At 39.7% G+C, this 144179-nt stretch overlaps 2 protein-coding genes across 7 annotated transcripts; one reads left to right on the top strand and one right to left on the bottom strand.

Moving 5' to 3' along the window:
• Positions 1-61090: 61090 nt before the first annotated feature.
• CREB1 (cAMP responsive element binding protein 1) lies at positions 61091-120647 on the top strand. 4 transcript variants are annotated; one of them, XR_008530180.1, is made up of 10 exons: positions 61091-61320; positions 79973-80094; positions 86517-86663; positions 87431-87472; positions 94029-94129; positions 98850-98992; positions 103394-103576; positions 105438-105588; positions 114502-115072; positions 116339-120647. XR_008530180.1 is itself a non-coding variant. In XM_054585749.1 (9 exons), exons 2-9 carry the CDS (start codon positions 79981-79983, stop codon positions 114644-114646), a joined length of 1026 nt encoding a protein of 341 aa, XP_054441724.1. In that variant the 5' UTR covers positions 61091-61320; positions 79973-79980; the 3' UTR covers positions 114647-115809. The 4 variants fall into 4 exon arrangements, 3 of the variants coding, with proteins under 3 accessions (XP_054441724.1, XP_054441725.1, XP_054441727.1); XM_054585749.1 differs by lacking the exon at positions 116339-120647 and having other exon boundaries at positions 114502-115809; XM_054585750.1 differs by lacking the exons at positions 87431-87472; positions 116339-120647 and having other exon boundaries at positions 114502-115809.
• On the bottom strand, positions 82331-136474 carry METTL21A (methyltransferase 21A, HSPA lysine). 3 transcript variants are annotated; one of them, XM_054585754.1, is made up of 5 exons: positions 136359-136474; positions 135235-135413; positions 133684-133795; positions 127319-127635; positions 82331-82661 (listed from the first exon to the last, which is right to left on the bottom strand). In XM_054585754.1, the coding sequence occupies exons 2-5, from the start codon at positions 135379-135381 to the stop codon at positions 82593-82595; spliced, it is 645 nt and encodes a 214-aa protein (XP_054441729.1). In that variant the 5' UTR covers positions 135382-135413; positions 136359-136474; the 3' UTR covers positions 82331-82592. The 3 variants fall into 3 exon arrangements, with proteins under 3 accessions (XP_054441729.1, XP_054441730.1, XP_054441728.1); XM_054585755.1 differs by lacking the exon at positions 127319-127635 and having other exon boundaries at positions 82560-82661; XM_054585753.1 differs by lacking the exon at positions 82331-82661 and having other exon boundaries at positions 126647-127635.
• Between the last annotated feature and the right edge of the window lie 7705 nt (positions 136475-144179).

The raw sequence follows: 144179 nt of genomic DNA, 5'->3' as shown, positions 1-144179 counted from the left end.
ATGTATCTATATGTGACTACCTGTATTATACAAAGGATTTCTCTCACTGATATCAGAGCCCACCCATCCAGCATGTCAGATTGACTAGAAATTAACATACCTCCTTGTTCATTCCAAGTGTCTCTAGCTGCTGAGTGAAACTGGAGATGGCTTCTCTTTAACATGGTGACACAAAAGAAGTGTCCTGGCTAGAGACATTGCACAGAACATAGGTGTACCAGACAGAGATGAGCCTCAGGCTCAACTGCTAAATCAAGTGCTCTGTCTCCTGACCAAAAAAAACCTTGATCTGAACCAAAGCCTAAAACCCCAAGCTGCAAAGAACCTCAATAATAAGACTCCCATTGGTCTTCTTTTTTTTTTGTTTTCTCCAATTAAATTATGCATTAAATCATGCGTTAAATCAACTTCAAAATTCAGTCAGATTTGACTTAGAAACTAATCTACTCATTTTCTAAAAATTATTGAATAAGAACATAATCTCATTAAATTGCTGTGTCATCCAGTTCAAGCTTTCCAAAAATTGATGGCTAGATGGACAGCTAGATGGGTAGATGGATGGATGGGTAGGAGGAGGAATGGTTAGATGGATAATGGGTGGATGATAGATGGGTAGATTAAATGGATGAATTCCCTTTCCTGGACTACAGTTACTGGCTCCAGCCTCTAAGAGTACATAATGTACCTCTTCATGTAGCTACTCTCTTGCTAAAATCCTGCACTGATTAAAAAGTGAATGTAAATTGTCTCCGATGAGCTTTTTATCATGTTCATAAGAAGGAGAAGTCTGATATAAAGTAGTAAAACAAGAATAAACAAACCTATAATTTGGAGCAGCAGCTCTGGGGACAATAACAAGGTTTTCCAATCTCCCAGATCATAATTAACAGTGTAAAGAATTAAAGGGAAGTTCATGAAGGAGTAGTTAAACCTTTTTGTAAATTTAAAAACAAGTAATGATCTCCATTGCTGTTCTCCAGGTTTATTCAAATTTGGACAATTAGGACAATTAAACATAAAACAGAGACAGTTCTAAAGAGGGAGCTGCAACAAAGCAGAATAATTGCTGGTACTGGGCTATCAAATTTACATAAAAAAAGATTAAAAAACTGATTTACATTTAAAAAACAAGATCAGGCAACATCTAAAACAGATAACACAACCCGCTGAGAAAAGCTCTTTTCATCAATAAAGAGGAAGCAAAGGTGATTATCCATAACAAAACTAATCTTCTATATTGCTTTAATCACCTAAAACCTCTTTAACTGTTTATTTGGGAACTGTTATGTGAAAAAAAAATATTGCATGTAAAAGTGTCTAATTTGCAGGTTGCAATAAAACATAGACCCCGTCAAGATCCTGCTCATCCATTCCCTGTTCATCATCTGTTCTGTTCTCTAGATCCTGTTTTCTCTTGGTTATCGAAGTCTTCACCAATTATAAATTTGTCCATTCTAGAACTTGAAAATTAGCCATGTAACTGGTTTAACAGATGCTTCCAGAGTAGCAGTTCTGTTTATTGTTACAGTGTCTCATGAACAAAGTAGATTGTAAAGCCCTTTCCTTCCTGGACTGAGCACCTACATGGCATATTGAGCTTTGTTTCCAGAGAAAGAATATAATTACCTGAATTTTAATATGTGCCATCACCAGATCCTTTATTATTTACTATTGTGTGGTTTTTTCCAAGAATACTTATTTATTCATTATTAGGTACTTCCATAATTTGAGCTTGAGGAACCAAAAACTGTCAAATTTAATAACAGACTTTAACCAAGTCAGGAATCAGAGGAACCTGTAGGAGGAGCTCTCATGCCCTATTTTCATCAGGAAAGCCCTACAGGAAGACCTCTATGGTTATAACAATCTCTGGCCCCCAGCTTCCTCTTCCCCTCCAGAAAAGCAACTTCCTTTCTTTGATTTGCTGGAGGACTTGCCCTCAGCTCATCGTAGCTGTAACTACCAGATCGCAACCTCTCTTTTTTAACAAATAAATCCTTTTTGCTGAAGGGATACATGGCTTACTTTTTAATTTGCAGACAACAATACTTACACAGACCTCAAAACTGGGGAAACAATTACCATTAATATATAGTGTTGTTCTTAGAGTTTCTTGTTAAACCACCCTAAAAATTAAGAAAATTACAATTATCTTAGTCATGAATTTGGGTTGATTAAGAAAAATGGGAAGAAGCTAAAAATTGAAAGACACTCCCATTGCAGTGCATTTATAAAGAAGCAACGAAATGCTGGTGGTATCAAGAGCTTTCCCTATACCAAATGACAGGGGTCAGAACACACTACCCCCAAATGTGGCACCTGGGTGTGTTGAATACAAGCATACCTTGGAGATAGTGTGGATCTGGCTCCAGAACACTACAAGAAAGTGAATAGTAATTCTTTGCTGATAAAATGTGTTTAAAAAAAAAAAACCTATAAAGTGTAATAAATGAGGTACGCCTGTATCTTAAGCTGAAGGAGGTTGAGGAACAGCAGGTGCAGGAAGGACTCTCCCACTTCCCCCTTCTCCTCCAAAGCAGTTCATAAGACCCTCAGCTGAGAGGGGCGCTCTGATGTCCAAAGAAATGGACGATCCTTATCTCTGAAGGCAGAGGATGCTGAGGGGAATCTGAATGAACAGGCCTTGCTGAATCTCCCTCGGTTCACTAGCCTTAGCCCTTTGTTACGCCACATCTGCCACACAACTTTCCACTTTCCATTAAATCTACTATAAAAACACTCAGGTTGCCCTGTTTCTTCAGATCTTCACTTACTTGTGAAGGCTCCTCTGTCGCTTAAAATTTCTATTAAAATAGTAAATAAATATGTATACTATCTTTTTGTTTATCTGTCTCTTGTTACACGGGCCATAGCCAAAAAACTAGAAGAAAAAAATATATTTTTTCTTCCCCACAGAACAAACCACAGATTAAATAACATGAATAAAAACAAAATCCAAATTTAGGGCAATAAAAGAGAAGATAGATTTGACTTTAAATTACTTTTACAAATTTTCTCAAAACTTGTCAATATACTTTTCCAGCCCCTGTGTCTTATAACTATGCATGTCAAAAGTGTTTCCTGTATGTTATTTACATGAAATAGTTCCAATTGCATGTATTTGTGAATCAAAAAGAAAGTTATTCGTATGTCTTAAAAGACTTCAAATATCTGGCCAAGTTGGGCACCACTTCTTTTTTTATCAAATGAATACTGTTTCCCACTCTTTTCTCCTGTAAACAGGAAACATGATCCCACAGAAAATGAGAAAAAAAGAGAGCTATGGCCAAAAAAGAAAAACAAAAAGATTTGGTTAGAAGGTGGTCTGCAAGGTGAATTGTGGCCCCCGGTGTACTAAACTCCCCAGAAAATGAGAACATCATGCCCTTTCACTGTGAAAAGGTGTTGATTAACACCTCCCCTTATCATGGCTGTAAATTTGTGACTTCTTACATCTGATTCATTTAAAAGTAACATCTATAAAAAGTATCACAAAAGGTACAGGACAAAATAAAGTTAACCCTCAAACACATAGAATGGAACAGTAGCATATGAAGGACTTATATAACAATATGACTCCAAAACGTTAAACCTCTCCTAATATTTGTGGTTGTACTAACGTACCACCTTCCGTGGGTTTAGCCCTAAAGCACGGCCCAGGAATGAGAGAAGCCTGGGATTCAATCCAAGAGAATGAGCGAGCTAAAACTAGATTATACCTTCCGTTTTGCCACTAATGTTCTCTAAGGCTTGGGGTCAGTGGCTTAACCTCAGAGCATCTTAGTTCACCCATCTGCGAAAGAACCTCCATGGCTTTCCTGCCAAGCTCTAAAAGAAAATGAAAAAATGAACTAGAAACAGCAAGTTGTTCTGAATCCCTTGGATAAAGGTTCTATAAATATTTATTACTGTTGTTATTTTACAATAAAACAAGTTTCAGCCCCAGACACAACTAATTCGACTACACATGCCATGCAACCAGGGAGAGAGGAAAAAGCCCGTTTTCACTAAGTAACAATGTGAACTTGAATCTAGTCATCATTACCTGTGTAATAGTTTCAAATGTCCACAGTATCCTAATATATGTAATATAGAAAAGACACAGCCTGCCCTTTAAGAGGTATTTAAGTTAAAGGGGAAGACGGGACACAAACATACAAAATAAGAAGACATAAAAACACATAACAAGAAATGCTATCAACAAAAGGACAAGCAATGTGGATGAGCTCACCGATGTAACTATGACTGAAAGAGGACAGATACAAAGAAATACATAGTGTATGATTCTATTTATATGAAGCTCAAGAATGGGCACGACTATTCTGTTATTAAAAGTCAGAAAAGTAAGAGTTGCCTCTTATAGGTGCGTGGATGGTAATGAACAGAGAAGGACCATGGGGTGCTGGAAATGTTCTAGATCCACGTCATGTGTTGGTTTCCTGGGAAGATCCACATATAAAAATTCATCAGACTGGGCACTTGAGATGTATGCCCTTTATGTATGTTATACTACATACAAAGGCTGAATGAACATAGCTCTGTGGAATTAGAATAAGTGAATGCCAGAGAGGTTCAGGCATGTCTCGAATGGTGAGAGCTGGGTCAGGGTCCCTCAGAGAATGTTCTCGGTGTGTGGTTTCTGTGTGATGAGGGACTTGGCTTGGCAGAGAGAAAAAGGGAGCAATTCCCCACAAAGGAATAGCAAGAGGTGCCCAGATAGTCCAGGACGATGTCCCCGAGTCATTAAAAACACCACAGACCAACGGCTACAACAGAAAGCTCTGGATGAAATTTCTGACAAAACACTCTCAGCAGGACAAATAACGAACAGCTTCTACAACTTGCGAATTTTGGAGACGTAAGCTATGCTGAGGCAGTTTAGGGTCAAAATGTTTAGTCTTCTCACAACCAATAAAAGTAAGAACTTTAACAACTATTTATGTCCACAGATGACTCAGATACAGTCATCAAAATGGCATCTATTTATTCCAAGAGGACTCTGAGAAGCAGCCACTACCAAATCACCCACATGTATGTAAGAAGAAGAGAACTCTTCTCTCTCCACCTCTGAGGTCCAAGGCTCCCCAAAGCAGAGCCTGAGACAGGAATCCAGAGGTACTTGATTTATTGAGGATGAGGCGGTGAGGGAAGCAGACTGGGAAAGAGGAGGGGATTGAGGGTGGAGGAAGCAAGGCCCTGCAGACATGTACCTCTTTAGGCAAGAAGTTTTGGCTTTGTACTCCTCATGTCAATCATTAACTTCAGGCTGGGTGGGGAGGACAGTGACTTCTTGCAAGAAAGCTCTTGCTGGCCCAGAGCAATTTTTTGGAGAAAGGGAAACTGTGATGTTTAGCAGCTACACTCCGGGTAGCTGGGGATGGCGTGCAAGCCTGATGGGGTGATCTAGGCTGGGCAGTGTCCACTACAGCGGCTATTTGAACATTGCACAGTCTTTAGCAGTTCATGTTGACAATCAGACCAGCCCATTAGTTTCACACCATCCTCATGATCTGCACAGCCTATATCTAAAAACTTCATTTGGTTTTCTCTCAAGAGAAATCTCATCTTAGCCGTGGCTGGTGTGGCTCGGTGGACTGAGTGCTGGCCTGCGAACCAAAGGGTCACTGGTTCAATTTCCAGTCAGGATACATGTGTGGGTTGCAGGCCAGGTCCCCAGCTGGGAACATGCAAGAGGCAATCACACATCGATGTTTCTTTCCCTCTCTTTCTCCCTCCCTTACCCTCTTTTTAAAACACAAATAAATAAAATCTTCCAAAAAAAAAAGTCTCATCTTACTATGCCTGGCATCAGGTGGGCACTAGACTTATCAGGGTGATCACTATAAGATATGGAAATGTCTAATCACTATGTTGTACTTCTGAAACTAGTGTAATATTGTATGTCAACTATGATTGAAAAACATATCTTTGCCATTTATGACAACAAGGAAACACTATTCTCCTACTAAAATCCAATATGGCATTTTATTTTTTTTTTTTAAAGGAATCTCATCTTAATACCAAAAATGCAGACTGGTTTTGGTGATACTTCATATCCTTTGTGTTAGCAACAAGAGCAAAAGAAAAAAAAAAAGATTATAAATTGCTCTAGGCCAAGGCAATAGGCTCAAGTTTGTCTTCAGAAATGAATTTTCTTCAGATCCCAGGAAATTTGGGAATAAGAAACAGAATGAAAGTTGGGGAGGGAGACAGAAAGTGTCTTCTCTCAGGCCATAAATCATGGAAATTAAATTAGATCATCTCAAACTGAGGGACAAAAAGCCCGTTATAGATCCATTTCACGACACTGGCTGACATGGATTCCATTTGTGACTCACTGAGTAGCACTACTTACTCTGAGTGCTCCTGTGACAATGCAAGCACTTAACATGAAGACATGTAACGTTACAGAAAGAAGAAGGAAAGAATGAAATCCAACGGGATGCCTAGAAAGCAAGGTCCAAACATCAAGCATATGCACTTTTGAAGCCTGCTTCTAGGACCTCTGCTAAATTCTGCTTTTTGCTTAGCTCAAAATGTATAAGATTCTATTCTCTTTCCAGATACAATCAATACAATCAAATCAGTTTAATCTCAGCCTTAGGGCAACAAATCAACAGTGAAAGACTAACTATATGGTAACTGGATAGTAAGGGATCCAGCTAGGGTAATGGAGGAGGCTTTAATGAAGAGTTTCTTTGTGAGAAGTGTTCAGAGAAACCAACAAGGATGGTGAAGCACCCAGGGGCTAGAGCAGAGCTGTCACCAGCTCCAAGCGGAGGGGGAACAGCAGGGGAGTGAAAGGTGCCACAGAGGAGCTGGGACCTGAGAGCTGTGGTCCCCAGAAGAGGGCTGCATCCTCTAGAAAACAAGATGGGAGAGGAGATACGCCAACCATTGGCTCCTCCAGCCTTCTGATCGCCTGTCAGTGCCACCTTGTCTGGGTCCAGCCGGGAGCCGGGAAGCAGGGTCAGCCAATGCAGCCCACACGGGACACAGAGCAAGCTGGAGAAGCGTGGAGGGCAGATCTGGGGCGGCAAATAGGTCATCCTCAGCACGGTATCCAACTATCCTAAGGCGAAGTCAATACATTTAATAAACAGGTGGGAAGTTATTTTTTTTCAAAAGTAGTTCCCTCCAATTTCTTCCTTGTGCGAAGTGCCTCGTGTATGATTGATAACAACTGCCATATGTCAGGCACTGTACCAGATGCTATACTGTTAGTTAGTTTATGTTATTTAATCCTCATCATAACTTTGTATGGTAGATAAAATTAACTTCGTTTTGTAAAAGATCAGCTTGAGGCTCAGAGGGGGCCAAGTACCTGCCTACACATTATACAGGGAGGAAGTGCAGAAACAGAGGGGAGACCAGGAGCCCTCTGAGGCCACAGTCCACATGCTCTCCTCAGTCCTGCTTCCCTGTGACAAAGATGCTGCCATTGTTCAAAGCATTTTAGAAGCCCTCCTCTGCGTGGCTTTTAGAGTGCCTTTAGAAGCCTTACGCCCTCCCCAAAATCAGTTGTGTTACTTTATAGTCACACACTTTCAACAACAACAAAAGATGGTGATGATTCACCCTTATAATGTTCACCAGATGTAAGTCCAGATGACGCCTGACTATTTCTAAAAGTCAAATTAGATTCACCCTCAAAGGACTGAGGATATTAAAAATAAGCTTTGAACAGTAACTCCAAGAGAGAGAAGTCTCCAAAACAACATCTGTAAGGCCGGGCGTCCCGATTCAGAAAGCGGTGCCTTTAAAACCAGTGGCGACTTTCCCATGGAATAACCCCAGGCCTCCAGCAGAGCCCACTGCTTGTTCATAGGAGCAGGAAAAGTATAAGCAACCAAAGTCTCCCAAAAGAGGGCAACTAGTAAATAAACGTGTTTGAGTTCTACCTGCCTCCACCCCACCCTACACTTCATTAGATGGAAACCAACGTGGGGCAGGAACTGGCTGCCCCGCACAACTGCTGTATCCAGCTCTGTGCACCCAGCCTGGCCCACGATAGACCCTTGGTAGGTATTGGATGGATGGATGGATGGATGGATGGATGGATGGATGGATGGATGGAAGAATGAATGAAAGGAATTTCTCTTCCTTCTTAGAGTATAACTGTAATGTAAATATCCCCTACCCTCTGGTGTCATTCTGCATGAAGAATTGATGACAATGAACACAAAGTGTTTTGTTCCCTCACATATGAGGCCAGTAAATCATCCACAGAATTATCTATGGGTAAGTAGGAAAATAAATAACCCCCTGCTCCTCTCATCCTCTACACCACACCCCCATGCGAGCTTCCCTCTCTCCCTCACACAGCCATGTGTCAAAACAATCAGTAGCTCTGTTTGGCAGACATCAAGCCTCCTTCTTGTGCAAGGCCATCCAAAAAATAATGAGTATTATTATTACATCCCCTCTACGGTCATGTAATCAGTTAATACTAAAAGTGCTAAGAGAGATGGCATTTTGCTGGTTCACATCTAAAATTTAAACCATCAACCATGAATGCCTCAGGCTGATCACATGCTGGGAGAAGCAATAATAATACGTCTGGCCAGATTTCCCTGCCAACTGGAAGGCCCAGGTTGGGGAGCAGATGTGCTGTGGAGGTGATACATTTGGTTTTCAGTGGGGAGGGTCTGTGGGTCTCATCTGTCTTCCGCACCCCTACGGGTCAACTCAGAGCTCAGCACTAATGCCAGCTAGCTGCTTAAGGACCTGCTCTGCATCCTCCAGTCTTGGGGAAAGGAGCGTGCCCTAAGGAGGGGGCGCCCCACAGCGATGCGTGACCTAGTGGCTGTCACACGTTGCTCACAGCCTTCTCGTTTAACGTGGAATTAACCGTTCTTTTGCCCACAGCCAGAGTTTGGTGGCATCCTTTTAGGTGACTGCAGCGTTCCCCTGTTACACCAGGAAGTCTTGCTCCTGCACAAGGGCATCAGCCTGCAGATCGCAGGTCGGCTGGAAGCCACAGATGACCCACTGCAGAATCAATAGGCCTCTGTCACTGCCACGCGAGGGAGACCCCAAGCTTATCAGCAGCATCATGATAAGTACCTATTTGCCTGACATCTCCTCAATCAATAACTTTGTTATTGTTTGCATTATCTGACTATAAGTTTGGTCAATATACCCAGCTAATGGGTAACATGAGCTGGGATTGCATTTCAGTTGTTTTTTAAGGTTAACTCTCTCAGTGCCAGGTAGAAGGAATCACCAAGTAAACTTCGCCAGCTTGACTCCTGCCTTTGCTGAATAGAGCTGGTATAGAACCCCTCCAAGACATGGGCTGCTTTGAGACAGGGAAATTAATGTTGCCCAGGCCCAAACCAAATTGAATAAACCCTGCTTCTCTTTGCTATTATTTCTATTAGGTTTTCACAAGGATAGGCAGAGGGGTGTGCACGTGTGTGTTTCTTTTACTTAATGCACTGGAGACAAGAAAATAAACTCGCTAGTGGATGGATCAAGATAGGGAATGCAAATGGTATTAGCTGGGTGGAAAAGGTAGATGGGTCTAAAGAGATTTTGAACTCCTCTAGATTATTAGCCTAGACTTTATATGGCAACACCACAATAAAAACACATTCTTGAATCGTGTCACAAATCAGCCCCGTGTACCGTCTCAGAAGGGAACTGACCGTTGTCGCAAGACTTACCAGCAGATGGCCAGGCATGCGGCGCTGCCTCCAGCTGGCCCCTCACCCTTCTGGGGACTGCGCGGGGCCCTTATATGAGATCAGGCCCAAAAGGTTATGGCTAATAATAAAAGAAGAAATAAAACTTGTAGTAACAACAGCGTGCGAGACACAGAATGCTTTGATTTTCTTGTCACATTAAAAAATATTTATTGGTTTCCCCAGTCCAGATTTAGTGGCAACCCCAAGCACAGAGGGAATAAACAAATTACTCACCAGAATAAGCCTGGCATCATTGTCTACTTCATCATTCTGCCTTTTGGGTGCCTTTTTTTAAGTTTTGGGGTTTTTTTTATTTTTACTTTTTAAAATTTTATTTATTTAGAGGGGAAAGGAAGGAGACAAAGAGGGAGAGAAACACCGAAGTGTGAGAGAAAGTTTGCCCCTCACACACCCACAACGGGGACCTGGCCCGCAACTTAGGCATGTGCCCTGACCAGGAAGCAAACCCATGACCTTTCGGTTCACAGGCCAGCACTCCATCCACTGAGCCACACCAGCCAGGGCCCTTTTTTATTATTATTATTTTTTTGAACTCGCTTTAATAAGTCATTCTAACATAACTGCATTGGTGGTAATAGGGTATAAATATGCAGATGTTTTCTTTTTCATAAATGAACTTTAAAAGTGTGCTACAGAGTTTTCACATTGCACACTGTTGCTTCCTAGTATATGAACTCATGGACCCCCAAATCCAGCCCTAGAGTATGTCCAGTCTGGCCCCCTGACTTCGGGGCTGAGACCCAGAGAGGCGAGTGACGGCCCCTGTCACACATCTCCTCGTCACAGCACTGGAACTCAACTCCCTGCCTCGCTACCCTGCTCTGTGGGCCTTCCCCACACCTCTGACTTTGCTCTCCCTTATTTCTCCATTTTAATCATTCATCCATTCCTTTCTTTGCTGTTCATTAGAGAGGGTACATGGGCAAAGGGCAGCTGCTTAGAGTGAGGCAAACAGGGCTTCTATCATAATGCTGACTGTGTGGTTCAGACCCTTTTCATAATTTGTAAGGTAGAGAAAAACTGAATAAGAGAGGTGAAGGGCAAGAAAGTTGGAGAGAGGAAGGAACAAGATAAAGAAAGGGAGGAGAGTGGCGTGTGTCTCTCTGTTCTGACACAGGAGATGTGAAGAAACGCCTCCCCCAAAGCTCTCCTTCCCTCCTCCCCTGACTATTAACCTAGAGTCCTAACAAGAATTGATCGAGCTAACAAACAGATCCAAAGGGGCTAACAGGGTTGATACGGATGTCCCATGGGAAATAATAAGTCATGGAAAATTATGAATGAAAAACGAGTATAATCAATACATGACTACATGTGTGAGGGAGTTGGTAACAATTCCAAGGCACTGAATCCTTTGTTTCACATCATGGCTGATGGGGCTTGGGACATGCTAACCTCAAATACAGCGCCTTGGTATCCTGAATGTTTTAAGCTGAAGGAGTCTCTAGGACGTTCTACCCTTCACCCATTCTGCCCTCCTCCCTGACTCAGGTCATAAGAGCCTCGTGTGAGAGGTACCCTCTCTGTATCCTGAGGAAAGGAGCACCTTTATCTCCCAAGATGGAGGGACACTGAGAGAAATTGGAACCAACAGGCCTTGCTAAGTGTCCCCTAGTTTACTACCCTTAGCTCCTACCCCTTTGTCCTATCATTTTCCCATGACTCTCCACTCTCCATCAAACCTAGCAACAAACCCTCAGGTTTTACAATTTCTTTGGGTCTTTATTTCCTTATGAAGGCTCTCTTGTCACCTAAAACTTATATTAAACAACGTGCGTGCTTTTCTCCTGTTCATCTGTCCTTGTCAGTTTAACTCTCAGACCCAAGCAGAGACCCTTCGCAGGTCCAGGAAGACGTCTTCCTCCCCTGCGTTGCGGCCATCACCAGAACCCGTGTCCTCCAGACGGGGCTGGGCCACTGTGCCCAGGGTTCCCGCACACTACGTTCACTGGCTTGACTCAATCAAACTTACTTCTTCGACCTTCTGGTCTTCCTGCTAAAACCAAATGCTGCAATTTCACATTTAGGTCCTAGTCTTTTTCTTTCAGTCATGTGATCTTATCTTTAAATGTGGGGAGGTGTGAAGCAAGAAGGCTCTGAGAGGTGTTGCATGAACAGTTGATGATGCAAGCCCACGAACCTCAGAGAGAGCTCAGTGGGAAGAGAGGAACCATCCAGGTTGCAGCGCCCTTCCTGTGTGTGGCAGGCTGGGCTGGCAGTGTGCTCGGTCCCCAGCCTTACTAATGCCTGCTCACTTTCCTTTCTCTGTAGACATGTTTTCTTTGTTGCATACTCCACGGTCTAGGATCCAAAATTCTCACCAGGTCCCCCCCATTCAAGAACTGGTGCGTTTTAGTTAATGATTTTACCCTTTGAGACACAGAGTCCCAATGTAGGACCAACTTCAGGCTTCCCAAGTCCCTACTGGCAAATAATAGGGTTTTGTAGAAATGAGGTCTTTTAAGAAAGTCTGTCCTTTGCACTATAATCTGAAACACAGCAATTCAGCCTCTAGGGCCACTTTCATTTGTGTGTTCCTTGCACACAGAATGAAGTTGGAAGGTCAGAGCCCTGGTCTGTCTCTACACGTGACTTCTGGCTTGCAAGGCTAGCAGAGAAGCGCCTGATTCTGGTTTATTTGCATTAGTCCTATTAACATGGTTCCAAGTTCTCTAGCTGCCACATTACTTGAACCAGGTCAAGTCTGGCAGGGAGAGGCTTGCTTTTCCTTCCTGTAACTCAGGCCTGATTTAATTAAGCATCTCCTTCAACCCCGATTTATAGTCTGAAAAGTGTTCTCGCAGCAGCCCTTTGATGTGCTATGATTTTCAATGAGCTAAAATGCAATCAGTTAAATTACAACACCATTCTGAGTGTCTGCTGCCACCCCTAGAGCAGTTCCAGCAAGCACATTCGTCTCTGAATATTTAACTGCTGAGGGTCAGGTAAGTGAGTGGGGGTTTCCTTGATAACTTCGCCCCGCCCCGTTGCAGAAGTCAGACAAGAGGCCCTGGCTTCTCGGGAAGCTTCCTCCCTAGCCTCCTGCTTTGTGGAAATAACCATTTAAATCCTAGTTTATAAATCACAATTCTTTTTTTCTCCAAGACTTACAGTAAACGTAAGAAAAGGAAAGTAAAGGGAGAAAAAGGAGAAAGAATTTTACAGCGTAACTGCCCTAAATTTGTCCCTAGTGACCTTTCTGTTTTACCATCCGGCCCCAGCTGTCTCTGCCGCACCCCGCACCCCCCGCCCCAACGCCCACCGGCAATCCTGATCCCCCGACCTGCAACCTAGGAATGAACGAAACCAAATTTCCCACAGGAAATGTCCTTTCCTAGTCTCTCAAAGGCTTCCACCTCAAAATGAAAACTGACAAAAGGGACAAATTAGATTAAATTGCAGCGCTAAGGACTTTGGATTGTTCAGATAAAGGAATCTGCAGAGTTGCTAGGACTGAGCAAATCATCTTCTGCAACCTGGGGGAAAAATACCAACTTGTCCTTCCTTCAGCTGTTCTTGAGGCCGCGGGGCGGGTTTTATCATCCTCTGAAGGTAATGATGAGACAGCGGGAGACAGAAGGACTCAGGGAGGGACGTTAACCCCAGTGTCCGCAGAAGCTAGGCAAGGAACGTGTGAATGAAGCTGGATCAGTGAGAAATATGATGGGATCGCTCCAGATTTTTAAATGTTAGCCACTCATCTGATTAACACGTGCGCGCGCGCGCGCGCGCGCACACACGGTTCCTTCAATGGTTATTGGACACTTTCTATTTTACAAATCCATGCTGTTATTACCTTCAGTTCACCAGTGGGGAAAAGTGAGTTTCTAAGTGGCAAAACCAACACCTGGCCACAGCCGACTGCCCTAAACTGCCTAGGAGTTTAATAGATAAAGAAACCTCTCTTAACTCCCTGGAGTTAACAAATGGGACCAGGAAAAGAGCAGGGTGATTTTTTAAAAAATAAATCAGCACACTGCAGACACCAAGAGCAGGATGTGAAGGAGACGTGCTGGGAAAGAAAAGAGAAAGAAAGATATATTTTTTTAAAAAGGGACATGGTTAGCTGATAACAGCCTTGTCCTAACTGCTGCCTAAACCAAGAGGTCAAGATGTTTTATTGAAATAATTGTGAAATTTCAAGCATAAATAATGTTGTTTCTATTATTAGTGCTTGTGTTTTAATCCAAATGGGGAAGAACCTCACAGTAATACTGGAGGTTCAAATTTAGGTACCGTTCTGTGATTTATGTAGGCAATGCTGCCCTCCTCTGGCCAGCTTCTTAATAACATAATTCTATATTTAAAATGAGAACATTTTTATGTTCCTTTATTTCCCAAAGTACTTTGAAGAATTTTGCATCCAGTTAGCATCACATATGTGTGTATAAGTTATTATGTGCATAGCACAATACCTTCTCAAAACTGTATCTCTAACTTGGGATTGGGTTTTTACCATTTTGACATGTGTTTTACAGGACACTGAGGGAAATAAATGGAAAATAAATCATGGTGCCCTTGGGCTCCTGAACTTTCAGAACTCACTTGCTTGGGGAAGAACTGTTTCCTCATGACAGAAAACTCAGAAGAGCTCCAGAAGAGAAAATGTTTGAGTGTCTCTAATCTGAGCATGATCTTATGGAAATGACTATCTCCATCCATTCTAAAGAAAAGGGTTTACTATAGTTGAAGGAAACAATAGATCAGTTCATAAAAACACTCTTAGGTCCAAACAGTTGTTCACGGTTATGAATAGAAAGTCACCTGGTTCCTGCAAGGACACATCATCTATACCTAGAGAAACTGCACGCCAGGACGAGGGTCAGATAGGAACTGTGACTGTACCAAGGTCAAACACTGTGAGATTTTCTTAACCTGAGTGACAGCTCTCAGAACCACTAACCAGACACCTGTGGCTCCCGGGCCTATGCCATGAGCCCTTGTCTTATGAGAGGACACGCCTACATGGGAGCTATGACGTGGACGACAGGTAGACAGCCACCTTCAGAAAGGATATACCTTTTGTGGAAATAAAGTTGGGGAGCATTTTGTGAAGAGGAAGGAATCAGCCACCATCAAGCTTCCTCTAAAGGCATATTTGCAAGTGAGAGGAAAATTTTCAGCCACCAGATCAACTGTTATTCTTGGTGGAACTCTAAATCAGAAAATACTTGAAAGCCAAAACTCAAATATGCCAGTAGATGCAGGCTTGCAAGGCACACTTCACCTGCTAATAGATTAGTGTAGCCTCCACTGTTAAGTTTTCAATCAAAATGTTTTGCGTAAAAATCTAATATTTGGGTTTTCGGTAAAATCAGAAGACCTGGAACCACTGGACCTATTTTTCTACAACAGTTGAGGAGCAGCTGCCCCCTTCCGTGGAGCAGGCCCCCCGTGATTTATCACGGTCCCCACCACTCTCCAACACACACCGAGCCCGTTTCACTGATTTATAACACTTGTCTGAGCTTTGTAGGCCTTTAAGTTATATACCTTTTTGCTCTAGCTCAGAGAATTGTGATGTACACATTATTTCTTTAGCAGCCACAGAGCTCAGCAAATTTAAATAGCACCTCAGCTTAAGGATGGGGAGGGTAAAGTTTGCAAGCACAATTCTGATTTCTCTCTTTTCATTTTGCTTATAATTTCCCTCCATTGTCTCCTTTCATCAACAACTTTCCATAAGAGTTTTAAGAATTATTTGAATTAAAGCACCTAAAGTTTTGGTACAGAATATGCTTATATATAGATAAGCATAAGTGACGTACGCGCGCGCGCGTGTGTGTGTGTGTGTGTGTGTGTATCTCACAATTAAAACAGACTAATGGGAAGCACATTGAATTAGGAAACAGAAAACTTGGACTCTTATTCAAACCTTTTCCCCTGATAAGCTCTATGGCATTAAATAATTCACTTAAACCCTCTTTACCTTTTAATACTCCATAAATAAGAGATAATAATACTCATTCCTTCTACCTCACTGGGATACTGTAACAATAACCATAAATCAGAAGACATCTGAGTCTACAGAAGAAATGTATCCTATAAAGACTAAGATAGCATTACCATGATGTAACATTAGATTTAAAGTAAATATTAAAGTGTTATACAAAGTGGACTTTATGAAAAAGGAAGTTGTTGCTATATAATCACATCTGTAGAAAATATACATCAAACTGTTAATAGTAGCTATATCTAGGTAATGGGATTTGGAATGATTCCCCCCCTTTGCTATATACCTAGTTTTTCTTTCTCTATAATGAACATGTGCTAGCTGTGTAATAACAAAAATAACAAATAATTTAAAAGGCAGAGATTGGGAGGAAGAAAATAAAGCTCCTACATCTTCAACATTAATAGACGTGAATAATCACTGAGTTTTACTGTAACCATTTCTAAAATTCCTTTTAAACCTGAAGATTAGAAAACTCTGGGGAAATAGCTTCTAATATACTGCTAGCGAGCAAACAAGCTGGACGAGTCAAAGTGAAGTTTAATTAGCTGCTTTGTGCCTCCCCCTTCCTGTATTCATCTGATCAGAACCAATTAGGCAGACTGATCCAAGCACTGCAGGAAGTTTAATTGTCTGACTCCCCTTTTATTATATTACAGATGAGGCATTTGTAAACTTCTGTGCCTATGTTTCTACACCAGCAATGTGGGGGTTCTTGTTCTTAACATCCTCTAGTAATTTTTCCCTTTGTAAAGAACTGTCACTATACCTTCAGGCTGAAGATCACTGAGATTCTGAACCAAGGATGCTATTGCTCCCCAGGGGACATCTGGCCATATCTGGACATATTTTGGATTGTCTCACTGGAAGAGGGGGCTACTGGCATCTACTGGGTAGAGACCAGGGATGCTACTCCCTATCCAGTTATATACAGGACAGCCTTCACAAAAAAAGAAGGAGGTGGGGGGGAAGGAGGAGAAGAAAGAGAAGGAGGAGGAAAAAGAGGAGGAGGAGGAGGAGGAGGAGGAGAAGTAATAATGGGTTGAAAAGTCTTGCTTAAATGAAAAATGCTCCAAATTCATATGTAGTATCATAGGGTCTTTCTGAAATTACAAGGATGAAGCTCATCGATTTTGTGCGTAAGAAGCAAAACTGTGACAATGGGACACAATTTTGTCGCAAAAACCTAGCAGATTTAAATTGTCTGATAGTTTGTTATTTCACATAATAGCCATTGCTTACTATCAAATGAGATTTCTTCTTAAAGTCACAAGTATCTGAACTCTGTGGAAGGTGAGGCCACAAAGAGAAATCAGAGAAAGAGCTGTGAAGAGCTCAGTTTGCCACTGTTGACCATTCTCTCCATCCAGGAAGGTGAGAGAAAGAATCAACTAAATGCTTTGTGGGGATAAAACAAAACCCACACCCATAGCATGAGATATGCTGACAAGACATCACTCCCTCCAAATTCCACATGAAATATACTCTCAATAAGAAATGTGAAGGCAGGAGCTTGTAGAAATAAAAAAAGGAATTTAAAAAACATTCTGAAACACAGTATTCTTAACAAAGGAAGATCAACTCTACACAAGAATTTTAAAAACAGTCAGGTTGAAGTAGAACAAAAGCAATAAGATATATTTAGACACAAATGCTGTCACTGTTTTTCTTTGAAAATCATTCTCCAGAAATTTCTTTAATTAGGAAAATAAATGGGTTTTAAACACACACTCGGATTTGTTTATTAGTGTGGATTATTGTTCTCTTTTTTGTTTGCAAACAATGTAAGACAAAATGAGGTTTTATTAGTCAAGGAATTATTGAGGATAAAAATCAGCAAGTTATATTTTGGGGTGAAAATTTTTGCTCATAAAAAATCCTATAACCATCCTACCTAGAGATGAACTGGAAAAATGGAGAGAAGACTAATGGAGACTTTCCCTTTGTGGTCTTTGAGCTGAACCTTTGATATTTATTGTAATATTTTATGTTCCTAATAGTCATTATAATCAAAATTCATTTGCTTGATGATTCCCTCTTTGACCCATAGGCCACAGAGCATCCTATTTATGACTAACTCTGGAGCCGGAAGAACTTGAAGATGGGGAAGAACACAAAATAGCCTCATTGCTGAGCTGGGCCTCGAACCCCGTATCTCACTCTTTGGATTTGGTGCAACAGGCAGAGGGAGCTGGACATTTAAAAGAGGCCTGGGCAGAATATTGACTAAGTGTGTTGCACTGGCTCTCATGTAGCTTTGATTCCAGCTACTGAGAGAAAAATAGATGTGAGGATAAATAAAAGCCTAATAAAATTCATTTCAAAGCACTGCAGGGTAGAGTCGAGAGACCTCTGGGGAGAGTCCAAAATGGAACATGTGTGGCAGCTGAAATCAACATCACTGCTGGCAGGTCCCATTGCTTTACTCTGATTGGCAGTCATCTCTATAGTGGATCACAACGGTTCAAGGCATTCAGCCTTCAGGGCTGCTCCTCCCAGTGTCAGAAGCCACCTTAGCAGCTCCTCCTGTCCCCTCCGGCCCAAGGGTGTGAAAGCAAACATGGCAAAATATGTGAGGAGGAGGGGATGGGAGAAGAGGGAGAGGTTGAAAGGCCAAGGGCGGGGATGGCCATAGCAGCACTCATGAAATCCTGCACGGGAGGAAACAAGCCTGCATTTCCAAGTAAGCAACTGGAAATACTATATAATATAGCTAACTTTTATTGAGTATTTACTATGTGCCAAGTTCTTTCTGAACACTGTGCATATATAACTCAGTCTCCACATCAGCCCTCTGTAGTTTGCAGCACCATCACCCCAGTTTACAGATAGGGAAACAGAGGCACATACTTCTCGTTAAACAGCTAGTAAATGGCAGTCCCGGAAGAAAAATCCATGTAGTCTGATTTCCAAGCCCATGAATGCTCCCCACTGTCTCACGTAGCCTCTCACCCTGTGCTGCATGGCTGTTGATACATCCCGTATTTTATCGAGAAACTGAGAAGCAGGAAGGACATGTGACCATCCCACAAACCATGATGGAATGAGAGTCCAAGTGTCTAATACCCACATTATGTTTTTCTGCGCCACTGGTCATATTTAAGCAAATAATTTGACAAAAACATCCCTGGCACCACGTCCAGTTCTACAGGTATATTAACATCACCAATCAACAGAAAACAAAACATAAATGAAGATAATATGCCCTTTATATCAGTCAGATTGTTGTCTAATTATTGTATAGATATGAATGCCTGAAATTGAAACTAAAGCCGCTCCAAGGCAGGAGCTTATATTTCATTAGCAAATATCCTAGCATGGTAACATGAAGTATGCTTAAAATTACTGGTAACATGAGTCACTCAATGAGCCCGTCAATCCACTTTGTTGAATGTCTACACAAGTGCAGCAGAAGTGAAAGGTCATAAGAGAAAGAGAGTAATCCTAACTTCCATTTAATGACCAACAGAATAAACTAAATAATTTTAAAATCAAGAATAAAAGCATTCTCCCGTTCTTCCTTATGGAGAGAACTTAATTCTATTAGGGGCAGCAGTACCCAGTTAGAACTGCCCCCTCCCCCACTCTGAGATCTTATGGTTAGAGGAGGCTGTGGGAGCCGGTGCTGGCTGATTAGAAGATGGAAACAAAAATCACAGGGCGGAGACTCCAGGAAACAAACCCCGCAGGCCTCTGCCTTTCACCTGCCCGCCAATTCTAACCCCTTCTTCTTGCCTGGAGCATAAACACAGTGCCTGGCATTGGGCCAAGATGATGGGGGTTGGGGGAGCAGCAGGAAGGAGCCCAGGTCCTCGGTCACTTGCCCAGGCACCAGCACCTGCTCTGGACTGCCCCGCCCAGACTCCTGGACACAGGAGGCAAACATCCCCCTCCTCCTCTAGGCCAAAGAAGCCAGGCCGCTCCCTCCTCCACGCAGCTGGACAGATCGCTGACTGAGGGCCCCTGCTTCCCAGGTCTGTCCTTTCTCTCCCCAGGCTGATTTTGAGAAGCACATGTCTTCTAATTCTGCCTCTCTGGCCACAGGCAGGGATGTGAGAAAAAGTTTAAAGAAAAACTAAAAGGGATGCAATAAAACATTACTAATTGCACATTATGTAACGTTTACAGATTTATTATTTTTGGAAATTATTTAGAAGGAAAAGAGTTGATATGTTATATTTTTTCCCTGCAATATCCCCCCATCTGTTTATTTTTGCACCCCATTTTGATGAAATCACTGTTCATGTTATTTTTCTTCTCACAGTTTCCTTACTATGAGGCTTTGAATAATCTCCCACTAGACTTTTCCAGTCAATTTTAATTACTTTCTTGCTCCGAAATTAAATTCTACCATGACATCGAGGATTTTATAGACCATAATGGATATGAAACACCATGCAGTTTATTCTTACAGTTGAAAGCTTTATCATTCTTAAATCACAGCTGATCCACTAAAAAGTTTTCATATAACTTCCAAAGAATTCATTGAAATGACAGCTTTAGAAGTGTTGCTAAAGGAATCAAACTCTTCTTTCAGATGTTCAAATAGTATCCTAGGCATCACTTAGGTAAGCTTATGGTACTCATATAGTACTCATATAGTAGAAGTAAAAATATTTAAATCAAGCTCTATTTAAAAAAAAAAAAAAACTATATATTTTTAACTTCACAGAAGTTAAAAACACCAGCACAGAAGTTAAACACCAGCTCACTTTGTTTAATTGCTTCATTATTGAGGGAAAAGAATGGTTTGGGGTTAGGAGTTATTAGAATGATGGCCTTATTTGCCCCAAACATCGATACTTTTCACCTTTTAGTGTGTGGATCCAACTTTTAACTTGGTCATGGGGAAAAAAAGGATCCAAAATAAACTTACTAAATGAAGAACCAAACTCAGAAAAAACTTTCCTGGTATTTATTCAAGTTATATAAACTCATAAATAACTAGGCAATGAACCTTAAGGCTGATGAATTGCTGTGAAACATGGAAAATTTATTTTTGAGGACAGTTTCTGGCTTTCAGATGCCTAAATTACATGCATCTCTTAAATACAAATGATGATACCAGCCAGGTAGCTCCAGAACCTCTCCTCTCTCTCCACTGTCATCATTTGGTTTCTTTGTGTTCATGTCTCTCCTCTTCCCACCTCCTCCCCAATTATAAGAGGTGCAGGGCATGTCTGTAGGGGCAGTAGAGGAGGAAACAAAAGAAAATAAGAGGGAGGAGACAATAAACCTTCATCACCCATTTCTTCTGTCCCTTACAACTTCTTACATCGCCTAGGGGGTGGGAGACTCTCCTATCACAGCACACGAAGTGCTTGGTGATTTGGCTCCTGAGTGTCTTTCTAGTGCCATTGTCTAACAAGTGGAATCTTCCCAGGAATAACCTCCCCAGCTCTGCTCGAGCATCAGCCCAGCATGAGTTGGGCTCCTCCCTGAGCTCCTAGGGTACACATCCTTCTCCGGTACTATTTCTGCACTTAACCTCTTCCTCTCTACACAGTGAGCAACTTGAGAGCAGAAAACGTCTCCCAGCTGTATTTTCAGGGTCAAACAGCCTTGCTTAGTGAATGGCTTAAAAAATGAATGAATGGGGATGAATGGCCCAGGACTCTTGCAATTGCCTCATCCCAGAGGCCCTGCCCTAGCCCCATTCTCCCCTCATCAAAAACTACTCTTCTGTGGAAGAAGGAAGATGAAATTAATTGAGTTGCTGAGTCCAAAGTCATCACCCAAGTCTACCTTTATCTCTAAATGGATAAAAAGAAGTGGCAGGGTGTCACTGGAATGGCCCAAACTTTCATTAAAGGCGTGGGGCTTCATAAAAGAACAAGGTGAAGATATGGCCACAGATAATAAGAGTAAGCGTTTTGTCAGCTTTTGTAAATATGCTACAACTAGTGTACTTTTAATGCTTGAATCAACTCTATGGAATCTTCATGGTCTCCCTGAATTAGAACAAAGAACACTTTCTCTAATCCATTAATATGCACTCAACAGATTATTGCCATGTATGAAAAAAAAATGTGTGTACATGTAGAATATGAAAACACCAAGCTCATGGAAACAGAGAACACGTTGGTGGTTACCTGAGGTAGAAAGTGAGGGAAATGGATTAAGGGGGTCAAGAAGTACACATTTTTAGTTAAGTTAAATAAGTTCTGGGGATGTAAGATACAGCACGATGACTACAGTTAACAGTACTGTATTGCACATTTGAAAGTTGCTAAGAGAATAAATATTGAAGGTTCTGATCACAAGCAAAAGATTGTTATTCTACAAGGTGATGGATGTTAACTAATCTTGTTGTGGCAATCATTTTACAATATATATCTATATCAAACTATTATGTTGTACACCTGAAACTTACACAATGTTATATGCCAATTATATCCCATTAAAACTGGAAAAAAACAGATTTGCTTCCAAAAGTAAAAATAAATAAATACGAGGACTAGGTAGGAACATAGAGAAATGTGAAGTGAAACTAGAAAGATAAAAAATATGTGTCTTAATGATCTACAGCTGTATAAACATGTCAATATAATAAGGACTGAAAAGGAATGTCCAAAAATGAGAGCATTTGGGTTTCAAAAATAGGTAGTGTCTTTTTTTGGTATGTTATTGTTGTTAAACACTTATAATATAATTTAAAATGTACTCTTAATAAATTGAACCTATGTTTCTTTTTCTTTTTTTTAAAAAAAAAGGCACATTTATTCAGCATCTTGATCAGCCTAGTACATTTAGCAATCAACAGCAAGGGTGCAAAAAAAAAAAAATCTACATTAAAACACTTTATTGGAATGCTTTACACTTTCCACAGAACAGAAACTAAAATAACCTGTTATACAATTAGTCACTGATGCAGTCCTCGAGTTTTTGGCCCATTCACACGAGCATTACCTAAAACATGTCTTCTTTGTAGCAGGTAGGCCCTGCCACTGTTGTGCTTGGCTGAGTTCACGAATCTGTGGTAACCTGTAGCTTCCCTGTCACTTCCCCGGCTCTCCCCTCCTGCTACGCTTTGTTCCCTGGCAGCAATTAAAACCCTCTGCCACTGCCATAGCCACTGCCATAGCCACCGCTGCTGCGGGAACCACCACAGCCTTCTTGGTTTCATGGTTTGGCAAAGTATTGTCCTCTACCCACCATAGGGGCCAGAGTTTCTAGAAGCCTCCGAAGTTTCCTTCTTTTCATGGGTCCAAAATGTGAAGATTGAGTATCGTAATTGCCAAAATCATTGTAGCTTCCACCACCTCCAAGATTTTGCATCCATCATTACCAAATCCATTCTAGCCAACGCCACTGCCACCATATCTGCTGCCACCACCTCCACGCTGCCACCAAAGCCCCCTCGACCCCTGAAGTTTCCTCCACAGTCAGTTGTCATTCCTACCAAATCACCTCCACAAACACCTCTGAAGCTTCCAGAACCACTTCACCCTCTTTGGCCAGATAAAGTACTAGCCATCCCTTGCTTAGGTAGCACCTTCCTTACTCCCTAGTTATGGCCATTCACAGTACAGTATTTCTGAATGACAGTCATATCTAAAGAGTCATGGTCATCAAAGGTTACAAAAGCAAAGCCTCTTTTTTCTACTCCCTTGGTCAGTCATGGTTTTAGTCACTTCAGTTTTCCCATACATTCATAATAATTTCTCAGGTGATGTTCTTCAGTGTCTTCTTTAATACCACCAGCAAAGATCTTTTTCACAGCGAAGTGGGCAGGGGTCTTTGAGAACCTTCTCTTAAGACAGCCCTCTTTGGTCTACACTCTCCCATCCACCTCGTGTGGCCTTGCACTCAAGGCTGCAACCACCTCCTCTGCAGTGACGAACGTGACAATCCCAAAGCCTCTGGATGGATCTCCTCCCGATATGGCCTGTGAGTGGTCCCTTTTGCTCACAATGGCTCCTCAGACTCTCATCGCTTGTATCCAAGCTCAGACCTCTGATCAAGAGCCTCCACAGCTGCTTGGCTCTTTGGGACACTCGGACTTACTCGTGCCCACTGTGGGAGGGGAGGCTTAATGTGGCTTACTCCATGGCATCCACAGGCAGAAAACAAGCCTATGTTTTGTTTTGTTTCTTTTTTTTTTTTTTTCAGACCTATGTTTCAGTGAATATCAGGACCAATACATATTGGAGACTTCAACAATTCTTAAAATTCTTACTTAACTTTCCTCTTCCCTTTTATGTTTAGTCGCTGCCTTTTCCCTACAAACCCCCAAACTGAGTGTTCACTTCAGGCATTGAGAGTGGAGGAGGGAAAGAAGGGAAATGAACTCTTGTTGAGTTCGATACAAAAACTGGGTGGAAAGTGCTGGCAACACTTTCCAGCAGGGACAGTGTTGCCAGCATCTTGTGTAAAATGGTAGATAATCACATCTTCAAATCCTTCCTTCCAACCAAATCAGCACCCCTAAACCCTGCCTGTAAAGGACTTCTGGAGTCACCAATGGCTGACTATCTACTGTGTGGCAGGTCCCTTGGGACTGTGGCCTTCTTCTACAGTGGAACAGAAGAGAAACTCATGTGAAAGACAACCAGGGTAGCAGTAAAGAAGGAAGTGAAAGAGGTCTCAGCAGATCAGTGAGGCGTGGCTCTAAAGCTGGCCAAGGACTAAGAGTTGTTCCAATTCAGAGATCTCCAGAAACAAAAGTCTCCAGATGGAGACTTGCCCTCCATCTAGCGTCTCCTGGCCCAAAATTCTCAGGCCATCCATCCACCCGTAGAAACACATATCCCAGGCTGTCCTGCCAGATTGGGATCCTGCTGCCACGCTCCACCCCCTCCTCCACCCCCACCCTGCAACGTCGATTGACTCAGAAAGGTGAGAATCCCCAATCCCAAAACAAGGCAAGGCTGCCAGGGATAGAATCTGTTTCTGCTCTCCAAGTTGGCACAAACTTTCCCTGGGACGAAGTTTTCAACCCTGCTCATCTCTTTCCTTCAGTCAGGCAGGTTGTAAACTTAATGGATTCCGGTGAGCTGAGCAGACAAGCCTAGCCGAGGCCTTTAGACAATGTGCCTAAACATCACATTCAGAAAATCCAGGTGAGTGCCAAAGAATCGACTACAAATGAGCATTCGGTATTCAGCTGCTCCTAACTAGACCCTGTCTGTACAGTCAGTCCATGCAAGTGAAGGAGTTGGGACTCACTGGCTTTTTGCAGAGAGTTTTGTTGCATGCCCTCTTTCCCAGATAAAGACATGCTTAAACAGAACTCAACTAGTTTTTATTTTTAATCAGATTGTAAAAATAGATAGATAAAACATAGCAGATACAGTTAAAGCCCTTCAAAACTCCTCCATGATTTCATTAGCTGTCCCCATTCTTCAGGGGTGCCCACTGTCCTAAATGTGTCATTCCTCATTCCAGGCATGACGGTATACTTTCACTGCATGTGAGTGTCCATCAGCAATACAGAGTTTTGTTTGGCATATTTTCAAACTTTACATAAATGCTACCTCGAACTTCCATCTCTTTTACTCAGTTTTAGCTCAACATTGTTTTTGAAATTTATTCATATTCATGGCACTAGTGAATTCTTTTTTTTTTTTTTTTTTTTGAGGGGAGAGAGATTTGTGCAAGATTTAATACAAAACAAAAATAGGAAAGGCTGTTTTCAACATTTTCACAGTTGTGAAAAGTTTACCACAATTATCTGGGGTGTGGTTCTTAGCTGCATTAGTGGAACAAAAACAAAATGCAGACTTTCCCCAGGCTAAAAGGTGGTGCAAACCCCGCCCCCATTGTGCTTCCCAGGCTCCTCCCGCAGGCTAGTGCGTTGTTAGTGTTGTGATCCAGGCAAAGCCTTATCCCGACCGGCTTGTTCTCTCTTTAAGGGACTCAATGTGTAGCAGAGCTACAGCCCCCCGGGCCGATTCTCTCTCTCCCCCTCCCCAGGGCTCCCGGAGACAGAGCGAGCTCACCGACAGGCTGCCGGGCCTTAACACTGATGGTGGGTGAGTGAGGCAGGCGACAGCAGCAAGCGACTCCAATACAGACCCAGCTGGAGTAGCAGGCCCTCTTGGCCCCCACTGCTTCGCTTATTTAGAATACCATGGGGAAAAGCTTGGATAAAGACAATAGGAAGTTGGAATCAACACAGCAGGGAGTGGTGTGAACAACCCATAAACCAGTCTCTCATGCATCCGTACCCACAGTTAATAATGACGATAATAACAATAATAATAATAAAAATAAAGGTACAGATGAAAAGCAGCACTTGGTAGTATTCTATTACTATTACTATTCATTGTAGTATTTAATTGTAGTGTTCTATTACATAAAGCGATCATAACTTGTTCCTTAATTCTCCTGAGGTGTGGGATGGCTGGGTAGTAGAGTGTGAACATTTTTAACTTTAAAGAGCACTCTGGTCATGTCTAACAAAGTGGTCGAACCCATTTACGCTCCTGCTAGCAGAGGTGGGAGCTCTGGCTGACTCACGTCCTCAGACATACTTGATATTGTCTCTAACTTTTGCTAGTGTGACGGAGGTGATACGCAATCTCATCTTGGGCGTGGTCTTTATCTACAGATTGAAAAACGGTGGGGTGCGTGTGTGTGTGTGTGTGTGTGTGTTGCAGGTTGGTGGTTCTCAAAGTGTTGTCTGGGGACCCTGGGAGATCCCTAAGACACCCCTAGGCAGTCACTGAGTCCCAATCATGCTGGGGCAGCACCAAGACATTGTTTGCCTGCTTAACTCCCATTCTCTCACAAGGGTCCAGTGGCGTTTGTCCGAGGCTCCCTGACGTGCTGCTGCAACAGCCCGGGGCGGGGGGCGGGGCGGGGGTCCTCCAGCTGTGTTCACTTAAGCCAGACAGGAAGATCGACTGAAACCACAGACCAATGCCACTCTTCCATATACTTTTGTCTTGGGAAAACAAAAGGTTATTTTTTTATTTTATGATGCAGCTGCTTTATTAGACATGACTAAATTTCCTTTAAAGTTAAAAATGTCTATACTCTCCCACCCAGCTATTCCACTCCTCAGGAGAATTAAGAAACAAATTACGCTTTCTTTATAAAACGAAATACTACAATTGGAAAAGGTGTCAACATATAATTGGGTTTTATTTTTCTGATATGAATTTAAAAATATTTTTAAACATTTCAGTTTTAACTTGTAATGTGGTAAATATTACCATATAAACATTTAAACAAAAGGTCTCTGGGGTACTCAATAATACTTAAGAGTGTAAAGGAGCCCTCCCGAAACCAAAAATGTGAAAGTCAGTGGTACAGGGCATACCCTGTGTGTACCACATCTTGCTTCCTGCCATGGGCCATTATGCTCAGTGCCCAAGAGTCACTCTTTCTGTGACTCTCAGGATACTCCCTTAAAGCAGGTGCTGTGACGGGCCCCACCCGAAGGAGGGAGAGCTGAGGCTGGGTGCCTGAGGTCAGGCACTGGGATGGAAGACCGACCTTGCTGCCCCCAGGGGCGCCCCTGCCCTTCACGATCCCGACCACTGTCCTCCCTCTTTGCTTCCTCCAACTTTCTTCTCTCAGTCCTTCTCTGAGTCAGCCATCTTGAAACCATCTACCCATCTTTGAATCACCCTGGTCTCCTTTTTCCTTAAAATGATCTGAATTCTCTTCCCAGGGTTGCAGGCCAGTGAGGGCCTCGGAGGCTGGCTTCCCAGAGCTGGAGCTACAGTGAACGTGGCCAGGCTCCAGGCTGCGGGGCAGCAGAGCTAGGAGCCCGAGAGGTGCATGGGATAGAGGCCTGGAAACTGACCCCTGAAAGGGCAGCGCCCAAAGGGGAAATACTTGCTAGACCAGTTCTAAAAGGAAAGGTTGCCAGGCCCAGGGATGGGTTTCTTTGCCTCAGGCCTGTAGGTGGGGGGAAAGTGTTAAAACCAAACATCTGCCTGTTAATCATACCCATCTCTTAATCACTATTACTCACTGACTTTCTTCATTCAACAAATACAATGGTTTAATAAGTGGGTTTGATGGTGTAATCATAACAGCTAACACTTATTGGCGTGAAAGGACTCAGGTGCCTAGAAATGGGGCTGGGGTGTCCAACGACAGCCAGGAAGGACTTTGTAACCTGAGTTTGGATTTTATGTGGAAGGTTTACATAATCAGGGAAGTGACATGCTCTGATTTGTTCTTTACAAAGATCCACTGGCTGCAGAGTGGAGAATAGGTTGCAGGGGAATGAGATAGGAGGCAGAAAATAATGGGGCCTGCAATCAGCATAGGTCGAGAAGGGATGGATATAATCAAGTGATGGGCCCTGGCTAATGTGGCTCAGTGGATTGAGTGCTGGCCTGCGAACCAAAGGGATACCGGTTCGATTCCCAGCATAGGGCACATACCTGGGTTGCAGGCCAGGTCCCCAGTAGGGGGCACACAAGATGCAATCACACATTGATGTTTCTCTCCATTCTTTTCTCCTTCCCTTCCCTTCCCTTCTGTAAAAATAAATAAATAAAATCTTTTTAAAAAATCAAGTGATAGGAAGTCAGGAAGCAAAGGTGAAAATGGTTTCTGGTATGCCTAGATTAAATACCATAGCCTTCCAACTAATTGCTCATCACCAGGCTTTTTCCCCTTCCAATTAACCCTGAACATCACCACCAGACTAATCTTCCTTATACACCACCCATCATGTTGAAGAGTCTCAGACAGATGACTGACTAAGTGTATTATTGGCTATAGAGCCAAACAGCTGGGATTCGGATTCTACATTAGTGACCTTGCTGTACCCAGTTTGTTTATCTAAAAAATGAGATAATGAAAACAGTGCTATGTTTTCCTGTGTGTGGTAATCCTTCAATAAAAAATTAATTACTATTATGGCATTCCTCCACTCAGAAACCTTCAGTGGACACCCTTCTATTTCCATTAGCTAGAATTCCAAGGCCCGCCTCTCCAGATCCCTCAGAATCTGGCCTAGCACACCACTCAGCCTCGTTTAGTTCTATTCCCCTGCATACATCCCATTAATATATCAGGTGTAGCATCTCTGTGCCTTGGCCACGCTGTTTCCCTCATTTCAAATGCCTCTCTTTCCCCCATCTACCCTCCCCGGTCACTCTGTCCCTTAAATGCTCATCAGCACTTCTAGAAAAATGACTCCGAATGCAGTGACTGGTGACCATCCTCCGTATAATCATTTTCCCCTAAGCAGGACAGCATGTCATTCCTACCAGGAGGCTATCATTCCAAATCACTCACAAAGCCACTCAAGCTCATACCTGTCACTGCTATCTAAATGCTAAGCACTCACTAAGAAGGCCAAGAGCATAAACTTGTCTTTTCCACGCTTCGTGGAGCACTATGGATGCCCCAAAAGCCCATAAATAAAAAATAACTTTGGTACGAGTTAAGTTCTCATCAGGACTATCAGCTATGAAATATTTAAAGGCTCTCTTGGGTTATTACACCAAACCAATGTTGTGTGTTAAAAAGAGATAGGGCCAAAAATATATGAACCAATTGACCAAACTATATTTCAGGGGGAAACCTAGCCTTACCCCCAAGCAAGACTTCATAAAGCACGTGTATCCTTCTGTGCTTTGTGTCCCTTCATTTTTATAGCTTTCTTTTAACTACAAAGCTTTATAATAATTAACACGTGTATTGGATGACTTGACATTCTCTTATGTGTTCAAACATGATAATGTAACGATAAAATCCAGGTTTGCCTAAAATGAGGATTTCCACACCTGTCAGTTACTGGAAATTCCCCTTGGTTGGGAAAAATGTGTTCCAGAATTTAAAATTCAAAAACAACATGATTTTCTTTTTTAATTTAAAGAAAAAAAAATGGTAGCTTTGCCTTTTAAACCAGTACATGGGAGGCACATAATTTGCTTTTAGCTAGAAAGAAAAGATATTCTCTAAATTGGGCCCCTCATTGACTGTAATGCCTCTGTAGATTGCATTCAGTTCGGTAGAGAGAGTTGAGTGACAGGAGACCTCTCCTTGTTTCAGGGAGGTTGAGAGCAGAAGAGGGCATCAAAATGGCACTGAGCCTCAGACCTCAACAAGTGTTTACTTTTTATTGATGAACTTGTTCAGCCAACACTTCCTGAGCCCCTGCTTTACTGGACGGGGTAACCCTGCACCATCAGCAGCTTACACACCATAGAAATCCAGCTTCTGGGGGCCGAGAAGGAAGTAAGGGGTGAGGGAACCCAGCGCATGAGATGCACACTTCCCCTACTCCACCGTGACAACCCAGTCTACAGGATTTCCTTTCTGACTCAGTTTCCCAGGTTCTTCTTAAATTCCTAATATTTTATCCCTGAGAATATTCCTTCTGGAACTGAAATATTTCCCTGAATTCTAGCATGCTTAGATGCCCTCATCGTCCATGCCTTTCCCCAAGAACTGATTCTTATTTCCTGAGCCCATAGCTGCTGTCTAATGTCCAGTTGTGAATGCACTCATTACCTAAAATTGCCTGATCATTAAGAATCACCTTGGGAACTCGTCGAAATTACAGATTCTTAGGCCCTGACCCCAGTCTATTTGAAACAAAAACTCTGGGGAAAAGGAGACTTTCCAGATGAGACAACTGAGGCTGACAGAGATAACATTATAGGCTGAAATCCACACATGTGAGCGTGAGCTGGGTGCAGAACCCAGACCTATTCAATCCCACCTTTTGGGTAATAATCGGACGAATGAGAGCCTATGGGGCCGCATTTGCTTCAGTGTCACCCCCTAACTCCAATCACAGCCTCCTGGCCCATTTCTCAGTTTCTTCAAGAATGTAATCCTCAGTCACAAACTCAAACACGCATGGCAGGCAGAAGGGCACTGTAAATGGCTGAAGCAGGAGGGGTGCCAGTGCACATGCAGCCTCTGCAGAAGGCAGGGATTCTGGAAAACGAAGGAGTCCTTCCCTGTCCAAGCTACTCAGCTACTGCTGCTGCTCAGCCCCCTCCAGCTCTTTCCCACAAGAATGTGGGCCCAGCTTTGCTGAAAGAGCTAGATTTTCTGGTGCAACCTCAAAATGTCACTCCTGTGATTACATTACGCTATGTAGCACTGCATCTTAGAGACCCGAGAAAGAAAATCTGTGGCTGGCCTTGAAGAAGCAAGCTGCTGTGACGTCAACTGCCTGTGTAGAAGGCCACATGGCAGGAAACAGCGCGTGGCCTCCCAGAGCTGAGGGCTTCAGTCCTATAACCACAAGGAATTCAACCTTGCCAATGACCATGTGAGCGTGGAAGAAGATTCCAAGTTCCAAAAAGGAATGCAGCCCAGCAGCATTTTGATGACAGCTTCCTAAGCCCTTGAGCAGAGGACCCAGCTAAGCCATGCCCAGACTCCTGACCTACAGAAAGTGTAAGATAATAAATGTGTGTTGTTTTAAGCTACTACAGTTGTGGTAATTGCTTATACAGCAACAGAAAATCAATATACCCTCCTAGACCTGCACTTCTCAGAGAGTCCTTCAAACTGCAGAGTTTTCCTCCCTCCATTTGCCATCAACATTTCCATCTCTAACAGCCCTGACCTCAGCTTGCTGAGGAGAGAAATTAATTTGGCAAACTGATTTACTATTTATGATTTATCTACCCATACTGGGGAGTCTTTGCATTTCACTCTCTCTTTCTTTCTTTTTTTTTTTTTTTTTTAAGATTTTGTGTATTTATTTTTAGAGAGAGGGAAAGAGAAGGAAAGAAACATCAATCGTGCACCCCCTACAGGGGACCTAGCCCACAACCCAGGCACGTGTCGTGACTGGGAATCAAACTGGCGATCCTATGCTCACAGTCCAGTGCTCAAGCCACTGAGCCACAGCAGCCAGGGCATGGGAGTCTTTGCATTTTCCAAGAGAGGGCTTGGAGAAGTACCGGCTAAATCAAATGTATAATTGATTCAAAATGATGGAATTTCAGAAAGTCATGCAGAAAAGGAGGAGGAATTTGGTGCCTGGAGATTGTCCCAGTGGGCCTCAACTCCTGCCTTCAGTCCTTAAGTGGGAATAAGTTCAGCCCAACAACACACTCCAGAGGGGCCAGGAGCTGCGTTGCCGCCAATGAAGAAGGCTTACTGAGGCATGCGTCCATTTTCTTCTCTGAAAAATAAGGACAAGACCTCCCCTACCTGCTTCAAATAACTGTTTTGAGGATCATGCCAGTGGGTGGATGTGTGTGAGGTGATAGAAAATATAATGTATCAGTCTTGCCTTCCGTTACTGGCACAGAGCTCCTGAAACCCTTGTAATCTCCTGGGTGACAGGCGTGTCTTTTGTTGTAAGGAGGCAACTCTGAGTGGGCTCCTGATTGGGGGCTGGTCCCCAAGAGACCAAGCCATGATTAGAAGCTTATCATTTTCAGCCCCGTCCCCTATTCTCTTGAAAAAGGAGAAGGACTGGGAATGGAGTTAATATTTGATCGTGCCTATGGGGTGAAGCTTCCTTAATAATCCCAGTAAGTATGGGGATCAGAGAGCCTCCAGGCTGGTGAAGGTGAACACATCCATGTACCAGGGGTGCGATACATCTCAACTTCTGCACTTGGGACCCCCCCAGACCTCACCCTGTGTGTCTCTTCATCTGGCTCCTTATCTGTATCCTTTATTACATCCTTTAATAAACTGGTAAGCGTGTTTCCTCTAGTCTGTGAGCCACCCTAGCAAGTTAACTGAACCCAAGGAAGGGGTGGTAGGAACCTCTAATGGATAGCCAAGTCAGACAGAAGTTGTAGGTAACGTAGGGACTTACTTACTACTTGTGAACTGGGGTTGGTCTCATGGGACCGAGCCTTTAACCTGTGGGATCTGACACTTTCTTCAGGTAGATAGTGTCAGAATTGAGTTGATTTATAGAACTTTTTTCCTTGGTAGGGAGGACCCACACGTCTGGTGACCAGAAGTATCAGAGGTGTGGTAAGTGTGACTGTCTTGTGAGAGTAAAGGAAACACATAAGGAGGAAAAGACAGTTTTCCTACTCAGTGTGAAAGCACTCTGTAAGCAAAAAATATATACGTTCTCAAAAACTGATTGAGTGACGAAGCCATCAGAGACCATTTAAGCCAGGAAGACCCCGGCGCACACACTCTGACTTTATCCCCGCAGCTTCGGTACTGACCTTGCCCGTGTCTGTTGTCAGGCTTCCATTTCTTGCCGCGCCTCCTCGTTTCAGCCGGAGGCTGACATTCGCTTCTCCGCGTTCCCGCGCAGCTGCCCAAGGCCAGGCAGGGACAGAGACAGCGTTCCTCACTGGGCCGAGCGTGTGACTGACCAGGGAGCAGGAGGCCTCCAGGAAGGTCACACAGATGTGAGGGGAGCCCCCCAACACCAGGCCAAACTCAGCCCCATCAAACTCCCCAGTCTCTACCCCTCATGAGGCCGAGAGCAGCGAGTCCTTCAAATCCAAGCACTCAAGTCCCTGAGAGTTCTAGAACTCTCCCTCATCCAGCAGGGCTCCACTGTGTCCAAATCCTTATTTCAAATGGCAGGAGCGAGCAACCACTGTCCTGTGCTGTCTGGAGGGTTTACTCAGCAGGTGTGTCCAACCTTTTGGTGTCTCTGGGCCACACTGGAAAAAGAGTTGTCTTGGGCCATGCACTAAATACTTTGCAACACATAATCACAAAAAAATCTCATAATGTTTTAATTAAATTTATGATTTTGTGTTGGACCACATTCATGGCCATCCTGGGCTGCATGCAGCCCATGGGCCGTGGGTTGGATGTCCCTGGAGAGTGAATTTCTCATTAAGCAAGAAGTTTTATTGTATTTAAATGGACACGAAAAAGACTAAGAAAAAAAGGAAGAGGATGACTTATCCTCCTTATAGTTGAACAAACATAAAAGCACATAAGAAATAATGGCTTCCTATTTTAAAGCCAGGGAAAGTTAAGGATCACATGACTGATAGGAAGAGTGAAAAAATAAAAAAGAACCTTATTCTTTTTTATTAAGCTAAATATTAAATTATAAAATTTAATAATAATAGGAATAGTAAAACAGCCATAATACTAACCATGTAGCTGAGTTTGCCATGTGCCTGATGGTGTACTGAATGTTTTCCATGCATTCTCTCACTCACTGCTCACAACAACCCTGCAGGAAAGGGAGAGTCACTATTCTGATTTAACAGATGAAGAAACCAAGTCTTGGTCAAGTTAAGTGATTTATGCCAGGTCATACAACTAGCAGATGATAGAGCTGGCTCGTGTAGACAGGAATGTCTGCCCCCCAAACCTGTACGCCATCTTGCCCCCTGAAAATGGAATGTACCGTGGCGCCCTGACTCTCCAGCAGAGCCGAGGATGCTGACTGTCACCCCACCCCCACTCCAAGCTCACGGCACTCCCTTCCCCCAGCCTTGTTCTTCTGAGAGCCTCACCAAATATGCCTGAGGGAGGGATTCTCTCCCTACCTCCCCAAACCTCCCGATAATAAGCGCCACTCAATAGCTGTTAGTATTAACACTAGCATCAACATCACTCGTTCTTCTTCCTCTCTAGAAATAAAATATTAATAATATACTTAAGTCCTAAAAGAGTCCATGTGTTTTAACATTTTCAGAAAGTGATTTTTTTTTTAATTGGAGACAATCTGGATAACTCAATTTCCCCTGCAGCTTGATGCCAAACAAACAAATGGATATAGCCTTAGAATCCAAGGAAGAAATTGTTGCTTTTGCCTGGAACAATTTCCATGGTGGCCAGGATTTGACCCTAAAGCAATACCATTTTATATTATTGAGGTATTTTGCAAGACTAGATTGGATTTTGATTGTTTGCCATCCTCTTTAAAGACCTGAAATTAGTAAGCAACAGAAAATGTGGAGCTAAGTTTACAATAGCTTGTCGAAAAGGCATGGGTTAAAAATTACCAAATGTTTGCAAATTAATATTCAGTGCCTGGGAGAATGGAAAGTTTAGGCAGAAATGAGCACGACAGCAGTAAGTGGAGCAGTGGGACCCTCTGTGAGGGAGGGTAGACAATCATTGAGATGGGCATGTGAGAGACAAAAGAAGGCCAGCGCGGGCTCTGATGCTGCGTCCTCAGGGCTGCTCTTCCACGAAGCGGACCTCATCCTTTGCGCTGTGGGAGTTTCATGGAATACGGCTGGCAGTGTCCTAGTTATAAGGAAGGAAAGGGAGAAGTAAGCAAAGGGGTGAGGATCAGAAAGAAGGAACAAAGGAGAAAAAAGGGGGAAAACCAAAAATGAGGACTCTGAGTCAAATCCAACATGGGCAAGTAAAATCTGTATAGCAGTAACAAAAAGATGTTCAAGTTTTCACCCTGTGAAGTCTAGATATTAAAAATACAAAACAAAAATATTAGATAACGTACTAGAATTCTTGGCATCAGAGGTTGACCTATAGTTCAGAAAATAACAATAGCAATATTTAAGGCTGCAGGAAGGAGTGGAAGAGTATGGCAACAGAGAATATTATTTCTGATGATATTTTTGCCGTATAGTATATTAAATAGCAGTTTTCCAATTATCGGTTTTCATAGTAATAGCTATCATTTACGGAGAGCCTCGTGTACCCATCTCTGTACTAAACACTATTTGTAATACTCTGTTTGATTTACTCTTTCCAACGAGCCTGCCAGATAACAGATAACTATAATTACCCTCATTCATACATAAGGCACCTGAAAATGAGAGAAGGCAAGCTGCTCAAAGACACACAGGTTGTAAGAGGCAGAATGCTCGTCAGTTGTCAGCTCCATGTAACCAGACTGCTTCCAACCTGTTCAGCCATGAACATCATCATCATCAACAACAAGAACACTTACTGAGACTACCATTTTTAATCCCCACCACAAACCCTTGAAGTGGTAATCACTATTACTCCCAGTTTACAGAAGAGCAAACTGAGGCTTTGAGAGGCTAAATAATGCCCAACATCACCTAGATAGGTGCTGAGGCTGAGATGCAAGCTCAAGAAAAGTTGACCCTATGTGTTAAATCACTGCATACTTCCATAGTCTGTACATTTCAGAAATATGAGTTATACTCTAAAACACTCCTGTACAAATTAGCACAAAACTTGTGCGTCAATAAATGTTAAGAAACGGCTTGCTCTAACTGCACTCTGAACATAGGAATTATCATCAAAATTGGGTCAAATGGAGCAACAGGTATTTTAGTTCAGAGAGCTTTTGGTTGTGTGTTATTTTCATTTTCTCATTTTGATGGAAATACACTGTCATGAGTTCACTGTGATAAATAACAATAGTCTATTAGAGTTAGAAAGATAACCTTACTATCTTTCTAAAACAACAGTGAATTAGCAAATTAAGAGAAATATTCTAAACAGAACAGAGTGCTGGAAATCAGAAGTTCAAACTTGGTTTCACTGAGTTTCAAGGTGTTAGCAGGACTACATTCCTTTCTGAAGGCTCTCAGAGAGAATTCATTTTTTGCCTTTTCCAACTTCTGGAGGCTGCCACATTCCTAAGTTTATGACTTTATGACTTCTTTTCATCTTCAAAGTCATCAATGGGAGAATTTTCTTACAATGCCATTTCTCTGTTTCTAACTTTTTTTTTGCCTCTGTGACCATTGTGATTATACCTGGTCAATCAGAAAATCCAAGATAATCTCATTTTTTAAAAAAGATTTTTAAAATTTATTTTCAGAGAGGCAGGGGGGAAGGGAGGAAGAAAAACATATGATAAGCAAGAGAAACATCAATCAGTTGCCTCTTACATGCCCCCATCCAGAGACCTGGCTTGCAACCCAGGCATGTGCCCTGACCAGGAATCGAACTGACAACCTTTCATCTTGCGGGGTGATGCCCAACTCCCTGAGCCACAGCAGTCAGGGTAATAATCTCCTTATTTTAACAGCTGATTAGCAGTTTTAATTCCCCTTGCCACATGACATAACATTCACAGATTGTGGGGATTAAGGTATGCATATCTTTTGGGGGGCCAGTATTTCGTCTACCACAGCATGTAAAACAACAACAAAAAGAATAGAGGATGAAATGACAGTGAATGCACAAAATGAAGTGGTAACATTAAGAGCAGTAATAAAATTAGAGATTACAAGCATTGGCACATTAGACTATAAGATTCTGAACAAAGCAAATTTCACTGTTCAATGTTATCAGCTAATTTCAAGTGCGCACACACGCACCCACACATGCATAGTAATATCCTGGTTAGCTGATGCCACAGCTGGGATAATACTTACTAATTAGACAGGCTAAACAAGAAATGTATAATATGTTAGTTTACAGAACTTCTGTAGAAAAAGTCCCCAAATTCCTTGCTCTCTAGAAAAGGCTTATTTTCTTGCCCTTTCCATTCTAGCTCACCTCTAACATTTCTGGAAAATTTCTAGGAGGATGGATAAACTTCTCAGCATTTGCCTATCCAGCTTAACCTGTTGCTGCAGAAGGACAGCTAGCGACTGTCCAAGTGCACTCCAGAGACGGAGCCCTCCCTGCCTGAATCAGAGGGGAAGGCTGGTGCACACCGCCCCCTTGTGCAGAGAAGAAGAGAAATCATGCCCTTCCCTATCGGGAAGGAATTTCTTGGCTAAAACTCCATGGAAAACAGTTTAGAGAGTGAAGTTCCCCAGAGCTTTTAGAAGCTACTTTTTTTCATCACTTTAAAACTATTTATTGGGAAATCTCTCTAAAATATATTACACAAAAAGAATAATCATACTGCATGAAAGGACATAATAGCATAAAATAAGTTATTCATTTCCTTGCCTCATAAAGAGTATTTTAAGTGTAATTTTAACAATTCTTTTTGGCTGTGAACCTCGGTTCTTCTACTGTTCCAAAGAGTAGACAGAACACCACTATTCTTTTGCATGTTTGACATTTTTAGAAAAGGGGTGTGTGTGTGTGTGTGTGTGTGCATGCGTGTGCATTATGGCTGCTGTTTTGGTTTTTTGTGTTCTCTGTTGCTGTCAGTGGTCACGCTTTGATTTCGAGTTTATTGGTGTGGCTCCTTTTAAAAGTTCCTTCCCCTCCTCATTTGCTGTGGAAACAGTAACTAGGATACTGAGCTGGTAAGTTTAAGTAAAATGAGGTTAAAAAAGCTCCTGTTGAGCTCTCTCTTACAAGTGTGTGAGATTTAACACAAAACCTGAGTAACTTTACACACAAGGCTTCCCGTTCCATCTGGGAGTCATGACAGTTTGACATCTATTTAGCTACTTAGAAGCTATTTTTGCCTCTTTTCTATTTTTGTTCTGAATAGGTTGTATTGAAATCATTGTGTTTTGGCAAGATGGAATATTGCTGTGTTTTTCCAATTTGCCCAAGTCTTGAAATGGGATAAATCCCAGTCCTTTGGGGACCAGGGGGTGGGGGAAGCCCTGACCTTTTTGATGCTTAGGGCAATTTGATATAAAAACAGGGCTGTAACTTAAATGTTCATTAATAGGAGACTGCACAATGTGTGGCTCAACTGCTAACAAAATGCTATGCACCTGTGAACCGTGTATATCATATATACACTAACTGGAAAATATGTTCAGTGTCTTATTGTGGGGGAGGTGCACTGATTTTTTTTTTAATGTTGCTCTTTGGCCCCCAGGGGGCAGCTCTGAGATATATCTCATAAGGCCCCTCAGCAGGTGCCAGCAGGACCTGGCACCAGTCACCCATTGCACTGTCCCATCCGGTAGTACATTCTTACACCAGCTGCCTCTCTCTGCTTCGCTCCCCCAGTCCTCTCTCCTGCTCCCTGTTGTCACTTTCCCCAAGTCACTGCACACAAGTCTGTGTCTCAGGCTGTGCCTTTGAAAGAAACCACATAAAGAGAGACCGTCAAATGACAAAATGGTATTTAGAGTTGCTGCACCCATCTCGCCACCATGACAGGAAGACCAAGAGAATTGCAAAGAAACTGCCCCAGGACCATGGCATTATTGACTTACAGAACCATCTACCTCTAGACATCTTGTTCTGTGCAAAGAATAGCCCTCAAGTAAGCCACTTGCTGTTGGGTTTTGTGTTATCCGAGCCAAAAGTACTTCAGAGGACTGTTTTATTTAGAGCAGAAGGCAGAGGGATGAGGCCTGGGGGAAGCCTGGGGGTGGGAGCCAGGCGGCATCTGGCGTGCAGCGCTCCACTTTAGGGAGAATGCTGGTCTGAGAGAAACAGAGACCAAAGACAGGGACAGTCCTGGGGTTTAAATTCTCCTGCCAGGGCCCTGGACTGGGAGCTCAGTTGGTTGGAGCATCGTCTTGTATACCAAAAAGCTGGGGGTTAGATCCCTGGTCAGGGCACATATGGGAGGTGACTGATCAATGTCTCCCCCCCTTTTTTCCCCTCCCTTCTCTCTCTAAATAGCAATAAACATACCCTCGGGTGAGGATTTTAAAAAATTCTTCTGCCAGTGAATTCTTCTCCTTGCCTAAAATAGTTGATACAGAATTTCTATCACTTGCAAAGTCCTGCTTGAAGTGTGAGCTCATTCTTGTTTTACAAAAAAAAAAAAGGGGGGGGTGTATCTGTGTGAATCTATGTTCATGTAAGCATGGAAAAAAGATAAATGGATAGACTAAATGGTTACCAGTACTGATTCCTTGGGAGGGTTGGGAGGGTAGGAATAGAGGAGAGTAAGAAAGACTTATGTCTCACTTTTACTTTATAAACTTCTTAATGTTAAATTTGTTATAACCAACTTGTATCATTTGTAATTTTAAGACTAAAAACTATAGAAACTATGAGATAAAAGTGTGTGTTGTTTTATGCTGTTAACATTGAGATATATGACAATTAAAAACTAATACACGAGTCAGTACAAACCTGAGAACTGCTGCTAACAAACCACCCAACAAACCTCAGACAGAAAACCCCAAATCCCAATGTCTGAATAAAACCAGTAACAACGTGCCAGAGTGAGGGCCTGATGCTGGGAAGTTGCATCCAACCTGCCTGTGACAATGGCTCCCCAACCAAACCCCCACACACAATTCCCATTATTTCTCCCCAAATCCAACTCAAATAGGTCCACAGTCTAAGTTTAAAACAAACATAAAAGTATGCTTGCTATGCAAACGCAGGTTCAAAGCAGGCTCATCCACTCACCCGTCCCCAAGGTGAACCCCGATCCACTTCCAGACAGAAAAACCAAGAGTGGCCTCAGCTCCAGGAGTCTGCGTAAATAGCCTGGAGAGCCGGGAGAGGGGGCAAGCCTGCTGGGCCAACCTAAGCGCATAGGCTGATGGGATGGAGCCAGCACCACAGATGGAGTCATGGGGAATGAATACAGCTGGCTGAGCCAGGAGCCACTTGGTAGATGGACCAAAGTGCCTGATCGTAGGGACGTGCCACTCTCAGGGTGCAGATGGGGTCAGCAAACACAGATGCAGATGGCTCAAAGAAAAGCAGATGACAGTTCTGAGGGATGCCAGCAGGACCCCAAGTGGTGGCTGCAAGATGCCAGGAGTAGAATACAGGGAGAGGATCAGCAAGGTCTGGTGCGAGGCTGGGGGCTTGGGAGGCAGCACCTGATGATACGCTGAATTCCAGGCAGGGATACTGAGGCAGGGATTCACAGGTATGAACACCAGGTGCTACACGTGCATCCTTGCTGCACGCCAAGGGCTTTAAACTCACATTTCACTTAATTCTCCCAAAAACCTCATGAGGAGGGAAGTGTTATCATCCCCATTTTTCAGATGAACACACTAAGGTAAGCAGATGATGGGTGATTTGCTCAAAGTCACAACCTGGTCTATTAGCCAGCTCAAGGGGCCCTAACAGAATAGCACTGACTGGGGGATTTAACAACAGAAATTTATTTTCTCAGCTTTCAGGAGACTTGAAGTCCAAGATCAAGGTGCTAGCAGGGTTGATTTCTGGTGAAGCCCTTCCTGGTTGCAGATGGCTGCCTTCTTGCTTTGTCCTCACATGGCCTTTCTTACGTGCTCAAGTTGAGAGAGAGAGAGCTCTGGTTTTCTTCTTATAAGGACACCAGTCCTATGGGGTTAGGGCACCACCCTTAACCTTTTACCTTCTTAGGGTCCCTATCTCCAAATATAGTACATTAAGAGTTAGGGCTTCAACCTATCAATGGAGGGAGGCGGGGAGGAACATAATTCAATCCAGAAGAGCTAATTAGTAGCAAATATAGACAGTATGACTCCAGAGCCTAATATTTGTTTTGTATGTGTATTTTTATATTTTATTGAGGCAAAATTTAAATATTATAGTTCAATCAGATCTGAATAAGTACACACATCTATGTGACCCACACCCCTAGCAAGAGCTATATACAGTGCTCATAAGCACTACGCTGTACCAGACTACCTGGTGACAGGAGGTAATGCCACTGGAGGTAGATTTCATGGCAGCCAGGAGTCACCCCTGGCAATACAGACACAAGGCTTAATCATGAGCTACCCTCCCACACACGCCAGATAGAGGACACACCCACACGGGGTTCCCCGCCTGGGCCAGCCCTCCCACTCTGCTGCTCTGCTCTGGGTCCCAGGAGACTAACCCTCACCAGCTCTTTCCCAGGGCCCTTCTCCCCCTCTCTGTCCGCCTAAGGCTGCGTCTCTGGCACCTCCTCTGTGCCTCCAGTTTCCACCAGACTGTCCCCCAGTGGTTTTCCACCAAGTGACCCTAGCGCCTCCTCTACTTTGGTCAAAAAGCGCCGCCTCTCTGTTCACTACCAGTTTACAAGGAGCAGGTGTCTTCCTGCTGTGGCAGATCTTTGGGTTATCTCACCACCCATTGTTTGGCTTCTCAGCCCTTCCATCTCCTGTTTAAACAGTTACCTGCGTTAAATTCCCTGTTCCGCCTGGTTTCTCTTTTCCTGGTTACACGTTCACAGTCCACGGATACACTCCCTGCCTGTCAGGACTGGCTCAGAAACTGGGGTGGTCCTCGGATCGGTGGTCCTCCGACTGGAGGAAGCCCGTTCACAGCAGCTGGAAGGGGGCCGACTCAGCAGCAAGAGGATACCAGAGATCATATTGACATTTGCTCTCTACACCTTGTTGACACCTTGTGGGTCCATCTTGTTAGCAAATTAACACAATCCTCCCATTCACTCGTTGCCCATGGCTCATATGTTTTTCAGGTGGATCTCTGCAAGCTGTCAAGGCTGGTGATGATTTTATCACCTGGTTCTTCAGCTAATTTCATGACGCTAAGCTACAAATTGGATTTGTTAAACTGCCACATGTTTAAAAAAAAAAAAAGTTTGTCCAAATGAGGTAGTTGGTGAGAGTCGACTCTCACCAGTGACTAAGGAGGGCAGGAGAGGACACTCAACACCAAGGAAACTTCAACAGCCTGTGGGTAGCCCCTGGGACACTGCCAACCAGCCAGGGTAAGGGAGGAAGCGGTCACAGAGGCTTAAAAGAGGCAAAATGCCTGGTCCACTCTAATTCCAGGTTACCGGTTAAACAGGTTAAAGCTCTGACCAGCTTTAAAATCCATATTGAGTAGATCCCCAGGACTACCACAGGAGGACCCCCACCTCTAGTTTGGCTGCAAAACTGTCTTGTCTTCCAAGAGCCTTTGGCTTCAGGAGGGAGAGAACCAGGAGGCAGACTGCACCCACTGGCTTGCTGCCCTGTATCTGGGGACTTCTCCAGAATGGCAAGGGTTGTGAGTCAAGCTTCCTTTTCTCCCCTCGCGCCTTCTAAGTAATGCGCTATTGGCCTGTCTTGAACGCAGGAAAAGAAGCCGCCAGTTCATGGGGTTCAAGGAAACCAGACAGGACCCACATCTTCACTCTCTACATGATAGATCACTTTAGCCAGTAGAAGTGCTATAAAACGACAAGGCAGCTAATGGGACAAACATAACATTCCCTCCCACCACCACCACCAAAAAAAAAAAAAAAAGAAAGAAAGAAGGGAAGAAAGAATCCTGTTAGTCACAGAGCTTTTCATCCAAACCTCAGAACAGGCTCTTGCTCTGTGAGAATAATAAAATCAGTCTCACACTGTATCAGAGCTCCAAACAAAAGCAGCACCCTGGAATGTAACTCTTCCAGGCGTCTGAGCTGGATTTAGTTCTGTTGGGGAAAGGCACATGTTCAAAGGAGAGACAGAGTAGCCTTAAGCCAGTCAAAGAAGTAAATAAGCTTGCTGTTCAAAAGAGGAAAACACAGGCTGTGGGCAGCTCCCTTCTGTGGCTGATTCAACACCTGGTGAATAAACAGCACGGCCTCCGCCCAAGCTGGAATTTTCCCACAGTGGGCCGGCAACTTCAGAGGTCCAGCCGAAGGCCAGGGCTGTCTTTCAGACCTTGAAAAATAGGGTGAGAAGGAAGGGCTGGAAGAGATACTTTATGGCAAAGGAAGCTCACGGAAGTTAAAAGCAGAGGAGGACCTCAAAGCAGGCAGTTGGAGCTATTTTAAGGATAAAGAAATACTCTTTGTGAAGAATTTAGGGGGAAAAAACAGAGTGCATGAGTATCATATGATAGGAACAGAGTGTTTTCTCCAAAACAAAAAGCCGTTATGGAATTGGTTGTTTCAACATCACCCAAGCCTGACGCATGCCGCGTAAGCAGCAGTCCGCCTGAGGTGAAGAAATGTGGGCTCTGTACCCGTCTCTTCCCGCTCTTCACCCACCCCACCCCCATCCCACCTGGCTCCTGCCTTCATCACCCCCGTCCTCCAAAGTCATCCAGGACTCAGAATTCTCTGAGAGAAGAGTGTTCTAAATTATTCATACCACAGTGCTACTGACTTCCTAGCCTTCCCTTCCCAGAAGTATTTGCTATGTAAGAAGCCAGAGAAAATGAGCAATGCTTGAAACAATGAATCACTCCTGGTAAAATTTCAGGCCCTTGTAAAGATTTCCTTGGGGGCAAGGGGAGAGTCTCTTACCCACACCCAGATGATACCACGTATAAAAATGCACTATAAATTTGACCTCCTTTAGAGCATTAATTCGCATTGTATTGCTGTGAGCACATTATTTTTTAAATGCTGACTTTCAAACGTTGAGATCACAACTTTCAATCAAAATAGCCATGTGTCTAGAGAAGGCCAGCAGAAAAATATTTGTGAACTTATTTTAAACTTCTGTTCTTCTCCTCAAGTTTGGACTCTTATATCAATCAAGGTCGGAGAAAGTTTTTCAGTGACCAATGACCCTTTCTAAAACCTGTTTGATCTTGCTGCGCTTCTTTTCCACCGGTGCACCCAGTGTTTTACCCAAGTCACACTCCTGTCCCAATAGGGTTAAAATCCACTGACCGATAGATCAGTGTCCATATTCACAGCAGTAAGTGATTCCTACTGTGATATCGACACTCTCGTTCCCGACTCTGGTGGAGACAGCGCACCACAGCTGCAGCAGGCTCTTCTTCAGGGTGACTTTGCCGGCGCTCCCACCAATAGGTGGAGTCTACTTCCTCTCCCCTGCAGTCTGGGCTGGCTTTGTGACCCGCTTTGACCAATAGAATCTGGCAGAAGGGATTCAGTGTGATTTCTAGGCTTAGACCTTAAGAAGCCTTAGAATTTCCAATTCATCCTTGTGGGGCCCCAAGACTTCATGTAAGAAAGTCCAGGGAGTGGAGCGGTGAGGCACCCCAGCCAACAGCCAGCGCCAGACAGGCGAGGCCGTCCTGCCTCCTCCAGCCCTGGTCGCGACCAGCCAACGCATGTGAGCACAGGCAAGCCCTCTGCACTGAGCCCTGCTCCCGTTTCAGATCTATAGAAACATAACCAAATTACTGCTTTAAGCGACTGTGTTTGGGGGTTAGTTGCTACGTAGCAGCAGATAACCAAAACACTGACCTTATACAAAAATTACTAAGTTGTGTACAACTAGCCAGATTGGACACGTCAAAGGTGAGATGCTTGACCTCAGAAAGCATAATCTGTCTTGATACAAAAAAGGAAATGATTAAAGTCTAACTTAGGTTCTGAATCAGACTGCTCTCCCAATGTCCACGCTCCCTTTCTTCTATAGACGTGGTTCTCATCTCACAGTGTGGTCCTGGACCAGCATTGTGGGAACTTGTTTACAGTGCAAATTCTTGGCCCCCTGCTGAATGAGAAACTCTTGGGGTGGGGCCCCGCAATCTGTATTTCACCAGATTTCAGGTCTTGCAGATGACCCTGGTGCATGCTGAAGTGTGAGGGCTGGTCTTCTGCAGCAGTAAAACTTCTGATGCTTAACTGGTATACCCAGCCACCTACATAAAGACTGGCTAGGTAAGGCCACGACTGAGTTCTGGCCAGGAAGGAGTAAGCAGAAATGGGAAAATAAGTGTTCCCTTTCCTGCCCCTTTCACTGGAATTCAGATGTGAGGGCTGGAGCTCCGGGAACTGTCTTAGACCATGAGATGACCCCATAAAATGAACGTCTGCACAGCAGAGCAACGAGGTGGAAGGAGCCTGGGACCCTGGCACTATGGAGCTGCTACGCCAGCTCTGGACTCACTCCCTAACTTCCTGACCATGAAAGAGAACTTTCTATCTTGTTTAAGCCCCTGTTTTTTAAATTTCTGCCCCTCACTGTTAAATCTGATCTTATACACCATCCTAATAAAGCAGTCCCCTTTCCCCTCACCTGAGATTTTTTTAATATAAGGATATTTCCTTTTCTTTGCTTGACACAAGCTATCTTTAGATGATTTCTTTAGTTAGTTATTTTAACTGTCTCCTTGTTTGACCCTAAGCTCCATGCAGGTGGTTTTGTTCTATCATTCAGTCCCCAGCATCCATCGCACTTCTGCTCTCACAATAGAGGCTTGGTGAACATTTACCGAATAGAATAGACAGGTAGAAGGAGAGATGTAGGCAAACCAAATTTTGTCCAGATAGTCTTTCAACACTGATAACTTGACCACACTGCAAGATAAATCTTTCTTTTAAATACTGAACCGGCAGCAAAACTATCCCTTCCCTGTATCCTCCCTAAATTCCACACTTTAATCTGAATATGAAGCAATAATAATAATAACCAATTCTTTTATATGCCTTAACATGTGCCAAAAACATATTCCAACAGAGGAGCATCTTACAATATATCTGACCAGCATTCCTCAAAACCGTCAAGGTCATCAAAAACAGGGAAGTCCGGAAACCGTCACAGCCAAGGGAGCCTGGGAAGACAGGACTGCTAAATGTAACAAGATCCTGCACGGGGTGCTAGAATGGAAAAGAACATTAGGTAAAAACTAAAGAAAGCTGAGGAAACCGCAGACTTGAGTGTATTGATATAGATCGGCTCATTACTTGTAACAAATATACCGTATTAATGTAAGATGTTAGCAATAGGGACACTGGGCGTGGGGTGGGGTGAGGGGAGAGGATATAAGTACACATTCTCTTTACTACCTGCTCACTTTTCCTATAAATCTAGTACTGTTCTGAGAAAATAAAGTCTGTTAATAAAAGAAATATGCCAAAGGCTCATATATATTTTAATCTATTACATATACTAATTCTCATAAAGACTGAGATGGGTACTATGATGAGCCTTCTTTTATAGACACAGAAGAGTAGAGAAAGTTCAGTTTCCCCATGTCCTGAGGCTTAGAGTTTGTTTTTTATGGATCAAAATTCATTTGATTCAGTATTTTAAGTAATGTTTATTGATTAATGTGCCAGCCAGAGACTAAACTTAGGGGATTCTATGAAACAAGTCAAAACCGTGAAGGCAGGAGGGGCTGTGTATCTGCTCACTGAAATTTAAAGGATACAAGCAAATATTTTAGAGTGTGTACAATTCTAAAATGTGTTATATTTATCTTTGACAGCATGTACATTCCTCCAACAGCTATAAACAACTAAGCTTGACATCTAATTATCAAGAATAATAATTTGAATATGAAGCCACCAGATGGCACATGTTGTTAAGAACATATAAATCATACATCATAAGTTGCAAAGCTGATTCGAGAGTGGATTTGTGTCTTATCCCAGGTACCAAAATAGCTAAGGCTCTATCTCTGAGGATAATCTCTGGTCCAAGCTGAAAGAATACCTCAAATGAGAAAAATCTCTGTCATTGCTTTCCTTTCTAAAGAAACGGTAAACTTTTTTAACTACTATTTTGGCTAGCAGAATTTCAACATTTTCATTACTGACTACTCTGTTGACCAAAACAGAGTCAAGATTTGGCACCTTGGCTGGTCAAGCTGACACTCCTGGCCCATATAAATTTGATCACAGAACATTATGAGTGCTCACTGATAACATGGAACAATACCCAGACATAAATAAGTCTTGTTGCAAACATTTTTTTGCAAAGTGTATTACCTATGGGATTTAACTTCCATACTCTGAACTGCAATCAGGTAGTGTCCAACCTAAATATCTACATGAAACAATACCCGAGGGAGCACGGTGCACCTGTGATTCGATAGCTTCCTATAGTTCCTCCGGCAGCCTCACTATTTATTCTTAAAAGTTCAGCTGAGGCATCAGCTCCTTCACAAAGTCTTTCTCAGCCTGCTCAGTGTAGGCATTTCTACACACTCCCATGCGCCTTGTGCTGACCTCAGTCCTAGGGTTCGTCACAACTGCATACAATTCAACTAGTACTGAATGAATGCTGATGACATACTGCTCTGGGCACTAGGGAAAAACAGATAAGAAACAATAAACTATAATAAATCAATTGTATAGTATGTTATACTGATAAGTGCTACGGGAAAAGAAAATGTGAAGTAGATTAAGGGGGGTTGAGTGAACTGGGGTGTAGAGGGAGGATCAGATGCCCGTGTTAATTAGGATGGCCAAGGTAGGCTTCAGGGAAAACCTGAGAGTTAAGCCAAGACTTGAATGAGGGGAGTTAACACTATAGATCCCAAAGGAGGAGGCTTCCAGGCAGTGGATCTGGAACAAAGACCCCCAGGCAGGGGCCTGCCTGGCGAGACAGACAAAGGGCCTGCAGACCTGTGAGCAGGGAGCAATGGGCCCCAGAGGGGAGGAGAGGAAGAGGGGCTGAAGCAGAGATCATAGAATGTGCAGGGCTTAGGGGCCAGTACAGAGACTGCCTTTTACCCCAGTGAAGCTATGCTGGGTTTTAAGTAGAGGAGAGATATGATCTGACTTATTTTTGCAAATTCACTCAGGCCAGGGTTGAGAATAGAACCCTATGGGGCCAAGGCAGAAACAGAAAAGGCTGATAGGAGGTAATTCCAGGTGGGATGCAAAGATGCCTCTGGCTAGAGAAGTAGCAGGAGAGGAGGCAGAGGGGAGCCAGGTTCTGGGTTTAGAATCTTGGTAACCTCGGTGTGGGTGCAACAGACAAAGCGGAGCCAAAAACGACTCCAGGGATTTTGTCCTGAAACAACCACCTCGATGGAGTTACCATGAATTAATGTGGGGACAACCATGGAAGAAGCGGGTTAGAATGTGAAAAGCAGGAATTTGGAAAAGAATATGAATTTGGTTGTTGTCTGAAAAAATTCTGTTGACACTTTCTGGTAAGAAGGAACAGCACAAGGAGAGTGGGCGTCAGTGGTTTGAAAGAAATTTGGGATTTAAGCAGAGGGGCCCGTTTTAGAAGTGCTACATTTCTCATTTCCAGCACTTGATTTCACAGATAGCATTCTGAGGAAAAAACACAGAAGTCAATGTCTCTGAGTCAAAAAGTGATTCTGAAAAATTAGAGTCTGAGTATGAAAAAGTTTTATAATATCTTAGACAATTTATTTACATCCACCTTTTTATGTATGGCTTGAGAACAAAATGTGATTTTAAAAACCCATCTAAATAAGTCTAACTTTTTTTTAAAGAAATTGAAAACAATTTTAGTGATAAATGATTGCATAACAGTTTATGGACTTTTTTTTAGTGACACAAAAATATCTTTTAATTGGATGCAATGAAATACAGTAAAAATATCAAAAACCTACTAATCACTTAAAGTGAGGCAGGGACTGTGCTCAGTCATATATATGAAACTTTTCATTTTCCATATCCCCCCACCCACCATTTTTAAATAAAGCTCAAAACAGTAAAGAAAACTCATGTGTCTTCTGTATGTCCATACAATCTTTGCACTTTGCTATTTTTTTCCTTCATCACCCACTTGTTTAATAATTCCTCACCTTTAAGAATTAAGACTGAACGCTTAAGAATGAATCTTCCATGCCTCCTTCATGTGTTACTCCAAGCAAGGTTGCTCTCTCTAATTCCAGTCTTTTGTGTCCTGTGTTTTGGGTTTTGTTTGGTTCCCTCCGTTCAGGTCAACAAACAGGCCTAGAAGGAGGTGCTGGGCTAATGGGATGAGTAAAATTTTATCCATGGCCTTGAGGCATTTCCAGTCTAATGGGCTGGGCAAAGACGTGAATGGGTAATATATTTCATAACACATGACGTGTTCTCTGCCCCGTGTGTGCAGCAAGCTCTGACAGTGAACCGACAACTTAGGGCAAGCTCTAATGGAGAGAAAGAGAGGATGTTTTTTAAACTCCTTTGGCTTCAGGGCAATTCTAGTAAACATTCCTGAGCTGCAGCAAGCCACTTAAGGGACTGTTTTGATTATAGCCTTTTCATACCTTGCAACAAGTGCATATGCTCCTTGACTAAAGATGATAGACTGTAAGTACTAAAAACGATTCAGCTCTGGCTTCCTGGAAAAAATATAAGAAACTGACACATAATTACAAGAGCATTCCACTGGTTCAGCTCAAAACCACCTTTGCAAAAACTGTTGAGCCTTGTGTCATGGAAGAGATATTAGACAGTAACATTTACAGAGTGTTACACAGTAACATATTAGACAATAACGTTTGCAGATTCATTACACGAATCTATAAAGGGGAATTGTACTGGAGGGGCAGGGAAGGGGATAGAGGAGAAAAAAGGATGTACTCAGTCCTGGAAAAAGATAAGTCTGGATGAACCTGGAATAAAAAGCCACCCCATCAAGAGCCAGGGATGTGAGCAAACCAAATTCCAGAAAATTCAATTCCATTTCACTGATGTTTATAACCCTCATTCATAGTTTGAGAACAGTGTACTAAGGGACCTCTCATGAGAATTTCAGAAACAGGTTTTTTTTTTCCTGATCTATGAATACAAAACCCTAATGATATAAAATCTGCTTGAGGCATGGACGTGTGCATGCCCTCTAAGTTCCATTGGTAAGAAAGTATTTCCTAGAAGAAGCAACGCTGTAGTTAATGCAGCATGCAGAAACATATAGTAAATCATTGTCATTTTTGACAAGTCCCTTAAAAATAAGTATGTCAAGTACTAAGATATAAAATTTAACTGACAGGACTAGATTCCTTGCTAAGAAAAGTCTATACAGAATAGGGACACTGGCAATCATGACAATTAAATTTTAAGGGTTCTTATATTCATTTGCTGCCTAGGGATGTGTACAGGTGAAAAGGTTTATTCTCTCCTTCCCCATCACTCTCACACATCCAAACCAGTAACATCTTTCCTAATTGCTTGTAGAAAGGAGCGGCTGAGGTGGGGTAAAAGTCTAGGAGGAAGGGACTTTCGAAAAGAGCATCCTTTATCCCACTCCATCTTTGGATGTTATTGATGTAAATGTATTCGTTTTAGAAGATACAGTAACTCCTATCTCATAAGCTAACTGTGTTTGGATAGCCTGTCATTATGCAGAAATGGGGTGGGCGGTGCTTCTTGAGGCAGGGTTTGAACTGCTGTATCCTGTATCTGAGTTTAGGTAGTAACAATTAGGGCATGAGTCAGCTGTGTTGTTTTCCATTACCAAGACAACACACATGACTGAACAACTGAACAGAGACCAGAAAAGTTTAATCAAGATGTATGTGAACCTCAGCATTAGGATCGACAGAAATAATGACCACTTCCTCCTTTTTATTCATGTATTGAAAGAAATGGCACTTTCCTGGAGAGGAAGTGTGTTTTGGTACTTCTGAAATACATCCTACCATAAATTGTATCTTGCTTTATCATAGGAAAGCACAATTTTTAAGCCCCAAAAGATATTTAGTTGGATGTTTTCTGTTTTCTTTGCACAGGGTAGCATGGGCACAAAGCCTGAAGGAAAAGGAGTAAGTAAGAACCTAGTAAGACAGTTTGAAAGGCAAGAGAACTCGTATCTTCTGATATTATTATTACTGATGTCTTAGATATTTGACTATCAACACTACCTAAGAGTAATACAGTCAAAAAATGAGAATGTAACCTTGTTATCCTTAGAAAAATCAAATCTCTCCACCTTCTCAGGGTTAGTAATACTGTTTTCCCATGGCTTCTTGGAAAATGCCATTATTTTCTTTGGGTTCTTTCCATGTATTTTATTGAGAGGAAAGATGGAGTAAGAAGAGAATGTCATAAACAGCTTTATCACAGAAGGATGGGAGATGCTGACCTCAACATACTTCTGTTCTTTCTACATAAAATTCTCAGAATTATGGAGGAAGAATGGTCAGAAAATATAGCATCGGTTATTTGCTGAATGTTCTAACACAATAATTCTTAAAGTAGCTTCAGCCTAAAGCCTAATCTTTATATCTCAAATCAGCACTTCTAAAATTATCTGTGGCAAACGACTGGTTTTATTTTTTTAACTTTATTCTTCATTTACAGTTTACATTCAATATTATTTTGTATTATTTTATTATGAAGGACCATTTTAAAATTTCCAATCCACTGCAAACTTTTGTAAACTACAGTAGAAATGAATTACTAAAAGTAGAATTTTTTAAAAAATGAATACAAAATATAAGCCCCCAAATTCTGTATTGTTGATTTCAACAGATACAAGATACTGTGTTGAATTGCTACTCCAGTTTATAAATGCTTAGTCTCAATTTCTGTGCTTATCTTGTTGCAGACAAATAACAAACTATTCCCAACTAGTTCTTTATCTTTAATTTTCTATTAAATTATTTTATTATGTAGTGTTTTTAAAACTTACTTCATATTGAAAAAAGGTGGTGAGAAAACAGGTCTCTTAGCCCACCCAGCCCCACCCCCAAATCAATCTAGTGTCTACACAGAGAGGCAGTCATCTATAGTCAAACCTGTCAGAGAAGCTCTCAATGCCAATGCCCACTCCCAGCCCATACCACCCCAACCTGACTGTTCCTCTTCCTCTTTCTCACAACTGCTGTCCTGGGGATTCCCTTTACCTCTCTTCTATGCAGGAGTTCCTTTTGAGATAGATTGCATTATTGTTCAAAATATTTGCTGCTCCTGCAATGGGGTCGATTATACTTCTTCACCCCATTGACGTTAGGCTGGATTATGACTTGTGATGCCCCATCCTTGGAAGCATTTTACATCTCTGCCATATTAAACTCCAAAATGACCATGTGACTTGCTTTGACCAATGACATGCATCACTCCAAGGTGGAAGCTTAAGAGACAGGTCTATCATCTCTCTCTTATCCCTCTAACACAAGATTAGCAGTGTCCCATTAGCCTGGGTCCCATTGCAAATGTGACAAGGAGCTATCAATGACAAGAAGAACATGATGAACATGTTGGGCGAGAAGAAACACATCTATGTTGTAAATTCATGGAGAGTGTGGTACTGTTTATTCTGCATCACAGCCTAAGCTGACAGATATTGTTTCCGGATTTTCTTTCATGGTTCCCTCCCTTATTGTGGGAATGCATGTCTTCCAGTAGTTTCCTGAGAAGGTGTTCATGACAGGCAAAGACCTAGGAGGTCTGAAAATAACACAATATTAGGTTTAAAATAATTTCCCCTCAGAATTAAAAAGGCACTGATACATTGTCTTCTAGTTTCTAATGATGCTACTGAGAAGCCTAGTACCACTCTTTTCCCAGTCCTTTGTGTGTACCTTCACCCCTTCCTAGAGGCTTTTAAGTTCTTCTTTTATAATGCGTTCGAAAAGATCATGATCATGTGCTTTACCATGGGCTTTTGTCAAGAGATTTAGATATCTCTTTCAATCTTATGCTCATGTTTTTCAAATCCGGGAAAGTATCTTCAAAAATTTGTCTCCTTAACATCATCTTTTATTCCTTTTTCATAGAATTTAGTTTTATTAGAATTGTATATGCTCATAGTTTGAAGAGTCAACATCCCTCTCACTGAATATTTATCCTTCCCAAAGGCAGCCACTGTGAATTTTTTTCGCTGATTACTTGGAATTTACCTCTGTATCTCTACAAAACATGCTTTAATTAGGTAGTACTTATTGACTTTTCATTATGGAAATGAGGATTTATTTTCCTCCACCTCTGCCCAACCACCATGCACATGCAGCTTTCACTATGGATCACAACTTTAATTAGATTAATAGAGTACATTTCTGGACTTGTATGCTAGTTAGATTTGAATCGTATAATAACTATGATGACTTCTCCTCTTCTGCCAAACTTTTTGTTTTCTCTGGAGTTAATGTTCTTTTCATTTCCTTAGTATTTTAAGCACATATCACTAATTGGAAACTCTCTAGCACGTGCTTAAATCTTGTTTCAATACATTCATACACATCAGACTTGCTGTTTGGTTGGTTTGTTGGATACTCTCTCATGCTGAAAAATTTCCTTCAATTCTTTGGAGTACTCCCAAATGGAGGTCGCTTCTTTGCATTTCTCAAGATAGAAGGATATACTGTATTTTGGTTAGCAGGATTTATAACTTTTAAATAGCCAAATTTGCTTGTTCCATTTGGTGGCAGCCATCGCAGTGGGGGGAGGGGGGAGTGGCTTAAAAGGCTCAGTTAAATGATTTCCAGAAAATACGTAGCAGACTCATAAACCTCTTAAGACCTAAATTCCTTTCCACTCAAAAATCTTAAACCATCTATTTTGTGTGTAGAAGTTGTTCAGCTAAAGGAATAAATGCCTGTTTAACTAAAAAAATAAGTAACCAAATGTTCTGTAGGTCTCTCTTCATATTTTTTTCTTTGGCTCTGCACATGGAATGAGGTAGACATGGCCTCTAGCCCCTGAACTGTTCTGGCCTGTTCTGGCCTCCATAGGACAGGTTGGCTTTCTTCCTGCCGGCAGCCCTTCTGCAGGCACGTAGGTCTCACTTCCCCCACTCGGCCGAGTCAGTTACCTTTCCTCCCTCCACCTCATCTTCTAAACATGTGTTGAATTCTCTCAGCTGCTGTTATAGCTCCTTTCCTATTTTTGTCCCTGAGGGGCTGTACTAGAGTCTTATTGCCATTGTAGCAAATTACTGCAAATTTCATGATTTAAAATAATATAAATGTAATATCTTATTGCTCTGGAGGTCTGAAGTCCAAAATCAGTCTCGATGAGCTAAAATCAAGGTGTTGTCAGGGTTGAATACTTGAGGATATTCTAAGGAGAAACTGTTTCTGTGGGCCTTTCCTAGCTCGTATAGGCTGTCTGCATTCCTTGGCTTAGGACCTCATCTTCTATCTTCAAAGTCATCAGGGAAGCAACTTCCAATTGCTCTCTCTCTCTTCCCACCCCCACCCTTTTCTCTCTCTTTCCTATTCTAACTTCCCTGCAAGGATCTTTGTGATTACACTGGGTCCACCCAAATAATCCAAGATAATTTCCCATCTCAAAATCCTTATCTTAATTACACCTGAAAGTCCCTTTCACCAAGTAAAATAAGATATTCCTAGGTCCCAAGAATTAGGACAGGAATATCTATGGGGCAACCATTATTCTCTCTACCATAAGAGTTTGTACTTCTCTTATTTTTTTTACTGTGGGGTGTATGGAATGAGCAAAGCAAAAAGCATGTGTTCAATCCCCTTGCTTAATCAGGAGCCCAAATACTACGCATCCTGGGTCCAATCCCTGGGACTCTTAGATCTATGTATAAAATAAATATAATAACATAGGAATAACAGAAACAAACAAATATAACTAATGTCCTCAATCCCTACATGGGATTAGGACTGGCCCTGGACATGTTTTCATAAACCCTGAGTGCCACTGTTTGGGAGAGAAAATGGCAGAGTAGGAATGGAAAGAAACTGAATAAAAGTGAAAAATAAAACAAAAGAATAAGAAAAAAAATTTGAAGGTGTATACAATAAGATTATAAAACATGCTTGTTACTCCGCAACATTGGTGATGGAAACAGAAAGGCATGTATGGAAAAAAAGGCCCTGGCTGCTGTGGCTCAGTGGATTGAATGTTGACCTGAGAACCAAAAGGTCACGGGTACGATTCCCAAGCAGGGCACATGCCTGGGTTGAGGGCCAGGTTCCCAGTTCGGGGTTTGCAAGAGGCAACCTATTGATGTCTCTCTTGCACGTTAGTGTTTCTCTCCCTCTTTTTCTCTCTCCCTTCCCCCCTCTATAAATAAATAAAATCTTTTTTTTTTTTAAAAAAAAAGGAAGGAAGGAAGCTAAACTTAGAATAGGAAGTTCTAAATTCAAACCCCAATTCTCAGACTTATAGTTTGATCATGCACAGCTTGACCTGGTATATTAGCTGTGTGGCTGAGGAGGAAACTACAACCCAAAGAAGTTATCTCAATTTAAATTAGCAGATACATTGTATATAAAAGACCCTAGGAAAATACCTATCAGGTAGCAACTGAATGTTAGTTGAATCTGAAGGAAAAGAGGCACTAATTGAAACTAGCATTATGGCATAGGCATTACAACACAAAAACCCAACATCTAGAAGGCAGGCTAGAAGAAAATGATCTTTTCCATTTCTAGAACGATGGACTAGCCTGGACACACAAAAAAATTCACTTTAATGTGTGGCTATAACTGTAGATATTCTATAGAAACACTAATTTTTCTTTTATTCAATTGAAACAATTGTACTGAACTCTGTCCCCTCACAAAGATTGTGATCTAGAGGACTAGACCATTACACAAATAACAAGTTGTGATAGGCACTTTGATGGAAACAAAAGCATTGAGTTCAAGCTCCTAAACCAAACTAGGGTGTTGTCAAGGGGGGTTGGGGAGGGTAGTTAGGTCAGGCGCTCAGCAGTAAAGACGCACCCTTCAGAGCTCAGCTAAGGAGTGGGAGTTAGTGAAGCAAAGATGAAGGGGAGTGGTTTGGCAGGGTGGTTTGAGGAGCCTAATCCTTTGCCTAGGAAGAGTGACAAGGTACCTTGGAAGGTAGTTAGCCTGATTCCTGTGTCATTTACAAAAATGGCAACAAGACTGAGGTCAGGAAAAAAGTGCTTCGATTACTATGGTGCTTTCAGAATGAGTGTTACATGGATGGAATTATAATTACTTTGCTTTCTTTTCAATGTAAAGCCTGCTGCCCGCCTCCCTTTTTCTATTCTACAGCCAGGCAGTGGAGCACCATGGTTAAGAATGTAAGCTCGGGGGCTGCCTGCCTACCACTTACTAGCTCTAAGACCTCGGAGACATTTCTTCACCACTACTGCTTCACTTACTTATCTATACAATGTTTCTAAAATTAATATTTTCCTCATTGAGTTACTATGAGGATGAGTTAACATATCAAAATGTTAGAACAGTACCTGGAAAAAAGTAAGCACTCGAGAAATCTTCCGTTGTTCCTGCTACTGGTTTTAATTGCTAACCACTGTCCTTTTTGAAACTTCTAGGAGCAGAAGAGACCGCCTTTGTTTACATGGCATTCGTTCAGTCACAAGGAAGATGAGACTGCAGCTTCTCATTTGATCCTCAAAATGGAAATGAAAAGCAACCAGAATCTTGCTGACTAGTTATTTAATTCTTACTCTAGGACATGGGAGACCAGAAAGCTTCAAAGAGGTCTCCGTCTCTTTCATGTTACAGTTGTCCCCCATACCTGCAGGGGATGCATTCCAGGCCCCTAGTGCATGCCTGAAACCACACACAGCACCAAACCCTGGATGTGCTGTTTTTTCCTATGCATACATACATACCTCTGATAGCGTTTAATTTATAAATTGGCAGAGTGAGAAATTAACAACGAAAACCATAATAAAATACAACAATTGTAACAATACACCGTAATAAAAGTTAGGTGATTGTGGCATTCAGTAAAATAAGGATTACCTGAACACTTGCAAGACCTGTTTATTTAAGCCAACCAATGTCAGGAGATCAGACAGGAAAAGGGTCTTTTAGGCCTAACTGTAAGACATGTGGCTTTTTCCATGTAAGACAGGATGCTACTGGATAGTTTTGAACAGAATCGTGGGATAGTTGGCTTTATGTTTTGAAAGGATCGTGCAAACAGCTGTACTGAGAACAGAATGAAGGTTAAAGGTGGCTGATATAAAATCCTAGTCAAAGGTGACAGTGGCTTGAACCAAGGCGGAGAGGGGAAGAGCGGTCATGTTATTTCGAAGAGCCTGAACAGGATTTGATGACAGACTGGATGTGCGGGGTAGAAGAGTTGCTGAGTCGGCCTCTGCAGTGGGAATGACGGAGTTGCCATAAACTGAGATAGACAAGGTTGTAAGAAGAGAAGGGTTTTTTGGGGGGGGGAGGAAGTAGAGGGGATCAGTTTAGTTTTGGACATAATAAAATGGAGAGGTCTATTAAACATCCAAGTAAAGATGCTGAGGTACTTAGATATACAAGTGTGGATCTGAGACTAGGGAGCTGTGAGTGTATTTCTCATCTCTAATGCCATACAACGGAATGAGATCACTAAGAGAGAAAGAGATAGAAGAGGCTCAAGAGTCCTGGGACATTCCAATATTAAGAGGCCAGTGAGCAAAGGCGATTGGGAAGAGGGACAGTAGAACAGGACAAAGACCAGGACAATGTGAAGTGTCCTATAACACTAAAGAAACAAGTGTAACAAGTGAAGGAAGTGTTACAGGGAGGGAGTGATCAACTGTGTCAAATGCTGTTGATAGGTCAAGTGAGGTGAAGACTGAGACCAGGCCATGGGATTACGTAGCACCGAGAGCAGTTTTGGTGGAACACAGAGGGCAAGAGCTAGCTAGAACATGAGAAAAAAGGAACGGGGACTATGAATAGAGTACTCTTTCAAGGATATTTTCTGCGAAAAGAACAAAAATAAACGGGACAGTAGCTAGAAAAAGAAGTCAAGTCAAGAGGGCTTTTTTGTTGTTATTGGTTAAGATTAATTTGAAGAAGCAAATACAGTAATTTACATGCGAAACATAACTGGTAAACACCAAGAATAGCTGTAGCACATCAGCATTTCCCTTTTCTCTGTTGGAAAACTATTTGGAAGTACAATTCAAATCATAAGGTTATTTCATGAACATTGATAACATTGATAGCACTGATGCCCAGTTTCTAAGAGTACATGGCACAAAGCAGGTGCTCAACAGATATTTTTAGAGTTAATGAGGAAGGTCGCCATGGCCTTGGGGTTAGATAAGGAAAACAAATTAACTCATGAAAGGTGATGCACCAGAACAGGCAAGGTCCATGGAACTTGAGTTTCTACTGAGGGTAAAAATTAGGTTCAACAGAGGAAGCAAGAGAGAAAAATAACAGGAAAAGGAAGACATGGTTAGAGAAAAGCTCTCATGTACCACTTTCTCCTTGAAGCCTTTGATAATCATCTCATGAGACCACTCTCGAGGCACATATACTACAACGTAGGTGCTACTATCTTTACTTTACACATGGGGAAATCGAGGCACAAGAATGAACAAATTGTCCATAGTCACGTTGTTAGTAAGTGGCTGAGCCAGGATTTGAATCCAAAAATATTAAGGAACTTATCCTGGGACCACACACATTTACTTATTCAATAAATATTTCACAAGTATTACTACATTCTAGACATTGTGCTGGTGCTAGGGATAAGTGAAGGAGAAAGCTGGTGATGAGCAAGACAGACATTGTCCCTATCTGTACAGTTCTTACATGAACATTAAATTCCAAGTATGATAAATCAGAAAAGAAAATATTAAGTTACATTTAGGTAGGAGGGGTGGGTGACAGAAAAGAATTCCAGGGGAAGGGAATGGCACATGTCCATAACTTGAGGTGAGAGCCTACAGTAGGGAAAAAAGAGAAAAGAGCCTGGAAAAAAAAAATTTAAGACTAATGTGGTTAGAGTACAGAGGGCTAGAGAGGCTGGGGAGAATGACTAGCCTGTGGAGGGCCTGGTCTCCATGATAAGATTAGACTGTATTCAGTAAGCAAAGGGAAGCCACTGAAGGAATTCAAACAGGATAGTGACTTGATCAGATTTGTATTTTAAATATTACTGCGGCTGCTGTTTGGCAAATGAATTGGAATGAGGCAAGAACAGTTTTGTAGGACGTGGACGGTAGTTATTTGCAGTATTTCAAGACATGAAAGTGGCTTAGACTGACGTGGCATGTGGAAAAGTGGCTGCAGCAATGGAAAGTGGCGACAACTCAATTTTTTAAGGCACGTATGTCTAGGTGATTCCGATATGTGTCAGAGGCATGTTAGGTTTCTGGCTTGAACTGAGTAGATAAATAGGATGCCTTTTACTGATCCCAGGGCAATAGAAGGAAGGTTTTTGAGGGAACACATACAGTTCAAGTTTTACATGCCCCAGTCATCCAAATAATACTGCAGCAATGGCAGTTAGAAATATGAATCTGGAGTTCAAGAGCAAGATCTAAATTTGAGTACAGGATGGAAGGTCTTTGGCAGAGGATGTGAAGCTAAGGCAAGAAGATGAGACCACCTAGGAGAGTAGATAATGGTGGGACTCAAGAAGAGGGCTCAGCTCAGTAGGATTCCAATATTTAAGAGTTGGGTAAAGGAGAAGCTGGTAGTTGAAGACCAACCAGAGACCTGGCCAGTATGGCTCAGTTGGTAGAGAGCATCATCCCGTGGACCAAAAATTGCGGGTTGGACTCCTGGTAGGGACACATGCCAGGGTTTCTGCTTCGATCCCTGGTCAGGCACATGTGAGAAGGCAACCAGTCAATGTTTCTCTCTAAAAAGCAATGAAAATGCTGGGGGGAGGGAGGTATAAGGAGACTAAATGGTAAAGTAAAAAAATATATATAGTTAAGATTGTATTTTTTTTAAAAAAAATAATAAAATACAGGGTCCAGCATAAATAACATCCTTTTATTACAAAATCATAAGCATGTAATTCCATAACATAACAATATCACACTCAAGCACACCATGACATTTTAGGTGGAAAAAAAAAAAGCAATGCAAAAAATGTCCTCGGCTGAAAATTAAAGAGAATGCATAACCAGAGAAGAAAACTTTGATATAAGAGCAGAGTGGTGTCAAATGCTAAAATAAAGTCTTGTAAGATGATGGCTGAAGCTTGCCTGTGACTGAGAGCTGCTTCAGGTGACTGTTAGGAACAGAAGCGACTGGACAGTTAAGAAGCGGGACGTGAGATCCATGGGGTAAGAGAGACAACTGGAGTCACAGTTGGAGAGGAATTTAAGGAGAGAAATCTTTTAAACGTGTTAAAACACTAGACGAAAAAGCCGGTAGAGTCGGAAAGGTTGAAAATAATAGGAGGAAAAGTGGATGGATATTCATCAGCCCAAAGACCCTGAGAAGGCAGGAGCTAATTAAGAGACCAGAAAGGGCAACCGTTCCTTCGTTACAGGCAGCCAATAAGGGGCGGAGCTTAGGTCTCTACCGTCTCGGTGCGCTTCCTAAAGGACAGGTTTGCTTTAACGGGCAGAAGGAGAATTGTGAAAGGAAGACTGCAGAGTTCCGTAAAGAAGAGAATAAAAAGTCAGTATCCTGACCTTGGGCGACCTATGAGAAATTTCAGTAGCCTCAAGGCAACGGAAGTCACACTGGCGGGTTTACAGTGGGGGTGGGTCGTGAAGAAAAGGGTGCAGTGGGTGCAAACCACTGCTGTAGAAGGCCGACTGTGAAAAGACAGCGACACAGGATGGTGCCAGAAAGAAGGCGGGCAGGCATGGGGAAAGGGGGAAACATTTCGAAAAAGTGTCCAAGACACGGGGTCAGGGCAGGCCATTGCTCGGAGGCTCTGAGCGACCCCGGCTGCCCACGCAGCCCGTTGAAACCCGGGAGGTGCCACAAGTCCCCACCCCCACCCCCGAAATAGAACAGTCTCGGCGGCAGCCGCCAGGTTTCTCAGCAGAGTCTCAGAGCCGGGCTGCTTGGTGGCCCAGAAAGGCGGAAAGGCCCTCCCCACAGGAGCTCCGAGTCGCGCTGGGGCTGCACGGCAACCTCGCGTTCGAGCCCGACCTTGCTCCAGACTTCGGGCGTTTGCAGAGCCGCAGCTGCCCTTCCTCCCCACCTCGCCTGACTTCCACACTCAAGTCGGTCCCAGACTCGGCGGAGGGTCTCCCACGTCCCCGCACGGTTCGAAACTTCCCGGGCCGACCGCGCTCCGGAGCCCTGGCCCGGCAGGCCGCAGACGCCCTAAAGCCCGCCGCTTACAGCCGCAGGCCAGAACCGCGCGGGGCTTTCCATCCAGCCGTCCACACCCCTCGGGAATTCCCCACCCGGCCACACGCGAACCCCACTTCCTCCTTCAAGTTTCCGCAGCCGGGTTTTCTTCAACAGAACGCCGCGGTGGGGGTTATATCACGCCGCCCCTGGCGGGTTCCAGCCCACCTTCCCCTTCCCACTCCCGGCGAAACCTCTCCGCCTCGGCCGAAGGAACCCGGAGAACTTCGGCAAGTTCCGCCTCCAGCGCGAGGGCGGGGCCGCTCCGAGCTCCTCCGGGCTGAACTCGGCTGTTTCCGTGCGCGGCCGTTGCGCACTCGGCACTGGGCGGCGCTGGCTGGCTCCCTGGCTGCGGCTCCTCAGTCCGCGGCGGCTGCTGCTGCCTGTGGCCCGGGCGGCTGGGAGAAGCGGAGTGTTGGTGAGTGACGCGGCGGAGGTGTAGTTTGACGCGGTGTGTTACGTGGGGGAGAGAATAAAACTCCAGCGAGATCCGGGCCGCGAACGAAAGCAGTGACGGAGGAGCTTGTACCACCGGTAAGAGGAGCAGGAGGAGGAGGCAGGAGCCGGAGAGAGCCGGGGGGACGGAGGGGGGACGGGGAGGCGCCGGACACCCGCGCTCGGGGCCTTCCCATCGCAGGAGGGGCCGCGGTAAAGATGGAGCCTCCGCCCGAGCCCCACAACATCGCCGCCGCTCGCAGCGAACAAAGAATAATGGCGGCGGACTGGAGCCAGCGGCGGCCGGGGCGGCAGCCACTCTGCCTGCAGCCAGCGGCGGCGCTCATGGCGGGGGGCGGCGGGCAGCGGGCGGGGTGGGAGCCGGGACCGGGGTTGTGTGCGGGCGGCCGGCCGCGGCGAGCTGGCGCCCGCGTTCCCGCCGCCGCCGCCGGATCGGGCCGGGCGCGGAGCCGGGAACCGGGAGCCGCCCCGGGGGAGGCCGCCCGCCCGGCCCGATCTGGCCTGGCGCTGCTGCCCCCCGCGCCGCCCCCGCCGCCTGCCTCGCCCCCGGCCCGGCCGTCCTCCTGGGCAGCGCCGCCGGGGTGCCCGCGGGGGGTGGAGGAGGAAGGAGGCGACTGTTGAGGGCAGAGGAGGTGAAGGTGCCTGCCTTCCCGGTAGCCTCCGTGTCTGCCCTGCCCGCTTCGCGAGGAGAAGCGCGGCAACGTCTGACCTACTCTTCTATGCTCTCTTTGTGCAATAAAGTTCGAAACCAAAGGTTTCTTCTCGTGCTGTATTTTATTCACGCCCTTTCCCTCGCTCCTACTCCATTGGGGAAAACACCGTTTTTTTCGCCGTAGTTGAAATAGTGAGGGCTTGTGCATTTTTAGATAATTTTGACTTTCCCTCACCCTCTTTTTTTTTCAAAGTCAGTAGTCATGGAAATGCATTCTTTTTGGGGGAGGAAGATGGTGTTAAGAAAAACATATTTGTAATAACTTTAAAACTGTTGGGATCTTGTAAAAGGGAAGCTGGTGTTTGAAAACAGTTTCGCTTTTAACCCTTTTCAATAAGGTAATCACTTGAAATCTATCATTATGAAACACTTCGTTTATAACTCGATGTACTTTGCTTTACATCACTTCTTATGTATTTTTGCCAACCATGCCAACGGCGTGTCGGTCCTCTGGATCTCTCCACCCCACCTCCTACCATATTTCCCACCTATTTCTGTTTAAACTTAAACATGTTGATTAATACTAATTTCTAAAAATCGTCATTTAAAAATATCCATTATTTGTCTTTAATACGGTGGTAACCCCAGGCTGAGACAGACAATAATTTAAGCCACAAGGCTTATTTTTCTTTGCCTATCAGGAAAAGGCACAACACTAAAGTCATTGACACATTAAAGATAAAAATAAAAAATTTTAAAGAAACCTGCAATATGACCTATTTAAGTTTGCAATACCTTCTACCTTCTTAAGCTAGAATTTCATTCTGGCCTTAACTTACATCAGTTCTGCCTTATAAAGGCTTAGTATAAAAGATAATTTTGGTTGCTAGCTACTGAAATCTTTTACACTCACTGTTTATTTCCTGATTTAAAAGTAAAGCCAAAACAGCTATTTTTAGGTGGTGCAAAAGACGAACGGATTATTTGTTTTAAAAATACTTGGTCTGTCACACTATGATAGAATTGTGGTTAATACATTACAAGGTTTCTGGTTAGGAATAAATACTGATTGGCAATAGAAGCACTGTCTTATTTTTCTGTAGCCAAATCACTTTTCCAAAACCCATTTTATTATGTTGCAAGTCTTTAAAAAATTACATTAGTAGTTTGTCACTGATAAAAAAAACTTAAGAAGATGGAATAAAGAGAGTTTTTCCATAAGGATTGGGAAGGTGATTTTATTGCGAAACATTGAGAAAAATACAGTACTGATGATGCTATAAATTACTGTTTTTTCATAAGAAAGATTTTTGCAAGCCAGCATCAGTTGAGTCCATTTTTTCCCCTTACAGAGATTATAGGACAATAACTATTACTTTGTGAAGTTTTTTAAAAAGTTTCCTGATGGATTCTTAAGTACCAAAATATCATTTAAACCTTATTTATAAATTCATAATCTGTAATTTCCAGCAATTCCAGATGAAACTTGTCAACTTTTATAGTCATAGATATTTGAACATTCACCTGAAGCATGATACTAAATTGTACCTCCATCCCCTCTCAGGGATCAGTAAAAATTACAGTTAAATCTGCTTGAAGTTTCTTTCATGGACACATGTATTCAGAAAGTTAATGAATCTTTGAAACAAATTGACTGAAAAATGTTGAAACATTTTACGGGATTTAAAGCTCTGTAGTACCCCTGTTGAATGATTTTTTTCCCCCCACATAAGAATGCAATGAAATTTAGAAACCTGATTCACAAAAGACGCCTTCCTTTTTCTGTTTTCTAAAATTTATTCTCTTGATTAGATCTGATAAATGAAAGTTTTTGTTCACAGAAGAATAGCTTTATCTTGTCTCATTCTAAGACATTGGGTTTTGTTTTTTGGAGTATAGTATGGTTATAGTAAAACCAAGTACAGGGTGGGGCAAAAGTAGGTTTATAGTTAGTCATAAGGAAAATAATACAATAAATTAACAAATAATAACAAATAAGTTGTTTCACATACATCTGTAAACCTACTTTTGCCCCACCCTGTATGTATTTCCCACTTCACCTCAATTTAAAATCTTTTTCCTCTTCCACAGTAGAAAAAATTTTCTAGTAACTTAATGCTTACAATGTATCACTGAAATTTACAATTTTATTTAATCCAGAGATACCTTAATAGATACAGTTATATACATTTGTCTGTAGTAGCCTGTGACAGTTTTATGAGTGTCTTTCTTGATGTACAGTGTCACTCCCCATGGTGACCTTTTTATTGAATAGTTAGAGCTCAAATCTGAATGTAAGGATATAGACAGAGAATGGAAAAAGGCAAGGATTTTTTCTTTCCTTACTCATGTGAACTTATTTCTACTACAGCGTTACTTGAGGCAACAATTTGTGGTGATTCAAATATTCAGTGTTTACTGTGACAGGATGTACTTAGTGGAGAGAGCATTAGGTTTGGAATCCCTGCTGGCATTACTGTCAGGTGCCTACCCTCAGGGAAATTTGTGAATTACCAGAATTTTCTTAAAATCTTCCTTAGCCTCAGTTTCCTTATTTGTTAAATTAGAATAGTACCCCCTACTTGATAGGGTCATGAGATAAAGTACCTCCTTAGGGACTCAGTGATAGGTACTCATTTTTAAGCTTTATTTTAACTTCCTAGCTGTGGGACATTGGGCAGGTTTCTTCTCCAGACTTCAATTTGCTTGGTTATAAATGTACAATATCCACCTCATAGAAATGTGGGGTTAAATAAGTTAACGCATGTAAACTGTTTAAATAAGTTAATGCATATTAAATGCCAGGCGTTTCACAAATACTTAACAAATGTTTACTATTTTAAAATTATTCATAACTAATATACTGTGTTTAATACACTGGAGCAGAAGTTGCAGTAAATCCAAAGATGATGACACTGTCTTATTTCTGTCCTGAAGGAAGTTGAGGGTGCCACATCTAATAAGGCAGAATATATTCACAATAAAGCAAAGGAGAGATCACACTTGGTGAAATAATGGAAAAGAAAAATATTACAGTTTTATATTTCCAATTTTATTTTTTAATAATTCAGATGAGTCATAATTCAAACCATAAATATGTAGAAAAAGTAGTGTGCATATGTGTCATCTCCTACCCCAGTCATCCTGGTGTTGCTAATTTCTTAATCCTTTCAAAGGTATTCATTCCATCCATACACAAGTAAATATGTATGTAGTCTTCCCCCCTTTTTATACAGATCGTAACATACTATATACACTATCATATATCTTCCTTTTTTTTTCACTTAGTATTGTTTAGCAATTATTTTGTATCAGTACATAAAGAGCATCTTTTTTTTAAAAAAAATTATGAGGCATTTCATCTTTATAGGTATACCTGTATTTATTAACCAGTTAGTGAGCTGATTTATTTTAAGGTCTTCCGTGACCCCTTTAACTGAAGGAATCTGACATGCCTTTATTTCTTTAAATAAAAGAGATTTCACTTGATAAAAAATAGCAGTTTGTAACAGGAAATTGTGATTTGAACTGCCTCAGTACAGCTTTAGTGCATGAAAAGACAAGTAGGCTGTGTAAGAGTTAACTATTAAAGTGAATTTAGTCTGAATTGAACTCTTATTGAGGTTCTTATAATCCTAAAGAGTCTACTACCTCCTCCTATAACTGTTTCAGCCAAAAAAAGTGTCAATAGTTTTTTACTCTAAATGAGAAAGAACATCTCACGTAATTCAGTTCTTTTTTTTTTTTAAAGCAGACTGTTTTCATGGACTATGATATCCAATAATGCTGGTTAATATACTAGCTTTCCTCCTGTGTTTATTTTTCACACAGTTACTAACTTAATCTTTGGTGACTTTCTAATTTTTTTAGTGTAACTATCAGTGAGTTTTATATTGGATACCTAAATAAATAGTGAGTCCCACCAACATGATTCTGTATTGAGACTTGACTGCTTAGAGGATCCTGTCCCCACCATCCCCTCGCCAGAAGTGCTTGGTCAACCAGCTGGGCCAGGTAATACTTCAGCTAGAGCACAAAATAAGTTTCAGTGTCTCTCTCTTTTTTGGCTCTTCTAAACAGCATTTAACCATTTTAAATAAACACGCTATTAGTGTATTTATCTTTAAAATGCACCTGCTATAAATTTTTTAAATTGATTTAACTTGTAAAGAAAATGATAGCTAATAACCCAGCAGCAGAGGCATAGATAAGCTCGCTATCAAAAAAACAAATCAAGAATTGAAGCTCTCTTGGTGTATCTCATTCTTTGTATGCTCTAGTTGACAGTTACATGTCTTAACGTTTTTAATGTTAAAATATCACCTTACTATTATTTTGAGGATTTACTAGTATTTCATATAAAATACTAATATGTGCGGGGGGGGTGGTTCCCTGCTCAGTGACTGAAATGTTTAGAAAGCACTTTTTACAGATTTGGGGGGAATAGATAATTAAAGTTTGTAAAGGCAGAACATTTTTCTTCTGGAACATATCTGTACACTACCAGGGAATTAAATGATTTCTCATCACGGAACCAGTGGATTGCCTTTTGTGGGGGCAGGTAAAGGTAATGAACTAAAGTAACAAACTGATAATGTGAAAATGGCTGTTTGTTTTCCTCTGCTACTTAATACATATGCTAAATCAGTCATTATGTAGAGGTTAGCCCTGGTCAAATTTCTGAAGTCATAAAAGAAAGCATGGTTTTAAACTTAATCTACACTGTCATACCTGTAAATATAGGATTTTGAGACGTAGTTGAAACTTAGATAAGAATAGCCATTTGTTTTTCTTAATCAGAATGCTTCTTTCCCAGTAATATATACACACCCTTGTCTCCTGTCCTGTTTGGTTTTGCCGCCTTCTCCTTAGCTCTGCCAGACATGGCCCTGTGAAGATGTTTTGTTACATTTTACCCAGAGTTTTGTTCACCTGTCTATTAGGTTACCAAAAAGAAAAGGAAAAAAGATTAATCATTTATATTCTGATGTTTATCCCAGTGGAAAAGTAAAAGACAGTATTTTATATCTCCAGTGATGAGAAATTACCTTATATATTTAATCTATTCTTGAGCCTAGAATCTTGAGGCTAAACAGGAATCTCAAGTTTAAAAGAAAAAAAAGGAGTACTTCTTGAAAAACTTTGAAATGCCTGAGTTGCTTTTTCTCAGAGTTGAGATAAGGTAGTAAAGGAATTTATCATATTTAAGATGGACTGTCTGAACAAAGATGAAAAGGACATATGAATTTTCTTCCTGCTGCTGTATTAACCTAGGATCCCAGAAGACTCTAACAAGGGGCAAAGGTTTGGAATGTAAGAAATTGATGTTGAGGGTCCCCTCCCGCCCCCCCCCCCAAAAAAGAAAGAGAAGTGAAAACTGAGATTTAGTTGGAGAAGAATTAAGCAGAAGTTAAAACAGGCAAGTAATGCCCTGGGTAGGAGTGTAGGAAGAGTCTAAAAGTTAACTTATGCCAACAGTAATTATGTCTTTACCAAACATTAGTGAATGTTCTCTAATATTAATATTTCTTTAATTTTAAGTGTACTCCTAATGAGCTAGTTATTTGTGTGTAAGTTTCTGGTTATATTTACATGACAGTATAGATGTAGCTAAAAATGTAGTTTAGCCAAAGCCGAGTAGCCATTATTTTTTAGGGTTATCTGTATTTGTATAAGTGATTGGGAGTAGGAGACTGAAAAGTATCTTGTCTTTTTATTATTGAAGTAAAAATTAGTGCTTGTTCTGACTTTGTACTCTTAAAAGGGTATTATTCTTTTTATAGTGTCAGCAGTTTTATTTTTTGCTTTGACCAGTAATAGTAATACCTAGGTTTTACTTACTGGCACTTATCAACCTAGATATTTTTATAGTTGGTTAAAAAATCATAAATTTTATTCAGTTAAGTATTTTAATAGATATTAAATGAAGGATTGTTTTAGTTGCTATAAATACTAGATCCTGATTATGTGGCTCCCACTCTCAAGGAACTCATGGTGTAGTGGAGATGATGAGAATAGTGTGAGAGTGATTTATACATGGCAGAATATCAGCTTTCACTGTTGGGTTGAAGGGCTGTATGAGCTTAAAGAGGCAATTTAGTGAGGCCAAGTTTTGTGAGAAGAACTTAAATTGAATACTGAAGAACTTGAATAGGGGGAGATAAAAGGGTGTGCATTCTCTCTAGGCAGTGGTATGGACAATAAAAATGAAGACATGGAAATAGAGCGAAGCTAATATGCTCACAAGTTGGTGAAGAAAGTATTACATTTACTACAAATCCCCATTATGAGGAACCCCGATTGTGAGGCAGGAAGTTTTAAATTTCATGTAAGAGGAGGAAAAATATAAACAGGAATGACATAAATTGGGCTAAAACATAGATTCCCTGACTCGTAATCCTCTCTCCTTCATGGTAAATTATACTGCAGTTGAAAAATTGAACATCATAGATTCTTTTTTTAGCAGCTTTATTGAAATGTTCACATGCCATACAATCTACCAATTTCAGATGTGCAATTCAGCGGTTATTAGCATGTTCACAAAGTTGTGCATCTGTCAGTTTTAGGACACTCTCATTACCACCCAGAGAAACCCAGCATCTGGTAGCCATCGCCCCTCAATCTCACCATACCCCTAGCCCCTGGCAACCACTAAATCTGTTTTCTCTGTAGATTTACTTACTCTGGTCATTGCATATAAATGGAATTATACAATAAGTTTTTCATTGTGGTAAGCTTTTTTTAACTTAGCGTAATGCTTTCAAAGTTCAAGTTGTAGTTTGTAGCAGTTTCATTTCTGTATATTGTTAAATAATATTCCATTTTATGGATACACAACGTTTTATCAATAAATTCATGGACATTAGGACTTTTTGGCTATTATGAACAAAATTTCCATGAACATTTCATTTATTGCAAATGTTTTTATTTCTCCTGGGTATATACTTAGGAGTTGAATTGTATGGTAACTATGTTTAACCATTTAAGGAACTGCTAGACTGTTGGCCAAAGCTATTGTGCCTTTTTATATTCCCACCAGCAGTGTATGTGGGTTCTAATTTCTCCATATCCTCACCAACACCTGCTATTATTTTTCACTATAGCTGTCTTAGTGGGTGAAAAGTGGTATCTCATTGTGGTTTTGATTTGCATTTTCTTAATGAATAATGACACTGTCATCTTTTCATGTATTTATGGGCCATTTGTGTATCTTCCTTTTAAGAAATGTCTGTTTGGATCCTTGGCCCATTTTTAAATTGAGTTAGTTTTTTATTGAGTTGTAGTTCTTTTTATTCTAGATACAAGATACATGATTTTAAAATTTTCCTTTCATTCTGTGGGTTGTCTTTTCACTTTTTTTTCCCAGCCAAGAAAATAAAGGTTTACTGATTAAGGAAATGTGCCATATCCAGAATCACAGGTGAGCTCATGGTCAAAGACATGGCTCCCTGATGGCTTCTATGGGATGAGTCGTGTAGGGGACTAAGGGAGTTAGGGTGGTGGTTAGGGTCATGGTCTCTATTGATTGGTTGGTCATTTCACTTTTTTAATGGTGCGCTTTGAGGCACAGAAGTATTTAATGTTGATGATTTCCAGTTCACATATTTTTTTTGTTTGTTGCTTGTGCTTTTGGTGTCTGAATCTTGGACATTGTAACTTCTTATTTAATTATTACAAACATTTTCTAAATACCCCTGAAAGCCCAGGGAAACAGGACACCATTATTCAGTGAAAAATAACTAATGCATATTTTGACTTACACCATGCCTCCTCTGGACTTCCCTTTATTCTGTGTCCAGATCCCTTATTTGGAGTAACTGATGAAAAAAAGCAAAGATAAAAATCAAGAAATAACTTTTAAGTTATTAAACTTAAGTGCTATATTTTGAGAATTATTTGTTATGAGAGAATTTATTAAGTTGCTTGTGTGGGTGTAGTTTATGACTCAAACTACTATATTTGGGGAATCCACACTTTACAGATCCAGATCTTTACCATGAGGAGAGTAGTAACTCCTTTATTTTCTTTTTTCTTTTCTTTTTTTTTTTTTTTTTTTTTTTTGGTACAGGTAACTAAACTGAGCCCTGGAGAATTTTAATAATTTACTTGCCAATAGAGCCTTTTTCCTGGGCAAGAAATAACAGTAAAAGCATAGCTTTCATCATTTTTGTAGCACAGTCTCTTTGTGAAGAAAATTTTCAAAGCTCTAGCTCTATTTATGGTTACTAGAAATTTTATTTCTAAACAATAGTAGTTTTGGTTTATAAAATTCACTTGGAGGAAGTTATTCTAGCCATGTCTTGAAAAAATATATTGATTTTATTAATTAGTACTCAGGCTGCATCATTGGGAAGATTACCATAAATGGTCAGTTTATGCTTTTCTTTTTTTCCATAATTTGTTGTATTCCTATCATTTCAAAATAGTTTATGATTTTAAAATCATTGTTATTAAATACATGTTTGGAGGAATTTATAGGTAAATTGGTTGTACTTGCCAATTTTTCACATATAATACAGAGTGGGATAAAAGTAGGTGTACAGTTATTTGTATGGAAAATAATATAATAATTAATAAATAATAATACAGAATAAACTTTTGTGTACTCAGAACTATAAACCTACTTTTGTTCCACCCTGTATTTTATTTATTATTAGCTTATAAGCTCATTGAGAGAAAGATTCTTGTCTGCTTTTTTTCAGTTCCCATAGTTCTTTTAGAACACTTGTATCATCGGCACAGAAAATTATTTGTTTAATGAATGATTCCCTCTTGCAGGACCACAAATTTAAAAGGCAGCATTAAAAACAGTGCTCTTCTGGAGTTGCACATATTAAAGGAAGTGGACATACAAACTTTAGACAATTAAAACATATTGAAATTACAGATTTATTTTTTTAAAGCAAAGGAAATTAGTTTCATTTTCCATTGCTTAAAAAGTTTTCATACTTTGAATTTTTATTAACTTTAACACTTTACTAACACTTCATATCTCTGAGAAATAGCATGAGCTTGTATTAATCAGAATGACCTTACCAGAATCACTACCTGGTTGGTAAAAAAAAAAAAAAAATTCGTACATCTACCTGAAAGGTTGGGCTTGATGCTGACTTTTTCAGGTTTAAAAATAAAGATTCCTAAATTTGAAGTGAGCCTTTTGCTCTTGTCTGAGTGTCATTTATCATCTTTATAGATTAACCACAGCTAAGTTTTAAATATAGTCCCCAAATATCCTTGGTGCCATGAATACTTGGGCTTTTTCTAGTAAGCAAAACATAGTTAAAATGATTAGCATGTTGCTTAATAGTCCATGTAGTCCCATTGCCAAATACAAAGAATTCTTCACTTTTTATAATTTTGGAAGCTGTGTGGTAGAGCCCTGAACGTTCTTATAAATATTTTAAGATCCCTAGTTCTTTGTGAAGTCAGAGCTAAAATCAGAATTTCTGTCTTATGATTCCTACTATAATATGCTGATTCGTTCAAGGAAAACTGAATTTTCACTCTTCCATGTCTAATTTGTAAATCACTAAGAATAGTTTTTCAAATTTAGTTCAAAACAACTGTCAAAATAATAAATGTTGATTTTACAAACTTATTTTTCAAAAACACTTGGATATTTATTTCCATTTGAATAGTGATTTTTGAATAGTCTCTTGGGTTTTGTTGAGTAAATGGAACAGTATGCTATAAATACTTAACTCTACGCACAACTTCTGTGGGTCCTTATAATTTCAACATTGAGTTAGTTTATGAAGCACAACTTAAAATTTGTAGGCAGTTTCACTCTTTAGTCAACACAAAAATTGCTTTTCTAAAAGTAGCTATGTAGGAGGTATATAATCCTTTATTTCTTGGAAAACATTTCAGCCCCCAAAATCCATTTAGTAGAACTTCATATATAGAAGTTATGTAGGGTCACTACTTTGAAAGGCTTAAGGTATAAAAATCTGGAAACATAATATCGTGTGGACCCCAGGGAAAGAAAGGAAGAGTTGGGATAAAATAATCTAAAATAATGCATAGTCTTGGTTGCTGCTTTGCTAAGCAACAGTTTTTGTCTCTTGGTTACCAAGATACATGAAGACTTAACTTTAGAGCCATGGGTAGTCTTACCTGAAGGAAAACAAAGCATATACAATTTGCCAATACTTAAAATAATTAAAATAATAGCTTTGACTTAAGAAAGTACTGAAGTTTTTTATTGAAAGGTACTATAGAATTAGTCACATATTCTAGTATGGCTGCCATAAATCTTGCAGTACATTTCTATAAATCAAATAACATTTTCCTAATTCACTTTGAGGGGATAGTATCTTTCTCACAGTGCATGCTATACATTTAAAAATAACTTGATTTATTAAAAATAACATTCAAATATGCTGGTAATCACAAACTAATAAATTATAAAATTTATATATTGAACTTAAAGCAGTTTCTTTTGAGTTTGATCCACAAATAAATCAGGTAATTAATTTTATTAACTAACATTGAAAAGATTCTCCTTTGCTGTATGCTGCCTTCTTTTATTGGTAGCAGTGGTTTGGTTATACTGGTATTTACTGTTAATAAAAAGAATTAAAAAATATATGTATAAACACATTTTCAGATTTGTCTTCTAAATGATTAAAGCTCATCAATTGAAATCACAAGAAATCACATTTTATATGTAACTTTTCTTACCTTTCTCTGATATCTAAACTACAGGCTGAGGTATGGATTTGTTCTCTAATTAAGAGAGAAAGAGCTTGGTAAGTGCATATAGAAAACTATTTTTGAAAACTGTCAGAATTTATCACATTGCCCCTTTTTCTTTTTGCTGTTTCCCCAAAAATGTATATAACTTCATTTTGTTAAGGTGTGATCAGTATAATAAAGTTTTTGTAGTTGGAGTTACTATGTGTGTTGAATTGAGAGGGGTGTGTGTAAATTTATATACATAGTGATATGTATGTATACAAATAATAACATTTGAATGTGCACTTTATCTAATTTCAGTGAAGATAGGCTGTATTTAATACCAAAAGACTATTATTAGCATCAGAAACCTGGAGCATTATTAAATTTCCATTATTGGTTGCATACATCTCAGTTCTGCTATAAATTGGACATATGATAAAGATAAATGACAAGTACTCAAGGCTAACCACCAAAAAAAAAAAAAATTGTACTGGAAATAAAAGTAAAGGGAAAGAGGCAGTGCCGACATAGTTACTGATTCCTGGAAAGTCTGTTGTGTAGTACCTGAACGTTTTACCACTTTCTTTAATAAATTAATCTTAACACTTTAGAAAAGTAATCAAGACATGTTGAAGGTGTTAAGAATGTGTTAGCAAGGTTTTCAAACAGTTATATCCTAAAAACTAAATAATAAGTACCAAATAACTATGTAGAAAGTATTATGTATTGTTAAGATGTTTCTAGGTATACTTCTGCAAGATATTTTTGGTAATACGTTTGAGTGTGACAAAATAGTTTAGTTTTAAAGTAATGTGCCTTTTGAGATGGTTACCCTGGAGACTTTAAAGTTCTGCTTAGGTGATTTCCTTAAATCCTTGGACTTTTGGATTGGTAAAAGTGCAAGAGGAATTTACTTAATGTGGGGTGCAGAGGAAGGTTTTTTCCCTCACTTGTAATTGAGGTCATTTGCATTTTAAAAAGTCAGAATACATTTATATATTGTTAGTTATGACTGCATTATTTCTTCAGAATCAAAATGCTCAACAGTTCATTTCTCTGAACACTTCCGTCATCCTATATGGGATTAATTTAGTCATACATACAAGGGATTAAAAAGTAGACTAGGCTCTTGGGGAGATGGGTCTTTTTTTCATAAACTCAAACTAGAATGTTTAGGATTATAAGGACTGTGGCACTGCTTTTCTAAAGGTCAAAATGTTTTAGGAAAAAGAACAAAGCGAAGATCTGTAGCATTCTTTCCTTTTGCTTATTGTTAGCAAAACTGACGATACGAGCTTGCTTTCTTGTTTGATTAGCTTTAGTTAACTTGATAGAGGCAGAAAGATATGGAAACAGTGCTGCCAGCAATTTGTCCCTGACCTGGTGTATAGTTGTGTATAGAATTTAAATGCTTTTTTTAAATTAATAAAGGTTTCACTGGTCAGCTTTTAGAATATTAAAAATCCTTCAAACATCCTTCGCAGCTTAATTTTTTTCCACAGCACTTCCCATCTGATTTGTTATGCATTTCATTTTTTTTTAAGATTTTATTTTATTTTTTAGAGAGGAAGGGAGGGGAAAAAAGAGGGAGAGAAACACCAAAGTGTGGTTGCCTCTTATATGCCCCCTACAGAGGGCTTGGCCCAAAACCCAGTCCTGTCCCCTGACTGGGAATTGAACCAGCCACCTTTTGGTTTGCAGGCCAGCACTCAATCCACTAAGCCATTGCAGGCACCTCTAATCTGTTTTATGTTTTACTTGTTTACTTTCCTACCCTGCTCCTACACACTAGAAATTAAGCTCACAAAGGCAGTTTTTACATTTTTGTTTTGTTTATTCCTTTATCCCCAGTAATTTGAACAATGCCCGATATATAAGTACTCAGATATGATATTGTAATACAAATATACTGTAAATGATTCAAATTGAAGATATTGTTGGTTGTAAAAAAGTGAATTATTCACTTGTGAATTCCCTCACAATATATTGCTATATAGAGTAGAAGTAAAATCCATTGCACTATAAAAATCCTGAACCCAGTACTTATCTTAAAAGTCACCATTCTTATATTTTTTATTAATTGCTGATTGCTTTGGAGTTACCATTTTCTATTATGATTCTTTTCTCTTTGCCTCTATACAAAACCTGACACCAGCCAATGACAGAGTCATCTCTCTAAAGATCTACCATAATTTCCGCCTTTTTTCTGTGATTTTCTTATCAAAAAGATTTTCCTTTTCCCTCTCATTTATTAGTACTGTATTCATCCCCAGTGCCTCTTTGGAATTCTCTCACTTTTTTGCAGAACATAATCCTCTTCTTTTAAATGTCAGGGAGGTACTTGTTCAATATTTGGATGTTTATCTAAGCTACACTTTAAACTTTTAGGTATCTACTATCTTACGGTGTAAAGGGTACAAAAGTGATATAGCCCTACTCAGATAAGTTCCTTGAAGATTTCTAAGATTGAAAGAAATTTCTTTATCTTTGGAAATTAATAAAAGGGGCTATTACCTTGAAGATTTCTAAGATTGAAAGAAATTTCTTTATCTTTGGAAATTAATAAAAGGGACTATTAAACTTTTTAATAACTATAACAACTAGGACGAGAGCAATACAAAGAGTAAAAAACTCTCCAGTTGTGTTGCATTATCAAGATTTTATGTATGTAAATGAGTGGTAATACTGTATTTGCCCACATTGGAGAAGCTTGATGACCTAGTCTTAGTCAATCGTCTTTTATCATATATATGAGAAATACTTCCTTTACTAAAATACAATATTAAAGGGCCTGCATGATTATGTGTGTGTGTACATACGCCTTGTTGTGTCAGTTCCTAGGATCAGAGCATTTAAAACATTTTAATCCATCCCCCATATTACAGATGAAGAAATTAAAACACAAAAAGTTTCATTTGTCCAACAACTACTTGGTGACAGATCCAGAATTCCCTTTCTCAACTACTTAAAGCAGCATTCATTATTTCTCTTAAGATTGGATGAATAATACTACAGAATCACTTCGCGCTTTATTTTTCATAAGTAGAACACAGATCATTATAGCATGATACGTATCTTTCTGAGTTGGTTTAAAGTTTTTTGTTTGTCTTAAGTATAACACTATTTGTTATAAATTATTTTCCAAAGGATTATGCTAATTTTTAAGGATAAACTGTGAAAATCCCCACATCTTAAATATTGAACCCAAATAACTTTTAAAATTCATAATTACTGGAAGAACAAGAATCAGAAAACTGTCAAGCTAATACTAGATTTTCAGTGATTTCTAAGATCCAATCTGTTTCTAATGTTCCAGGCCCATTATTTATACACCATTTTCTCTGAGTTCTTATGGCCATGGTCTTTTTCTTACTTTATAGTATCATTCAGTCCTTTTTTGCTTTTGTTTTACAACCAGAAAGCATTGATTTGTGTAATAAATTAAGTAGGACTCTCCTTTCTTTAAACAGCTTTGGAAACCTACATTTTGGCTCTGTAATTAACCCTGTGTCTGGGTACGGCACTGCTGGCTAGACTGCTGCTGGGTTAATAGAAAAATGAAGATGGTACACACGATACCATAGCATCTCTTCTCTCTGTACCTGAAGATATAAACAAAAAGAACAAAAGTTTTCAAAGTCCATAATTAATGCACTACTTCAGGTACTAGTTTAGTCTAGTTGGGATATTGCTATTTTAGTACCTTCTGGGTGAAAACCAAAGAATAGGGTCTATTTTAGTTGGGCGATGAGTGAGTTTCTCATCTGATACAAGTTGTTCTTTTTTTCTAATTTATTTTTAAAACTTTTTAAAAGAGATTTTGCTTACTTTTTAGAGAGAGGGGAAGGGAGGGAGACAGAGGGGTAGAAGAACTTCAATGTGTAAGAGATATATCAAGATACATCACTTGGTTGACTCTTGCACATCCCCAGCTGGGGACCTTGCCCACAGCCAGACATGTACTCTTGCCTGGGAATTGAACCAGTGACCCTTTGGTTTCAGGCCAGTGCTCAATCCACTGAGCCACACCAGCCAGGACAGATACAGGTGGTTCTTTTTAAAATGATTCTCACCTCCATTTTTGAGAAAGGTCTGAATTTTCTGATGAAAGACAGTATTTGTATGGTACCCCAGTGATTGGTATCTACTCAAGCTAAGAGTATAAAAAGAAGGCTATTCCCTCCTCTAAAAAAAGATTGGTAGTCTGCCTGAATAAAATGATGACGATATAAAATACTGGCAGTTTACATGGAGGATCCTATTTATTGTAAATGTCACTCTATTTTATTTTTATTTATTTATTTATTTATTTATTTATTTATTTATTTAGGGAAAGGGAGGGAGAAAGAGAGAGAAATATCAGTGTGTGAGAGATACACATGCCACCAGCCAGGGACCTTGCCCACAACCTAAGCATGTTCTCTGACTGGGAATCAAACCATCGGCGACCTTTTGGTTTGAAGGCCTGCGCTTAATCCACTGAGCCACACCAACCAGGCCCAAAATTTGTTTTTAAAAGAAAGAATATTATCTAGTTGGGGAGGGAAGAAGGATGCAAGTCACATTTCTGTCTTGAATGCAGCTATAATTATGTTAGGTAATGGCTTTGTTCCTTTATTAAAATACAGTCATAGTTTCTAAAACAAAAGTTGTAATGATACCCTATGTCTTAAATGTCAAAAAAGTTAAGTAACCCAGATATGTTAAGATAAAACTATATATATATGTATAAAATCTGTGCTTAGATTGCATTTAATTGAAAGGTGGAGTAAAACTAAGCGGCAGCTTAGTTTAGAAAATTGTGGCTATAAATAAAGTATTTTAAAAATGGTTGCATATACTGTGTCTACAAAGGAGGTATTATGATGATAAGTTGTATTTATCTTCCATTTCATTAACATGATGACTGGGGAGAAAGAGTAGAAAAGTAAAGGGATTTCTGCTCTTGGTTTGACTCAGTATTGTTCTCAAATGGATTCATTTACCTATGGTTACTAAAGTTAGGTTTTATATTTTCACATCCATTTTCTTCAGACCAGAAGTATGCACAACATTTGGGGTACATAACTTGTCTTTTGTTTCTGTTGCCTTCTATTATTTTTGATATCTTTCTTAAATTTTTTAGTTTAAAAGAGCATAGATTGTAAGTATAAACAACTTAATACATTATCATAAATGATAATCAAAGTTGTTTGATAATTTTTAAAAATAGTTACTCTTTGGAAATGTAAACAATTAGGCAAAGTTTAAACAAAAATAATAATGTGTAAAAAGTATCTGGTATTTATAAATTTTTTGTTAACAGGTATCTCAGAATCATGACTGAAACACAGTTTTTGGTTCATAGTTTCAAAATGTTATCCATGACTTCTGGTATTAAAATTTTTTACATTGTACAGGTAATCCTGATATTGCTCATGGGAATAAAACAGTAATACTAAAATATATAAAAAGAGGTGAAAGTCATTATTCTATACACGTCTACTAAATCTCCCTCTATTTATAGCTACACTTACAGTTTAGTACATAACTTCCTATATCTTACAGTTTAGTACATAACTTCCTATATCTTTTTCCATGTATACAGCTTTGCAACAATTTGGTTTACTTGTTTTTAACCTAAGCAAGGGATCTATTTTATAGTATGTTCCATGGCTCATCATTTCACTCTGTCTTGGAAAGCTTTATGTGTTATTACATTATAGACATCTTTCTTTTTTACTGCTGTAATTTCCTTAATGGTTCTCGTAATGATGGATACTTGTTTCTAGTTTTTTGCTATTATAAAAAATTTCCTTGAACAAATCTTTGTGAACTAGTCAGTAATAGTTCAATAAGATTTCTTATTGAAGAGTACTTTCGCTGTATTATGGATGTTATTGTGTTAATTATATGTGGTAGATATTTTCTCCCTGTGCACTTGTCTTAATGCCTTTTGCCACATAAATGTTTTAAATAATTATGTAGTTGTTGACATTTTCCTTTGTTATCTGTTTCATGGATTCTGTATTTCTAAACTATATTCATTTCCAGAGATATTTTTATTTTCATTTTTAACTGACACTTGTAAAACACTTTTTAATAGAACCCTGTAAATGATGGCAAAATGTACTGGTATGTGATACATTCTGCTGGGATGTGGTAATCACATAAGGAACAATGACAATTTTGATTATTTTTAGAGTTATAAAATAAATGGAATAAATTCTGGAAAAGCATTTGGGGTTTTGTGTTATTTACGGAATCACTGTGGGTAATCCTTACTATTAATAAATCCATGTTTGACAGGTAATATGCTAAGCACTGACTGATAACAGTAGTATACAAGTAAGAAGTAATCCCTTTCATTGTGAATGCTTTACACATGGTAGCTTCCCCAGTTATCAGAAATTTCTCTAACCTTCATGTGTAGCTGTTGCTAAGATTTGCCTTCCATTTAATTTTGCTGCCATCCAGTGCCAGATTATCCAAAAAATATACTAAGCCAGGGGTGTCCAACCCATGGCCTGCCAGCCACATGCAGCCCAACACAAAATCATAAATTTACTTAAGACATTATGAGATTTTTTTGTTTGTTTGTTTTCGTTAGTGTTTGTGTATTTAATGTGTGGCCCAAGACAGCTCTTCTTCTTCCATTGTGGCCCAGAGATGCGAGAAGGGTCCAAAAATAAAAAAGTTTAACCTTAATTACATTACCCACAACTTTGCAATTTAAAATTTAAAATTTCTTTGTGTGTGTGAACACAGTGTTGCATACTATACATAGGGAGAGGAAGAATCAGAGCACTAATGTTTTCAGTGACTGGAACCTCTAATTTGGCTCTGTGGATAATTATCCTACCTTTCTTTCTTGATACCCTGCAGCCTGAGCTCTTGAGACATGTGCTGATTTTGTCCTACCTCCAGTAATTTCCTGTGGAAGTATCTTATAATTTTTCTGTTTCCTCCCTATAATAGGGAATACCTTTAGAGGATGTACTGTGAAGCCAGTATGTCATAGATGATGTCATCAGCTCATTTCTACTCTGTCCTTTCTTTATACCTAATTGATACAGTTTGAAGAAATTACAACTTTGCTGTCACTCCTGCTCCCCTTGTTTGTAGGGGAGATTCATGGAAGAGAAGAATGAATACCTTCTTGGATCTAGATAGAGTACCTCATTGTGAAGAAATGGCAAGGGAAAAAGTTTCTTCTTTTTTGAAGGCACTAAAACTTTTACAGCTCAGCAAATTTGGACAAGTTTTGTTATAATTGAACTACATTGTATTTTAAATAGATTTCTGAGTGCATTTGCTAACCTAACCACCACATATACATATATAATGTGAAATTTGCCTTTAAAGTCACAAAAGCACAAAGCACTGTAGTGCTTGTAACACTCTTCCATATTATTGTAGGTGACTAAATGACCATGGAATCTGGAGCAGAGAACCAGCAGAGTGGAGATGCAGCTGTAACAGAAGCTGAAAACCAACAAATGACAGTTCAAGCCCAGCCACAGATTGCCACATTAGCCCAGGTATAAAATACATGGAGAGACTCCGAGTTGCATCTCTTCCAAGAGGATTATGTTTTAGGCCAGAGAATTTAGGGTTTTTTTTTTGTTTTACAGAGATATACGTAGAATGAGCAGAGACATTCTTAGAATATCAGTATTTTAGTTAGTATTAGCCTAATTTTAGAAATGACAGTATTCAGTAATATAACACAAAAAAATGTATTGTTAAACACTGATACACTATTTGTAGCAACATGATTCAAAACTGATGACATTTTAACTGATGGGTAGATTGATTGTATCTCTTAAGGGAAGAAAACTATATAATTTTTTTCATACCACATTTATTTTGGGACATGGAAATGCAGATAACCTGAAAAGCTAAGTTTACATGTGCTTAAACCAAAAAAATAGGATAAGTACATTAATTGACACACAAGTACATTTCAAGGGTGATAGTTTCTGTTTTCTGTATATTTCAAATGTAATTCATAATTCTTTCATTTTGTCTTTGAAACATTCTATATCTAAGGTTATATTCTCTTCCTTTTTTCTTGTATGTTATATTTTTCCTCAAATATTTTATTAACTATCTGAATATATATGAGAAAGGTGGTTAATATAAAAACCAAATAGCAGGCATAAACCTGCTAGGTAAAAGTATGATTTTGCCTCTTTCAGGTAAAGGTTCCCAGGAGAAAGTAATCCTAGCAGAGGCTCTGGAATGTCGAGTATCAGCTTTCCAAAGAGTTTTAAAGCTCTCCCGGAGGAGTCACTGAGCAAGAATAGGGTCTTGGCAAATAGAGGGCTAACCACAGATAGTTACCACACTGAGCTAAAGTGTGGGCCAAAAACTGGACCTCCAGCAGAACTGTAGTCCAGCAGAAGGAGTGGGCTGCTCTGATTTCTCCTAAGATCACCAAGGCTCACTTCCAGCTGTTAGGAACAGAAGACCCTTAGGGATGAAGTTAATGTACTCGGTGAGGCAGGTGCAGGAACAAAGTGGGAGAGCCAGACTTCATCATTCTTGGTCAAGGAAAGCATAAACAGATAAGAATCTGGGCTCATCCAAGCATTTGGTCCTCTAGTGAGAATTTACAACACCAATGAGGATCTTGACGGTGACAACCTTCAACGTATCTTTCTCTTGGGTCACACTATTCTCTCTGGTCCGGATGTCCATTTGATACTATATAAGTCTGCTATATAATATCATTCTGGAAATTCCTCCCCCCTACTGACTTTCTCTTGAGAGGTTTGTGTTCTTTAGATAGTAAAACACATTCTCCAGTGGTTTCTTGAGCAAGTTTGAATAAAGAATTCTTCATAAAGAAACCATTTTTCTTTCAAATTTTGAAGGCCAGTGTTGCTGTTTGAAAGACTAAATACTTTCTTATTTTGTATCTCTGGTATCTTATAAAAAATCTCGTCTTGACTATACTGCTTCATTATCTCATTATCGACTTATTAGGACCTTGATTTGGATAATTTTCATCCATTGTCCTTTGTATTCAGTGGGCCCTTTTATAGTGGAAACTCGTGTTTTTACTTCTGGACAATTCCTTTAAATTATTTGGTTGGCAATTTTTTTTCTCTTTTTTCTCTAGGATCCTTGTGATACAGGTGTTATACCTATAGGACTGTTTATCTAATTTTCTCATCTCTTCTTTCCTGTTTTTTAATCTCTGTCTTTTTGTTCTCTTTTCTAAGAGATTTCCTCAAATTCACGTTCCAACCCATGTGTTAAAATTTTTATTCTGTCATGTTTCTAAGGGTTCCTTTTGTTCTCTGAATAATCCTTTTGTGTTTTAATAGCATCCTGTTTATATTTCACAAGGGCAATATTTTCTCTTATAGGAGAATATTAATTAGGGGTTTTTTGTTTTTGTTTTTTGTTTTGCTTTACATTTTCTCCTCCCCATATAGATTCTCCTCTATCACTTTTTCCCCCTTCTGTTTGTTCTGGTCTCCATCTCTCATATTAGAAGCTTTCCTCAATAACTAGTGGCTGTCTGCTCAGATGTAGAAGTTGGGGACCAAAAAGCTGTGTGGATACATTTGGGGTCTAACATTACGAGTTGTGAGCTTCACTTAGGTTCAGTGTGGCAGATTCTTCTAAGTTTTTCTTCTGGCCATTGGTGTTTGTCAGGTTCCCCAGAAAAAGCTTTACTATTACCCGGATTGTACAGTAAAGGCCTGGGAGCCAAGCGAGAAGACAACAAAGGTTTAGTACCCCACCTTCAGCAAATCCTTGGTGTTAGCGCAAGTCAAGGGAGACCCTCTATCCAGAAAATAAATCTCTACTTCTCTGTCAGCACAGGAGACACATTAGTTGTCCTCCCCACAGGGAGCTGAGGAGAGGATCCCATTGCTTCTGAAATGGCCTTCCTTGTTTTCAGCTGCCCACCTTCCAGGGTTTCTTAGATCCTGGGCCACAGGAGGATTTTGTGGTGCAAATCACGCTTTCCCTGCCTCCTCCTCTTGGATGGCTTTCTGAGGTCTTCCAAAGTTAATACCATTCATTTGTCTGATTTCCAGCCTCCAAAATTCTTACTCTTTCCCATTCTTCTATGCTTCCATGAATATGCCTGTAAAAAACAAAATCAGTTTCATGAAGTTTAATTGGAGATTCAGGAAAGTAACACAATTATATATTCATGTGCAGTATGTCATTCTTACTAAGCAGTCCTCTACACTTAAGGCTTCTAAAAGCAGAATGGCATATTTGAGTTTTAGGAAAACTCATTTCTATTTGTATATATTTTTTTGTTTCTTTCCTTAATTACAGAGTTTTTTTCACTTGTTCATCCATGTTCTTAACATGTACATCATACATTTTGATATAATTTCCTCTCATAATTCTGATACCTACTGTTTTTTATTGTTAGTCTTTTTTTAAAGAATTTATTTATTTATTCTTAGAGAGAAGGGGAAAGGGAGGGAGGAAGAGAGGGAGAGAAACATCAATGGGTTGCAGCACACACCCCAACTGGGGACCAGGCCCGCAACCCAGGAATGTGCTCTGACCAGGAACTAAACTGGCGACCTTTCGCTTTGAGGGACAACGCTCAACCACCTGAGCCACACCGGTCAGGTCTATTGTCAATCTTTAATAACTAGAGAAATAGAATAAAATTGTCAAATCCAAGATCATTGTGATTTAATAAATAGGAAAACTAAATGTTTAAAGAAAAAAATCTAAAACGATGATGAGATGTCTTAATTTACTTTTAATTTACACAGATTTTTTTGAGTAAAAAATGTTGGTTTTGATTATGAGAATATAAATTTTTATGGACTTAACTAAAGAATTGGATAAAAGGATGATAGTTTTAACTTCTTGAAGTATCCAAATTTGACAACCTAAATATGCAGTAATGAGTTTATCGAATAAATTATAATTTTTACTATTATGCCTCCATTAAAACAAAGAAGACTGTTAATAGAATGGAAAGGTATTTAGAATTGATTTGAAAGATAAATTAGATTGCATGATAATGAGTTTTAAAACTTGGGTGTATATTTGTACCTTTAAAAACACCTAGATCTAAAGCAAAAATATTAAAAGTAATTAGCTCTGAGTGGTAGGAATATAAGTGATTTTTATCTTATTTTTGTGTATCTGTATTTTATAAACTTATAATGAGAAGAGTCATTATGTAGAATGATCAGGGTAAAAGGGGATTATTCATTGAGTTAGCATGTAATATTCACCCTAGAGAATACTCAGAAAGGACATACTGATTGCTTCACATATTGGAAGAGCTTTTTTATGGAATTGAGATGAAATACTCTGAATAACTTAAGGTTGTGGTTCAGTGTAGGGAAAAGTGTCTTTGGGTGTAACTCTATGTAACCCTATGTGACTCTAAACGGAGGTGTAGTCCACGGATCACATTTTGAGAACCAGTAAAACTAAACAAGATTTATAGTGGCCAGCAAGAAAGTGATTAAATAGTGATTAATTGTCCAAAGATGGAAAGCTTATGGTTTTAACTTCTACCCTAATAGGGATCTTTAACTGCTTGCTAAATGTCTGCAAATTCAGATGTCAAATCAGTTCTGTCATCTTCCACCACCACCCCAACCACCCAAAAGGTCTTCCTTCTTGTGTTCTCTGTTACAATTGATAACATAGTCTCCCAGTCATTACCCATACATGAAATACGGGGATCATCGTTGATTTCTCTCACCTGCTTCAGTCAGTCAGTCATATAGCCCTTACTGGTCTACCTCCTGAATTTTCCGTTAAATCACTTCTCTTGTTCCCATCTCTACCACATCTAGTGCCTTCTTTCTGCCCTTCATCATCTCACCTTAACTACTGTAATAGGCTTTCTCAGTTGTTCTCTTTGCCTGCAGTTTTTTGTTCCTGTGACCTAAGTATTCTTCACCATGCCACAAAACACATCTATTTAAAATGCAAACCTAACCATGCTATTTGGGAGTTCAAAACCCTTCAATGCCTTTCCCAGTCTCCTCATGATAAAGTGCAAGTTCTCTAATATGATGTACTGAGATCCTTCATGAGTAGCAGTACAATCTATCTAGCCCCTCCCTGCCTCTGTTATTTCATCTGTCCCCCCTTCTACATCATAGAGTAAAACACTTAAGTGCTTGTTGTCCCTCTCTGCTGTGTACAGATCATACTCTTTCTCTTTGCTTTTGCCAATGCTAGCTTCTCTCCTTGGAATTCTGTGCTTATATTACCATTTCTAACTTGTTTTCTTTGTTTAAAATTCACATTCTTTCCTGGTAGCCTCCTCTCTTAAGTGGGGTGGTTTAGCTCTCAGTATGTTCATTTTTATCTTTGCAGACCTCATTACTTCATTGAATTATATTTCTGTTCTTTTCCCCATTTCTTCACACACACACCCCAGTAATTTCCGTAAGGGCAAGGATCTATGTCTTTCTCATTTTTGTAGTTTCAAATCTAACATTGCTCTTCACAGACAGGTCCCCAGTAACTTTACTAAATGGGCAAATACAGTCCCTACCCCTAAATGTGTACAAGCATAGGAACAGTGAAGTACCATCTAATAGACATGTAGAGCCCTTTGTACCTAGATATTGACTCATTAAAATTGCCTTCTTTGTGCCTCAGGAAAAAATTGGTTTCTCTTATATTTTTTAAATTCTGCTGCTTTATTCCTTCAAGAGGGAAATCTTTAAAATACCAGCTATTACGAGTTTCAGGATTTACCTGGCAGGGGTCGGGGGGGAGAAATTTTCAGATTATAATTCCTGTTAATACTTTCTTATTTATGAACGGCATACTTGTAATTAGTTTAAGATAGAGAAAATTATACTGCATATTATAAAGTGTGTATTTGTTCAAGACATACTAGCTAATTTTGCCCAAGATTGACAGCAGTTATATTTTAGAACATGGCTTATTTAACACATGATATAAAGAAGACTTTTATGTTTTTTAAAGTCTAGCATATCTCCTGACCTTCAGTAAATTGCTTAATCTCTTTGAGCACTTAATATTTCTGTTTCTAAAATGGAAATAATCCTGATTACCCAGTTTTAATATCTTTGAAAAGCAAAATGAGAAATTGTATATGAAAGCAGGTGGGAAAATGTAAAACCCCATACAAATAAAGTAGTATTTAGTGTTCAAAGGAAGTCTGTTACATATTGGTTTGGCCAAAAAGTCTGTTACATTTTTTCCATAAAATGAGACACATTTTTCATTTTTACTAATAACTTTATTGATGTGGATATTTTCAGTATGTCTGCTATCTCCTGCTATTGGCTTCTAGTGGGTAGAGGCCAAGGGTGCTGCTAAACAGCTTCCAATGCATAAGACAGCCCCACAGCACAGAATCACTTGGACAAAATGTCGATAGTACCAAGAAACTTCACAAACCATTTTTGACACATTTGTTCAGTCACAGTACCTTCTCCATACACTGCACAAATCTTTTTTTGCATTTCAGTTGCATTTTTACCTTTCTTGAAATAATAAAACATGATCCGCCAAAAATGTTGCCTATTTTCTTCCATTTTCAATATTAAAATGGCTGCACAAAAATTCACCGACTTGGTAAGTTTTTTTTCAATGCATATGATATGACAGCTGTCACAATACAGTCTAACAATTGTTTTGAAGGTAAAAACAACTAAGCACCACTAGAGCCATTGTATGGAAAAAATGTAATGGACTTTTTGGCCAACCCAATATATTGATATTACATTAAAATAGTGTTTTGGTTTTGGTCATTTGGAAGGAGTTGAAGAGTGGGGTGGGGGAGGCATTTGTAGTCTTTTTCTTTTTTAAGAATGTTAAATTTAATGATTAGTTTCTTTTACACCAGTGAAATAATTATCAAGCAAAAAGGTCATCTTTTTGCTGCTAAAATCTTGCTTTATAGGAACATGAGTACTCCCAAGAAGGTATCTGTGATGGTAATTTTTTTCCATGTTCAACACAATAGGTATCTATGCCAGCAGCTCATGCAACATCATCTGCTCCCACCGTAACATTAGTACAGCTGCCCAATGGGCAGACAGTTCAAGTCCATGGAGTTATTCAGGCGGCCCAGCCATCAGTTATTCAGTCTCCACAAGTCCAGACAGTTCAGGTATGTGAATAAAAAGTTCTGCATCTACTTTTATAACTATGGTTTATAGTCCTATCTCTCTCTTTTCATTAGTTATGAAAATAGGGACATAATCTAGTTCAGAGTTTATTTTACTTTACGGTAAAGGAATATGCTGCATCTGTATAGTCACCTTATGTATTGGAACACGTATACTCAAGGACAGACATGTAAGAAAAAGACTTTTTCTTAAGCTATAGAGGAAAAAGAATTGATTGGGGAAAATCATTAAGTACATGGGATAAAATGAAAAAATGTTTGGGAGAGACTGTAAGGCTGATGTACCTCAATTGAGGAAAATTGAGATACAAAAACAATACCTTTGTAATTATTTTCTAAACATGCAACTGGAAAAAAAAATAAACCCTTGTCAAAAAGTAACCAATAACCTTACCTAAAATATTACTTGAATTTAGAGATTACATAAAGCATTTGTAATACACAGCTATGTTTAGGATTCTAAGTTACAGTATAAAACTGTGAAATAATTATATATTCAGAAAGTGCACCTTAAGAATAAGGGATTATGCTACACATTATCTCATTCTGTGGAGAGATTGTTCCTTTGGTTGGATCCAAAGGAATTAAAGGCATGTAGACTTCTGAAGGTGACTACTCTACTTAATTGTAGGGAAAACCTAGAGCAGTATACATCTTTGCAGTGAGCTTATTAAAGAGAAAAAAAGCTTTAACGTTCATTCAAGTAGGCCATAACCCCAGCCTCCCATTTCATATTTTTTGCTTCACAGTCTTCCTGTAAGGACTTAAAAAGACTTTTCTCCGGAACTCAGGTGAGTCCTAGGTCCTAGATTTGGAGAGAACTATATATAGAAAGGAAGGTGAGAAATTATTCTTTATGTCTTTGTCCTTCTCTGTAAACATGGGATTCAGATTTGAATAAAAATCTTAAAGATCTTCTAGGTGTATACCAGATTTATTGCTTTATCCAGCCCTTAGTTTGTTGCTTGATTTCCTTGTATATCTTTTCTCCTCTCCTCCAAATGGTAGTCCAGTGTTACTTGAACACTGTCAGAGGCAGAAGTTCATACTATCTTGTGAGGTAACCAATTTATAATTAGGGGTAATGGCTAAAATATTGTTCCACATGATGAACCAGGATATACCTTTCTAAAATTTTCCTGGTGGTCCCAGGTCTGTGCTCAGAAATTAGTTGAGCAAGTTTAATTCCTTTTTTGTTGGACTGCTTTCTGTTCCCCACCTCCCACTCCCTTTCTATTAAAAAAAAAAAAAAAAAAAGTCCAGACTAAACAATCGCCTGTTTTTCTTCAGCGATTTATTATGTGGTACGGCTTTGATTCCTCATTGCCATCCTCATTGTCTTTTTGTGGGTGAGCTGTTGTGTTTTCCCTGGGTATGGTAGCCAGACTGATTAATATTTGTAGAGGGGAGAAGTACCTCCTTTGTTCTGGAAGGATTCTGCTAACACTGAAAGGACATGTTAGAGTTTGGCAGCCATATTATACTGTTGGGTATTGAGCTGTCGTTACCCCCTCTGCGTCATTCTCTCCTTGTACTTTTCGCTTACTTGAACACTTAGTGGGGCGGGGGTGCAGGGTGTTTTCCTGTGAAATCATTAAGTTTTATGAATTTCCATACTTAAAGATACCAGGAATGGAATTTGTTACCAAGTAGAAGTCAGAGTTGTCCATGTAAAGACCTAAGAATTTGATATTTCTGTGGAATCACAGTGGCTATATTACAGTTTTTTATATTTTGCCTCAGTTGTTATTTCATTGAATGCTACCTTACATTCTCCATCCTATGCCATTACTAATTCCCTATTTGTATCTTCCTCTGATAATAGCGGAAAGAAACTGCTAGGGAGGAGAATAAATTCCAAACCTCACGTTAATCTTTGCTTTTTTCTTTTTTTACTTTAGGTAGGAGGTCTTTCTATTAAGAGCACAAAAATAATTACCAAAATTATACCCACAAATTTGTTAAGATTACAGTTTTTAGCTATGTGATGTTTATTGTATTCTTAACTTTAATCTTTGTGGCAATAATACTAATAATTTGGACCTGGGGGTTATATGGCATTAACTATAGAAATGTGTTCATCTTTTCAAGAACATATTTTTCTACTTAGGTGAGCTATGCTTATAATTGAAAGCCTGAATTCTACAAATAGAGACATAAATGTAGTATTTTTCTTTAAAGGGCCTAAACCATAGAGAACCTATTAAATTTTAATGGTCATGACAGTGATTAATAATAATCCTAACAGTTATTAGTATTACTGTAACTAGGAAATAGTTTATATCAAATGAGTTAATCAGAGAAGGAGAGAAATGGTTCCTCAAACTTCTAGATGGCAGAACATTACTACTCTAGAACAGCTTTCCCAAAATGTACATGGTACATTTCTCAGGTGTGAAAATAAGATATTAGGACTTATATTTATATCTTTTAATCAAAGAATATTAGAAACAGCTGTATTCATATTTATGGCTTGACATTGGTGCCCTAACTTAATCCTTAAGTGTATGTATGAGTCAAATATCACAGATTATGGGAGTGACATAAATGCATAGAAGTTAACAGTGGCATCCTCACTTTTCATTTGTTGGTTTTGGATGCATTTTTAATACAGTGCAGTTTAAATGTGTCAGAGGATATATGGATTATGTTACCTTAAAGTACTACATTCATTCCTTCAACGAATTTTTATTGATCACATGCTATGTGCCAGTCACTGTTCTAGGTGCTTTGAAAGACAGCAGTGAACAAATAATACTTCCCTATTCTCATGAAGATCACATTTGAGCGAAGAGAAACAATGAAAAAATAAAATGTGTCAGGTGAGGATAAGTGCTGGGAAGATGATTAAAGCAGGGGAAAGTGATGGAGAATGATTTGGAGAGAAGGGTGTTCTGTTTTATGTTGGGTGGTCAGGGAACATGTTAAGCAGAAGACAGTGAATGAAGCTAACCTATACAAATAATAAAAGCAAGTCCCCAGGCTCAGAAGTGAGCATATACGTCACATATCAAGGAATAGCAATAAGATGTGACTCAAATAGAGTGAGCAAGGGGAAGAGTGGTTGTAGATGGGATTTTTGATAGAATCTTTATTTTGTAATGTGATGGGAGCAACAGTAAAAATCTCTTGTGCAACATAGAGGTACAGTGGTTATCACATAGCAAAGTGTTTAAGAGTTATCTAATGAAAGGGTGAATTACTTGTTTTTTACATAAGACAAGTATTCAAAGTTTTGATATTTTTAATTATGGCAAGTAAGGACTTGCAAGTGATACCTAATACATTTTTGGAAATAATCCCTTTCAACTTTTTTTTGGTGGGGGGAGTGACATTTTAATGCATGAGAGAGTTATTGCTTTATGTATTATGTATTTCTTAATTGATTGTTTTTAGAGGAAGGGAAAGAGATATTTGATTTGTTGTTCTACTTTTTTAAGTATTCCTTGACTGATTCTTAGATGTGCCCTGACCAGGGATGGAACCCATAATTTTGGTGTATCAGAACAACACTAACCAACTGAGCTACCTGGCCAGCGCTGAGAGTGACTACGTTTTGAAAGAAACTCATGCTGTGGAGAGAGCATTTTGAAAATAAAAGTTTGGCCCTGGTTATGTGGCTCAGTTGGTTAGGCATCTCACTGAATAGCACAGGCCTGGATTGTGGGTTCAATCCCCGGTTGGGGCCTGTATAAGAGGCAAACCGACCGATGTATCTCTCCCATCGATGCCTGTCTCCATTTCTTTTTCCCTCCCTTCTCCTTTCTCTAAAAATAAGTAACATCTTAAAAGAAAGAAAGAAAAGTTTGGAAATGTTTCCATACCGTTTTTTTTTTTTTAATTGATTTTAAAGAGAGAGGAAGGGAGAGAGAGATATCGATGTGAGAAAGAGAAACGTTGATCAGTCGCCTCTCTTACACGCCCCTACAGGGGGGTCAAACCCACAGCCTAGGTATGTGCCCTGACCAGGAATCGAACCTGCAACTTTTGATGAATGGGATGATGCTCCAACCAGCTGAGCCACCTGGCCAGGGGAACCATACCTTTTTTTTTTTTTTTAACTGCAAACAAGGTAAATTTGGCACCTAAAAACTCAAATCTATATCCCTTTAAAACCCTGGAAATAGAATTTTCTATTTAGAAGTCTTGTAGAGTTTAAATAGTATTAAACATATTTGTTGAAATATGAAACAATTTTTATATTTCTTTTTATATTTTTTATAAAAATTTATATAATCTTTTTTATTAGCATACATTAACAGAGGGAAATGAAACTATACTAGGTACATTTCATCAAATGTTTGTATAACTGGTAGATGAAAAAGAAAAATGATTGTTTTATTAAGTAAGTCTAGCTAAAAATGTACTTACCTACATCTCACAAGTTCTCTTTTTTCAGCAGTAGCAGGTTTTAACCACATTTCAAAAGCCCAAGCTTAGAATCATATTTTTGAGTTACTATTATAAACTATTAAGTGATTTTTGATGAAGCTTATTAAAGGATATCGTTCACTGTTATTAAAAAATAAACGATTTATCTTTAAGAAATTTATAGTTATATTTTATTTATACTTGCTCTATTTAAAATTATTTTGTTTTATAACATAATAACACAATTTACAAATAAATAAATCTTATGTAAATTTTTCTTATTTATAAGAGAGATCTGTGTATCAGAAGAGTTCAGAAATCATTGCTCTAGACTTTTATTAAACTTCTTTAATCCACTGAGTAAAAATATGTACCTAAACCATGAATGTGAACTCTCCCCAGGAAAAGTATCTTAAGTTTCAAGGGGTGCGAATATAGTTTGAGAAATCATCTAGTATTACCATTGCTTTAATCTTCACTGGTATTTTATTTTGAAATTTCAAAAAACACCAAAACAGGAAGTCCCCTGCCCCCCCATATAAACAGGAGGTATGGGTTTTTCACAAAGTAAAAGAAAGTTGGAGAAATACATATATAAAACTACTTTTATAAGTGGTAGTTCGGCTTTTTGAAAATGTCTTGCCTTGTAAGTGACCAAGGTTAAAGATTTACCTAAGGGGCTCAGGAAGGGCTTATATGTGAAGTGACAGAGGTGAGACCCAGAGGAAGTGGCTCTATTATTGGAATGTGGTGGTAGTCTCTGATACTTAAAATTGGGATTATGTTTTAATAGCTTATTAAATATATATTGAACTATAATCACTAATTTTTAATATTTATAAAAATGATTTTGGACATGGTTTTTAATAGTTTCAAAAATGTGGATCCACTATGTGTTTTTGGTTTCTGTTTGGTTCGTTTTTTTATTTTGGGTAAATAATCCATAGTAATTAGCTTCATAGTTCTAATTACTACGTGGTAAGTTAATTCCTGTTGTCTGAATTGACTAAATCTTTTAGATCAGAGGTAGGGGGCAGCTTCCTACTAAGAGCAATAGATCCACTGAGTTTGGAAAAAAATAAAAAACTATATATTAAAAAGGAACATTAATTTATTTCATTTTGAAACTGTCATATGGGTGGTTTGTGTAGCATGGTTTGAAGTTATTGTCATCACTTTCAACTATATATCCTGAAAAGAAGGTTGTAAGGATGAGAGTTAAACAATATCGAAGCTAATGTCCTGAGAAGTATCAATGAAGGTAAACACTTTTCCGCACAGTACTGTCCACTATAGGTTCAGCCTTGTTGTGTTTTGAAATTCTGACCTGTTAAGGCTTTTGCACAGCTCCTCATCTGTTCTGCCTCTATGAGAAGGCCTGTGCAGGCTGCTCTGAGTGGGCTAATTACCGCAGCCATAGATAAGTGAGAAATTGCTCTGTGTGCTCCTTTGGCTTTAACTGTAGCATTATTACTCCACAGAGGCTCACAGAATAAATTCAGCCTTGCTCATCTTTTTATCTGTCATTTCTGGACTCCTTAAAATGTTCCTGTTACTTTTTATGTCTTTAAGGCTATTCTTATCTTTAAAGTGGATGAGGCACATTACTTTATTGTAAATACAGTTTGCAAAATATTATTAGATTTACCTAATTTCATTTTAAAGTGAGTGCATATATCTCAAAGCCCTGTTAAAATGAGTGCTTACTCACGAGAACCCTTGGGCTCAGGCCACATACATAGTACCTTTGGGATTTCTCAAGTTCCTTTGAGTATGTTTTTTCTTATTCCCGTTGCCATAAATTGTGACCTGGAGCTAATCCCAAAGACCCTTTTGCCTTGGTTAAATCTAATTCTCATTCTGACAGCATCATGCATACTTAGTTCAGGAAAGAGTGGGAGGCTTCTGTTGAGTAGACGAGGGAAACTTGGTGGTACAGACCTGACAGACAGACTTGCCTAGGTGGATGAACTTCTACCCTAAAAATGGTCTAAAAACACCTCTGGGTTTCTGCTTCTGATAAAACTGGTTTGAGATTGGAACCAGTAGGATTTTGATGCCCATAAGGATGTCTAAAACTGAGATGCCAAGTATTGACAGTGACTCCACTACTTCCTAGCTTTGTGGCTCGGGTGAGTTACTTAACTTCTTTGTACCTTAGTTCTTCTGTCTATAAAATGGATATAATAATCGTACTTATCCAGCACCTAATGTTATTGTATTAGTAAGTATTAGGTAATATATATGTATGTGCTTTAGCAGAGTACCTGGCACACGGTAAAAAAATGCCAGTTGCTATTATTATTATCCTATGTAAAATCTTTATTCAACTTACCTTTATTACCTTTCAGTCCAGAGATACTTTCCAGTAATGCACAGTTCTTTTTATCTTGAATGTTTGCTTAATAAGAATTGTAGAATGCAAACTTTGAAACATGTTTATGTGTAGGAGAGAGATTCTTCCTAACTTGCTAGAAATAACCATCTGGAACATGGTAGGGTATCACCAGTTTTATTTGTACATTTGTAAATATATTCACAACTGTTTACATTGTAGTTAAAGGAAAATATTTGCATAGTCACTATATAGACATGACCAAATATTTAGTCATTTATTCTTTCCTCATGTCAGAAACCTTATTTTTAGTAGTCTTGTTCTAACAACTGTGAGAAGACAACTGACAGATAATATTGATGCATTCATGATTGATTACGTGAAGTCCTAGAGTAGATTAAGTTGACTTTGGATATCACAAAAGTAGTTTTGACAAATTTTTTAGGTCCTCTGACTTCTATAGAATAAGGGAAGAGGAAAGTGATTGGTGTGATTGTTTTTCATAAATGTGTATTTTTTTAAATGTACTTAAGCATGTACAAGGTTTACGTATGTCCTTTTGTGTTTGATTCTTTTCTTAAAATTCATAAAATTTTATGGAACGAAATTTGATTATCAAGATAGTTCTTCTTTCTTTTCAGATTTCAACTATTGCAGAAAGTGAAGATTCACAGGAGTCAGTGGATAGTGTAACTGATTCCCAAAAACGAAGAGAAATTCTTTCAAGGAGGCCTTCCTATAGGTATGAAATTTAATAGTTAAAAGACATCAAAAAACAAATTAGCTGTTCAATTCAGGACCATATAGTAGCTTGCTTTTCTTCATCTTGAGTTACTTCTCTCAAAATAAGTTGAAAGCTTATCATACAGAATAAGAGCCCTTCTTACTCTGCACAGTCCTGGATAAACATTGATATGTATTTTTTTCAGCCTCTGTTCTTGTAGATTATGCTGGCAGCTGCTTTTCTGTTTCATAGTTTGAAATACATTTGATAAGGTTATAGCATTTTCTAGTTACTTGTCAGTTCTGAGACTATACTATTTATCTACTTAGTAACACATTTGTAAACTATTTCTTGTGCAGTGGTACTTAACATAACTGTTAATTTAATAGTTGTTTCAGAGTGATGTTTTGCTGATATCTCCTTATTTTATGGGTACTTTACTATAGTTTTTATATTCAGCTAGAGAAGTTGCCTAGTCTATGCCTTGCCTCCAAGATGGACCAAAACCATTTTTTAAATATGTATATACTGGCTCCATAGTCAGTGTCTCCAAGAAGAGTAATTCCATAAATCTGCATAAGCTTACTTCACAATTTAATAAAGTTTCAAACTTACAATATTCTTTTTTAGTAGTATAAATTATTTTATGTATATTTTTATTTTTCAAAGGAATGGTTAATTTCTTCTTTCCACTTGGCTACTAAGCTAGCCCTTTATCCTCACAATTAAATTCAGGAGTCTAAATGAATATCAAATTTATTTTGAGGTCTTAAGAGATTTTATGTTACCAAGTATGTGTTGTATGCATTTATATTAATAATTTTTTAAACGTAACTAGTTCTAGATTTTACCTATGAAGTATATCTCATGTAGTTCATAACACATTTGATCCTGAAGCAAATCCAAATGAGGTATTAAGAAGCAAGCCTTATAGTTTCTCTGTATATAAATTCTAGGCAAATATTAGCTGTAAACCTTACAAAATACGAGCTTTCCATTGAAATAATTTTTTTATTTGCCTTAGTTGGCTTGGAGCCTATATTCCAGCAAAGATTATTTAAATAATAACACCTTAATTAATAATCAAATAGAAGATGCCTGAGACTTACAGAGAAAGGGCTATTTTCTTGAAAGATAGCAGTATGTTCCCTTACAATCAAACTTCCACAGTAAGGTGTATTTTATTTTAAATTTACGAATTTTTGAAACCCTAGCCTCTTAAGTCTTGATTATAACAAGATCTCTAAAAAAGTCTTTATCATATTCCTGTAAGGTTGGAGAAATGAGGATTAATGGATAATACAAGGTGGGTTTTTATTGGAACAACCCAGCTTTACAGAGATTAATTTTTACCTAGAGGAAGTCCTTGAAGGGCTCATACTTATTAGTCTTATCTGGCTTGCTATTTTTACTATCATTTTAGCTGAAAAATATAGAAGCCATGCTTTTCAGATTTGTAAATGACAGAACCTTAAGAGATTAAGTATCCTAATGGATGGGAGAAGTACTTTGAAAGATCGCAGCAGCCAAGGGGGAAAGACCGAAACAAATAAGATGAAATGCTGGTGATAATTGTAAAATTTATGAACTTGAGTTTAAAATAAAATCTGTTATTCAAAGTACAGGATTCTGAATTAATTCATTTTTCAAAAGTAATTATGCTCTTTAATTATCATTGATGAGATGTGGTTGCCAAAAAAGCCAATGTACTGTTAGACTACACGGATAAAAAAACCTAGTATCTCATTTAAGGGAGGGAATTACAGTTGACCATTGAACAGCTTGGGTCTGAACTGCACTGGTCCACTCCTGTGTGGATTTTTCCTAGTGGACCCTCACAGTTCGAACCGGTGTTGTTTAAGGGTCAGCTGACAGTTGGAAATCCATGTATGCAAGAGACACGTGCAGTTACAGATTTTTGCCTGCATAGGCAGTTGGCATCCTTAATCCCCTCATTGTTCAAGGGTCAGCTGTAATCCTGCTGCACAGGCCACATCTGGAATATCCTTTAAGAGAAAGTGAACTCTATTTAAGAGAAAGGGGATAATGACCAAGGTGGTCTGGAAAGAAAAGACTAAGAGTGATCACTGACTGGCTTCATGCAAAAGAAAAGTAGATGAACATGTATTTGCAGGACTTCAGTAATGGCTTTTAAAGTTTTTCAAACCACAATCCGTAATAAGAAATACATCTTTACAGTTGTCTATATACAGACATGTAATTACACATATTCATATATATACATACAATTACACATTTATATATAAATATGTAGGTGTATCATGTATATGAGCGTACATATCTATATACAGGCATCTGAAAGAAAATTTCCACAAAGTAATGCTAACCCTTATTATGTGTGATGTTCAGCTGTTCTTTGCTTGTTTTACAATATGTTGTTTGCAACATACTGAATTGTTTTCATGACCTACATATAGGTTGTGACCTCAGTGCGACACACATTGCTCTAGAAACAGTACTCAAAATGTAGTCCAGAGACCAGACTGATAAATCGGCATCTGGTTAGCCATGCAAATCATTGGGTCCCTCCCTCATACTTCATGAATTAGACTCTGGGAAGGTGACCTAGGAATCTGTATTTTTTAAGTTGTTGTTGTTATTATTATTATTATTATTATTATTATATATTTTTTTATTCTCACCCGAGGACATGCTTATTGATTTTAGGGAGAGGGGAAAGAAGGGAGAGAGAGAGAGAGAGGGAGAGAAACATCGACCAGTTGCCTCTCCTACGCACTCTAGCTGGGGACAAATCAGCAACCTAGGTATGTGCCCTGACCGGAAATCAAACCCGCTAACTTTCATTTTACGGGTTGATGCTCCAACCAGTGGAGCCACACCAGCCAGGGCAGAGTCTGTGTTGTAACATACTCTTCAGATGGTTTTTTGTATGCTGAAGTGTGATCTGTTGACCAACAGTCTGTCTACAAGCTGTTTAAAATAGCTGTTTCTCATTTGCAAGGAAATAAAGGAAAAAATCTTCCTTACAGTAAGAATAGGAATTTACTAAATGAGAACAATATAGAAAAGAAAGAAATCTTGGAAATGATAAGTACAAACTGGGAAATTAAAAAATAAAACAGCAATAACAAACTGGAAAGGAACTGAGAAGGTAACTCAGAATGGAGAACAGAAACAGGTAGAAAATGTGAGAAACAGGCGAAAAGTCATGGAGTATATATAGTGAGGTGCTTCAATAGAAGCATTTATAGAATTTCCAGAGGGGAAATTGGGAGGAAAAAAATTTATTAAAGAGATAAATAGTAGAATATTTTATGTAGTACCAGTAAAGGTAATTACATAGGTAAATATATAAAAGCCAGAATTGTTGTAGTTTTACTTTGTAACTCCTCTTTTTTTCTATATGATTTTAAAGACCAATACATAACACAATAATTGTAAACTCTGTTAATGAGAACACCATGTATTTTATGAAGATGTAGTATGTGACAATAATAACATAAAGGGGCAGAGTTTGGGTAGACTTTAAGTTATTCAGACTGATTTGTTGGGAATTTAAGATGTCAAAAACTACTTGGGTTAGGTTTTTTTCCTCTCCTCTCTGACATGTTATTCATTTGAAATATGATAAGATTTATTTGTTTATACTTCATTTTTAGAATTTTCCCCATCCTTGTTACTGTCTTTTGTTTTGACTATATGAAACTCTAACATTGTTACATTCCAGAAGTTAGAATTGTACCAAAATATGTATACATACATACACTCAGGAGGACACCCCCACCCCCATTTCTTCTATCCTCTTTTACTTCTTTCCAACCACCTCGGTAATATAAATCTCATTAAACTTTGGTTTATCCTGTTTTTTTCTTGAACAGATCAACAGATACATATATATTTTCTTATTTTACTTTTTTCTTATACAAAAAGTACTACATATACTTATTATTGGGATGGACTGTAGTTTATTCATCCATTCCCCTATGTGTGTGTATATAGATTGTTTCCAGTATATGCTGTTACAAATTGTACTACAATGAATAATTATGCATATGTATTTTTATACTGTTGGGAGTATATCTTAAGGGCACATTCCTAGAAGACTGCTTTGTAAGCATGCAGTTTTGTTAGATATTACCAAATTACTTCCATAAGTGTTCTTGTGATTTTATACTCCTAACAGCAACATATGGAAACGGAAGTGTTTTTTCTCACAGCTTTGCTAACAAATATATTGTTTGACTTCTTTTTAAAAAAAATTTTTTTTGCCAGTCTGAAAGTTAAAACTTAAAAAGAGATATTTTGGTCATTTTTCCCCCCCATCAGTTTTTAGAGTTCTTTGTATATCAGGGATATTATCCCTTTATATGTAATGTGTGTAAACATTTCCTCCTAGTATTGTTGATACCTCTTGACTTAATTTTTGGTGGTGTTTGGCACACAAAAGGATTTTTTTTTCTGTAGTCAAATTGTATTAATTTTTTTCTTCGCTTGCACCTGGATTTTGAACCACAGCCTTTCTTTACATTCAAGTTAAAGAAGAATTCAACTTTGTTTATTCTGCTTCTCATATGGTTTCATTTGGATATATAGATCACTGGTCGTTTTTTAGTTTACTTTTGTAAATTCTTGTATTTTAAGTTTCTGTCCTAAGCAGTAGCAGCTTCCTCCTTGTTTTCTAATTTCATCCTATTATTTGTATTTAGCCAGTAAATGTTACTTTTATTTTAGTTAATATAATTCTCTGTTTTTCTAGGAAAATTCTGAATGACTTATCTTCTGACGCACCAGGAGTGCCAAGGATTGAAGAAGAGAAGTCTGAGGAGGAGGCTTCAGCGCCCGCCATCACCACGGTCACGGTGCCAACTCCCATTTACCAGACGAGCAGTGGGCAGTACAGTGAGTAGTAGTATTTCTGTTTTGGAAACTGAGATGAAAACTAATTCTCCTGAAAAGAATCAGTAGAAGTGCCAACTCTTTTTTTAGTCTTGCTCTCATTATTGTATTTCCTTTACTGTTTAATATGCAGTTCTATAGAGAAGTAGTTTGTTTTCTTCAGGGTTTTGATTTGGATCGCTCAAGTATGTAAGCCCTTTAGATGATGGTCCTCTGTTTTAAGCTGATGCATAGACAGTCCTTGAGGTTTTCAAACCACTACTTGAGGATTTTGGTCCTCATGATGTTAATAGAGAACATACATTTTTTTGAGATAAAGAAAATAATTATTCTTTGGTTATGTTTAAGTTCCAAAATGGTCTCATTATTTATTTTGTTAATACCTTATCTTTCTAGCATTGTAAAGTCATATATTTAATGTTTTGTTGGGGGTGGAGAGGCTTGCTTGCAGTCTACTAGCACATTCAGTTATTATTCCTTTCAATATGAAAGGTAGTGAAGTGAATTATGATAATGAAAGCATAAGGACTGCTGAATTAGGTCCTTTCTGACTCACAGAAAGCAAAGATTTCTTTTGCAAAATTGTCAGTTTCCATTTCTGTGGTATCTCTCCCTGTCTAACACCCAAGTGTGTCTTATCTTTCACCTAAATCTGTTTTAAAGTACTTTTGAGTTCTGCTTTTGTTTGATTGAGGGCATTTGTGTGAAGGGTGCTTTTTGTTCTCTCTTCCCAGTATCTTTTTGCCTCTCAAAGTGCCTCACATACTGGTCTCTTCGTTTTGGTTTGTTCATTCCTTTAGTACTGCCCATTTTATGTTTTCTGTCCTCCCTTCTGTAATTACAAATCAAATGCACACATTGAAACTTCTTTGTTGCATTAGTTTTCAAATTCCCTGGGACCTCTGTCAGAAATGTGTAAAAATTTGACTCCCAAATTAATAGTATTTTAGTTATAACTCCAACTTGGTTTGCATCCAGCTGGATTAACAACAGATTTGCAAGTAGCAGATTTTCTAGCTCTCTCAAAGCTGAAACTTTTGATAGTAAGTAGAAGGAAGGCATTTTTGGCTAAGCTTCTTGCCTACTCTGTGAGTTTAATAGAGTTCTGTTATCTTTTTTTCTTCCTTAAGTTCTTTGTTGGCAGAGATGAACAGGTACTATCTATATACATGTGTGTGTGGTTTTCAGCCCTATATCCAAATAATTTGAGTTGTTCAAGCTGTGCTCTAAGACATAGATACATGACCTTGATTTTTTTTCCGACTTCAGCACACCTGGGGGATACAGCTACTTCTGTTCGTGACAGTGATTTACTTAGTGTAGAGATTCTCACTTGAACTAGAAACTATGCTCTTCTGGAAAGAGGCATATCAGAATCTCAAATAGGGAAGCGAAGTTCAGAAAAGTAGATGTTTAATTTGGCACACTACTCTCCTCCAGCAACAGAGGATATTACTAGTTTTAAAAGGCTAATACTTTGAGATTTGTAAAGCTTATTAATTATCTTCATCCCTTATTCTCTGTATATAAACGACACATGGCCTTGATGAAACTGATTTAATATTATGTTCTTGATTTTCATTAAGGAGCAATATAATGACTTTATATACACAACACATTTGTATAATTCTTAACTTATAAAACGAATATATTGTTGTGAAAATGCAAATGGTAGAGAGGTTCATAGAATTAATAAAAAGTAAAACTCTTTTTCATCCCTTCCCAGTAGTAAGATTTGGTATATATCCTTCCATTTCTTTTCATTCCATTTGTACATGCACATGTTATCATGTATTTATTTAATATACATGATACATGGTAATATAAATACATTATTTATATACCATAGACAATATATACAAGTATAGCGATGCATATTATGTCTTTAACAGCTATATTGTGTTTCACTTTGTAAGTAGAACATTTACTTAAATATTCTACCCACACACACACAGGTATTGATGAACATTCAGAATGTTTCTTTCTGCTGTTTCAAACAATGCTACATGAACATTCTTACTTATGTTAGTACTGCCTCAGTGGAGTAGCATCCAAAGAGTAGATTTGTTAAAATCAAAGCATATCTTGCCCAGTTGCCTTTCCCAGTTGCTGGACCAATTTTTGTTCCTTCCATTAATTGTTTTTTTTTTTTATTAATATCGTTATTAGTTTTACCCATACTTTGTTCACTGTTTGCAATAATAAAGTCTTGTTTGAGAGATTCTATTTTTGGGTAGAAAAACATGTGTCTATCATTTTGAACATGAATTTTTTTGTTTCACTAAAAAAAACTATATATAACCAGTGATGTTTTCCTCTTTAGCTACTGAGAATCGCAGCTAAGTTTAATTGTATTCTTTCTGTCTAGATTTTCTGGTAGAATTATTGAATACACATAGAGACACATCAGTCACTTGACTTCTTTGTTCTTGTTTTAATGAATTTAGTTTTGGTTTTTGTTTTTTGTTTTAAAACATTTTACTTATTTATTTTTAGAGAGAGTGGAAGGGAGGGAGAAAGGGGGGAGAAAAACATCCATCGGTTGCCTTCCTACATGCCCTGACCTGGGATTGAACCCACGACCCAGGCGTGTGCTCTGACCGGGAATCTAACAGGTGACCTTTCACTTTGTGGGATGACACCTAACCAACTGAGCCATGCTGGTCAGAGCTTAATGAATTTAGTTTTGTTGAAAACTATCGAAAATTCTTTTTGGAATAACCAAACGTATAAATAAAGGTTAAGAAAAACCATGTTTGATAGGATCAGGTATAAGCTTTCAGAGTACTTTCATATACATTATCTCATTTGATTTTTGCAGCAATTGTACTTTAGTGGCTAGAACCAGATATTTTTATTTTTTCAGAAGAGATAACATTCAAATAACAATTTAGTGATGGAACTTGGACTAGACCCCAGATCTCCTGATAAATAGTTTTCTACTTCTTTCTTCCCACCTTGAGTTCATTGGTATGTAGCCAAGAGGAAAGCTGTGTGTGTTAAATACAGTGCAATTTGCTTATTAACTCTATATGAGAAATTGTAGTTTGATTCTCTTAACCATCTGATTCTTTCAAGATATCCGGCAATATTAATCTCAATAGTTCTTACATACTCTTTTTTTTTTTTTTTAGCCTTGACTAAGATAAATAAAACACGGGACTAGCTAAAGTGAATGGATTGTATTTGCCAGTATCTGAATTTGCACAAGTATCATTTGTAAACCAGATCATAGCCATTAACTTACTGTTATTTCTTGATTGAACAGTAGATAATCAATTTTCCATGTACAGATGACTCAGGCTATTAGTTACTAGAGCTAGCTGACAGTTGATCGCAATTCCCTTCTACAGACAAAAAGTAACACGCTTAAGTCAGACATAGTAACTTAGTTAAAAATCTGTTACGCAATTTTATTTGTAATATCATAATTTTTAGTCTCTTTTTGGAAAACTTGAGCTCTGACGGGGAGAGAGAGTATCTAGAGAAGGATCCAACTTCCTATCTCAATGCTGGTATCTAAAGGATTGCTTCTTTCAAATAAAACAGTGATCTATTTCTTTTTACTAACTTTTTCCATGTACTCTACCATAAAGATGAATTCAGTTTATTTTTTTATAAAGTGAAATATCTTTGTAACAAATGATTATTTTGTAACAAATGAATGAATAATAAGTGTGGTTAGTTAGTAAATAATCAACAAAAGCTCCTAGATGAGAGTGCTTGGGTATGTAACTTAGAAATAGCAATGATGAGGTTTTTTTCTAAATGATGATCTTAAGCTCTGATTTTAAACTCCATGAGAGACTCTGAAAATTAAGTTCCATAGGACATTTCAGTTGTTTCATTGAGTGGACTTTGTTGTAGTTTGTGCATTGCTAGCAAGTTAGAGAAAACATACTACTGAACTGTTTTATTAATTATGCATTGATAACCATTTATTACATGCCAATTATTGTACTAAGGACATGAAAGCAGAGGAGAAAAACCACATTTCCTACAGTCAAGAAACTTATTTACTAATGCATCAGCAAATACTAAACAGTTAAAATATTAGGTAGTTAATGCTAGAATAAAGGAAGTATGGATCACAAAGTGGTACCTCCTCAGAACCATAACTTCAAAAGGAATTTAATATTTTCTCATTTATCTCCTTTTAAAAAAATTGTTAGTAGATATTATTATGAATTACAATGTAATTCATTGAGTATACTTACAAATTGGATCTGGGTTTCCTGAGCAGAAAGGTACTTGAGTGTACCAAATCTTTCTTGGTATTGTTATTTGCTGTTAAAATTCTCTGAGTTTATGTCTCGCAAATTATTCTACTTTGAATTTAATGTGTTGTAAAAGTCCCCTATAGTGTTAATTAAACTTGTAACAATAAAATCCGTTGGGTTTTAGTTGCCATTACCCAGGGAGGAGCAATACAACTGGCTAACAATGGTACCGATGGGGTACAGGGCCTGCAAACATTAACTATGACCAATGCAGCCGCCACTCAGCCGGGTACTACCATTCTACAGTATGCACAGACCACTGATGGACAGCAGATCTTAGTGCCCAGCAACCAAGTTGTTGTTCAAGGTAAGAGAACTCAGATTTCACAGGTACCGTAAATTCTTTGAAAGGTTTACATTTTATAAACTCAAAAAAAGTAAGTATGATACTGTAAAACACTGTTAAAATGTAAATTTTTCTTCATTATAGATAATATTTTCTATGAACTCTTCCATTATTCCAATTGGACAAAAATGTCATGGCATAAAAACAACTATTTTCAGTTTTAAAAATACAGCTTTTCTCTTTAACACCTCTAGAATTTTGGGGTAGGAGAAACAAGATAGGTTAAAGGGAAAGATAGTGAAATCAGGAGTTAGAGTCTAGATCAAACTGCATAGATTTGCTCTGTGACCTTGAGTAAGACCCAGACTCTCCAAGCCTTCCCCCCCTCCAATGTATCAAACCATGTATCAAATGAGAGTTATACTAAATTATTTATAAGAATCTTTGGAGATTCAAAGTTTTTCTCTGCTTTTATAGTCAAAAGAAATTTACACCATCATTTTTAAGATGATCCTTTTTTTATTTCAAATGAAAGCATTATATTCTGAAAATTCTTATACCAGTATGCAACTATAGAAATAGCTTTTTTTAGTTTTTTTAAAGTTTTGTTTTGTTTTCTTCCAATTTGTTTCAGGAATCTTTATGTGTAGGAGTTGACCATTTTTCTTTTTAACTATTTTAGTATTTTAAGAATATGGTTAATGCCACACTGAAAATCTGCATATTAAAGAAATAAAAAATGTTTCTAAAAATGTTTTCATTAATAATATGTTTTGCCTCTCTTAGGTGATGACAGGTGTGCCCCTTCATCAGGGATGATAATTTTTTAATAATTCTAAAACATCAACTAGAGAGAATATAATTTATTTAAAAGGACCCTAATGTGTATACAGAAAATATTCTGTTAACTAAAATATTTGAAGAAGATAATATTTTGCTTGTTAATGGGAGTAAAACACCTTTTCACTTTACATGCAGGTACTCAAAAATTGTAAAGCAGGATGTCAGTGAATTTGAATTCTGAACGTCAGTTTGAAGATGGTAACATGTTTAGTATATAAATCTTTTCCACTCAAACTACACATTTTAATTGATATTAACAAACATGGATAATTTTATAAAGACATTCAAATTCTCTCAGATTAATGTTAGGTTTCTTGTTCTTAGGCGGGCATATTATTAAGCTGTTTTTAAAAGCAGTTTGACAAGTAGTGATTGTATTTCTTTTCACAAGTGAGTCATCATTTAGTTAGAAGAATACAAGAATACAACTTGAGTTTATTTAGTCGTTATCATTTACATTAAAACAATGTTTACAGATGATACAATTGGCATCACTTGGTACACTTTCATACTTACAGTTTTGTGTCAATTAGAAATTTATAATAGTTGACCATAATGCTTTATTTTCTCTTCCATTTTGCTATTTTATGAAAAATCATGGTCGTTTTTATGTCGTGGCAAGAGTCTACTTGAGATTTTTTAATATGAATTTACCAAAATCAAAGGAAGACATTGAGGACTATATCTAGGAAGATGATCCAAGCTGTGCCCTACTTACCTTTTAGACTTAAGGTTGGTAAGCATGTTAACAACAGAATAGAACTGCATTCCAATGAAAGATATATAACCCAGCAGATGTGTGTAGGTTAAGACCTCTTTTACCCAAGTGTCTATGCTAATAAACACATTAAATTGGGAACTGTTTCTCAGTAATGACCCAAAGAACACTGATTCTTTCAACATTTTAGTCAGAATCGCCTGTTCCTTTTTTCCCCTTTTAATCCAAAATGTAATGCTTAGATTGATGATTGACATCCCTAGTTTTACCAGGTCACAGTGCTTCAGTGTCTTACACCATGTCCGCCATTTTTCTTTTCAGCTGCCTCTGGAGACGTACAAACATACCAGATCCGCACAGCACCCACGAGCACCATTGCCCCTGGCGTGGTTATGGCATCCTCCCCAGCGCTTCCTACGCAGCCTGCTGAAGAAGCCGCACGGAAGAGAGAGGTGCGCCTCATGAAGAATAGGTATGTATGTTGCATTTATTGAGATTGGTGTAAATCAGGTATGTCTTCAGATTCTTTGGATATGTCTTTTACATATGCTGACAACAGGATTTTTGTATTGAGTTTTTTTCCTGGTAGAATTGATGGGTCTTTGCTAAAACTTTATTTAATAAGCTGCACTTATGACATGGCCAACAGGATTATGGGTCAGTCTTTGATCATAAGGTAGTTTTCTTTCATGGATTTTCTCCATGAGAGATTTCCGTGCACAATTTGCTATATATTTATTGGGCTTTAATGAACTGGCTAGGTTATTTAAAATTACTTCTTTTCATGAGCAATATATTTCAAGAAGATCAAAGAGTTTCATGTATATATATATAAAAATTAAATGTTAAACTTACTCGTAATATAGTAAACGTATTATGGCCAACCGATGTCTTAATGAATATTATCTTTACTCAAAATAGTAACAGTTTAACACCCAAATATTCTTTGAAAATGGACTAAGAATATCTTGTTATTGACAAAATCGTAAAATAGAATTAGCCTTCAACAAAGTCCTGCATATCAAAAATCTATGAAAAATCCTCTTCTTATAAAGTAAATTCATAGCTATAAATGGTACTGTCATCAAAAAACAATAAAATATTTTTATTTACTTATATTTACCTTAGTATTTTCCTTTATTAGCTTAGGACTTAAATCTTTAGTTTAGGATTTTAATACAGAAATGACTTAAGACAAACAATAAAATAAAAATAAGGTATATAAAGATATAAAAAGTTATAAATTGGTGAATACTCCAGCTATGCACCCCAAGATTCTTTGGACACTATGAATAAAGTAAAAGAAACAGATGGAACATAGAGCTGGATTCAAGTTCTGGATCTACCTCTTTTGCTGTGGCTCTGGAAGAGCGTATTAACCTTCTAAACCTCAATTTTTCTCCTTTGTAAAACAGGATCCCACAACCACCCAGGGTTGCCTTTTCTAGAATTTAAAAATAATATATATATATTTTTAGACAGAGGGGAGGGAGAAAGAGAGGGAGAAATACATCAATGTGTGGTTGCTTCTCGAGAGTCCCCTACTGGGGATCTGGCCCAGAACCCAGGCATGTGCCCTGACTGGGAATCAAACCAGCAACCCTTTAGTTTACAGGCTGGTGCTCAATCCACTGAGCCTCACCAGCCAGGGCTACTTCAGTACATTTCTAGGACTTGGCTGGCTGCTTGCAATAGTAAGTATATGTTTATAAGAAACTGCCAAACTGTTTTCCAAAGTGACTACACCATTCTGCATTCCCACCAGCAGTGTATGAGAGTTCCGGTTGCTCTATATCAAGTATTAAATTATTTTGCATTTAGGTCTGTGATCCCCTTTGAATTAACTTTTGTATTAGGTATGGGGTGTGTCAAGGTTCATTTTCTGTATATGGACATCCTTTTGTCCAGCACCATTTTTTAAAAGACTATCCTTTCTCTATTGCCATTGCACTTTTGTCGAAAATTAATGGACCATATTTGTGTGGGTCTGTTCCTGGGCTGTCTAGCTATTTTCAGTGGTCTTTGTCTATACTTCCTCCAATGTAATGCTGACTTGATTGCTATTAATAAGTTTTGAGTTTGCTAATGTGAGTCCTCCAGCTTTGTTCTTTTACACAAGTGTTTTAGTTCTTCTGGTCCCTTTGCACTTTTATATAAATTTCAGAATCAGTTTGTTGATGTGAGAAAGTTTGCTGAGATTTTGATTAGGATTGTGTTGAGTTTATAGGTCAAACTGAGTAGAACTGGTATCTTGACAATACTGATTGTTTCATTCTGTGAACACACTACCTGCTCCATTTTTCAGGATATACCTCCTATACGTGTTTTGTTAGATTTAAACCTAATACCTAGGGTCTCTGGGTTTGGTTTTTCTAGGGGACAGGGGAACTATTTTAAATGGTATATATGTTTTTTAAGTTGTTTATATGTTCAAATATTCAGTTGTTTATATGTTGGTATATAGAAATAAAATTGACTTGTCTATTAACTTTTTTCCTGTAACTATTCTAAATTTACTTATTAGTTCTAGAAGCTTTGTGGTAGATTTTTTTGGGATTTTCTACAATCATGTTTTATGCAAATATGGACAGTTTTATTTTTTTCTTTCTAATCTATATGCCTTTACTTTTTCTGGCCTTACTACAGTCTTAAGGACTTCTGATCGGCCACTGAATAGGAGTGGTAAGAGAGGACATCCTTGCCTGTTCCCCTTCTTAGGAAATACACTAGTTTTCCATTGCTGCTTCTCACAAATTACCACAAAATTAGTGGCTTTTAAACAACAAAGTTACTGTCTTAAAATTCTCTTAAATCAACGGCCACCATGGGTCTCACTGGGCTAAAATTAAGGTGTCAACAGGGCTGTGTTCCTTTCTGAAGATTCCAGGGAAGAATCTCTCTCCTTGCCCATTCCAGCTTCTAGTGGCTGCCTACATTCCTTGACTCATGGCTCCAACTTCAAAGTCAGCAGTTTGGCATCTCTGTGTGTCTTCCTTTTACAGTCACATCTCTTCCCTCCCTCTTCCATTTTTAGGGACCCTTCTGACTTCATTGGGCCCACCCAGGTAATCCAAGAGAATTTTCCTATTTTAAGGTCAGCTGGTTCATAGCCTTCATTCTGTCTGGAACCTTAATTCCCCTTTTGCCATGTCAGGTAACATTCACACTTTTTACCATGTCAGGTAACATACTGTGCACTTTTTGCCCAAATTTCTGAGGGGAAAATACGGTTGCACATTATACATGGGCAGCACTAAACCATGGGTGCACATTATACACGGGACCAGCATTTTACATGGCAAAATATGGTAGTTGTTAAATTTTGTCAAATGTTTTTCCTTAATCTTTTGAGGTGAACATACGGTTTTTCTTAGTCTATTAATAGAGTGAAGTACATTGAATTTTTTTTTTTCAGTGTTGAGATATGAATACTTTCCTGGGATGAACTCACACATGGTCATGATATATTATTATTTTTACATATTGCTGGATTTGATTTGCTAATATTTTGTTGAGGATTTTGCTTGTGCATTCATGACTGATAGAGAATTTTAGTTTTCTTCTAATCTGTCTCGATTTGTTATCAGAATAATGCTAGCCTCATAAAATGAGATGGGAAGTGTTCTCTTATTTTTAGAAGAGGTTATGTAGAATTAGTATTGTCCCGTAAATATTTGGTAGGATTTGCCAGTGATAACCATTTAGGCGTGGAATTTTCATTTTTGAAAGGCCTTTCTAAAAATTGAATTGAATTTCTTTAATAGATAAAGGACAATTCAGACAATATTTCTTCATTGAGTTTTGGAAATTTGATTTTAGGGAATTGGTTTATTTAAGTTATCAAAATTATGGACATCAAGTTTATGGTATTACTGTCCTTTTATTGTCTTGGGTTAGTAGGGATTTCATTCCTAACATTGATCATTTGTGCCCTCTCTCTTTCTCTCTCACTCGCTCTCACTTTTTTGGTGAGTCTGGCTAGAAGTTTATCAATTTTAAAAAACAGGCTATGTGGATTGGATCCCTGGGCCATAGTTTGCCAGCCCCTGGCGTAACCCAGTTAAAAGACAGGAGAAATATATACCAAGCAAATAGTAATCTAAAGAAGAGAGAACATTGTCAGGGGTAAAGAAGGACATTATATAATGATAGAGGGTCAGTCCTCTTAAGCAGACATGATTCTACACATGTATGCTTCTAACAGAGCTTCAACATACTTGAGGCCAAAGCTGATGGAACTAAAAAAAGAAATGAACAGATTCATAATTACAGTCGAAGACTTCAGCACTACTTCAACACTCTTCTCTCAGTGATGATGGAAAATAAATATAGGATATAGAAAACCTGAATGATACTGTCAAACAACTACACCTATTTTTCAGTTACATGACACTTGTGAATCTAAGAGGATAGAAATAATACAAAATATGTTTTTGAATCATAAAGCATCTGGGAAAATCTCCAGTCTTTGGAAATCAAATAAACATTTCTAAATCTACAGGTCAAAAAGGAAGTCTCAAAGGAAATTTAAAACATTATTTGAACTGAATGCAAATTAAAATATGACAACAATTTGTGGGATGCAGCTCAATCAGTGCTTAGAGGGAAACTTATACCCTTAAATACTTAGGTTAGAAAAGAAAGTCTTAAATCTCTAATCTCTGTCAGTGGTTGTTAGCAAACTGCGCCTCACTGTTTTGTTTGGAAAAGAAAGTCTTAAATCTCTAATCTTTGTCAGTGGTTGTTAGCAAACTGCACCTCACTGTTTTGTTTTGTTTTTTAAGGTTTTATCACTTTCCCTTTTTTTTAAGGTTTTATTTATTCATATTTAGAGAAAGGAAGGGAGGGAGAAAGAGAGGGAGAGAAACATTGATATTCTGGAGATACATTGATCACTTGCCTCTCATACGCTCCCAACTGGGGACCTGGCCTGCAACCCAGGCATGTGCCCTGACTGGGAATTGAACCAGCAACCCTTTGGTTTGCAGGTCAGCATTCAGTCCACTGAGCCACACCAGCCAGGGCTGCACCTCACTGTTTATATAAAGTTTTATTGGACCACAGCTATACTCAGTTAATTATGTATTATCAGTGTCTGCTTTCATGGTACAATGGAAAAGTTGAGTCTCAAATTTTGACAAGAACCCATTGGGTCCGAAAGCCTAAAATATTTACATTCTGGCCCTCTATAGTTTAAAAAAAAAAAAAAAAGTTGTGTTGGTTGGACGTTGTCCTAGAAAGCAAAAGGTTGCTGATTTGATTCCTGGTCAAGGCACCAAAAATGAGTGAATGAGTGAATGAACGAATGAATGAATGAATGCGAATGAATAGGTAAGTTGTTTGAAAAATCAATATGATTGATAAACTTTCTGAACACAAAAGACAAAAAAGAAGGTAGTATGGAAGAATGGAAGATGCCAAAAGAAGGAAAAAAATAAATGAAACAATAGGTATCACATAGAGGCAAACAGTTCTGTAAATATAGGGGGAGCATGTTATGTGAAAGTACTTTTTTCTAAAAATGTGTATCAAATTAATTTTAGAATGTATAGGCCATCTGTTTGCATGAATGCTTGGAATTGTAAAATCCTGTTTCTGCACTGGTGGATCTTCACCCCACATCCTCACCAGTCCTCTGGGAGAGTCCTTTCATTTTCTTCTGCTCTTAAAGATATTTAGATTGAAATTTTTAAGAAGCTTTAAGAGGCATTCTCCACCCTAAATACTTCTTAAAGTTTTTTATTTAAAGTTAATTTGAATTTTGTATTTTATTCCAAAATATGGTAATACTTATTTTAATATGAAAATTTTTACTACCCTCTTTGCCCCATCAATTAAAATTGGTGCTTTAGAAGGACATGCCAGGTTTATCTTCTGGTTCTGCATACTCCTTAATACAAAGCTAATGGTCTTGGTTTGGGACAGGTTGATTAGTCCTTTTTTTTTAAGCTGATGAGACAGTCCTTAAATGGAAAGGGACCTGCTGGAAGCTACCCAAGTAGTTAATGTTAAAGTCGGGACCTGAACCCAAGTCTCCTGACCCTCAGTTTAGAATTCTTGCTAGTCTATCATACTGTATTAAGTTGTTATCCAAATTTGCTTATTTTAAACTGTGCCTACATTGAGCATCCTTCCACCTCCAAGGAGAAAAGCATCGTGTAGTCAGATTCAGTTTGGGACATGCTTCATAGAATTTCTCTTTGGAGATTAGCATACCGAAAGGATCAAAGAGCTCTTGCATTGAAGAAATAAGTTAATTTCCTTAGCCCAACATTTTCATTTTTTTGAGAAACATTTTAATCTTTCATAATAGTATACGTTTGACCCTCCATATTTGTAGATTCTGCACCAACAGAGTCAGCCACCTGCAGATCAAAAATAGTTGGGAAAAAAGTGTTACGTTGTTGCTCATGTGTTATTTGACCTATGATGGTTTTGTCTGTACTGAATATGTACAGATGTTTTTCTTGTCATTATTCACTAACAATTCAGTATAACTATTTACATAGCATTTGTATTGTATTAGGTATTATAAGTAATTTAGAGATTTTTGTTTTTAAAGATTCTGTTTATTTACTTTTAGAGAGAGGGGAAGGGAGGAAGAAAGAGGGAGAGAAACATTGATGTGTGAGATATGCATTGATCAGTTGCCTCTAGCGCACCTCTGACTGGGAACCTGGCCCACAACCCAGGCATGTGCCCTGATTGGGGATCCAACCAGCAACCTTTCCGTTTGCAGGCTGGTACTAAATGCACTGAGCCACACCAGCGACACTCGAGATGATTTAAAGTATACAGAAAGATGTGTTTAGATGATGTACAAATACTATATTATTTTATATAAGGGACTTAAATATCCACAGATTTTGGTAACCGTTGGGCCCCTCTGATAATGAGGGACAATTGTACTGAGTTTGGTGGGAAAAAGTTAGGTGGTACTTATAGGATCATAGTTTAACTTTGGAAACTAGCAGTTTGGAAACTTTCTGGCTTGTCTTCTTCACTGTTCAATAATAGAATGTTGGGCGATTTTTAACCCATTTCCCAAAACATTTTCTGCAGTGGATCATACATTGTCCATTATTTGTCATGGACATAACAACATTGGTGGATGCAGTTTTTTAATTCCAAAGATTAGCTTGCATTATAAGAAAATGCTCCCTTTTTTGAATTGATAGTCTATATAGGGATGAAAACATTAATGGGATTATGATAGACTGACATTTGAGTTATCTAGAAATAATAATAGCTAGTGCAAATGTAACATTTACAAAATGCCAGCCTCTGTTTCATGTACTTTTCATATATTAACTCCTTTCATTCTCATAAAACTTTTGAGGTAAATAATATCTCTTTTCAGTCAGGAAACTAAGGTTAAGTAATTTGCTGGTGGTCACATAATTGATAAGGTATAAAACCACTTAACCCTAAGAATCTGACGCAATGAAGAGACTACTTTTTGTTGTACTATACTGCCGCTGTTGTAAATGAATGACTGTAAATTCCTGGGTGGGAGGGGTTCATTTTTTTAAGACTTTAAACTTTGCTACTTTCAGCTTCTATATTCATTCAGTAGAAAGTACGTGCCTTGTGCCTGTCCCTGTGCTAGTGACTTAGTAGCTCACTAAAAAATATTTTTTATTTTTCATCTGTTGAATTTTTTAAATGTTTTATTTTAGTTGTAGTAAAAAAGAAAAGCAAAATGTGCCATCCTAACCATTTTTAAGAATACAGTTTAGTAGTGTTAAGTATATTCACATTACTGTGCAACAGATCTCCAGACTTTTTCATCTTGTGAAACTTAAACTCTATAATAATAAACAACTTCCGCCATTTGCCGCCCCCCGGTAGTCTTCGGCAATCACCGCCCCCCCTCCCCCGGTAGTCTTCGGCACTCACCATTCTTCTTTCTCTTTTTATGAGTTTGACTACTTTAGATACTTCATACAAGTGTAGTCACAGTATTTGTCTTTTGTGACTGCTTATTTTACTTAGCAGAATGTCTTCAAGTTTTCATCCATGTTTGTAGTACATGACAGGATTTTCTTTTTTAAGGCTGAATAATGTTCCATTGTTTACATATGCACGGCACTTTTAAAATGTATTATCTGTCGATGGATATTTGGGTTGCTTTCCTTCTACCTCTTGGCTATGGTGAATAATGTTAGGAACATGGGTGTGCAAATATCTCTTCAAATTCCTGCTCTAAATTCTTCTGGATATATTCCCAAAAGTGGTATTACCGAGTCATGTGGTATTGCTAAGTCATATGATAATTGTTTTTAATTTTTTGAGGACCTGATATAGTGTTTTCTACAGTGGCTGTACCATTTACATTCTTATCAACAGTACACAAGTTTTCCAATTTCTTTGCATCCCCATCAACACATGTTATCTGCTGTTTGTATTTTTTCTGTAGTTGCCATCGTAATGGCTGTGAGGTTATTCCTCGCTGTGGTTTTCATTTGTATTTCTCCAATGATTAGATTGATGTTGAACATCTTTTTTGTGCTTGTTGGCCATATTTATATCATCTTTGTAGAAATGTTTATTCAAGTCTTTTGCCTACTTTTTTAATCAATTTAATTTGTTGTTGAGTTTTGAGAGTTCTTTGTATATTCTGGATATTAACTCCTTTATCAGATACATGATTTGCAAATATTTTCTCCCACTCCATAGGTTGTTCTTTCACTCTGTTGATTGTGTCCTTTGATGCACAGAAGTTCTTAAGTTTGATGTAGTCGCATTTTCACATATGCTTAATTACTTTTGCTTTTGTTGCCTGAGCTTTTGGTGACATAGCCAAGAAATCACTGCCAAATCCAGTGTCTTAAAGCATTTTTCCCTATGTTTTCTTAAAGAAGTTGTATACTTTCTGGTCTTGGTGTTTAGGTCTTTAATCCATTTTGATTCAGACTGTGTATATGGTATAAGCTAAGGCTCCAACTTCTTTCGCGTGTTTTCTCAACATCGTCTGATGATGAGACTTATGTTAAACTTCTTTAAATGCCTTGAAATGAGCTTGTGAGATCATTAAAGGATGTTTTTCACACTAAAATTTAACTTAGTATTGTCTTAGTTACTGATATTGATAGAATTTCAAGTTTTATAGGTATGCATTTTTAAAATGTAATTTTTAAGTGATAGTTCAGCCCTTTTGTTGTTTGTGGGGTTTTCACATTTGGGGTTTTTTCCATTAGACCTCTATAGTATAATAAAATTAAATGTTTATATAAGGCAATTTCCAACTCATTCTGTATTTTTTAAATGCTAAATTTATAATATATTAAAATGATACGAGCTAAAGCTCTAAGAAATGTATTCCAACTCAAAATAAGTGATACAGAAATGTTACATAATTTTTCCTGTCCTTTCTTGCTTATAGGGAAGCAGCTCGAGAGTGTCGTAGAAAGAAGAAAGAATATGTGAAATGTTTAGAAAACAGAGTGGCAGTACTTGAAAACCAAAACAAGACACTGATTGAGGAGCTAAAAGCACTTAAGGACCTTTACTGCCACAAATCAGATTAGTTTGGGATTTCAGTTTCACCTGTACGGTGGAAAAAGAACTGACTTGGCCACAATCAGAAAGACAAAATAAACATTTTATTTTCTAAACATGTCTTTTTTTCTATGCGCAAAACTGCCTGAAAGCAACTACAGAATTTCATTCATTTGTGCTTTTGCATTAAACTGTGAATGTTCCAACACCTGCCTCCACATCTCCCCTCAAGAAATTTCCAGCGCCAGGAATCATGAAGAGACAGACTTCTACATTTCATCCCCCACCCTCCTCAAGAAGTAATAATTGGTTTACTTGTAAAATAATGGGGGAAATGAGGAAAAGGAAATCTTTTTAAAAATATTCCAAGGTTTGTGCTGAGCGCATTGATTGCCTTAGGGACAGAATTATCCCAGCCCCTTGAGCTGAAGTAATGTGTGGGCCGCATGCATAAAGTAAGTAAGGTGCAATGAAGAAGTGTGATTGCCAAATTGATGTGTTTTCACATTTTCATTGTGAATTATGTAAAATCATTAAAAGACGTACCCTCTAAAAAGAATTTTAGTATGGTGTTGAAGAAATCGAGAATGAATTTGGAGTGCTTTCTATGTATATTCTCTTCAATACTGAAAACTTGTCCTTGATTCTTAAAAATATTCTGTATTAACTACAGCTTTTCCATAGGGCAGTTGTTGCTTCTTAATTCAGTCCCGTATGTGTTCAACATGTTTGAATACATTAAAAGAAGTAACCAACTGAATGAAAAAAGCATGGTATTTTAATTTTAAATTAAAGTGAAGTAACTATAAGTACAAAGCTTGTTTTAGTTAGTGCTAAATTCTTAGTAAAAAGATGCTCTTTACTCAAACCATCCTTCTGAGTTATATTCAAGGTTTTTAAATAAATTTTTTGTCATCGCCTTCAAAAATATTTATATTGTCAATCATTTACTTTAAAAAAATTTCTAATTAAACGGTTCCCATTTACACTTACATTATACCACCAACAGGAAAGCCTTCAAGATACTAAGTAAAGCAAAGTCATATATTTGTTTATAAAATGCTGTGTTGTAGAAAAATACTTATTTTAAGTCTTTTCCATATTACCACACTTTAACGTATCTCTAGTGAATTTTTTAATGGAGAAGTTGTAAGGTATAGGTCTAAAAAGTACACTATTAGATGTGGCAAGGAAAATAATTTTCTTCAGACATATTTGAATGACTGCTGTACTACAATATTTCAATTATTCTTGAAAAGCATTTGTTTTGTTTTCTTCTAAAAAGTATAATTATGCTTTATGCTTCCAATATGCTATATAGTCTTTGTCATTCTATAAAGGAGATACCTTCTTTAACTCCTGAATATAACAGCTTGTGTTTGTATGTATCATACATTGTTTTCAATATTACTTTTTATTAATCATTTTATTCACTAAGCCTGATAAATCTAAAATAAGACTAAAAGAAAAGACTAAGGTGAATTTTAAAAATTAGAAACGGACATAATGTTAGATATAATTTTTCACTTGAAGATTATTTCTTTTAGAAGAGAGTCTAGAAAATTAATGTTTTATATTTAGTCATGGTTATTTTTTAAAGTTGTTAATGTGTTAAAATATTCAGGTGGATGTTAATTATTGGGTCCAGTTTGAAAAGATTTTTAATTAATATTTGTAAATGGTATATTTCTGTTTGTAACAAACCATTGTCTTTTTTCAAGGATGAACAGAGTTTGTGAAGGATCATCATTCTAAGAATTGAGTGATGTAGTATATTTGGACAATACACCAGATTCTCAAGAAGGCTTTCAAACGACTGTAAAGTTTGATGTTTATCCTGCTGAGCTAATGGGGAAAGTTATAGCATAAAAGTTATTTGTATACCAGCATAGATAATGTCATTTTCTAAAACTGGTTTAACAGAAACCAAGCAAAATCACTTATCTGTTCACCAACTAGAATTCTTTCGTAATGAGTTAAAATGTCAAAGTGAACATTTTGAATGTCAAGCTTTATAAATGAAAATTGCCTAGTGTTAACAAGTTGTCAGCTGAAGTTAAAACATTTTTCAAAAGTTGGGGCTTTCTACTAAATATGAAAGTTGGTGGTCCTCTTAGTCCCTGATACACCAAGGCAGGCACTTCCATATTAGCTGGTTGGGTTTCTAAGTTACAAAGACAGTCCTTTGTACCTTGAGGATGATTGCACTGGTTTTGGTCAGTTACTTAATGGTGAGATAAATATCTTCTGTTGCTAAATCTGTTTGAGACCCTTGGAGAGACTTGAAGATTTCAGTTTATACAGATAGAAATTAAGCATCTTTTGTGCAGACTTTTTTTTTTTTTTCTTAAGAATTAGGGGAAAGGTGTTTGTTTTAAAGCATGCAACTTTGAGAGTTTTTATTATGAAAATGACATAATAAAAAAAACCTTGCAGCCAAGAACATATGTGGCTACGTTAGCAGTAATGTTTTTTTTCTCTTCCTACTGGCCAAAAGGGAATGAAAATCTCATCATAGGAATCTGTACATATGCTACTGATTTGCCTAGAAAATAGTTTGGTATCACTTTGCAAACATAGGGCCATGTGGCACTTTTATCTATAGGACAGATTAACTAATGAAAATGAAGTGGGAGGGGTTTATTTTTGATATTACTCTTAGTTTTCAAACTTTGATAGTGTTTAACTGAAAAGTGGTTTAGAAAGGGCTAGATCCAATGTGTTCACATTATTAAAAAAAATTGATATCAGATGTAATTTTAAGTTCATTCTTTTTCAAACTCAAGTACCATATTGGCAACCATAATACTGTCATAGGTGCTCTATTCATTTAGATATTCTTGGGGAGGGGGGGATGGCATTTGTATAATATATGTGTACATATATATATATATATACATACAGTATATAATCTGAAGCTCTGAGAGCTCTTAAGTCAGGAATGCTAAGTATTATAGTATATTGAGGTCAGATGAAATTTTACATTTGTGCGTGTTCTATTGCATACCTTTTGGGAGTTTCTTGGACTGCGTTACTCCAGCACTCATGATTGATTCTTTTGTCTTCTAATTTTCTTCCAAGTATTTTTTTTTTATTGTTTTCTTTGGCTTGATACTTTTAAATATGTTACTAGTCACTTGAAAACTCCCCTTTACCCCCAAAGTATTTGGTTTTTATGCTTTGTCTCTGGCAGCTATGACAGTGGTGAGAACATTTTAAAGATAGCTTCTAAAAGGTACCACTGACATTTCAAAGATCATCCTAGGGGAGGGTTTTGGTGTTTTTATTTGAGCAGGGATTTCGTCAGAAAATTGCATGGTAGGTCACAGCAGTGCTCGTACCAGAAAGCACAATGCCAGCCAGGCAGGCTGTCCAGTCAGAAGCCATCTGGCTGAAGTTTATCTCTGTCTCTCAGACCGTTCGGGTGACATGTGGAATCATACAAAGGCTTAGGAAGAAACAGCAAGTTTAAATCAGGATGCTTTTACTTACTTGAAGTGACTTCAATCTAGATTTCTTCTTTTCACTTTTAATAGGTTCTAAATTCTATGATTAGCTACAGTCAGCGTAAATTGGTCTTTTTATTTTGAAGATCAAAAAAGCTGCTTCGTTTTGCAGGATTAAATAAAGCTTATATCTTAAAGATTTTTGAATTAAAGTGTGTTTTAGAAACAGTGGTTATGTACCTTTTCAGTTGTTTCAGAAGGCTTTATTTTATTGCCTTTGTAGCCCTGAAAACTTGGTGTATTGTGTCCCATTGACTTAATACAAAAGTTGTTTATTTATTTGGATTATATTTACATTATATTCTTTGTAAATGTTTGGTGTAACTTGCACTTTTAAAAATGACCCAGTTTGGGTATTAGCAACTTGAGAAATTCCCTCATCAATTGTCAACTGACTTACGTCTTTCTCCTTTCTTAAAATAACCGGACATTTTTTAATGAAAACTTTTCATTGATTAAAATATTTTAGCACCTAAAGGCTAGCCTTATAGTTGTAAAAGAAAAATATCAGGAAACTAGATTTGACTAGCCCAGTTAAATAGAAGATGGGTCCAAACCCTTATTTTTTTCCATTATGGATAAAGATGGGGGGGAAGCAACTCAAGTAAATAAATATTTCCAATTTTAAATAGACTCTTATCCTCACCCCAACGTTAATAGTGTCTATAGGATGCCAGGATATCCATGGATTTGTCCAGAATGGTAAAAGATTTTTCAAGGCAATTAATTACTGTCATAATGGAGACTGCATGTAGTCATTTGACTAAATTTATTTCACTTAAAATTGGCCTTGTTACCATCAGAGAAATGCTGCCTAACTTTGACTGATTTCAGATGAGGAGGGAGAAAGTGAAGTGTGCTGCCTGTAGGCAAAGAGTTGTGGGACATTTGCTCACTCCGTTGTACAAAGCACAACTAGAACTTATGAGTGGCTTACATACATCTTGAATACTTTTAATGTTGATATGTTGACTTTTTTAAGTTGACTGCATAGTCACTGTATGTACTAGGAACTGGTTTCCTTGACTTTCTAGAATCAATGGCTAGGAAAGGCACTAATCCCTGAGGGGTTGAACCTGTCATGAAGCAGAGTCAGTATGGAAGAATTTCAAATAAATCAAACAGGGTGCTGAAGTTCCATCTGTCTCATATGCTCATGATAAGTTCTTGCTGATTAGTGAATGTAGCTTAAGCCTTTGTATGTGTCCTCAGGGGGCAGACAAACTTTAAGAGGGACCAGATAACGTTTGAATGGAAGGATTATATTTCAGGTGTTTTAGCTTGAAATTTATTTTTTAAAAAAATAAAAATAGAAAAAAAAATAGAACAAAGCCTGTGAAGCAAAATTGTATTATAAAACAGGCAGAGTTGTTTAGCACAGAGAGAAAATATTGACCTGTCTGCATTCTGGTACTGTGGGTGCAGGTCCCAGCTTGGTAAAACACGATACACTTTTAATTTTCACCAGCAAGAAAATGGAAAATGAACAATCTTCAGGAAATGTCTTTAAAGAGGGTCAAACAGTAGGAAATTCAAATTCTACCTACTTTATATAGGCGTTATTTATTACTTGCCTATGGAAGTATAGCATTTCTAAGCTTCTATCTGAGAAGCATCTCAGAGATGTGAAAGTAAATCTGAGATAGTTGAAAAATTGGTAGGGAAGGAAAAAAATCCTTGCAAATATGACCTTAGTGGCCAAGTGAAATGATCTAGCATTGTGTTTGGGAGGTTTTATTTTCTTACGTTATTAAAATTGAATTGGTAAATGCTTTATAGACGTATTTTTATCCAGGTGCCACTCCAACTTGTGTATGAATAAAATTATTTATATTAAAAGTGGGAAATAATTTGTCAACATTTTTCTGTGATTAGATTGATTAGGGGTGGTAAGGAGAGTGCTAGTTAGCAGTTTTCCATGTAAAGTTTTTTCTGACTGATTTGTCCACATGTCAGTTGTCATCCCCACCCCAAAAAGGAATTATTTCTAACCTAGATGTATCACTTGAAACTTTTTAGAAACAATAATCAGGGAAGTTTCTAGAGAGAGAGGTGTTTGCCTTTTTGGTTTTCCCTTGAGGATTGGGGTAGTGAATACCTCCCCCCAGAATTATCAGCACAAAACAGGGTATTGATTTTTAACTCTGATGTTGCTATTGGAGTTGAATATTAAATAAAGAACTATAATAAGGGAAATACATTTCTAATAAAATTTCCTACATTCTAGAAGCATCCCTGTTTTAATTTTTTTACCTAAATCTTTTTGTGCTTTACCTGTATAAAGAAAAAAAATGTACTGAGTTATAAAGCATTTTATTAACACTATGTACATATTAGCTGCTTTGTGTTCAGAATGGTAGCATTGCTTTGTATATTAAAGTGATCCTTGTGAATTTGTGAAATATTGTCATAAAGTGCTTTTTCTTACTGTAACCTTTGTGGTAAAAACTGTCATAATGCCCTTTTACACACATTTATGTGCAGTCACATAAACATGCTTTTAAAAACTGTTGTCTCTTTTTTGGGGGTGGGATCGCTATCTTGTTTTTGCTAGTAGTGTTATATTTTCTTGGATTTAACATTTATTTCATTAAATGAGCAGAAGTTATGTTAGACTATATTATAGGCATGTGTTGCACAGCAACAGAAAACTAGGTCAAGAAGCAAGAACATCTCTTCAGTTAATTTTATTGTCTTCCTAATTTTTAGCACAAGATTCCTTTATTCAGTAAGATTGAACAGTGCCTATTTGAAGATTTGGAGATGTTACTGCTCTATTGAGAATATGACCAGCTGCCTCTGATGTCATAAAATGCATGTTTGCATTGGAAGAACAATAAGAATAGAACTACTCAGGTCCTCTTAAAATTATGAAGTTTTGTGATCTTCATATAAAAGGAGAGAATGTGGTTAATCTGCTCTTTGCTTAAAAGCGTAAGAATAAAAGACTCGTACTATTGATTCATTTTCTGAAAATAACAGTTGCATTTATTCTAAAGTACTTACACATCTGTCATTGTATAAAAGGAATTACATGATTTTCATTTTCTACAAAGAGTGACCACGTAATACATTGTAGAAGTAGGCATTTTTGAGAGTGAAAGGGTAATGTTAATAGGAACAGACATGAACCAGGATTACCCTGCTTGGCAGCTACGTTCAGGTGCTTGGATGGATCTCCAGGAAAAGCATAAGGTTCCTGTCTTCTGTTCACGCATGTCTTTGCTGTCACTTGCTCATTTAGTTTTAGTCCTGAGTCCCAAACTCATTTGTCATCTGCACTCAGATTGTAAAACAGGTCCAAAACAAAACTTACTTTCTCCTGTACATCTGTTCTTCCTTGGCCCTTTTTTTTTTTTTTTTTTTTTTTTAATAGATGATGCCACTACCCACTATGGCCAAAGCCAACCACCCAGGAAAGCACTGCCATGATCAATGTTAGCCGTATTGTGCATTTTAAGCAGTGACCCTATTGGGACTTGGAATTATAATGGCCTAACAAGTGAAGAGGAAGGGTGAATTTTCAGGAATTTGAAGGCTATTTTCATTTTTTACTGAGGTACAGTTCACATAACAAAATCTAACATTTGCAGTGAACAATTGAATGGCATTTAGTGCATTCACAATCTACACCACCTGTATCTAGTCCAAAACATTTCCATCACTAAAAACCCTGTACCCCTCTCTTCATTTCCCCCTTCCTCCAGCCTCTGGCAGCCAGCAGTCTGCTTTTTGTTTCTATAGAATTTACCTATTCTGGGTAATTCATATAAATGGAATCCTACAACATTAACTTTGTGTGTCTGGCTTCTCTCACTTAGCAAGTTGTTGAGTTTCCTCAACATTTATCAGTACCTTATTCCTGTTTGTAGCTGAATATCCCATTATATACATGTCACACGTATATTCTCTTGATGGACATGTGGACTATCTCCACCTTTTGCCTATTGTGAAAAGTGCTGCTAGTAACATTGATGTACAAATACTTGTTTGAGTCCCATTCTTTTGGGTATACATTTACTCGTATACCCACGAGTAGAAATGCTGGATCATACAGTAATTGTTTAACTTTTTGAGAAACTGCCACACTTCCTCAGTGGCTGTACCATTTTATATTCCCATCAGTGAAGTATTAGGTTTCCAATTTCTCCATATGCTAGAAAACACTTGTTATTTTGCTTTTTTCAAAAAATTACAACCATGCTTATGTATGTGATGTATCATTGTGGTTTTGATATGCAACTTCTGGATGACTAATGTTTAGTATCTTTTCATGTTTTTGTTGGCCAATTGTGTATCATTTGGAGAAATGTCTATTCAAGTCTTTTGCTAATTTTTAACAATTTTTTTGTGCAGTTTCATGAGTTAGTATATATTCTGGATAGTAGACCCTTCCAGATAAAAATGGTTTGCCGGTATCTTCTCCCATTCTTTACTAAGTTTTCTTTTCACTCTTGTAATAATGTCCTCATTTTAACTCAGCTTTTTAAGTGATATGTACATTTGGGAAAAACTAAACTACAAATGGACAAACAGGAAAAAGTTTCTTGCGTATCCTTTTAGTGCCAATCTACATACAGAGTGGGGAAAAAGCAGGTTTATAGTTTGCATGGAAAATAACAATACTAAATATAAGAACTGTTGGACATAAAACTGTAAACCTCCTTTTGCCCCATCCTGTAAATGCGCAAATGTAATGGAGATTCTCCTCATCCCCTCCCTCTTTTTTACTTAAGTGGTGCTTTTTTCATTGAATGTGCCTTGGTGATAGTTCTATTTCAGTGTATGTACATACATACATCCGTCTATTAACAGGTATGTAGTATCCCTTGTATAAATACAACCAGTGACCTTTTTTGTGGACATTTAGGTTGCTTAAAACTTTTGACTGTTACAGCTATGCATAAGTTAGTAGAGATACTGACAAGCCAGTAAATCCAGAATAGATACTGCAAAGTGGGTCTTAAGTATGGCTTGCTTTGTATTTGGAGGTTGTTTCGTAAACATCATTAAGAATCTGCTAATTAATTAAAATATGTTGGTGTATTTTTTGTCAAGCTTCACAGTGTTGTTTTTTGTTTTTTGAGGAAGGAAAATTACAAGTACCAGAACCAGGCTTCACAAGGTTATGATGTAGGGTTGGGCCTTCCTGGTCGCATCCCTGTTACGCTTGTCCCGCCAATCTCCCTCAGAAACAGCTGTTCTCACCAAGGAAATGTAATTTTCAGTATGCTATCTTTTCTAGTGTTAAATTTTAATCCTTCCCAGGGAATAGAAAGAAAACATAAAATTTAAGAGCAGAAAGGAACCAGAGCTAACAAACCCTTAATTTTTAAAGTGGTATTAAAAAAGAACTGAGGACTACCCTGATTTCATACAATTCATGTCCGTGCTAAGAGAACCCAAGTCTCCCGTCTCCCACAGCAGGGCTCTCTGTAGTCACGGTCGTGTCTCACCGCCTTGTTAAAGGACTTGAAAGTGCTACTTCTGTCTTGGTAAGGGTTCTGGGAAGCCGAATAATGACTCTTTCTCTGACACTAAAATCAATCACATGTGTTTCACAAAGTGTTATGCCAGGCTCTGTATTTAGGACCTCTTGCCAATACTGGAATATTAAAGGGATTTTTGCCCTGGCCAGGTGGCTTAGTTGATTGGCATGTCGTCCATACACCAGAAAGGTTGCAGGTTCCATCCCCGGTCAGGGCACATACGTAGATTGCGGGTCCGGTCCCCTGTTGGGGCATGTACAGGAGTACAGGCAACTAATTGACATTTCTCTCCCTCTCTAAAATCAAATGTATCCTCAGGTGGGGAATTTTTAAAAGTACTTCAAGTCCTGGCTGGGTGTGGCTCAGTTAGGAGTACCATGTACCAGAAATGTCATGGGTTCAGTTCCCAGTCAGGGTGCATAGCCCGGTTGCAGGTTTGATCCCTGGTTGGGAAGTGTATAAGAAGGCAACCAACCAATGTTTCTCACATTGATGTCTCTGTATCTCTCCTTTCCTCTAAAAGCAATGGGAAAAAAAAATGTCCTCAGGTGAGGATAAATAAATGTACTTCAAAACTTTTATTTTCTTGACTTAAAAATTGACAGAAAATACTTCTACCCCTCAAACACCATAAACTGAAAGCCTGATAATTTGATAACCCTGATAATGTGCTTATCCCTTAGTTTGGTCAAGGAAAAATAAAGCACAGAAATTAGGCAATTTAATAAACAATTTAATAAGGTAACTCATCTGTAAAGGAATCTGTATTTTTCATGAATGTTTCTTGAACTCCCTTTATGAAGAGGGCACCATGTGAACACTTGCAATATAGCATACGAGGTACAGTTCTTGTCTTCTAAGAGCACAAATTGCAATTTGGTAAGATAAAACATTCCAGACAATGTTATTCTGCCCTGAGTTTTCAATCCAGTGTTCAGTTAATAAAGTTTTTTGATCTATTAGAATTCTGACCCTTTTATATAAAAGAATAAAATGTTCTGCTAGAAACTACTTGAAGATGCTATCAGGGCTTCTGATAGTTCTTTGATGAACTAAAGTAAGACACCCTTAAGAGGTAATCAACTTATAAAACAATGGCAGCATGCTTTATAGTGGTAGTTCTCAGAACCTGATGTCATACACACATTGTAATGTAGCACCTTGGCAGCAATATTTAATTTCAATTGGGAAAAAAGTTACTGATACCTACTGGATAACCATATAACAGTTCAAAGAAATAGAAATGTGAGAATGAGAGGCTTAGTACAATCATTTTGGACTAGGTTTCTATCCTTCACTTGAGGCTACAACAAACACTTAAAATGCACATTTATGAGAAACATTAGTCCCTTTAACATAAGTGAAAAATGTCACAACTTTGTTGACTGATACTGGAGGCGGACACTGGCATACTTTGCAGATACATTCTCTCCCCCGCCGTCCCACGCAAAAGCCTTCGGAAGCACTCGTTCCCTCAGCTTCTGGGGATGGTGGCTGATGGCCGAGCCCCTCTGCAGGTATCATCTTCACCACCAGGGTATAACCGCTTGAATTAAATGACTAAGCTACACAAGGATATACAGTCCCGCCTCTTGCCTTAATGTGGCCCAGCGGCAGGACCGCCGGGTCTGAATTCCCTGAGGATTTCCTGCCTGCATCGCGGAACAATTTTTCCCTCTTCCCTAGTCCTACTACTGTTACTCCTGCGGAGACATGGATCTCGGCAGCAGTCGGATTTAACCTTTCTGCACCTTACCCTCCTCTGAGTCTCTTCCCCGGGGACCCGGACCTGCGACACCATTGTAAAGCCGGAACCAAAAAAAACCACTTGATTTTCACTTAGACAACCAAACTATTCCTGCTGACTCTTTCTTGCCTTTGTTTTCTTCTAGCGGGATAAGGAAAATAAAAAACACCAAAAAACTTTCCATTTGTTCTGGCAACAGTATTCTTAGTTCACGTTTTATGGAAATGTAAGCCAACCCAATCATCGCTCACTTGCGACAGCATCCGGACACCTTGAAACTCTCCGCCCCCTCCCCACCCCGCCCCAAGTCATTTTAATACCCATCTCCCAAGTTGGGGTTTCTAAATTAAAGGAGCTGAACGGAAATTAATATAATAGCTTCTGATACCTAAATGTGGTTGGCCTTTCATTAGTATTGATGACATTGCAGGGCTTTATCTGTTTTAAAGAACCATCCATGTTCGTGTACAGTACTGGCATTCTATGGACTTGGCAAGCTATGGACACTTCTATTTGTGCGTTTGTAAGAATTGTTTTAAACCGGTGCTCAGAACTTTTAATTCACCTTTATGAAAATAAACATTTAAAATAATTGTAGAAAACAATGTAGCAGGTATTTTCATACCCAAGATATTCATTCAAAGGTTAAGAGGAAGGAGGAGGTCTTATTTCAGGTGTTTTACAAAGGAAACATATCTGTAGTATCAAATACCATATGAGACTATACTATTCTTGTGGTCTAAATTTGTTTAAGCTATCGTTTAAACTTTTACATTGTAAAAAAAGGGGGGACTGTTGGTGTGTGAGAACTTCATAAAATCTATCGATCATGAAACAATGAAGCAATCATTTAACCCAAAAATCAATATCCTCTAAATGGAATGTATCTTTGTCACTCAACTAACATTAGGTTTGATACACCAGATACTGGGGAGGCAACAATGAAAGAGGCAGGTGCATTCCTGGTCCTCGGGAAGCTTCTGTGTCCTGGGGTGTCCAAACACTGACTAAGCAATTACGAGTGCAATGAGGAAGGAACTTGTACTTGGGGAGCTAACCTCTCGTGGAGGGGTGATATTTAACACTTTTTTTTTCATTGTCATCCTGTGCACTACAAGTAGGCAGGGAAAGCCTCAGAAAGAAATACAAAAACATCTGAGAAAGGGGCAAGGTGAAGGGGAAAACGACAGCTTTTGATTTGAAGATGATAACATACTCACAGCACATAGAGGTCCAAGATTTTATATGCTTTCAAAGTAACTAAAATTTTATTTTTACTTATTCCTTTGTTTATATACCTAAAACTGAAATCGAGCCAAAAAGCATGACAGGAGACTGAGAAAACTCACCCCAATCTCAACCAACCAAAAGTATGAGAGACCTAAATGGGCAGACAGAAGAGTATTAACAGTTCAGGGAATGCATGTTAAACCTCCTGTTTTATATTCAGAAAGTTAGGAAAACTGGCTAAACATATATACCTTAGAGTGTATTTTAAATGGTTGGCATGAGTCAGCCTGTCTCTAAAACAAAACAAGCTCACTGCTTTGAAGTCGCCTTTACACGAACCCTTCATCACTGCATCAGTGAGAACTGCTCCTCCGGCGGGAGCAGCGTGGGATTACAGAAAGAGCATAAACCAAAGTCACGCATGTCCCTTTAATGTTAATGGAGTTTCTGAGTGAGCAATATATGACCAAAAAGTCACAGCACTGGGACAAAGTTTGTTGCTGCTTTGTGTTAAAACTGAGCATTTGCTTTGTCCCCTGAGAACCTTTAGTTAGGCTTTTTGTACAGGAAGCCATTTCACAGTTAGATTCACAGGCTAAGACCTTAATGGACACAGTTAATGACAAGGTTCCTATAAATCATAGCCAACTATAAGCCCTCCCTCTGGTTTCTCTTCTGTGCTTTGTAAATATGTACATCTTTTTCAGGATCATAGTGAACTTTACTCACTGTAAATGGCCTCTCCAGCATCGCTAAGAAGTTGTTATCCCGTTCGTAACGGATTCGGCAAGCTAAAAGAATCACGGAGTGGTTGCTACAGAGATGTTCCAAAGTTCGAAGAAGGTCTGTGAATGTTTCTTCTAAATATATGATATCAGCTCCAAGTATCAGGTCAAATTCTCCAGGTGAAAAACTCCCCAAATTCTGTCCCCAAGTCAGCTCCTTAACAACAGCTTTGGGTTGGATATGGAGAGGTAAGTTGGCTTGAACATTTGATTTAAGAAATTCTAATGCTACTTTTCGATCCGTGATAGTCACATGAGCACCTAGAATGTGGGACAGAGAGAAAGTAATGGGCACATCAGTACAACTAATAGGTAGTGGGGTCAAGCATGTCTCTAAAGATGTCACCTATATGCAGACCACACCCTTCATGGGTGGTTGTGATAGAGGGGAAGAATGACCAGTAGTTCTTTTGCTGACTAGTAAAGTGGACCTTATAGAATGTAGGGTCCCCAAGTGACAACAAGCTGAGGCTTCTCAATTTGGCAGGCAGAGCTGACCCACCAGGCTTCAGGGGGGAATGGAATCCAAGAATGAAAAATCTGGGAGCAAATGATTATGAAGATGACAAGATACCCAAAACAGAGAAGGGCTGCTTTCTGGGATCAAAGCTTTAAAAAGAATTGAGGAAGAGAGTAATTGGCTACTATGAAATCCTAATCCACTTCTCCTCATGCAATAGCCAATCTATATGTATTTATTATATATATAGAAAAGTGGTAAGCTTTGAAATTACTAGATTGTGGCACACTCTCCCTCTCGGGAGATCCCCGCACGTTTCTGTCCCCCTCCCTTCGCCCAGGCACCTGTGTTACCTCTGCCTTTTTCTCTCCTAAGCTCCGAGGGCCCTTCTTTTGCTCCTGTAATTGGTTCCCAAACCTGTGGAGCCCAGCTGGCCCATTTCTACTCCCTCCGTGACTTTCTAAATAAACCTTCACTTACAATTGGGAAAAAAAGGAATCCCTAGGTTGTATTAAAGTACTGCAGGTTAAAACATGAGCTCGTCCTCTACATGCTATGTTTCTACATGCAGTATATGAGATTAACGAGGGGTATTTTATTAATCTCATCCTTGTGGGTTTTTACCATGCACAAAAGATTCAGTTCTTTGAACTGATATATCTGAGAAAGGCTGAACCCTTAAAATGAAGCCACCATATAAGGTCAGCTCACGAAACACCACATCTACAGTAGAGTGACAATATAATATGTGTAATGTTATATAATCTGGACCCTGTAGATTCTGAAGTTTAAAATTTTGTTCCATTCCTTCATGAGATGATTTCCCACTTGCCCCCTTCCTCAGTCTGTGATATTCACGGGCACTCGCCCACAGTCTTCCAGAGCCGCTATGGAAAGCACCATTTTAGAGGCAGCTCCTACTTAACGTTTCTTATCTTGACCTGTAACATTATGTCAGGACAGTATGTCATTCAGTTTGGCATTTACAGTCCTGAGTGGGAGACTGTGAAAATGTTCAAGTTGTTAGATTGTACAAGCATGGGCCTACCACTTTGTCTATTCACTGCTAGACAGTGTGTTGCCTGGTGGGCAGAATTCCGTGAGACTTTCATCTCTCCTGATAACACAAATCACAGATAGCCTTTTCCTGGTCTGACTCAGAACTTTATCTCTGGATTTCTCAACAGTCTCAGAGCACTCTGCTCAATATGGAGCGATTGAGTGCTGTGCGCATCATCTCGGTGTTCATTTTAACAGTGCTCAGACGCAGGCCCCCTCTGATGCCTGTCCCAGGGGTTTCTGAGGCTCCTTCTGACCTGCCAGGTCTCCACGGGTCTTCGTAGGACCTTGATGTCAGTTGATCATTCTCCTGTAACCTCCATCAATTCTACAAACATTCAAGAGGCTACCATCCGCCACCGGACAAAAACTGCCACCCTCACAGAGCCTACATTCAAGTGAGGAGATAGACAATAGATGTTTTTACAAAGAATACCCAGTCTGTTAGTTAGAGATATGCACTAAGGAAAAAATAAATCAGGAAAGACGGACATGAAATGTCAGGAAGCAAGGGGGGCGGGCGAGAAATTGTAGACTGGGTGGCAGGAGAGGGCCACTGGGAAATGGGTGAGGTAAAGGCCAGAAGGGAGAGGAAATAACCGAGTGCACGTGGGGGGATGGATGTCCCTGGCCAGCAAGGGGAGCAGGCGCAAAGACCTAGAGCGGAAGCTGGGACAGTGAAGAGGTTAGTGTGGCTGAAATGAGTCAGTGAGGGACAAAGCGGAAGGAGACATGTCACAGAAGTAACAGGAGGGGAGGCAGATCACAGAGCCTCTTTGGTCTTGTTTTGAAAAGGCTTTAGGTGAAAGAGGTGAAGGGATTAAGAAGCACAAGTTGGTGGGTACAAAACAGTCACAGCATATGTAAAGTACAGCGTAGGGAATATAGTCGATAATATTGCTCTAACTACTTATGACATCAGTTGGGGTCCTGGAAATATCAAGGTCAACACTATACAAGGTACATAATTCTCGAACCACTAAGCTGTACACCTGAAAACAATACAAAGTAAAATTGAAAGGAAAAAAAAAACAAACAACAACACAAGGCAAGGCTTTGGCTTTTTCTGATCAAAGTGGGAAGCCATTGGAGAGTGTTGAGCAGAAGTGCAAATGATCTGGCTTTGGTTTTCACAGAGCCCCCAGCAGTGGGGAAAGGCAGAAGCAAAGGGACAATTGAGGAGACCAACACGGTGGCTCAGGTGGAGGTGGGTAGGGTACACCTTGCTATAACCACTCCCAGACACCCTCCACAAGCCACCTTCCAAACACAGCACCTATGAGCAAGCCCTCTCCTGACTCTCCTGGGAACCACTCACTGAATTTTGTCACCCAAATGTCCATCCATGTGGCTTTGTTCTGGGATTTTCTTTGTTGGTTGCAGGGCAGGAGTACAGAGGACATCTTCAGTTTCTTTTAATCTCTCACTGTCCTTTCTATCTTTTTTCCTGTGCAATACAGGAAAGAAACAGATCATGTGTCCCACAGTTTCCCACAGTTGGGATTTTGCTGATTGTACCATTTATATTATTTTGTATGTTCTTGTGCCCTTTGTAGATCCTGTAAGTATTTTTGATTTAATTTGTTGAACAAGGCTATTTCAGAGGCACTGGTGTGTTTTTCCTCAAGAGGTACCTGGTAGGCTCTATTTTTGTGATATGAGCAGCCCAGATCCTTAAGTTAGATTCCTTTTGCAATTATTTGTTAAGGGGTTTTGATAAAGAAAAGCTTCTTTCAATGGCTATCTGTTTGCTCATTGTGTGTAGGAGCTGTTTTAGTAAGAAAGGAGGGATAAATGTTGCCCCTCCCTTCCCTTTTATAAACCAGATTTCAAAATAAAGAGTTGGTTTCTAAGCATCCTCCACAGACGACTATTTAGGCTCTTTTGTTGTTGTTGTTGTTGTTGTTGTTGTTGTAGTATCCTGAACTCATGGATTAAACATATTTGATGTATTTAAATCCATTGCCATTATCGTTATTGATGTTCAAACTGTCCTATCTTTTGCCAGTGGACTTTTGACACCACCCCATGTCAGTCTTGATAGCTTCCTTCCTCTCTCACTATCTTACATTCTCACTATCTGGTCTAACAAGATATTCCAGGGTTTTCTTACTCATATCCTGCCACAGACCTAGAATCAGCCACTTATGAAGTTTGTAAATTTTTTTTTTTGAAGATGGGAGATGGAAATGATCGGGCGGAGCGTGGGGCAGGTGGCGGCGGGGGGGGGGATGGGGGGCGGGGGGGGGGGGGCGGGGGCGGGGCCGGAGGCTACAGCAGTCCTCCGATTGCTTGTCTCCTCCGGGAAGTCGGGAAGTCGGAGTGAGTGGCACCCGCGAAGAGGGAGAGTGGAGGGAGGAGGACTAGGTTGGCAGGAGAGCAGAGGGAGTAGCCTGTCTGGTCAGCAGCAGAGCCCCTCTGAGGCGGCTGGGGGCAAGTTTGAAATGAGACCAGCAGCAGTGCGTCCCTCCAGGATGCTCAGCCGCCCGGGTCTGTGCCTGGGACAGGGCGAGGGGCTGCACTTAACCTTGTTTTTAGCCTCGTGAAGACGATGGAGCGAGGAAGGGCAGGGTGTTGAGGGTATGTGAAAATGGTGGGAAAGGTGAAGATAAAATGAGGGAAGTGAGGAGGAGGGAAGTGAGGTAAGAGTTCACGAAAGACTGATGGAAACGGACCCAGCAAGAAAACCAAGCCTGTTGTCACTCGCTCAGTACTGGAAAAAGGATGTGTAAACGTTTGTCCTCCCTTCTCGTTTTTTAGTTTTGTCAATAATGACTTCATTTATTCAAATATTTAGGCACTTGTTCCGTGCTAGAGCTACAGAGAGGAGCAAGGTAAACCTTGGCCTCTAGGAACTCAGTCTCAGGAGGGAAAGAGCCATAAACATATTGTGATACAATGTGTGAAGTAAAACAGAAGACCAGGCGTGCAGAGCGCGTCCCTCAGGAGCCAGGGGAAGCAGACACACGCACGGACTGCGGGGACCGGGATGTCACGGCGCTGGGACAGGGCTGGGGAGTGTACCGAGCACAGAGGGGGAAAGAACTATGGCAGCAATTAATTTTGCTTTGGGGCAGGAAAGAACTCAGAGTGACCGTGAAGCTGGGCGGGGAGCACCCACCTCCCAGTGGCGAGAAGGCTGCCGGCCATTCTAGCCGCTCCCAGAACCGCCCTGGTGTTTCGGCGGCAACAGCTCACTAGACCCTGGCTCTGCGATAGTCTTTGAGGAGCCTTATCCTGACGGGCCCAACCCCGCAGAGCCAGATTTCTAGGTCAGAAACAGAGACACTCAGAGAGGCAATCGATACTCCTTGAGCACTTTGTGCCCATCAGTGCGCTAACAGATTTTCCCACACATCTCATTTGATCCTCCGTGTGGAATGAATGCAATTATTTCCTTATTATATAAGAAAATTGCAGTTCAGAAGTTAAGCAACTTGCCCAAGGTCACACAGCTCGTAAAAATTAAAAGAGGTGTCAAAGCCAAGGATAATTCTAAACCTATGTGCTTTACCACACTAATATGTCGTTCTACCAGCCCGTCGAGTTTTGCGTGGAGCCCTTGTTCTCAGGAGGAAACCTCATAGGAAATGAACCTCCCAGTCAACTCCCCTCTTAACAGTCGTGGAAAGAGAACTTGGGCCGCTGTGTCTGACAGGCGTGGTTTGAGTCTCTGGGCTCTGAGGAGCAAGACTGTGGAAAGGCTTCCTCTCCCAGAAACCCAGTTCCGTTTGAAAATGCAAATGAAAACGAATACCTAACATGCACAGAAGGCGAACCTCAGGAGAACAAAAGGCAGTGTGGCCTCAAGGGTCTTATCTGGGCCACATGCAGTGTCTGCAGACAGAGACCTAAATCAGTTTATACGTACTTTTAGCCACCACCCCTGCCCCTGCTCCCCATTAAACTTTGCAGGCAGAATTTCAACAGAGAAAGGAGTACTGAGAAAGAAGGGAGTTTGGAGAAAGGCAGAAACAAGTTAGGAGTCGAGGTGATCATCACCTGAGGCCTGGTTAGAAATGCAGCCTCTCAGGCCCCACCACACCTGCCTTTTAACAAGAGCCCGGAGGGCAGGCACTCAAGTGTGAATGTTCCACATGGAATCTCAGAAGCTGGCCTTTCCTGTCATCGCCTAACTCAAACTGTATGAACCAGAGATTGTAGGAAGGAGCCAATAATGGACAATCAAATAATGAGGCTTAAAAACACTCTAGGCCTAAATTAAGGTCTGTACACCCAACAAAAAAGGAAGTGACAAACCTTGATATTAATCAATTCAGAACTATATACTGTCCAAACAATTTTTTAATATAAGATACTAGTACGAACTGAGGCAGGGCCAACCCTTCTTAAAAAGCAAAAACCAGTTTCCTTAGCAATGAAGGAGAAAGACTGCTCCACCTACCTCCCAGGGTTAAAGCTGATAGTGTATGGGAAAGCCACTAAACTGTAAAAAGAAAACAACAAACACACAACCTCAAAAACTATGTACATAAATAATTTTTTTGAACTTAAAGTCACCTTCAGATCATATTGTCTGCATCATGAAATTGAAGGGGGCAAAGCAAACTCCCATGAGAAGTCAAAGTAACAAGGTAAGAGAGAGAAGAAATGAGCCTCCCTGGAGGTACGAGCACCGGGTGTCGGCCCGTAACTCACAGTGAGCACAGAGGACAGAGACACAGCTGACTGAGGGGAAAGTGAACGGTGGGTTTTACATCGAGAAAGCAGCAAACGCGCCTCTCGATGAGCTCCACTCACGAAGGAGTGCGCCGACGAGTCACACTCACCCAGCAGGGCCGCCACTATGCCCACCAGCCCCGTGCCAGCACCGAGCTCCACGGCAGAGCGGCCCCTGAGCTCCACAGCTCCCATCTCCAGATACGTGGAAAGAACGACAGCCTGAGTCAAAACACAGGGTAGTTATGAGGAAGGTCAGCAAGTGCTCTAGGTCGCGAGCTGAAGGGTTTCAAGTAGGCTCTGCGCTGGCAGGAAGACATCACACCCCCCTCCCACTGCAAGGCTGGGTCCCAGTCGGAGGGCACAGGCAGGAACTCAGGGGCTGCGGGGAGGGAAGCTCCTGAGCAAGCACGGACGCGGCATCCCGCAGAACAGGTGCCCCAGGCCCTGCCGAGGGCTCTCATGGGGACAGTCGTGGTCAGCGACGCTGCCCACACAAGACAGGGTCTTTCTGCATCTGGGAAGATTAATTTCTTAATGTGACACTGCTTTACCCTGGAGGCTTCCAAACTCCTCTGGCAGAGCTGGCCTGGACAGTTTCTGTGATTTTGCTTAAGGGAACCTCTTAGTTTCTAAACCAAGCTCAAAGCAGCTAGGCCACAACGTCCCCCAGAGGGAAAAAGCACAGCAGCACCCAGGGCTCCCGGAGCCACGGTCCTCCCTCCGGCATCCCCGACGGCTGTCTCCCCCGGGGGCCCTGGCCATGTGTTATCGGACACCAGAAGGTTCGTTTCAGCCAAAGTTCTGGACACTTGATGTGTGAGTTAGCATTTGCATACTATTCTACAGAAGCACTGTATACTGTTAACATAACTTTAAAATATTGTTTGTTTTCATGGCCACATAGTATTAGTATAATTAGCCCTTCCTCTTTTTGGTAGGCAGTTAGGAGACTCACTCATTCTTCACTATTATGTACCTCTATTACTTGGTCTAGGAGTACTTGTCATGTAGTTACCTTAGATAGATTCCTTGAAGTATTACGGGGTTGGAATATATTTTTTATTCCTAAATGTTCCTCTCACTTCCCTAATACAATGTAAAGACTGTAAAATTGTATCTACACCAATCATTTATCTCACATCAAATGAGCTCCCACTGAATCCCAGATGTGGTGCTAGAGGCTGAGGGCAAGTCAGTCTCACAAGCAGCTCACAACAGTGCTGCGAGAGGAAGAAGTAAAAAAAGCAATTAGAGCATAATTTTGCAACCATTACAACTATAGAAAACTTAAAGAAAACACATGATCGTCACTTCGGGCTTTGTCATTTTACAATATTCTTTGTGCGATATTTTAATTTCCCCCAACTTTCTTTCCTTCACCCTTGAAATGCAACCTATTTGGGGGAAGATGGGTAAGAAAGGGATTCTAATGGGTAGAATTTTTTTTGTGGAGGGGGTGGGGTGATGAAAATATTTTAAAATTGAATATGGTTGCACCACTCTAAATTTACTTTAAAAAATCACTTAATTGTACACTTTAGGTGGAGTGTACAGTATATGAATTATACCTCAATAAAGCTGTTTTTATTTTTTACAATAAAGACCAGTCTTATAATCAATTGCAGATGTTTTCCGAGGTCCCCCCAGGATTTGCTTACCGCGTCCCACACCACCGCTGCGACTCCCAGTTGCCTCCAGTCCTGCCGAATCTGGATCGTGTGGTTTGCAAAGGAGAAGGTGGCAAGAGGCTTGTGGAATTTCTGCAACCCCATTTCCGCGGTCTCCTCATAGGGCACCAGGGCCATTTCGACTGAGCCAGCTCTCTGCTCCCTTACACCTGTTGGGCAAAAAGACTCCTGCGTGTTCTGGCCTAAAAATACATTATCTCTTAGGTGGCCCCAAATGCTTTTTAAAGGGTTAGGGTTTCAAAAGAATAATCTTAAGTAGGGGGAGCTTTTGCCTCATTCCTTTGACATCGTTCCTCCTCTCGGTCTTCTGGGAACCGAGATTTGGCTCTGAATTCATGCCGAAGGGTGTCTTTAGGCAAACGCACCCAGAACGGTACGACTCCTACAAGATGCCCTGCACACTTCGCTGTTGGGACTCAGAGCGGCCTTGAGGGTGAGCGGGACGGCTGTGCCAGCTCAGGTGTAGGGAGAAAGGAGCGCTTTCTAAACTGCCTAGGCCGGCGCCGATTGCCGTTGGATCTCGCTGCAGTCGGTAGGGTATTTTTGATTGGGGTTCTTGTTTTGGTTTTGGTTTTGGTCTTGCCTCCACCGCCTCCCAAGCGGTGTATTCCCTAGTGACAACCGTGGACCCGCACCTGCACGTCGGCTGTTATCAGCTTGATGATCCTACTTTCTGAACCTAGCTGTATGTGTACGGTGGACTCAGTTTCCTCTCCTAGAGATTGGAAGTGAAAAGCACTCGTGGATTCCGAGTCGCTCGCGGGGAGAACGCGGCCCCGGGTCCTAAACAGACTCGGGGGTCCGCGGCTAGGAGGCCTTCCCGGAGTCCCTCAAACCTGCCGCCACCCGCCCTCTAGAGTGCGGACAGGACCGCACTTCCTTCTCGAGGGCCCCAGAGCTCCGGGAACCCGCGGAGGTGGAGTTGCGAGACTGGAGAGGGATCCACAGGGGCCTTCGCGACCCCGCGGCCGCCCGGGACGCCCACCCGGGAATTCTGAGAGCTGCCTGGAAGAGGGCCGAGGGTGCGCCCAGACCGCCCCCGAAGCGGGGCCAGCGACACACCCGCGCCGAGGCGCGGCCTCTCTGCTACTTACGGCTCGCGAGGCAGCCCGGCCTGGCGCGCGCGGAGCTCTCCCTCCCCGAGGCCGGACGCAGAGACTACCGGCCTCAAAGGGTAGGAGAGGCAGGAGCTGGGCCTGGAGGGGGCTGTACCGGCAGGCGGCCGCGGAGGGCGGCCCCGAGATACGCGTTTCCGGTTTCCTCCCGTCCCAGCCTCCCCAACAGGTGCCTGGCGATCGCTGGGGGGCGCGAGGCCGACGCGTGTGCCACGAGGGTCCGGGAGGGGAGCCGTTGCGTGGGGTGCGGGGTGGTTGGCCCTTACCCCAGTGGGTCCACAAGGTATTCGGGGTCCCAAGTGAGTTCCCCCGAGGCCGAGGGCAGCGTTGGCTGTAGAGCGAAGCAAGGAATAGCTGGCGGGCGCGGAGAGGGCTTGGGGCACTCTGGCGACCGGTGACAAGGAAGCCACCAACCGGGCACTGGCGACGCTGTTGTACTGGCTGCACTTCTCTATCTTGGTGCTCGTTCTCGCGAAAGCGTTGTTTTTTTTTTTAAATATTTGTGTGCTTGCTTGTTTTTAGTTTTATAGGCGGCCCGTTAGCGAGTGTAGGAGAAAGTTCGTTCCAAAGAATACACGGTCACCCACCCATTCGTCCGCGCGTCACCAAGGTTAAGTCGGAAGCGGCGTAATCGCCTGCTTCGTGACGATACCGTGTGAAAGTGACAAAGCCCTTACCTGGAGCGCAGACGCGTTGCCGGCACTTGACGCCCGCTCCTGGACTGTAAAATATACATGTGTATTGGGGGGTGGGGTCCCCGACCATGCCCCCGAAGTTGAGCAGACCCCAGACCCTAGCCCGCCTCCTCCCGGGGCAGATAGTGCATCTACCCTGGGGACACCATTCTAGACGCGAAAGCTAATGACAGCCTGTCACCCAGGCCGCAGGCCCTTGGAAAGCGCACGGCTGCATTGAGCACCCAAGAGTGTGATCGTGTGGGGAGCAGCTTTCTCCTTTTCTTTTTGCTTTGACCCGGACGCCCAGGCCCCTCACCCCACCCCGCTGCCGCTCTCTCACGAAGATTCTCAGCCCGAGCAGCACGTCTGAATGAATGGATGCGAATGTTTTTCAACTCCTGGTCCTCGGCTAGGGCGAAAGCCGCGGCCGGTGGGCGCTGGGGCGCCGCATTGGTATTTCGCGGAGCTTCCGCGGTGGTTTCCACGTGCCGCCTCCTGCTGGAGGCTCAGGCCAGGCCTGAAGCAGCCCCTTTTCCACCCCGCAGGGGGCGTGCCCGGCCTCACTCTGGAGTGATTTCCTTCACCTGCCCACAGACGGCCGGGCCTGGGGCGCAAAGGTGAATTGAAGTGAACTTTGACGGTCTACAGGGAGGGTCAATTTTTTTTCTTTTTTGTTTTTTTTTTTTTTTTTGCTTTACTCAGTTTATTCATCTTTATATGATAGTATCTTTTTGAAACCTATTTTACGTTCACAACAAAATGGGAGGGAAGGTGCTGAGATTTACCGCCCAGCGCCTGCCCCCGCACATGCACAGCCTCCCCAGTTACCTATAGCCTCCACCAGGGCGGTACATTTGCTGCAACTGATGAACCTACACTGAGGCATCTTCACCCCCCAAGACCAGTTTACATTAGGGTCCATTCTGGGTGTTGTATTTTATGAGTTTGGACAATCGTATAATGACGTGTATCGACCCTTGTGTTGTCATGCACAGTAGCTTCACTGTCCCGAAAATCCTCTGTGCTCTGCCGATTCATCCCTCCTCCATAACTCCTGGCAACCACTGATCATTTTACTCTTTCCATAGTTTGGCCTTTTCCAGAATGTCATATAGTTGGAAGCATACAATACGTAACCTTTTCAGCTTGGTTTCTTTAACTTAGTATACATTTAAGGTTCCTCTATGTCTTTTCATTGTTTGGTAGTTCATTTCTTTTTAGTGCTGAATAATATTCTATTGTGTAGATGTACCATGGTTTATCCACTTACCTATTAAAGAACATACTGGATGGTTCCTAGTTTTGGCAATTATGAATAAAGCTGCTATAAATGTCCACGTGTAGGCTTTTGTGTGAACATAAGTTTTTGCCTCCTTTGGGTAGGTGTCAGGGAGTACGATTACTGGATCATGTGGTAAGAGTGTGTTTAGTTTTGTAAGAAACTGCCAAACTGTCTCCCAGCGTGGTCATAACATATTGCATTCCCACTAGCAATGAATGAGAGTTGCTGTTGCTCCTCACCCTCACCAGCATTTGGTGTTCAGTGTTTTGGATTTTGGCCACCTTAACAGGCCTGTAGTGGCATCTCACTGTTGTCTTAATGGGCAATTCCTTGATGACATATGTTGTAGAACATTTTTTCCCAGTGTTATGGAGATATAATCAACATATAACATTGTATTAGTTTAAGATGTACAACATAATGATTTGATATATGTATATATTGCAAAACGATTGCCACAATAAGCTTAGTTAATGTCCACCACCTCACATAGTTACAATTTTTCCTTGTGATGCAAACCTTTAAAATCCGCTCTCAGCCAATTTCACATACCCAATACAGTGCGGTTAACTAGAATCGGCATTCTGTATATTACATCCCCAAAACTTACAACCGGAAGTTTGTACTTTTTGACCATCTACACTCATTTCTTCAACCCACCACCCCCTGCTTCTGGCAACCATGAATCTGTTCTGTATTCCTATTAGTTTTTTTTGGTTTGTTTTTTTAGATGCCACATGTCAGTGAGATCATACAGTATTTACCTTTTTCTGCCTAACTTACTTCACTTACCCTAATGCCCGCAAGATCATCCATGTTGTCACAAATGGCAGGATCTCCTTTTTTATGGACAAATAATATTTGTGTGTGTGTGTGTGTGCACGAGACACACCACATTTTCTTCATCCCTTCATCTGTTGGTGGAGCTTAGGTTGTTTGCCTGTCTTAGCTCTTGTGAATAACAAGTCAATGAACATAGGAATGCAGGTATCTCTTTGAGACAGCGCTTTCATTTCACTGATATATACCTAGTAGTGGGATTACTGGGTCATATCGCAATTCTATTTTTAAGTTTTCGATGTACCGCCATACTGTTTTCCATGGTAGTTGTACCAATTTACATTTCCACCAACAGTGCACAAAGATTCCCTTTTCTGCGTATCCTCACCAACACTTGTTATCACTTGTCTTTTTGATAGTAACCATTCTAACAGGTATGAGGTAATGTCTCATTGTGGTTTTGATTTGCCTTTCCCTGATGATTACTGATATTGAGAACTGTTTCAGGTGCCTTCTTCAGGTACTTGGTAAGCACCATTTCATGTACCAAATTGTTTGGACCATTTTAAAATCTGATTGTTTCATATTACTGAATCTAAGAGTTCTTTGTATATTTTGCATAACAGCCCTTTATCAGATATGCACTTTTCAGACATGTCCTCCAAGTCAGTGCTTTGTCTTTTGTCTGTTCTTTCTCTAATACCACACTGGATTGCTGTAGCTTCACAGGTAAGTCTGAAGTCAGGTGGTGTCAGTCCTCCGACTTTATTCTTCTCATTCAGTGTTACTATTTCTCCTTTGTGGATCTTCTCTCGTTCCTTTTTTCTCTCCCATTATCCCCGTTTTCCTTACCTCCTCTACCTCTCTGTGCTGCTTCTCCCTCTCAACTTTCCTCCCCTGCTCACTCCTTACCTTTCCCTCTCTTTGTCCCTTGCCTTTGGGGAGCCATCCTGGAGCACAAGAAAAAAGTATACGCTTTGGAGTCAGAGAAAGGGTGAACATTTGAATTCTGCCTCTGACGCTTTAACTGGGATGAGCCTGAGTAATTACCAAACCTCCTTAGATCCCAGGCCTCTCGCCCACAAAGCCTGGCACAGAGATGCTGGCCCCTCGTCTGTTCCTTCTCCCATCCTCCATTGCTCCTGCCGACATCATCCACAGGGCTTTCCGGAAGAAAACCTTTCTGACCTCTCCAGCCGCCCACAAATGTAGGACATTATATTTACTTACAGTTTATCTGGAAAGTTATTTACTTTTTTCCACCCGCAATAGACAAGAATGTCCTTAGTCCTTCCAATGTTCTAAGCGGTGCCCATTGGCTCAAAAAGCACCAAAAAGAATGTGCAGAAACATATGCTACTTATATAGCAGTGTAGACATTAACTGGAGTTCTTTTTTTATCAAAATAAACAAAAAACAACCAGTGGTTCCCTGTGGTTAATTGAAAATAAATTTTTAATCTTCAAAAAAAGTTGGGTATGTGGTGGACTATGTTACTTAAACACCCAGTCCCCCTTCTACACAAGCCTGTCCTTGGCACTCCTTCCTGAGGAAGGGATGTCTTGCCTGCCCTTTTGAGGTCAGGCTTGGCCAGATGACTTTCTTTGGCCAATGGATTGTGAGTCAAAATGACATTTGTCACCTCTGAGAAGGAATATGAGGTGTCTGGCCCAGCTGTGTCGTTGCTCCTTTTCCCTGTGATCCAAAGCAGCACGTCCCAGGTGGGGTGCTCCTAACCCGCAGTCCCCAGGCGGAGCAGACCACAGCTGACCTGTGAACCATGAGCGACAAATAAACCTTTGTGGAGGTAACTATTGAGATCTAGGAGTCATCACTACAGGATGACTCAGCAGAAGCTGACAGAACACAGGTGTGAAAGAAATGTCCAAAAAACAGAACTTTGTAGGAAGGGTGGCTTAGTTTAGCTTCTCAGTGAAGAAGATTCCTTTTTGGAGCTCTGCCTAGTGGATGATGGCTCCTTAATTGCCCTACACCTGGGCCTCCATTGTCAGCATCAGTTTACGACCCCTTTACCCAACTGTGATTCTAAGGTTTGAAGACAATTCTACTGACAGACTTGCTAGGGTGTGAAAAAAGGTAGATTCATTCCTTGCATTATCTGCAATTCCAGAGAGCAGTTCAGCCACAGTATGCTGATCTATGAGGTAAGCTTTTTCCTTTAGCAAGGGGAGCTGGGCTTCTTTCCTTGGTCTTCTGGACCCAGACAACTCAAAATGGGTCACGCATGTGCATCCCCTCCAGTCCTGTGGGCTCCCTGTGCACCTTCAGGCTGTTGGACTCCTCACATCCGTTCAGCCTCTTCTGGGGAGCAGAATTTAGGGTGGGGGTAAAATGTAAATAAGTACACCCCGAACCTCTGTTTGATAGCTTTGTATTTTTATCCCCAAGACTAAAATGGCCTTTCCCCACTCCTATGATATGTCACCAGAGCATAATTGTGGAAGGTCACACACATAGTCTTCTGTCCCTCCTGTTTTCTGGAACCAGCCCATGTAGGAGGTCACAGTAGAAACAGCCACTTAGGTACAAGGTGATTCTACCCTTGGCGAGGGGCGGAGTCCCAACCGAGGCTGGGTAAATAATTTTCTCTGTAGAGTGAGAATTCAGAGTGGACATTGGACATCTGTCATGGCTATTATGTTTATTAGCCCAGCATCTAAATATTTCCTATTTTGCTGGTAGCAGTTCTCTTCTGCTACTGTTCCAGAGCTCAGCTCCGGGGGCCCCAGAGTCTAGGTCACATCCCAGCTCTGCGACTTACTAGCCATGAGGTTTATGGGTAAGACACAATCACCCGGGCCTCCATTCCCCACTTAGAGAAAGGGATAATGTGCTGATTAAGTTAGTGAACAGATAGCAAACTGAGGTTAAAATGAGGTAACTTATCTAAAGCACTCAAAACAGTGCCCAGCAAACCGGGGAAGTTCATGTAGCATTTGCCCACATGTGTGGGCGGGGCTAACCTCAGCCCTGGCTCCAGGACCAGCTCGATGCCTCCTAGGCCTGGCCAATGAGCATGCCCTTCCATTTGGCCACAAACAATTCAGAAGTGGGCAGTGTGACCAAAGCTGGGCTTACCTGCCATCCATCCTGAGATTTCCTGGGACACTCAGAGAACCGGCGCTGGGGAAGGATAGAACCAAAGCTCCTGTGGGCCATCTTGCCCTGGGGGCTGAGCCAGCAGAGGACGGAGCCAGCACAGGTGCTGGTAGAGGGAGAGGCTGCCTCCTACTGTGCCCTGTGACCACGTGGACCCAGGTGGCCCGGGATTTTTACTTCCGTGAACCATTTAACTCCCTAATTAGCTTAAGCAAGTCTGAGCTGCTGTTATTGTCCCCTGAAGAATTCAGTCTGGGCTGGTTCCTTGAACCAAGGAGAGAGAGAGTTGCACTGCGTGGGGCCATCCTGGGTGTGTGGAGCCAGCAAAGCCAGGCTGCAGAGAGCAGCTGGAGGCAGGGGGGCCAGGCGTCCGGGTGGCTGTCCTCTCCTGAACCTTCCTGGGCTCCCAGGACTGATGGGACACCAGTGTGACCTGGTAATAAATTTCCCTTTCTTGCCTAGGCTGAATTGAGTGCCCAATAACATGCAACCAGAATTCTAGTGGATAGTATGTCTTCTGTTGTATGTATGTATGTAAGTATTTACTTTGAGCAACAGTGCTAAGATTTATTGGAAGTGGAAGGGCACACATCTGTGAGCCAGATACCCCTGAAGGGGCCACCGCACTGCCTCACCCACGTCCAGGCGGCTTAGCTTCCTCTTGCCGTGGAAGAAGGCCAGCCTCTGGGTCCCACACTTGGCCTCACCGAGCCTAGGGAGAGAGCCAGGGCCCAGAGCTGCTGTGCCGCTGGCCCGGCACCTGAGGCTCCAGCAGTCCAGCCCAGTCTCTGTTCCCGTTCAGCCCACTTTTGGTGCTGTGCTCTGGCCCGCGGGGCAGCTCTGGAGAGAGAACGCATGGACGCCTGTTGTTGGATTTTAGGAAGTATTGTACACAGAACACAAGTATTCTATAAGGTCCTTGTATCCAGTTTGGTGAGGACTAACTTGCTATCATACTTGCCGAGCAACAAATATGATCATAATAGATGGATGTGTGTCAGAAGGACAAAAGTCTCCTCTCCATGCACATTCTTGGCAGATAATTGGAGTTAGCACAGACCTTGATAAATGTTGGCAAAGCAGAAGCGTGATCTCTGGCTACCTTTCCTCTCCATTCCAGAATGAAGGAATGGCCCCCTCAGCCCTCAGCACCACCAGACCCACCCTGGGAGTTCTGGCCCCTCCCCAGTCCTGAGGGACTTGCTCCCCAACCTCTTCCATCAACAGCTTCTTTTTGCCTTCAAACAAATCCGATGATCCCCTGCTATCTCCAAATTCAGTATTTTCAGAGTGATGCAGGCTTGCTGCTTATGGGTTTCCGGGAGAGGAACAAACTTTGCTCTACCTTCAAAGTTCTTCTGGCTGGTCTAATAATCAAATAGACATGAGACAGGTCAGCAAGAGAAAATAACAAAATTTAATATATATGTATGTGTGGGAACCCCACTTACATGACAGAGTCAGAGTCCCCACATGCACATGGGGTTCAGAGAGAGCAAGGGGACTGAGGTGTGTAAGACGTCCTGAGCTAGGGATGCGGTAAGGTCCCTTGGGGACTGTGAAAGGTCATTGCAGGATGATAAGAAGAGCAGACACATAGTAAATAGAAGTTTTCTTGCCATGTAGATAGGCCAACGTTCATAATTTAAGTTCTTCTAGGTAATAAAGAGAGGAGTAGAAGTTTTTTGAGGCTGTGGCTAATGTCTTCAGCTCAAAACAATCTACATGCAACGGAGGCACATCTTGGGGTGACTCTTTCTGAACCCCCACTGGTTTTCACTGCTGGTCCTTCTGCTTGTGCTCTGCCTTCTGCTCTCTGGCCCTCCTAATATATTGTCTCAGAGCTACTTCTGGCCAACACCAGGTCTTGTCTCTGTCCCAGATACCAGAATTCTCTGCAGCATTGGACTTAAAGGGGTGTTGCAGGTAGGCATAGGTTCT

Source organism: Pteronotus mesoamericanus, unplaced genomic scaffold, assembly GCF_021234165.1.
Source record: "Pteronotus mesoamericanus isolate MK-2021 breed Mesoamerican mustached bat unplaced genomic scaffold, CSHL_Meso_final contig_90, whole genome shotgun sequence".
In the NCBI taxonomy this organism is placed as follows: Eukaryota; Metazoa; Chordata; class Mammalia; order Chiroptera; family Mormoopidae; genus Pteronotus; species Pteronotus mesoamericanus.
Note: the sequence above shows the minus strand (reverse complement) of the source record. Positions and strands in the feature narration are given on the sequence as shown.

Coding starts and splice junctions, on each gene's coding strand:
- METTL21A (XM_054585753.1), bottom strand. CDS start 135,381: ATGGCCCTGGTGCCCTATGAGGAGACCGCGGAAATGGGGTTGCAGAAA. Junction 133,796..135,234: donor CAGCGGTGGTGTGGGACGCG/GTAAGCAAATCC, acceptor GTTTTGACTCAG/GCTGTCGTTCTTTCCACGTA. Junction 127,636..133,683: donor CATAGTGGCGGCCCTGCTGG/GTGAGTGTGACT, acceptor CCCACATTCTAG/GTGCTCATGTGACTATCACG.
- CREB1 (XM_054585749.1), top strand. CDS start 79,981: ATGACCATGGAATCTGGAGCAGAGAACCAGCAGAGTGGAGATGCAGCT. Junction 80,095..86,516: donor AGATTGCCACATTAGCCCAG/GTATAAAATACA, acceptor TCAACACAATAG/GTATCTATGCCAGCAGCTCA. Junction 86,664..87,430: donor CACAAGTCCAGACAGTTCAG/GTATGTGAATAA, acceptor TTTGCTTCACAG/TCTTCCTGTAAGGACTTAAA.